General features: G+C 40.4%; 1 protein-coding gene across 1 annotated transcript; it reads left to right on the top strand.

Annotated features, from left to right (window-relative positions):
- The first annotated feature begins 28,086 nt into the window (after positions 1-28,086).
- On the top strand, positions 28,087-115,961 carry fibcd1b (fibrinogen C domain containing 1b). Its single transcript, XM_070850773.1, has 8 exons — positions 28,087-28,158; positions 49,037-49,120; positions 53,748-54,227; positions 62,911-63,070; positions 69,905-70,041; positions 84,022-84,118; positions 113,115-113,294; positions 115,696-115,961. The coding sequence occupies exons 1-8, from the start codon at positions 28,087-28,089 to the stop codon at positions 115,959-115,961; spliced, it is 1,476 nt and encodes a 491-aa protein (XP_070706874.1).
- The last annotated feature ends 27,742 nt before the right edge of the window (positions 115,962-143,703 follow it).

Below are 143,703 nucleotides of genomic sequence, written 5' to 3' on the forward strand. Positions count from 1 at the left end.
GAAATACTAAAAAATAATAAGTTTGTGATTTCATATTATTAAGAGTTAAGAGATTTTCCCTTTTTCCTTTCTGCAGCCACAGCTGTGACAGCAGTTACTAAACTTTGCAAACAGCCATGTTCACTTACTAGGAAACAAACTGTTAAATTATATGCTGGACATTTAGAGAAATTCTCCACTTAAGCACAGTGCTCCGACAGTTTTTCTGTGGATTATTACATGTTTCTGTCCTTGTTTGTCTTTGTTCAGTCTTGAATATAGAATATCTGGTGTAACATTAAGTTCAAGAATATGACAGGTTGTTTCTGTCACTGTGTTACGTTAAGTTACTCCTAAAAAAGAACATTTTAATAGGTGGATAGTGTGTAAAGTGCCTCACAACTGAATCATAATTTATCAAGGTCCAACAATTGTCAGCGTAAGGGCAATACATCCTCACACAGAGTCATGCTGTATTAACCAGTGTCTTTCATCAGGCGTTTCTTTCATGAGGATTATGTGGTTAAAGATGAATACCATCATTAGCTGTTTGTAAGAATTCATGAATATTTACTCTCTTTGGCATCAAATCAAATAATAGATTTTTTTCCACTACACTCTCTGCCGTATAATTACTGTAGCTTATTAAGAATGTGCATTAGTGGATCATTAATATGTCATGACATTATACAACAGTGTCTGGTGTTCCTTTCATCCTACTATCAAATGAGAGGCCAAAGGCTTTTATCAATCATTATATTTATCATTAATATGCATGTGGTGACTCAACATACACTGTTTCTGTGCGCTCATACCAAATGGTCCTTCTGGTCGTCACTGGTTCATTGTACACATGCAGCTAGGTATCTACATTATGTGTGTATATATATGTGTGCGTGTGTTGTGTGTGTGCATGTGTGTGTGTGTGTGTGTGTGTGTGTGTGCTTGTGTGTGTGCGCTTGTGTGTGTGTGTGTGTGTGTGTGTGTGTGTTTTACTCCAAACTCTTTATTCACTCTCAGACAGTAATTCTTTGCAAATGTGATTAGACGTGAGTTGAACTCATCAATCTGTGAAGATAAGACAGCTGCCCTGCAGCAGTGGATTACAGCCAAATGAGTCAGTCTGTGGTGGAAAACAGCACCAAGTAACTCTACCCACCACCCAACTACTACTTTGTTCATGGCTCCGTTGCCAGCTGAGAATGAGTCATCTGGTATTGATGCTTGTGTACCCCCAACTGAAGCTTTGTGGACAGCCACCGGACTGATCCTCACATGAATCAGTCACAGTGTGAGCAGCTATATTTGAAACACCTTCACCTTCATCCACATTTGTCTGTCTGTAATCCAGCCCAGTACCCCAAGGAATTATGTCCATATTGGAGCATTTCACACATCATAATTTACATCCAACGCCAACGTTTTGTGCCAATGCAAGGCAGAACAGGAGTGTGGAAATCGAGGTGTAGCTTGTCTGACTTTCATGGAGGAGACTAGGCCAAAAGCTTTTCCTTTCCTTAATCATGTGTTTTAGTTGCCAAACCTGAATAATATTCTGATCTTAAAGGTACCTTGTTTTGGACCCCAGTAGCGCTATGGAACAATATTTTCAAGATTGGGTCGCCGTTGTGTTTGTTCACGAGCACACAGGTGATGTGATAAGCATTCCTGTTCATGGTTTCACACTATTCAACTGATTTTCAGGTGGTGGTGAGATGCCAAGGGATGCAGAAATGTGCCAGCAGGGAATGGTTGTATACAATCCAGCTTTTTATGATATGTATTTTTTTTACATGCTTTGCAAATGTTTTATGTGGAAGAAAATATATTCAATATGTTTGTTAGGCCTCAGGGATACACAGAATGCATTTCAGACACACTGAATGCAAACAGAAACCTTGTTTGTTTCAGTGGTGGGTCGAGTACTGAAATTAAAAACAGCCATTTGAGAAGCCCACTCACACAAAAGTAAAAACAAAATGCCTGCTTGATAAATTACTGAAAGTATAAGTTACTTTCCATTTTAATATTTTGAGGGTGCACGGGCCAGTGCAAAATAATGAAAGAAACAACATTTGTTCAGTAAACTTTTTAAGTAGAGTAGGCAGGTCAAAGCTGATGGAAGCCTCTCTAGTTAATGATTCCACCAGAAGTGCAACGGTGTGTTTCAGAAGCAGCCCAGGTTTCGACTCTACTCTGCTAAAAATATCTATATATTTTTGACAGAAGCCGCATATGCCATGTATCTGAGCAAGTAATGTATACTGGGCATGTAAAATGTTCCACTTCTGTAATGCTGATTGTACTCTAATCTGGCCTTCCTCCTAGTAAGGAACATGGTAAGGAAGGAACTGTGAATGCAGTACATCCCTGAACAAAATGAGTGAAACATATCATTTTAATCATCAATATAATATCTGCCCTTTAAAGGTAAAGGGGTGGTTTTCTACAAGTGTTGTGGGCAACCAAGCAACTCCACTTCTTGCATCACATAACCATGGCTTTAGTTTACATTCAGCACCATGTCTTGAGAAAAAAAATAGAAGAGTCTGCAGAATGTGGATTGATTGCTTTTAACATACCTCGACTTACCCTTTCTGCAATGTTAGGGAAAGTCAAGGGCTTTCCACGTGTCCACAAGATAAAGGCTTAACAGCTAAAATTTACAGGCAGAATTTTGTTCTAGATGTCTTACACTTTCTCCAGGTGATATAATGCTGTTCATAAAAACATGCCCTTTGAAGTGGACTACCTTGGACAATTATGATGCTAAGGTGTAGGTTTTTGCAGCTCTGTGGATTTCTCACTGATATTGATATCAATATCAATTGATCTTTTTTTTATGAGTTGACTGACGTACAACTGTAACACTTTTTAAAAGAAATATTATTGTTTTTATTTGAGGTCATTTTCCAACCATTAGAGAATAAGTGTTGAATCCTTCTGAATGACCTTTACAGCACAGATGCCCTCTCAGTAGGGGAGTGAAACTACATATATTTACTCCAGCAGGACTTTGATGAGCATGCAGCTGATTTTACACATGCATATCAATTTACTCTTCATGAGATTTACTCCTCAGCCTGTGAAAACAGTTATGTAATGTCTTCTCATTCTTAAAGCTTTGTAAACTCTTCTGTTAAGTAAAAATGATAATGTTACAAGCAAGTATTGCAAAGTGGGCTGAGACAGCAAAGTTTTACTAAAAAGGTTACAGTATAGAATAGGGACATGGAGTTTGAAAGACATCGGTGTTTACCATGCAGGGTGAGTCTAATGAAAAAAACAGCTATTGAGTTGCATCGTGGAGATTTAAGAGGACGTGTGTTTGGACCTTGACTCTGGAGACTAAACATCAGATTAGATCTTCTGCTGCATCCATTTTAACCACAATGTTTGGAGACTTGTCTTTCGCAAGTCTCCAACATTATAATAATTATAATCCCCTTTAAGTGGAGTTTTTGGTTACGTGCACTTTAGTTGCTTCAGAGAACAGTGGTGAAATGAAACTTACTGTACTGTGGTTAAGTATAATTCAGATCTACTTGAGTATTTCCATTTCACTAACTACAGGAGACCACCCCTCCACGCTGCAGAGAACCACCAACTGGCTGATGACCTGAATGATATCTACTGCACAAATCCACTTTTACACCCCACCCCTACTGTGACTTCTGACAACCCCCTGCCACCACCGCACCCTCCCCAATTGGCCCCCTACCTGCACTCAGGATCTGTGAGGAGGATGTGAGTCAGCTCTTTCAGAGACAGAAGATCAGGAAGGCTCCAGGCCCAGATGGTGTGTCCCCTTCCTGTCTGAAAGTCTGCACTGACCAGCTGGCCCCCACCTTCACGTAGATCTTCAACAGATCACTGGAGCTGTGTGAGGTCCCCTCCTGCTTCAAATGCTCCACAATCATCCCGGTCCCCAAGAAACCCTCCATCATAGGATTAAATGACAGGCTCGTCACCCTGACATCTGTGGTCGTGAAAAACCCTTCAAGAGACTGGTGTTGAAACACCTGAAGGTCATAACAGACCCCCAGCTGGACCCCCCCTGCAGTTTTTCTACCGAGCAAACAGGTCAGTGGATGATGAAGTCAACATGGGACTGCTCTGCATCCTTGCCAGGCTCATATGCCAGGATCCTGTTTGCGGACTTCAACTCGGCACTCATCCCATAAGTCCTCTGCTCCAAAATCACCCAACTCACTGAGCCAGCCCCCACCTGTCAGTGGATCAAAGACCTCCTGACAGACCTGAGGCAGCAGGTGAAGCTGAGAAACATCACATCCAGCACAATCAGTACTGGTGCCCCCCAGGGATGTGTACTTTCTCCTCTGCTCTTCTCCCTCTATACTAACGACTGCACCTCAGGAGACGCATCTGTTAAACTCCTGAAGCAGTCATCCAGTCTGTTCTCTGTACTTCCATCACTGTCTGGTTTGGATCAGCCTTCCAGCAGGGCAGGAACAGACTGCAACAGACTGTGAGGATGGCAGAGAAAATCATCTGTGCCAACCTGTCCTCCATCCAGGACTTATACACATCCAGAGTCAGGAAACGTGCAGGAAACATCACTCCCTGGACACAGTCTGTTCCAACTCCTCCCCTCAGGCAGGCGCTACAGATCACTGCACGCCAAAACAACCAGGCACAAAAAAAAGCTTCTATCCACAGGTCATCACACTACTAAACACTTAAATCTACTATACTGAATACACCCATATCCTTCCTACCTCATGTTTATATTGGAACCTGTACATAGGAATTCCATATTTATTCCAGCATATTTGCACAAGTTTTTTACACCTATACTTCTAAGGATATGATCAGCTTCTAAAATATGATGCACATCAACATTTTTTCAAGTTTCAAGCTTCAAGTATTTTCTAAAATGTTTAATGTTTCATAATTCTAATCTTCCAATCTTCCTAATTTCCTCTCGTTTCAAGATATGGACACTCATTTATATAACATGTTTTAAATAAGTTTATTCAAATTCAAAACAGAATTAAATATTTTAAAAAGATTTGTTTCATTTGCTTTAAGAAAAGACAAAATGGAAAATAAATTAGGCACTGAATTGGAGATAGAACTTGCCTCAGGCTATTCAGGTTAATCTTCCCAAAACAATACGAAGTTGAAACACCCCCAGCTTGTCCAATGCTACTTAGACATTAATACATCATAAAAGACTGAAGGGTATATTCTGCATAATGATTACTTTTATGTTTGACAATTAAAGTACATTTTGCTGTTAATATTTTTACATTTTGAATCGAGAAAATTTATCTACAACCGAGTTTAACATTTATGTTTTTTTACTTTTTAAAAATGTAGCGTGTAGGATTTAGTGGCATTTAGCAGTGAGGTTGCAGATTGTAGCTAACCGAATACCCCTTGGCTCACTTCTCCCTCTCCAACCATGTAGGAGAACCTAAAATTCAATTCGGAATTGCATTTAGTATTGCACACCATGTCAGCTTCAAAACCATACTAAGAATATACAAAAATTCAAGTATCTGTGTTTTCTATTAATTTTGTTTTACGAATCTTCCAGTTTAGTCAGATCATTTTATTAGCAGCCAAAAGGCCAAGCTTACTCTTTTCTAGGTCTTTTTGTACCTTACCTGTGTAGTTCTATAGCCTAGTAAGCAGGCAACAGGACAAGGAGTGAGATTTATACCTGTTTTTACTGAAACCGCGTGAATCACTTCCTATATAGAGGACTTGATTGCAGGGCAAAGCATATGTATCAAAGTTTCCACTTGTCCACAACCATGCCAGCAGAGATCAGAGGAGCTTTGGTCTATTTTTTTTTAGGTCTCAAAGGAGTTATATAAGCTCTGTGAAGGATTTCAATTGTAACTTTGAATCTGACTAACGTGGAAATCACTGCAGGGTCCCTTCACATTCTTTCCCACTCTGCAGAGGTAAGTGAAAACCCTAAATCCTGTTCCCATTGGAACTGAGTCCAAATATTGAGATTCAGGGAAAAGTGATTCAACATCATATCCAGACCTGAGACAGTACCTCTGACTCTGAGGACCTGCTGAAGTGCTACTGTCTCATAATTACAATCAAAGTATTCTTTGGGCACTCTGGGGAAAATTGATAGTATTTATTGAAGACCGTATGTATGTTTAAGATATGCATCCTTCTAAGGTCTTCAGAGGATAACGTCTCCCCTTTCTCCACAATTTGAGAAAGTTCGGTAATATTGTGTGCAATACATAGTTTGACAGTGGATCCCCTGCTGCTTTAAAGGTTGTAGTGTGCCATTCTAGACAGGATACTAAATCAGCTACTGCAATACCCACTGTTATGAATGTAAATGATATCGCACAACAACTTAACCATATCAATATCTAACTTTCTAGGTGGGACAGGATGGTACCGCAGTGATGATAATGAAATCAGTTTTTTCCTATAATCAGCCCCACATTACACATTAACAAGCATTAGAAATAAGACAGTACAGTACCTGTTATAGATACACTTTTATTGATTGAAATTCACAATAGGGGGGAATTCACAATATAAGTTACACAGATATACATCTCATAGTATTTGTACAAGTCAGTCTGCACTTTGTTTGCCAGATCGTTGTTAGTATTTAGTCTGCTATCCCTCCTGTCTGTTTGTAAGATCATCTGGATGTCTGACCTGTGCCTGTTGGCCTGGATTTATGGTTTTTGACTTCTGGAAAAAAACTATACTTTTCTCTGCCTTTACCCTTTAATAAAGCCATTGTGCTGCCCTTCTCCAGCCTGGGTCTGATGCTTCTGCGTTTGGGTCTTCAGAACTGTGACAATTATTGTAAAACATCATTATATAAACAAAGTAACAATGGGGTGGTTTCTTTTGAAAAGTCCAGTGTGTAACCAAGGCCCTGTTTGTGCCTTCTGGGCTACTGTAGAAACACGGCAGTCCAACATGGTGGACTCTGTGGAAGAGGACCTGCCTCCTATATTGATAAGAAAAGCTCATTCTAAATTGATGGAAACACTAATTTTAGGTAATTACACACTACTGAAAACATTATCATGAATATCATATTCAATTTCTACATATAGATCCCCCTAAATACTACACACTGCACCTTTGAGCAAAGAATCTAAATACATCTTCCATCACTCATAATACTTTAAAGCACTTTTACTTTTGTTTTAAGTACCTCAGTAGAACTTTCACAGTAACTACTGACTCTTCCTTTGGGGTGAACAATCTGCTTTTTTAAGACAGATCTTGAATTGTTCATCACCTCTGAGAATAGGACCCAAATGACAGAGTGGCAGGAGGAGATGGAAGAGAGCGAGGTAAGGAAAGACAGATGAGAGCCAGTGAGGAAACGACAGCAAAAGGAAGAAATACTAAGCCAGTGACGTCATCATCACCTTTACTGACAGCTGTCATTATATTCTCTTATAGTCCTTCCCCACTGAGTCATAGGCCACGGCTCAATCACATAGCATCAGCTGTATAGCTCCCCTTGTTCGTCGTCTCTGTCCTCATCCTCATCCATCCATCCCGATTACACCTCTAATGGTTCCTCTTCACAGCAGCCACCAACAGTAATGGAATTATGCTTGAATGAACAGCCGTGTCTCTCCACTTCTCCCTTTTTCTCTCCTCTCTCTGTCTTTTTTTTTCTCTCTTAACACACACACGCGCTTTCATATCTTCTTATTTTCATTTACAGAAATCTGTTTGCACATTGAATACTCCCAGTGCATTCAACACCACTGGGACACATAAGAGAAAAAAAAGAAGAAAGAAAACATAACTGTCAAATTTTCAGATTTAGAGTATTTATTGTAAATGCCTCACACAAAAGATAGTTCATCCTCTCCTGCTATTCCCTGCGTTTCCTCAAGAAAATGCTTTTATAATCACTCACATTTAGTATTGCTCTTTGATTCCACCCCCCATGCGTCTGTCTATGCGTCTCCAAGGCTGTATTGTGGGACTGTAGAGTAGCATCTTGCTCTCCTCAGGGAAAATCATCCGTCTATCGTCCAAACCCTCCGCCCTTATCAGTGACAAGAGAGAGATGAATAAGGGATCAAAAGACTCTTTTCTCCCCCTTTTTCACACTGTCAGGTTATATTTACTTTGGGTCCCAGTGGCTCAGCACAATGCCACACACACCAATTACACGTGACAGCCTTTTTTTATGCCTGTGACCTGGGGTGTTGCACTTGTGTCGTTATTGAAACCTTTCTACCAAGCATGTTCAAGGGCATACCAGAGGGGTTTACTGTGAAGCGAAATCAGTGGGTTAGTGAGGTATTTGAGCCTTAAGGCAAGGTTTTCAATGTCACAAAGGTGGGTCTCTTTTAACCTGGCGAAACCATGGTAACCTGTCATACGTTATACAGTATATACAAATCATGACGCAAACCTGTTGAGCCAGATGTTGGTAATGCCACTAAAGAAAAGCTGTAAATGTAGTAAAGTTTGTGCATCTTGTTGTCATGGGAATCTACAGTATTCTGTTGGTGTGCAGAAAACCTGCAACATTAAAGATCCCATATTCTGCTAAATGCACTTTTTGATGTCATTTCAACATAAATGTGTGTCCCTGGTGTACCTGTAGACCACCAAACTCTGAGCAAAGACAGTCTTCTTTCATTTTCTCATACCCCATCATTCAGTAAAACATGTGAAAACATGTTTAGATTTGATTCCACTCATGATGTTATGAGGGGATCTGTTGATCATGTGACCTGCCCCTCAGCAGGCTGACTGTTACTCACCCAAAAGCATACAAAAAGAGACAGACTCAAATGCTTGACGCGAGACTAACCTGACTAGACTCTAACTCTTTTAACATGATACTAACACTGCCGAACACGCTGGACCGCTCGACACAAGGGCACAAGACGATCTGGCATAGGACAGGGGAGGACACAGACAATATACAGGGCAGGTGTTATGTTCTTCTAAAACAGAGCATTCAGAGAGAGGCTGAAAAACAGCTGCAACAGCCATATCGTCTATGGGAAAAGTAATGTATATTTTGAATACTAAATAAACCATGCAAACCTGTTCTAGTTGGGCCTCCAAATACAAGTATGAACTTTAAAATGGGCTGAATAAGGGACACACACAAACAAATGTTACACAGCAGATCATACATACACTGAAAGCTGGTTACTGGTGGAGCTGCCAAGTCCAATTTACACTGCCAGTATTGCAGCTAATAGAACATTCTAGAAAATATACTACTCCATTGGTATTAATCACAGATTCCATTCAAGCAATACAATTACTCTCACTTTGATCTGGCCAAAAAGGTGATTTCCACATCTTTTTATTATGGGGCAGTGTCAGATGTAAATGCACTTGAGTATGTTTGAATATGTTGTATTAAATAAGAGCTCTACAATGTGCACTGCTATGATTGAAACAAACAGGAGGCATTGAGAGCGCACTGAGTGGTAAAATAAATATATTCACTTATTCTGCCAGCATTCCTCTCTTGAATTATTTGCAACAACAGTTTTTATATTCTTCATATTTCATTATAATGACCAGTTCCTCTTGTCTGAAGTAGGTGCCACATGATGAGTCTTTTTTCCCGTTTTTATTAAGAAAACATTCAGTGATTTTGTGAAGAAGACTTAAATGACTCCTCAAACACTTTATAGCAACACGCAAAGAGCCTGAAGCAGACCAGCTGTGCTAACAAAGACAGCTGATAACCTCCTTCGTTATATTCACCTTTCGATACCAATTATCTCTGATTGTGAGTTTAGGGTTTGTTGAACCAGCTCAGGCAAAAGACACCCTGGCTTTGTTGAACTTATTTTGAAGTGCACACCTCTGTTGGGCTTCACTATACAGTGACTAGTGAATGGTGAAGACCGCATGTTTCTTTGTCTGTAAAACTATTGGGCTCCTTTCCCCAATGCCCAGTTTCACAGATAGGTGTGAAATCACCCCCGCGCCCAGCTCCACTGTCACCATTGGCCGGAGGGGACACATGATTTTACGACCGCAGGCCCACAAAACCAGTTCACCCCCACTGAACTCTCTTTTTCTCATCGTCCCTCCTGAAGTGGAGAGACCAGGTTTTTCCTGCTCCCTCTCCTCCTGCAGAGGAGAGACCAGCTCTCCTGATCTTTCCTGAAGAGGAGAGACCAGCTCAACTCAGCTAAGCTCTGCCTCAGTGTGGTCTGTCCAGAGCAGCCACCTCCTTCATGGTAGCGACACAAGGTCCTGCCTGAAGTAAGCAGATCAGCCAGCAGGCACGACCCAGAGTCTGCCAGCTGATAACCAACAACAGGAGCACACCAGCAAGTTAGCAAAGAGCTGCTAACTAACAGGAACAAAGGAGCGACCGGATTCCTCCAGCCTGCAACCACACAGCACGGACACGAACCACACCTTTCCTCCAGCAACAAGCTGAGAAAGCAGCACCCTCAAGGACACTTCGTCTCCCCTTTTAAGGACTGGTAACAACCTCTAACTGGGCATAATTAGCATAGCATTACTGCATACATGGTTTACCCTTGTTAATGTATTGACTTGCTTTAATGTTCCTTGAGTTTGATTATTGTGATGTGTTGCAGATTACTGTGCATCCATTAAGTTTAGTTGATGTTAGCCTACAAACTAACCATCCTGTCTTAACCTGCACCTTTATCTCTCTCACACACACAGTCTGCAACAGGCCACTGAGGGACAAAGCTAAGCTAACAGCACTTAGCTTTCCTTTGTCTGCCTCTGACCCACACCCCAGGGGGTCTGGCCATCACCATTTGGTCTCTCTCCCCCACCTTTGTGGGACCCATCTCACATTCCTCAGCCTTATCACACACACACACACACACACACACACACACACACACACACACACACACACACACACACACTCTTACACTCATATTATTTTAGTTTAGTCATAGAGATTTAGTTAGATTGTTTGATTGATTTTGTTTCTGCAACAGCAGATGTCTTTAATACCTACTCTGCTTCAGCTGTACTTACAACCAAAGTACAAGTCCTTAATGCATAACAAATGATGTCCCTGAATTTTGCTCTGTTTTAATAAATGTTTTAATACCTGCTGTCTCCGTTAATGTTGTACAACTGTGGACACTGCCAACCTCTACACTGTCAAGAACTCCAAAATCCTTCAGCTAGCTATCAATGTGGTAATTTTGGTAGTAATTATTAAATTAATTATAAAACATAATTCCAAATTGATAGTTTAGTATTTTTATGAGACTAAATCAATTAAAACGGCTGTCTTTTCCTCGTTTTTCGAGGTGGTGCCCCAATCGAGGTGGACTTTAATCAAAGTTCATTTATTTTAATAATTATTAATTATCTTTGATAATTATTAATTATTTCTGATAGCCAAATTGAACATTACCACTTGTTAAAGCACAACACCTCACTAACATACAGTGGGGCAAAAAAGTATTTAGTCAGCCATTAATTGTGCAAGTTCTCCCACTTAAAAAGATGAGAGGCCTGTAATTTTCATCATAGGTATACCTCAACTATGAGAGACAAAATGAGAAAAAAACAAAAAACAAAAGTTCATCTCAATACTTTGTTATATACCCTTTGTTGGCAATGACAGAGGTCAAACGTTTTCTGTAAGTCTTCACAAGGTTTTCACACACTGTTGCTGGTATTTTGGCCCATTCCTCCATGCAGATCTCCTCTAGAGCAGTGATGTTTTGGGGCTGTCGCTGGGCAACACGGACTTTCAACTCCCTCCAAAGACTTTCTATGGGGTTGAGATCTGGAGACTGGCTAGGCCACTCCAGGACCTTGAAATGCTTCTTACGAAGCCACTCCTTCGTTGCCCGGGTGGTGTGTTTGGGATCATTGTCATGCTGAAAGACCCAGCCACATTTCATCTTCAATGCCCTTGCTGAAGGAAGGAGGTTTTCACTCAAAATCTCACGATACATGGCCCCATTCATTCTTTCCTTTACACAGATCAGTCGTCCTGGTCCCTTTGCAGAAAAACAGCCCCAAAGCATGATGTTTCCACCCCCATGCTTCACAGTAGGTATGGTGTTCTTTGGATGCAACTCAGCATTCTTTCTCCTCCAAACACGACAAGTTGAGTTTTTACCAAAAAGTTCTATTTTGGTTTCATCTGACCATATGACATTCTCCCAATCCTCTTCTGGATCATCCAAATGCTCTCTAGCAAACTTCAGATGGGCCTGGACATGTACTGGCTTAAGCAGGGGGCACGTCTGGCACTGCAGGATTTGAGTCCCTGGTGGCGTAGTGTGTTACTGATGGTAGCCTTTGTTACTTTGGTCCCAGCTCTCTGCAGGTCATTCACTAGGTCCCCCCGTGTGGTTCTGGAATTTTTGCTCACTGTTCTTGTGATCATTTTGACCCCACGGGGTGAGATCTTGCGTGGAGCCCCAGATCGAGGGAGATTATCAGTGGTCTTGTATGTCTTCCATTTTCTAATAATTGCTCCCACAGTTGATTTCTTCACACCAAGCTGCTTACCTATTGCAGATTCAGTCTTCCCAGCCTGGTGCAGGTCTACAATTTTGTTTCTGGTGTCCTTTGACAGCTCTTTGGTCTTGGCCATAGTGGAGTTTGGAGTGTGACTGTTTGAGGTTGTGGACAGGTGTTTTTTATACTGATAACCAGTTCAAACAGGTGCCATTAATACAGGTAACGAGTGGAGGACAGAGGAGCCTCTTAAAGAAGAAGTTACAGGTCTGTGAGAGCCAGAAATCTTGCTTGTTTGTAGGTGACCAAATACTTATTTTACCGAGGAATTTACCAATTAATTCATTAAAAATCCTACAATGTGATTTCCTGGATTCTTTCCCGCCATTCTGTCTCTCATAGTTGAAGTGTACCTATGATGAAAATTACAGGCCTCTCTCATCTTTTTAACTGGGAGAACTTGCACAATTGGTGGCTGACTGAATACTTTTTTGCCCCACTGTATCTAAGGGTTATGGATAAATATGACCTTGCTGAAGTCTAAAAGTTAGTGTTTTTACAATAACTTAGAGGTAAGCTGTAGTTTTCAGGCCTTTGTGAAAGTTTGCATGGTGTGTTTCACAACCACTCTTTCCTCTCTATGGCTCTCAGTGTATATTTCTACAGCACACTAAGGCCAAAATGTGTTAACATGAAATGATATAATTGACAAAAAAGTATCACTAAGCTACTGTTACCTCATGTGAGACCAATTATCATCTTGAACTACAAATGGACAGCTTGTTTGGCAGTCCGATTCATCCATGGATTCCCTGCTGGTTCAAACAAACCCTGCTGCAGAAAAAATCCCCAAATCCCCCAAATCATCTGAAAGGAAACAATAGTAAACAGCAGCAGGGAAGCCAGTGTAATGACCCATGTCTCATTCTTTTAAAGGATAAACAGATGCTTCTTTTCATTCTTTTGTAAGATCCATACCTTCACTGCAGCATCACCACATGTCCCAACACTGCACATCTGACGAGGTGCCCTTTGCCATTAAGATAGGACCAAGGTTAATAACTAATCCTCGATGAAACAGGCAATTTAGTTTTGCAAAACTAAAGCAGGCCAAGATTCCCAGTGTGTTTGAGTGTTTACCCAGCCCCCCATTACAATGTACTAAAACCTTGGCTCTGGTGTTAAGGACTGGCAATAACCCACCACTTAATGAGTAAGGCCCACTGCTGCTCCTGCCAGGCGATAATCTTCTCTTGGCATAACCAAATCAAGCACAGAAATGTTCTTATCAGAAAGAAACAGCGCACACTACCCCCCCAACCCCCGACAGACCCCAGACTTAATTGATTTTCACCGTCCCAAGGCTGCTCATTCCGTGCATCAGACTATTTTATTTACTGGACTGCTTGTTTGGGTGCTAGATTGTTTTCTGCCTGTTTTCTTGCCCCGTTTGATTTGATGATGAGATTCAGGTCTTGGTGGCTGTGCAAAATTAGTCTTGACGTGGGCATTTTTTTGTAATTTTCATTACAAATTTTCATTTTTTTAAATTGGTGGATTGACTGTAATCATCCAACATCAAACCGCAGTACAATGGAATCATTAAATATTTGTTTAGCAGGCGTTCTTTGTTTGTTCTTACAGATTCCACACTGTACAATTTAAAGTAATTCAAGAGGACTCTTATTAGGATTCTTGATGATTCAGTTGTAGGACACTGTAATACTTCAGGACAACTCTAATCATTTACATGCTCTGTAGATTGTGTTTAAAGGCCATATAGACTAATCGGTAATAATGTATTTAAAGCCTTTCAGAAAAGAGGGTTAAAGAACTCTGTGAGCTCTTTCACAAAAGGCCCTTTGACCATATGTTTTGCCCCAGCCTATTAGAGTTAGTGCGTTTTGACTCTAAACTACTTTGTAAAGCCACTTTGATTGGGAATCATCAGATCTAGCAAAATAAAGCTCGTCAGATTTGTTCTCCTAACTCTTTTTCTTTTTTTTTCCTAATTGCCAATTCCACTTTTGCTCTTTCCTGGAGTTACCATTAATCTCATTATATTTATCTTCTTCTCTTTTTCATAAAATATTGCATATTTTCTGTTGGAGGAGGCAGTTAGGTAATAGGTCTATCCTTTGAAAATAATGAAAATGATATCTGGTAGTGTAATAGGTTTCTAATTGTGTACTGACAGTCACTTTCAATGGTCGGCACTCATGCTTCTGCTGTACTCGTGAAAAACCTCTCAACAGAGTGACAAGGGACTATTGGTACAATTCAGAATTGATACAAATTGGTTTGGAGTAATGAGGCAGCTCTACCACTAACTGGAATTAGGGGTAAGAGTGCTTACACACTGATGGAAGTCAACATCTCTGCATTAAGAATGTATGTGAGACAGTCATAGCACTCAATCAAAACACTTCAAGGTAAAGATGTCATTTTCCAGACAATTTTGTCACTCTGTAGTAATTTATTATATCATTAATGTCTTGCATTGTTTTTTCAGTTGTTCTGTGAATGGCAGATGGTAGAGTATTTATTATTTTTATTTCTTATCACAGGCAAAGCAGGGGCAGCAACATCTTTTCAAACAGCCTATAATTTCATGGTTCTACAAACTAGTGTGCACACATCGTTTTCCCCCTCCTTAGGCCTTGTTAGAACCTAGTTAATTATTCCAAGGATGTCAGACTAAGTTGATATTTTTGTGTCACTTCCCCTGTTATATTTTGTAGTATTTATGTTCATTCATTTTCCCTCTTTTATTTTGTAGTAGTTGTTTCTGTTACTTCCTGCCTTTGTGTGTTTTCCCGCCCTTTTGATTGTCTCCACCTGTTGCTTGTTCACCTCACCTGTCTTCACTTCCCTCGTCAACCTTCCCTTTGTTGGTTCTCAGTTTGTCTCAGTTCTTGGATCGTATCTCTCTTGTGTTTAACCCCTGCACTTTTGGAGCTGTATCTGGATTTATACCTGCACCTGCCTGCCTATGTGTCGTTTGCAAGGTAACTGTCTTATCAAACTCTCTGAAGTTCTGTGAATGTGTTCTTCCCCTGGGTTCAGATTTGACCACTTTTTTGTGATTTTTACACACTTTTTCCCTCGCTTTGAATTGCCAGTTCCCTCATTCTGTGTTGCTTGTCAATGCAAGCTTTCTGTGTCAGCCTGTGTCACTTCCTCAATGTAGAGGCCAAAGTAGCTATTTTATTTTATTTTATTTTATAGGAATTCTGTCTTTAAAACACAAGTTCTAAAAACGGAACTTTACGAGTGGAATTCTGCCTATAGCAGTTATAAAGAGACATACATTACATACAGATACATTACTTTCATTTAACCTAATGTTCAATGACATTGGCTTTGGGGCTTCAATAGTTATAAATGAAGCATGATGGCTAATTTGGTGTCCTACTAAGCACACTGCATTCTGCTCCCTGGAAAGTGGCAATAGATTTTCTTTTTTTTTTTCTGTTTTGTTATAAAACATAGACTTTTTGTACTTGATCTCTGTTTTGGCAGAGATCCACTGAATAGTCACTCAAGTACATTTTCAATGGATATTTGTTCTTGAAGGGAGCAAATAACGGCGCATATGCGACTAAACACATTTTCAAAATGCTTGGATGTCTTCAGTGGCCCATTTAGTTGATTTAACTTAAAGCAGATGAGCGTAGAAGTTGGATAATTGTTTCATTACTTCTCTTCTCTTCTCGGTGTGTTCAGCTACTTGGTTGCTCAAGAAGATTGGTTTCATGGAAGTCGTTTTTTATGTATGTTAATTTCACTTCTGCATTTGTCAGATTGACAGTATATTATACTGTAGCAATTTGGCTGTGCAACAGCCTTGTCAGCAGTAGACCATCAGCTCCTGCACTCCCTTACCTCTTTCCCACTGTGGAAATGAAGTGCATAAAAAGGGAGAAGAGCAGGATACAGTTTGGCATTCTGTTGTTTACCTCAAATAAATTTGCATACAGTGACTAAAGTCTTTTGTCTATACCACTAATTATCCACACAAAGTGTGCAGGCAGGACATACTGTCACCTTCAATCCAAAATATTAAAGCAGCTATAATCAGTATTTTTATAATATGATCAAATGACAATGTGAAGGCTGTCATACTGACAAATCAACAGAATTGTCACTTGATTTAGCTCTGTCTGCAGCTGGGCAGCATTTTTAGAGTTTCACTGTTTTTGTAACATTTTTTTTTTTTTTTCAGCCATCAGGGAGCTGGTTTCAGTCAAAAGCTCTAAAAAACCACGATGAACATAACCGAGTATTTGTCAGCTAAAGAGACAGATGTCCCTCAGGAGTTGTTGGCTACCAAACCGGAGCTAAAAGGAGAGTACACAATGGACTTGCAATCATCAGGTGAGCACAAAACTCAAAATGAATGCTAATGTTTCTGTACATGAGACATGTCGATTGTTATTCTGCTTGCCCCAACTTGCCCAAAACTAAGTAATTGCAAGTTTAAGTCACATCCATAGGGGTCTAAGCAATGGAGCAGACAGCATCTGTATCACCACTATTGGACTTGGGGGACCAAAGGCGTGTCTTTGCATCCCCACTTCTTGGTCATACAACTTTACTATTTTTAAACATCTGATCTAATTTATATCCAGATTATATCTGGTCCTGTCATATGTATGTGAATTGATAATTACATTTCCCGTCCTTACCATAGGCTATATGGCCCTTACCCAAGCCGTTTCTCATAGAAAATCAGGGTAATGCCCGAATAATCAGGTCACACATCCAGAGTTGCCCTTTCACACGTGTAGCACACATCCACACGGTCTATGCACACAACAGGAAACTGTCCGTGTCAGACGTGTTATCACCTACTGAAATACTGGTTTTCGTGAGAACTGCAGGGGGTAGGACATGAGGCTAAAATACGCTGCAGTAAGTTGGCGTTTTTAAGCATTTTCAGAAACATAATGGATTATTTTTGAGAAATCCCAGGAAGGCCTCTTGCCCATTAGTAATGGCTTCACAGCTGAGCGTTCAGGCACAGTCAGGACTACACTGCTGTGGTCTAACAATGGACCCAAAGAAAACGCAGGAGAAGTAGATTAAATACATTAAGTATGTTAATGAGCCCTGAATATCTGTGTGGCTGGCTGTTTTCAATCACTGAGCATGGATAGTGTCAATTTAGTAGGGGGGGTTGAGAGAGCCACATTGATAGTTCACGCTGCATACACTCTGTATATGGGGGGGCTAGTATTAGGCTACTGTTCTTTACTGTTTTTAGGGTTTAGAGTTAGTTAAATTAGAATTTTCCTGCCTTACATCCTCTTGCACTTCATGCACCCCCACTTTTAACTACAACTACACGCCCATGGTCACATCAACAAGCTTGACGAAATTTGTAAAATAACCGACAATGTCTCCTGTTTACCTTGCCCTTCACTTTTTTTAAGCAGAGGTCGTATGTTCACCATATATATTCATTTCTGAGACATTCATTAAGCAGAGATTTCTATTTTGTATGCTAAATGTGTGAAATTTAAATATAGTTTCCAGGCACGTACAACACACTCGTATTACTCCCCTGTAGTTAATGTATACTCAAATCTGGCTTTTATAATGGATGTTGAGATTGCTGACAAAATAGAAAATTATATATTAATAAGTTGCTGCCTTTTTACAGATATCAGCCACCCAGCTAGAAATGTACAGTGACGGTGCACTTTCACTTACAAAAGCAATGGCTGTGGACATTCTCGTTTTCTGAGTGTCATCAGCTGTCATTTGATCTTTGCAGGCTTGTCTGTGGCTGGAGAGATCCCATTTTGTTTTCATTTGTGCTCATGAGGGGGAAAAAAAAACAGCGTTTGCAAGTTAGAAAGCAAAATATAGATGATACAAGACAGCCTGTGCTCATTCTGTCCCTCTGAGAAAGCATTTACAAGAGGACATGGCTGTTTATGGCTTTACCTGTGATAAAATGAGTACTGCAAATGACAGTTTACGACAGCACCCCCCCCCCCAATCTGCTCTTGATGCTGGAAGTGCAGCTTTTATCTTCCCTGAGCATTGTAATCACCTCTATATTTAGAATGGAGATTTTTCTTTTCAATGTTCTACTGTAATTTGTTTTCAGTCTTCTCTTACTTGGTCTAATGAGTTGACAACATTGCTTCTCATCTATAAGCAATATTAAATGACTTGCATTGTACATAATAAACTCCTAACATATTGTACATGTTGTTAATAGAATTTCATTTATAGCGGTCACAGCCATCTAATTTGTTGTAATAAAAGTGCAACTTATTAAAGCTGCTATGTACAAATGTGTCTTGCGACATAAAAAAAATTCACTTTCTTAGGTTTATTTGTCTTGAGTTTGTTACAGTAGTTTTAACCCTATAGGTTGGAACAGAATAATACCTGACAGATCCTGGTTTCTGCAGCTGTGGCACTGTGTGCCTGAGCAGCTGGTAAGTAGCTCTGCAGCCCCACAGGGAACAGTCCTGTCTCCTTTCATGTTCACACTGTACACAGCAGACTTCAAATACAACCAGGAGTCATCATGTCTTCTGCAGAATGCCTCAGATGACTCTGCAGTCATGTCAGAGCTGAGCAGGAGTCTGAGCACAGAGACCCGGTGGACAGCTTGGTTGAGTGATGTGGTTGGTTGGATGAGCCATATACAGCTCACTGTGAGAAAGACAGAAGATGGTGGGCTTGTAGAGGGTTAGACTATTTGCAGGGTTAACTGAACTACTGTAGCTGTCAGGCTAGTCGGGACATGCTATGTCTAATCAGTCCCAATATCTTCCTTGACATTATTCTTTGTCCCTTCAACTGTCTTGTCAGTACTGGCTTCAAATGCCAAGACAATTTGATATTCAGAGGAACAAATTTGCAGGTCAAAGTTGAACTCAGAGTACGATATTTGCACAGATTTATTTGCATATGCAAGGAATCGCAGCAGTTCTTCTGGAATTATTTCATTTTGTGAGGAAAATTTCACCATTTTAAAAGCTGGTACGATCCAGCCCTTTAGGAAGGCGTTGTAAATGTACCTCTTGTGTACTGGGCATGATGTCAATTTACTACCCCGTCTTTCTAAAATGTGCTTGCACTTCAAACATGAAATGCAGAAGAATATCATCTAAAACAGGTGCACCAAATTAATGTCATTACATCCAAACGGCATAAAATGATATCAGCTACAGAAAAACAGGGGTGTACGTTTTATTTTGTACAAAGTAATGTTTATTGGTTTAGTCACTGCAACAAGAATCCTCAATTGCAGGCTATCAAAGGGGCATGACAATACATTAACCCAACTGAGGCGTTAATTGGAGGACTGCCAAAAGCTGGCACATAGCCAGTGTTGAATTCTTATATCTTCATTGCACATGTTTACTCCTTGTTTGTATCCCATTGTATGGTTCTTTGTAAATATCCATCTTTTTTCTTTCTTGAATACCACTCCTTTTTTCCAAAAGCCTTTCCAGCCAGGTGGAAGTCATTGTGTTAATGTATTGCATCTCTTTTCTTTTTTTTCACACCAAAGTGGTTTAGTTCCCTAGACATGGCCAATGTCTTATTGATGGACATGTTTCTGTTGCACACTGTTAATATTTAGGGAAGATAAACTGAAAGTGGACACTTGTTGCAGATTTGTTCTGTAGGAGTTCTACACAAACCAACTCTGTCTCCTAAATATTACTTGCTAACTGAATTGCTTTCATAATTGTATTTAGATTAACAAATGTAATCGCCTGGGTTACATCCAAAGATGTACCTCCCTGGTATATAAATGTGGTATTTCATTCACTCAAAGTGCATCTGCACTCTGGTCTGTGGTTAAGTTCAAGCAACAAAAGCATTTTTAAGTTTAGGGTATCAGCAGTGTGGTTGTTTGGTGGGAAAACAAATGAAATGGGTATGACATTAAAAATGGAAAAACAAATTAAATCGTCAGTATCAACATTTGTCATGTTTCAAGAAAAGGTAATTCAGTCGCTTTTTCTCTCAAAATGTATTTCTTTTGCAAATTAGTTTGTGTGTGTGTATAAGCACAACATCTAGGAGACAGGGTTGACCCAGTACACACTACCATAGTAGCAGAAGCATTCGATGAACATTTTGCTGGAATGTTTTAATATGACCATGTTGTTTTGGTCGTATTCTCTTCTGACTTTCCAAACATGAGATTGAGCCTTGGCAAATTCACACTTGAGCATAATTCTTAGAAGAGACAGTTGCTCCAAATTCAGAAAGTTGTCACTGACTGATGGCAGGGTCTAAATACAAACAAATATCAACAGCTTCCTGCCTGTTTAGCCAAGTATTAATTATTCAGACTGTCTGGTCAACTTATCTATTCTTTGCTGGCACTGTTGTGTGAAGGCTAAATATGATATATTCCAATGCTTTTTTTCAAAAGTGCAGATCCTTTTGCCTGCTCTCTAACATAGTAATTTACAGTATTTGTACACTGAGATAGATATAGATAGATAGATCTAATTTTTTTTTTTTTTGCTAAATAACATGAAAGAGTTTCCATGGCCACTCAGCCCCCACATCCCTTTTCTATCAAGATACCTTTTCTTTTTTTTCCCTCTAGCTAGGAATGGATTCACTGGGTTAACATCCATCCTGGCCTATCTGCCATCAACTCCAATAGCTGCAATATTTCAAGCAGCAAGACTGATATTATGATTATTATATATTATTTTCATTTTTCTCTCTGATTTCAGCTGAAAGTGCCCTGACACTGGCTGAGTGAAGTAGTAGAATTTCATTCCCTTTCTGTAGTATTTACACACACACACTACTGCATAGCGTCACAGAGGAGATTCTCTCAAACTGATCGTTTTCCAGACGTTTGGGGTCACAGAGTGGTGTCTCAAAATACTGAAAATAATCAAAAACTTTCCAGCACAGTCTACATGCTGTAGACACATTATGTATGCGTTATATTCTTGCTTTGTGATTTGAGGGCTGATTGAGAGAGCAGAAGGCAGGCCACAAAATATCATTTTGAAACCGCTTTCCCACATAGAATAAGTTCTAGGCTGTGTGGTTCACAGGTGCAAAGAACGTGATGACGGGGCTGTCATTGGCTGTGCCGTCGTCTAGGTACCCAGAAACACTTCAGTGATGTTCACCACTGGCATGCACCACAACAAGTGCGTTTATGCCATGAATATTAATGCCATAAGCTAAAGCACACACACAAAAGACAATTATAGTAACTGCAAAAACTAAAACGTGCAACAATAAATCTGTGCTAAAAAGGTGCAAGTTATTGAATAAAATTGCAGTGTTAGATGATCTCCCCCTATTTGCAAGGTGTGAACCAACCTAAAGCTGTAATTGCATATGTAGAACCGTGTGACAGTTTACAAGGCTTTCCATATTAATGGAGTCAAGTAGTTTATAGTCATGGCCAAAGGAGAACAGCCATGTGGTTTGGAACTGCGAAATGATTTAATGGAAATCAAATAAGTCACATTAAGGGTTGTGCTACACCACAGGTACAGAAATTTCCCAGTAGGGGGGTAAAGAGTCTTTGTGGAATTATAAGACATTACAAGAACAAGTATTTCTGGATTACTTCCTGCCTACTTAATTCCCAATTCCCCAAAGAGGTACAGATTGGACTTAAACCACTGTGGGAGTTCAGCCCCACATATACAGCTTTTAAGACCTTACAGTCCTTGAGAGGGCAATAGGATCACACTGTACTTGTGTATTATTGGTAGGTAAGCCTGTTTGATGCCAAGCTGTACAAGGAGTTGAAAAGGAACAAGAGACTGAGAAAGCAAGAGAAAAGGGGTGAGATGTGAGCGTTGATTTCAGATGCATGTTTTAATAAGCCTCTTATTGCCCTTTGTTATGACGAGTGTGTTCCCAGTCCTCCTGCTACACTCTCGGCTCCAAAAGAAAGGGTTCATTGGTGGGCGGAGCAGTATCTACTTGCAGAGGTGCCCGGGAGCATTGCCCAAGGGAAGCCTGCGGATAATTGCAAACCATTCAACAAATACAGTGCGGCTGCTCACAGAGGTGTCCTGGTGGCGAGCCAATACGCAAACAGAGCTCTGATGAGACAGAGCCGCCCAAACATGGAGTACATGAGTCATACAACATCAGCCACCGATTGGAAACGTGGATCGAGGTTGCAAAGGCAACACAGGAACACCTGACTCTCAAAAGAAGATGGAAGCTGAGGAGACTGGAATATGATTAATCCTATAAATACTGTGGTGTCACAGATAAAAACAATCGTACTCAGTAGCTCGGAGACAGTAATGAAGACAAGGGTATGCTGGTCAAAGCGTTTCAAACTCCCACCATATTTTCAAGCTCATAACCATTACAATCACTTTTGTGATCATCAGCACATCCACCACTTTATTCTATTCTATCTCCGAGGTTTAAGTCTAATTCCCTCCATTAGTAAATGTCACCTCTATCTGCGCCCAGACTCTGTGTAGTCACTGGAACCACACCCGTAAGGAATGTGTGTATGTGCGTGTGCAGTGTTTGATGAAATAGCTTTGCCCCACAGGGTTGATATTCTAACTGAAAAAGGGAGAGGGCAGAGCGAAAAGCTGTGCAAAGAATCCGATGTATCAGTACCCTCAATCATGTCCCACACCTATGGCTAACCTCGGGCTAAGTTAGGGAATTAACGGAGCAGCCAGAGAGAGATGCAACACTGCCTTTGACTTTGCACTTCAGAGGTGTGAGCGCTTTCCCCTCCTCTGGAGATTCTTGAGAAAGACCATCATTATACATTAATAACACCACAGACTTCTCACTATGCCTGCACAGCCTGTGTTTGTGTCCCCTATTGATTTTTCACTGAGTTCTTTTAGATGAGAGTACAGGGACTGACACTTTGATTACGTTTACCGTTCTTCAGTCTGTGTTTCTCACGTGTGTGTGTGTGGATGTACATTTGCACATGTGGGCCAATGTACAGTGAAAGTACTTGTGCAATGTTTTAATGTGCACATATGCTTCTCACTATGTTTAAACAGCTGTTAATTTTCGATATGTTTAGTAAACCTCTCAGACAACGTATTATCCCATGTCCAACTCAGTGCCATTCTGCACCGTTCTTCATTAACCCATACTGAAACGTACTATCTTTTCTTCCTTTCCATATAATTTTTTTCCCCCTCGCCTCTTTTTTTCTTTTTCTGCAACTCTGTCGTTTTGCAAATTATGGGCTTGGCATTTTGGGAAGGGCAGTTCAGCCTGTTGGTTCTTCACAGTTCTGTGCATTTGTCCTGCTGCCACTCCATGCGTAAAAATTCAAAACAACACAGCCAAGGGGGAAAAAATCTCAGACAGCAACGCTGAAACAAGCGCAGGGCTTGAGCAAAGCATCGCACAAAATACACGTGTTTGTTTGGACATCAGGACACATAAATCAACAAAGCCAATAAAAGGCTGTATTGTTTCTGCTAATTGTAGAGATAAACAGCTCTTCCTGGGAGACTTCTCCCTTTTCTCTGAATGTCTCTGGCTGATCAGGTTTCAGTGACATTCAAAGATGGGGCCAGAACTGTGCACACACATGAATACACACACGCACACACCTGCAAGCACACACGTTATCAGACAAAGACCTGACCTCCAGCTGGTGAGACCTGGGTTCCACCTGCAATGGTTTGCCCCGCTGTATATTTGGCAGCCCTCCGTCATACTTTCTCCCTTGGTGTTAAAGTCATGGCTCATTCATTGTGAAGGAAATCGCTATATTATTACAATATTTGTCAAAGGCCCGGAAGGATATAGACCAAATTGAATACCCCTGCAGTTTGTCATCAAATGTGCAATGTTGGCACATTTGTCCTTTTTTTTTTTTTTTTTTTCATCAAATAGGAACAAAGACCTCGGGCAGTAAAGACATTTGGCGTTAACGGCCTTTTGTCCTCATAAGCACAAGTCAATGTATCTGTTTTCATATGATCTATTGTATATTCATTTAGACATGCTTATGAATTGCTACAAAGGAATTCACCTCTCGCCTCATTCTCTAAACAAATACAATTTATGCAAAGTGAATCACTGGAATAGGTGATTTAGCAAACATGTCAAGTCACAACATGTAACAATTTACAATATCATGAGGACTTCCTTTTTGAATGCGATCATCATGTTTTAAAGAGCGGTTAATGACTATTTTAACTCAGTTTAGTGAGTAAAAAAACAACAGAATATGCAAGGGAAAAGCAGATATGCGGAAGATGTGACTTAAAAAAGGAATTATTTTAAATGTCTCATTCCATGTGCGTATATGTCATGTACACACAAAAAAATACTATGTACTGTGCATGCAGCATTTACCCATTTATGTATGCACACATGCTTCCACATGCCCATACTACCTACTGGTAATTCTCACATGCAATCATATATGTGCATATTACAGAAAAAATAAAATTATTTGTGCGCTTGACCATATGCAGAGCTAATGTATTATACATTTATTAATATGACTAAATAACATGCATATATGTATGTGCACAAAAAGAAACAGAGCAAAAGAAAGAGACTGATGAATACAAAAGAGGTTTTAACTCGATAGGTTTAAAATCTATGTAGCAGTGTTCCACCAAATACTAGAGGCTTTTCTTTCCTTTCCAGTCATTTTATTTTTCAACTGACTCCTTCCCACTTCAGGAAATTGATTCTTTTAATTAACCTATATTGCCTTATATTGAAGCGATGTGTGCCACAGATCTTTTAGCGATTATTCTCAAAACATTCTTGTTGCAGTGTCCTTTGGAAAAAGCAAGTGAAAACTTTAATGACATTGCATTAAGACTTTTCAAATGAAGCAGTGGTGGAAGAAGTATCTAGATATTTTACATGATTAAAGGAGCAATACTACAGTATAGAAATACTCTGTTACAAGTAATGGTCCTGCTATATTTTTACTGAAGTAAAAGTGCACAGTGTTGAATCAAAATATACACAAAATACATGAGGTAAATGTACTCGGTATGCAGGATGGTCCATTTCAGATATACTGTATCATTGGATCATAGCTCATGTTTAAGCATCACTGTAATGTTGCAGCTGCTAAAGGTGGGGTTAATAGTAGCTACTTTACAGCTGGGTAGCACTTAAGGTTGTTCAACTATGTTGCCATGCCACTGTCAATCAAAGCTGATCAAACCACACGCTCACAAGTTTGGTGAAGCAAGATTACTGAGCTAATGCTAATAATGTGTTATGTAAAAGTGTTTCTTGATTACTTCTTTTAAGGTTTGAGTTTGAAATATCGTTTCTGGGAGCTTTAAATGAATGCTTGTATTATCATTATTATTACTGAGGTGCATGATTCAGCAGGTGATGGGGTGCAGTCAAAATCTGCATGGTAACACTCAGGCGGCCCTGCTCTCACTACAGGATCCTGTGTGCTGGTTAGGATTCTGTACCACACCCCATGTATCTAATGAATCTTTTTTTTTTGAAAGGCAAGGACACAGAATGTTCAAACAAGTTTAATGCTATATGTCATAAAATTTAATTAGCAATTTTTCCTCCTAGATGGGCTGTCACCCATTACAAACTATTCCACCTTTTTAACGGCATACATTGAATCTGCTGGTGGATATCGGACCTGCTGACAATGCACACTGTGTGTAGCAGTAACCTTATTTTGCATTATCCCCCTTAACCCAATCCCCTACTCCCTGCCCCCCCACCACACTTGTGAGTGCAGGTTCATCACAGGGATGAGTCATCTCGGTCATGCCTCGGTCCCAGCACCATTGATTACACCTCTAGTCACCTGTCTATCAAGCTACCTTAATTGTGCAAAAAAACATGACTACTCTTGTGGGCCACACCATTGTCAGTAATGAGTCTGAGTACAGTGGGCTGTGGGTGTCTTTGTGTGCTGCTGTGCTGCCTGTCACCGCCAACTGAGTGTACATACTGAAAACTGTCAAGGCAGGAACTGATTTGTTGGAACCTGTTGGTTAATTTATACCTTGAGTTCAAACATACAACCTCCCTTGTTAACCCAGCTGAGTTCTTCAAGTTCCCTCTGATAATCTGGTAGTAATCAATAGTTTGATATACAGTGAGAGCATTTCCTGTTTGAAGAAGGGACACCAACCTAACTAAACTAACTAAATCACAGTGCAATTTCCTCCATTACTATTCCTCATTATTTTCAGTCTCCGCTTATTGTAGAGTTCTTATGTTTTTTTTAGATGCAGCTATGTGTTTAGTTGATTTTTATCTCCTATTTTGAATTTACTTTAAGACCTATGTATTTTACACACTCGGACAATGGCCAATGATCTTAGAGCACACCTCAGATAAACTTGTGTAAATCTAGAGAAGGACTCTGGTGGTTTAAAACCTGATTTCAGAGAAATAAATGAGGTAGTTGCTTCAGTTTGCTATTCTGTTTCATCTTTTTTTTTTCTACTAGAGCGAGGTTCCTCTGCTTTAAACTCCCAGATAAGCAGCCCTACTTCTAAAGGCTGTCACCCAAATTGGAGGTGCTGGGTGATGTCATACCCAGTCATTAACACTTTGAGATAATTAGTAAACCTATTCAGGTATCCGCGTGGGCACACTGTGGCGTGACAATATGTGTAATTTAGTGCAACCCATGGTAGAAATCGCAAAGCACGCGTTTTCTTCCTGCTGGAGGGTTTTATCAATCAATCCGCTCCCGGGTTTATTTCACATTACACACTCTGTGGTCTACACACATCAGGCATACATTTGCCACAATCTGCCGCCGTTTTGATTCCAGTGGAATAGGAGGGTCCGTGGTGGGGTGGAAGTGAACTAGCAGGCGGGGTGGCAGTGGCACAGCAGTCGAGAGCAGGGCGGCACAGGGAAGGTACGCTGCCTTGGAGCGCGCCGCGCGTACCGAAGGGACGCGTTGATTGACAGTGGGAGGCACGGAGCGCCCCGTGCGGCACACAAGCGGAGCACGCTAATCTCCCCGTACCCGTCTTGTCAAAGGCATCTCTGTGAAATACCAGCCAGATCAGCCTGGCGCAAATAAAGGAGTCTCTATTCATCCCACTGGGCTCGGTACCGGAGTCTTCTCGACGAATAAACGAGTAAAAGGAACACGGCAGCTCTGCGACCCTATCCCATCCTGTCTTTACCTGTTCAGTCATAACTGGACACAGCCTGGGTTAACCTGGCGTCTCAAAGTATCCTGGAAACGGGAGTGGATGGACAAAATGGTCAGGTTGCACTTTGCAATCTGAGGCAAAGAAGATTTTGACGAATCCTTTTTATGGAGTAAAAGGACTGCGCCCGGTGGTTTCGGGATCATTTGGGGGTTACATTTTTGTTTTTGTGAAATCCAGAATACTTGTGGTGCGTGTCTATGTCAAGTTACAAACCCTGGATCCTCTAAACATCATTTTTATTCTTTTTAATTGGAATAACAGCAAGATAAGCGGGAGACTCTCGGAAGGAATTCTGGTGCGTAATTTGTGCGGTGTTTCGGGTTGCTGAGCCGCAGAAGTAGTTGTTACCTCCCTTGCTTTTTTTTTTTTTTTTTTTATACATTAAATACCCTGTTTTTCTATGGAGTAGGCTAAATCACAGGTAAAGACTTTAAAAAGCAGGTTTATTCTCTGTCGCCTGGAACAAACAGGCGAATCTGATGCGCAGATTCTCCGTAGGATGGTAAATGACCGATGGGGAATCATGAACAGCTCTTCTGAACTCGAAGATGGGACTCGGCATAAAAACCAGGTATGTTAACACAACCTACAGTTGCACTATGTGGCTTTTTCAGGAGTGGTGCATCTGCTTGGCGCAGTGTTACCACGCCGAGTTTGGTGATGTGGCTCTCGGGCGAATCTCTGCACTGTAGAGACAGTAACGGCACATGAGCCTTTCCTGACTACCCGGGCACAGACACTTCTGCTCCTGTCATAATCTCTAAACCAACCCGCAGGTCACACAGTTTAGCTTGCCAACGCTTCCATGTCTTAGTTAGACTACTTGGACTACAGAGGAAGAGAGGAGACTAATGGTAAAATCACAGCAGGAGATTAGTGTGCGTGAGAAGGCGATAGTTGCTTGCGCATCAGCTGCACCCTCACCAAATATCCTCGAATTTCCTTCCCGTGTAAACCCGAGGTTGTACTTGAATTGAATGTCTGGAAAATCACATTAGTGTTGTTTTAGAGTGTTGTAACATGACACAGAAACATTCTCAAATGGCCATTAACACTTTAAGAGCTCTTTAGGCCAGTCTTCCGCTCGGATGAATTGAGACAGGATCGGACGTGAGTTGTGTTGTAGCCAGACGAGCCCACTTTGGGGAATAGTCGATGTGTTTTCACAAGGTCAGTGGAGGGTTATTGACAGCCCGTGAGGGAGAGGGCTCCCCTGGAAATCGGAATCGGATTGCGGGGCACTAAGGAAGCGTGGCGCCTTTGGAAACACGCAACGATTTACCTCTCTCGTCCCCATCCCCACAAGGATGGGTTTAGTTATCATGCGACACACCACTGAAAAATAATGTGCAGGTGCTGACGTGAAAAGTTCCTCAGAGCCATTCCGAAATGTTTTGACATGGAGAAGTAAAGGATACAGGAACTGTTCCATTCTACCATAAGAACTTTGCATTTTTAATAACCTCCGGAAGCTTAGATTGCTGAAATGCCCAAATTAATTTTATTGTTATGAAACAAAGGGAGCAGCAGGGTGTAGTAATCACCTAATAGGCTATAGTGAACATTTTCCTTTCCTGGCTCTCTCAGAAACGAGTGTGTTTGTTCTGTTATTCTTTGACCAAAGTGAATGGGTTATGTCCTTCAGAAGGTATGAGAAGGATGCATGCTTGTGGCACATTTCTTCTAATTTAAAAGGCTTGACAGGTGCCAGGCAATATGTGGCCTCCTGTATTGTGCTTCAGCAGATTTCCTGGCTCGGTGTGAGTCATTTCCATGGTGGCACTCTGAACTGGGCCTGTGTTTTAGTCCTTTTTAAGGTATAGGCATATTAGAATTGATTAACAGAAGGCTGTAGTTAATTTTTCATACATTACAGCTTGTCATGTAACCACTATACGTCTGAGGTGGAGCTGATCAATGACTGAGGGGACCAACATTTTTGCCTGCTGCCTACAAGGTGCTTTGCTGGGTTTTAATGTGATGACTGTGTGTCCTGTAATGCCCCAATCTCTGTCTAAGATCAGTAAACTGGCCATAAAACTGATCTGTGCAAGGGAAATGATATCTGATGCAGTTCATTAGTATTCTGTTTAATTTTTGTGTTCTCGAAGAAGGAATCTGAATGACAAAATGAAGCTGTGATATGCTGAGCAGTAAGCCTAGAAAATATGTCCCATAACCCCAACACTCACTCCGGATCAGACGGCGCTGGGGGATGTTGGATGAGATGAGAGGCTGTGGGAAATGGGGATGGCTAATGTTGCTATCTGTCCCTCTCCTCCCTACATCTGTCTCCTTCCTCTGCACTTGTTATTTTGCTATCACGCACAGACACATAAATACTCTTTCTCTCTGTGTGTGTCAGCCTGTCTCTCCCTGTAATCTGGAGCAGTAACACCAGACCTTTATTCCCAGCCTTGCGCTATTGACACAGTCATTTTTGGCCCAGTGGGGAGGGATCGGTTAATAGAGATCTCTTGTGGTCTCTGTTTGTTTTTGATATTACAAAACATGGCCTAGTGTTTGTCTGCTAACATGCATATTTGATTTGTTGCTGTAGGTGTGCCGTCACCCGTGCCCCTTTGTAACAAATGGAGGCCAGTTAGAGTTAAATGGAGATTCAAGTGCATCTTAGAATCGGCCTTGGCTCTAATTCATTGGATAACAGGCATCAAAGACTGAGGCAGCATTCTCAGATATATGCTTAAATTGTGTGTATATAGAAAAAAACGTGGCACCTAACGCTAACCCTTAATCCCTCCCATACAAAGTATGTCATTAAAGTAAAGAACGCTGACATAAGTCAAGGTTGCTGCTTGCCATTAGACAACATAGTTATGTGAAGACAATTACACTGAGGGGAGTACAATTTTGTTTAAAGTTCTCATAAAAACTTACTTACTACTACTGCTACATTTTGCTTGTTTTCTCCAAGATTGCTCAGGAAAAAAATGTAATTCCCCACAAGAAACAAAGAATAAGGGCTGTAATATTGTGCTGTAAGAGCAGCAATATTGATTCTTTTCTTTTTCTTTTGGAAGGGAATGCTAGCTTGCTTTCATATAGGTCTGTTGCTATTGTGGTTGGCGTCATTCTTAAATCAAATGTGAACTGAGTTTGAGCAACTTGTCTTTTGTCTCCATTTAATATCTTAAATGTTTATGTGCACGGTATACACACGCGCATACCACCTTCACCACACATGACGCACACGCACACACACACACGCACACACACACACACACACAAAAAGCACATCAATAAGTTAGCAAATCATCTAACTATAGTTAGGATGTTTATGTATCTCCAACACACCAGACACAAAGCTGTAAAAAGGAGGAAGGTTTGCCTTGACAGGACACACACTGTAGGCTGTCATCTATCAAAAACACACTCTGCAGGGACCTAACTCAGACATTATATCAGGCTTGAATGACAGCCACAACACACACAGAGGCATGCACACATCTCTGCCAGGATTTATCAGTCTGCACTAACTCACTTTAACACACCTCACCCCCATGTGTGTTAACTGTAGCTCATCAGGCAGAACCTAGATGGCTTGAGCATCCCTCTTGCACACATCTCTCTACATATCTTATACGTAGGGCTGAACAATAGACTGAAGACACACAAAATATTGCACCGCTGCACTCTCCTTAAGCTAATGGTGGCTTCAAAGACCGAAGAGAACAGGTTGCTTCACGGCCCTGAATCCTGGGGGTCCAGATTTATAGGTTTTGGTTGTTTTGTTTTATGAACAGTGAAAACACACAGGGCACTCTTTATTTTTTCAAACATAAAAGGATGATACAGAGTGGTGTTTCTCCTTCCTTTTAAAGCCGTCTTTGGCCAAGTGTAAATTTATCGACAACAACACGCCAAGAGTGAGAATCTGAAACCAGACATTTGCAACAACCAGCCAAGATTGCTTTTTTTTGTTGTTTTCTCAAAGAGTTTACGTTAATTAACTATAACTGAGCGCAACTGCAGTTGTCACTCTTGCTGATGAAATCAACAGCTGCCAGCTAAAACTTTCACTTGCAACAGCTTGTTAAGACGAGGTTATGTAAATCATAAATTATATGTTGGGTCTTGCAGTTTGAAAATTGCACCCTTCCAAATTGCTTTACCAATGGCGATGTTTTTTTTTTTTTTTTTATAGCCATAAGCTATTGCATGTTAAGGATATATTTGTTAGACCTTTACCATAACAGCTCCACCAACAAATGACTTCTTAAATTACAGTGTAACGGTGAGTTGAGAGGTGAAGGCTGTTGCTTTGTGCTGCCGACTGGGTTTGTGGGTATCCTTGTCAAACTAATGAACCTGCTGAGTTGGCTGGAGGTATAGGAGTCAGTGTGCAGTGCAAAGCAGAGAGACTTCTCTGGTTCACTAGGCCTGTGATTTCCCTATGGGGGGTCCTGCTATGGCAGCAGTGCAACTCTAACAACCTCAGCTTCTGACTCCCCTGCCCCGCCCTGGGTGGCACTGAAGAAACACCTGACAGACAAAGTTCTCAAGCCCCAATGGCGCTTCATACGTTTTGTCAGATCACTACTGAAGCTTTCTCATGGTTAGTTTATGTGCAAGTGCCATCGTCTGTGCATATGTGGGCTCTCAAAAGGAGACTGGTAGTGTGAGATGTTTCACATTTTCATTGCGTTCAACTGGAATGTAATGTTTTTGTTTGCCTATGTGTGTTTGCACATTTTGTCTATGCTTCATTTGTGCATCCAGCTAAACATTGATCGCCGCCTAGAGAAGTCAACTATCTCAGAGGAGAGATTGATTAAATTAAGCCATGTCAGTCATAGTGTTTGCTATGGTATTTGTTGTACACAGATGTACACTATATCAAAAGACTGTAAAAAGACAGTTTGATACATTTTTGTGGGCCTGTTCATACCATGTTTGTGTTCTATCATTCCATTGATCCTTTTAAGCAAGAGTATGGGGGTGGGACTAGAGGGAGACTTATTGAATTTATGAAGAAAAAAGCAATCCCTCAGTGTCATTGATTTAACGTTGTACTGCTCCTCATAACAATGCAGCCTTTATTGGCACGCACTATAATGAATTTCAAATCCTTGATGTTTCATTGTGGTTTTCATCTTCCAGTGGACATGTTCTCCCCACACTCAAATGCTTTTCCAATGGCCTCTTCTTTTGATCCTTTTTTTTGTCATTACAATAATCTTTTCTTAGCTTTGGACACATCTGAATCATGTGCTACATAGGTGTTGTATGGCTGAAACCCATTGCTATAGTGTTGTTGAATTGTGGGATCAAAACCGAAGTGGTTCACAGGAGCGTAGGCCTATTGTTAGAATGAAGGTATGAATGTGTGAGAGGAGTGTGTGTGTGTGTGTGTGTGTGTTGGTGGATCAAAGCGGTAACGAGCCATTACTGTCAAGTCGTTACGTAAGTGAAGAGTGCTTTTACATAGAAAGTGATTTAGTGCCTTAATGGAGCAGCATGTTATTTTGTTTAGGTTTCTGCTGCAGACAGATGGAGCCATCTTGTGTAACGTGCATGTACAGTAGAGACGAGTGGCTTTAGTAGTCTGAAGGGTCGAAATGGCAGCAGCTGTCCCATGCGCTTTTGGCCTTGCTCATCCTCTGCCCACCGTTTGTTATCTGACCCGTACACTCTCCTATGTCTTTTTCTCATTTTTTCCCTTTCTATCTCTCTTGCTGACATGAAGAGGCAGGACATTTCAATATCAGATTTCTGGTGCAGCAAGGTGGCCAGGAGGCTGTGAGAGGGGTGGGGGGGAAGGAGGGCAAGGAAGGACAGCAACAGGAATGAAACCATGAGCGAGAAAAAGCAGACGAATAAAAATAACAGAGATACAAAAGAGTAACTTAGAGTAGAGTAGAAAGGACATGTGAGGGTTTGAAAGTATGAATCACAGTAGGTCCCAGATCAGCGTTGAGCGGGCACAGTAGGTTCCATATCAGAGTTGTGCAGGTAGCAAGCAAGCTGGGGGCACATGAACCTTTGCAAGATGACGCAGATATATTCCAGCTGCTCAAAATCCCACATAACTCCGACAAAGGACTGTTTACCACACTTTGGTGTTGGAGAAAAGACTCTCTCTTGGATCAGTTACAAGGCTCGTCACGGAAGCCCCAAAGCATCACCAAGGGCTCACTCGCATCCAAAACAACAGCTGCAATAGAAAGTAATTGTACGTAATTGATTCTTGATTCTGGGTAACTGTGTTGATTTTGAGCACAACCCATGCTTTAGTGTGTGTCTGTGTGTGTGTGTTTGTTTGTGTGTGTACGTGAGAGTATGTGTGGGTATGCGCACATGTAGTTGCATGTCTTTATACATGTAGGTGGGAGCACACACGGTCACATTGTTCATTCTGTGCCTTTGTGCCTTGGTATGGATGTGACGAAAGTAAAGCTGAGTAGGAAACATTAAGAGGGTCCACAGGGCAAGGTTATACTCTACAACCCAGAGCACGTATTGATGGATGTGTCAGCAAGCTGACCTGATGGGCAGGGTTTCACAGTAGAAGAGCTAAAAGTGTGAGAGAGAGAAAGAGAGAAGGAGACTAGGCAGACTAAGGCATTAAATTTCCATCTGCTGGATTCAGCCCCTCATGCATGTGTGTGTGTGTGTGTCTGTGTGTGTGCACCATATCTGTTCATGAATGTGGAAAAAAAAAACACTCCAAAGGAAAGATAAATGTGCATAATCCCCAAACTGTTTTACTCTGGAAGAGTGTAATATCGCCATTCTGCAATTTATCATTCACTTCCCTGCTAAATCATCATTAAAAATGCATTGGAAATCACCTGTGAGAGGCAGATGAGAGGAGTGCAGATGGAGGGAAAAGAGTGGGCTGGAAATGAGGTAGAGTGGTGAAGTGAGAGATGAGACAGACACAGTGTGTGCATGTGTTAGTGAGTTCAGTCATCTTGATGGACAACTAGCCAGGCCCATTCCACTGACAGATTGAACTCTATCTCCATATTTGCAGTGAGAAGTGTCCAATTTCCTCCTGGTGATCTCAATCTAGGAGTTAAAGAGCTCCGTTCATGTGACGCTAGAGCCTTGATCAAACAGAGGGATTTGAGATTAGGGCCCCGCTTTTAAGGGGACATACTTCCTACAACATAATGGACTTATTCGTTCTTTTTTTTCCCAGGGTTCATCATCAATCAGCACTCACAAAGACTCATACATGCAAGTGCGCAAGCGCGACAAATCACGTACACATGTTCCCTTTTGTGATGGGTTATGTGTCTAAGAATGCAGACTGAACAGTAAATAATAAGGGAATTAATTAGAGTCTGAAAATCCAGTGAATAATTTATGATAAATGGAGAGGTTTAATCAAGCAATCAATCTACTCTGGTCAACGGATCTGGAGCAGAAGAACAGTACAGAACAGAGGGAGGGGGATGAGAATGCAGTTTTAACTCGGCATATCTGAGTTAAACACACAATCACAGTGAAAACTGCTGGAATACAGAGAATGCCTGGCAGCTAGCCAGAACAGATTGTTGAAATAGTGATGGTAGAGTATGGCATCTGATCCACTGCGAGCATACACGGCCTTTTTATCTTGGTGTTAAACTGCCAATGTGCTTCTGATTGAGCTGAGTTGCTCTCTAACTCTCTCATACTTGGTAGTCTCTCCGAAATCACATTATTGGTTTTCCTCTGAGCCAAATGGAGTCATTTCCACAGCAAACTGACTTCATATATTTACCTGCTAATGACTTGCTTAAGCTAACGTTGACAACATAATGGCGTCATTATGGGCCAGGCACCATCAGGTGTCTCAAGGTTAATAGCAACATTAATTGACTAGAGGGGTGAAGGCTGAAAAATCCTTGTTGTCCCTATTAAGTAGTGTTCTTGATATGTGAAATGGAAGCAAAAATTAAAATATTGCCTCAGATTTTGATGCCATGTAGAATGTATCTGAAAAACCTCAAAGCCAGCATCATTTTCATGGATACATATTTTAGGTTCAGGGACAGGCAAAACAGCCCACATCTGACATGTAAATTGGAGAGATCCTGCCTCAAAAAACCCAAATATGATTCCCTCCTTCAAAAACATGTCAAACATGTCATGCTACCGACTACAAGCCATACCTTGTGGTCAGCATATCTTCAGTGTGCATTTCAAAGGGATGACGACATGTTTGCTCAACTGAAACAACATTTTGATTTTTCTTTTTCATCTGTCATAAGCAGAGTGAGGAGAAAACTTCATGGAAGAGGTTACGTGACTGATGAGAAAAGTAGTAATAGTCAGGATAGTTTTAGGGGAGACATAAAAAATGAAGTGATGCATAAGAAAATATTCAGAACTAGACAGACAAAGAGGGAGGCACAAAAGATGCAGAGATGTATTTATTGCAGCTATCCTATTAAACAGTTATGACAAACTCATGGCTAATATATTAACAGACTTATCCACCAACATCCATTATTTATTCATCATCAAAAATTCAATCTGGCAGACTGTGTGCCATTATTCAGATGTGCTGGGGGAAAGTTGCACATTTGAATAAATGAGGAATTGTAGGACTCGCTCCCATGGCTTGTTGTTATTCCAAAACCCTCTCTTTAAATTATTCAAACATTAAATCAATCAAAAAATATAAGAGATGGATTGATGTTGAAAAAACTGCCCTCCCCAGCTCACATGGCTGGATTTATTATAAACCTTTTGGGAAGAAACGTTTTATTGTTCCTGGCCTGTTTAAAAAATTAAAAAAAGAATTAGATTTATCACAACTGGTGGAAGTGGCTCTGTCGTACACCATCTGGCCTGTGTTTTTCATTAGCAAGAGAAGAAAACATTGTGTCTTGCACGTTTGGACCATAGGTTCCAGCTTGCATATCATTTCAGGGCAGTTTCTGACCTCACTATGGCAGCAGTAGACACACTCATATTTACTATATCTGATTTGTCTTGTTTCCTGCGGTGAAATTGTGCACCTCGGCAATACCTAAGCCTGAATGAGATTGGATATGGAAATGTAGAGTACTGCAGACCAGTAGTTTCTGCTGATGTTGTGGAACTTGGCAGCATAGAGAACAGGACATATTCCTCAGAGAAACAAACACTCGCGCATACAGACAACTCAAGCAAGCAGACACATAAAACCAGACACATGCACACACTCTTCAGTTAATGTAGTATATTACAGAAAAAGCAACCACAGTAAAAAGGTACATATTTAAAGGGAGTTATGGACTTTGGAACATGTCAAACCACACCAGTGGTTCTGTGAAGCTGTACTTGGGCACAGCAGTGCGCTAAATGCTAACGTTAGCATGCTTTTAAATGCTCACAATGACAACGCTAATATGCTGATGTGTACCAGGTATGATGTTTACTATATTCACTGTCTCAGTTGAGTTTTTTAGCATAATAAAATTTGCCACAGTAATTAGGACTGGACATAAAGCACTACTGAGACTGTTTGAGCACATACCCTCAAACCTAATGGTATTCCAATGTACTGGACTATTTAAAATGTCGGTGAAAAAGCAGCATATTAATATGCGTAAGCATGTAGCACAATCAATTGTGCAGTTATGGTTAATGAAATGCTGACATTTTGTATGATGTAATGACTAATGACCACCTGTATAATACAATTTAATATAATATCCTTTTAGTAAACAGGCTCCGGGTCCATAGTTTTCACTCTTTTAATGTAAATGTTTTGTGGTGATTGTGTTAGAAAAGGGTTCATCATTTTGTTAAAGCCTTAGATCTGTTGTTGTATTTGATTGCAGCTGTTTCTGTTATTGTGTCCAAGGATTTGGTCAACATATTGCCCAATAACTGCAGTGCACAGTCACTTGGCTTCCTGTCTGTGCCATAGTGAAGCACAGCAACTGGAATCCAATAAATCGCAAATGGTCCAAAACAGATGCTTAAATCTCTTTTGAATTTCAGCAAAACCAGCCAGTAATGGACTGGCCAGCTTAGTATTCTCTTTTGTAAATATCTTGCCATCAGTAATCCCAAACATTCTGTCTAACTTCTGTGTTCTTTAAGCCTATGCTGTATCTTAAAGGAATGAAAATAAAGGCAAGGTCAAGTGCATCTATCATTTGTCAAGTCCAAGGTACTGCCCATCCAGTTCCGGTGATTCCTGTTCACTTGTGTATCGTGTACTCGTTTTTGACAAACTTGTTCAAAACACTGATGTATTAGATGACATCAGGAGACGTCTTGAATTGTAGAAGTTCCATTAAATCTTGGCTTGGATATAATCAGGTGCTTGTCGTTCCAGTATTATTTAGTCTGGTATCATAAATGCTCCCACAGAGCCTGGAAGCACACCGCGGTCTCAGCCATTTGTGTGCCACCTTTAGTAAAATCTTCGCTACATCTGCAATGACTAATAGATGAAGTTTGCAAGAGTTGCGGATGGACTGCAGAGAGTGTGAGAAAGTGTAATAACAAATTTTGGAAACTGTTCTTGAGCTTTGTTTTGGTTGATACAGCATCTTTTGTTAAAGTGTCTTTCTTTAATCCTCCTATCATGTTAAACTTATTTTCTCTCTCTCTCTCTCTCTCTCTCTCTCTCTCTCTCTCTCTCTCTCTCTCACACTTGGGGGAATGGAATCTGGCAGGCTCTTCACAGGCTTCTATAATGTGCTAACATAAGAAATCAATCAGATTCAGTATTTCTACAGTCCCTCAGCTCACATTGATTTATTGCAAATGTGTTGAAGATGAAGAGGGAAACTCTTTAGCGCTGTGGGGCAGGGTGCTCAGTGGGTGTTGATGCAAAAGAGAAGGATGGAAGGGACGATGACGGGTTCGGGACGAGGGGGAGGAGCAAGCAAAGAGGAGGAATATTGGTGTGCTGACCTTTGTTTTGGTAGGCTGACAATGTTCACCTCAGGGTCAACGCACTGTCTGTCACAAGCCAGTCGGATAGAGAAAATGATGATGATGTATTTTATATTTTAGACCACTTTGATGTGTTTGCAGTGTGCTGCGCTTTTCCAGTATGTGGGGCATGACAGCTGCTGTCAGCCTGTAGCAAGGCGGGTCGGGGGTCACAGAGATGGCGGTGACTTTGATTCCCACCAGACGCTATCAGTAAACTAACCTGACAAACATAAAGACAACTGCTCCAGCTACTTTCTCATCTCGCGTATTGATACTACTGCTGATATCATCTGTTTCATAAAGTGTGTGTGAGTCATCTTTGTGCCATTATTAAAACTTGACTCGACTGATTCATGAGTATCGCTGTTAAAATGTGGCATCTTTTCAAAAAATGTTTGCTGTTTTCTAAACTAAATTATTACCATATTAAAGTGGTAATTTGTACCTAATGCATTTCGTAATGGCTTTTTGACTGTTGTTACTGATTTCAGTCACTTTCAATCTAAGCATTTTTTAAACTCAAATTATCTTGCCACTGCCATTCAATTATGACTCAGAGCTATTTCATATTTCATGCTCACTCAGCTCAGGGGGGATATCTGGAGGGATGCCTCACAAGTAAATTTTGTTTTCTATTTTATACATCTCAAGAGTGAAAGGCTTGTTTATCCAGTTTGGAGAAGATGACTGTCGGAAGGGGGGAGACGGAGTAACTAAGAGCTCAATAGTGGCTTGGTGTATTTATATCGGGGGCATACACTTAGAGACACCGAAGGGGGCTGATGGAGATGAGGATTGAAGTGGATTACTGAGATAGGCCCGCACCACTGAGAGAATGAAATCTTATTTTTGTATTAGGCTTTCATAAAATACATGAGCAGTAAAACATACGTCTGTCCGTGGCCATATGCAGCTCAGCAGAGTGGCTGCGGCTCTCTCTCTCTCCCTCTCTGCAGGGGCCGCAAGGCTGATTGAAGGGGTTAAAGAGGAGATTAAAGCGATAATGTACATCTCTAATCCCCAGCAGTTTAAGAGGGCAAAGAGGCAAAACTGCCTCCAACCACAGAGCCGGACATGAAGATGGTGCATCAGTGGCTGTCAGGGTCACCCATCGCCATGGCAACAGATTATTCAGAATAATTATCTGCCATATGTGCCTTGTCACAATTAGAAGTTGGCTGTGAGCTAGGTCATGGGTCAAATGCTGATCAGAGTATTGGGGGGTGGTGACGAATGTAACCCACTACACTGTTTATTAGAATAAAGCTCAGCTTGCTTATCACATCTGTCACATGAGTCACAACCTGCACTCCCGCATCTAATCACACATTCTTAGAAATCTGATGCTATCAACGATCACTTTTTTGACTTGCTTTAAATGTCACTGCATACTGGGCATATCAAGCTTTCAATAGGCTTTTTTTCAATAATAGATCTTACAAAATGAAAATCTGGAAATGAATAAAATGGATTTATGATTTCAATCAGAATACTAAGCTTTTTGAATCGACTTTTTGGATGAGTAGCAAGGAGAGGAAATGACTGTTTGAGGAGAGTGCGCAAATGTGAGCTGACAGAGGCTCGGGGAAAAAATAAATAAATAATAATAAAAAAAAAACTTTTGGTTTGTTCTCACGAGTAAGTCTTCCATTAGGAGTCCAAACGTTTTTACTCATCAGTGCAGCTCTCCCGCAGGAGTTATACAGAGAATGCTTCATTTCCCATAAAGCCGTGTTCACACTTGTGCCCTGGGAAAAGCAGCAACAAGGTGCTAAGTGGTTTATCCATTTTAGTGGATCATTTATTTGTGAGAAAAGACATTAGGAGTGAGATACCGCTTTATGCTGTTAACCATTCTGTAAAGCAGAAATGCCAAAATTATCTTTAAAAATTTAGATATTGAATTTGATATTGCCATCTACTGGTGTCCTATTAGTTTTTGCTCTTTTTTTTATTTTTTATCTTACAGCGTTGACACATGTTGCAATCTGCAACAAAACATCCTTAAGTCACCCGCGGCAATATCTATTCAGACTGAGTCTCTCCTTCTGTGGATTTGGTATGAACCAGTTTGAGGATCCCTGGGGAGGTGTGAAACGTGACAGCTTAACCAGTTTTTAAAACACTCACGATACCTCGGGCTTATTACCGCAAGCTGTCAGATTGTGTGAGATGCACGGTGACACTGCTTTTCTCTGATCAAATCTGTCACATCATGCCAGGCAGGATCACACAGTGGAGGCACTGCTGACACGTTTAGGAAAGAGCCTGGATGTGTTCAGACAAGCTACTTACGTTTAAACACCAATTAAGCCCCATGCACTTCTTACATCTATGGTCTATTAGATTGTCACCCATCACTATTAGGAGGCACTCGGAGCCCTCTGGCATTCTGGGAAAATAATTACATTCTCTCTGCGTCATAATTACTGCCTTGAAAGTGTCTCTTTTGAACACTAACAAAGCAAGCTCTTACTCCCTCTCTCTGTCCCCCCATTCCTCTCTCCCCAAGCTCTGCCTTTCTCATCTCTCGTCTGTTGTCCCTCGAGACACTAATGAAGTGGTTTAATCTCAAAACTGCAGAGGAATTGTCAGCAGAGGACTGCATTAATTAAGTTCATGCGTGTATTCGTTTTAAAGTTGGCACAATTTCAGAATGGGTCTACCATATAAACATGTTTACCATCATCCCTTACTGTTGCTTTGACTCGTGTAGAATTGGCACAGTGCAGGGATTTGCATGTGTTATTGGGGGAAATGAGTTGATTAGTCAACATGAAACTAATGCAGCTTTGTGCTCAGATTTGTGTGGATTCATAGTGTTGAGGAAATTAGAAATCAGTGTTCTATCAAACACTTCAGTTACCATCTTGAGGGTATCGGTGTAAAATCTGTATGGACTCGGAAAAGGATTAGATATTCACTAACATATGACTTTAAACAATGTGGCAAGTTTGACATGAACTGAGTTATTATACAGTTCCAGTTGGGTAAACATAGTGAACAGCTTGTCTGTTACTTTCAGAACGTGACCGATGTTTAGCCCCGGCCAACCACACTCAGCTGGTCTATTTATGCAGTCGCTCTATTCAGATTTAGTCCTTGCTTTCTTCAGACTGTTCATTTGGATTACATTTTCTTTGACTCACCTTACTGCTTTCATGGGGAAAAAATGACAGTTGTGGCAGTTCCTTTTATAAGCAGCCAGAGAGCAAGCCACTGCTTCTGCTCTCATATTCGCCAGCCCCTTAGTCCTGAGCAGATTCAGACTGTTGACTTATGATCTTAGCTTTTCAAAATAAAGTGTACCTCCATTTTACATCTCCCCTACAGTACTCTTGTATTTCACCAGCAAAAGCTGTCAGCTCTCTTCTTTTTTTAACAGCGTTGAAGCAATGTACGGCGCTTCATGCTGTGTTACAGTTTGGATTGAATTCATTCTGGCTTTTTCAATTGTTGATGTAGCCACATTGGAAAATGTTCCACATTATCTCTCCCAGTCTGTTCAAATGTAGGAATCTTGCCGTATGAGATGTTGAATTGCTGCATAACTTTTGGACACTGCAACTGTATTAGATTAAGCGATGCTGAGGAAATGTGAAGTTTGTGTATATGTGAACAAGCTGAAGAGGTTTGCCACCAGAACTAATTCAGTTTCTGAGCAACTGCAATAAGAATCACGAGCCACAGGTCAGCATGACACCAAAGTTGGCAATACAGTACAAATAAGAGAGGAAAATACTACAAATGCCTTCTATATCAAACCTGCATGTTGTACTAACTGCCAGATAATAACTTTACAGTATTAATTTAGTGCAAACTGTTAATCATAAAAAGTGGTAAATTAAGTACTAGGCAGATGTACAAGTTGTTGTCTGTTACATTTTTCCAAAAAAAAAACTAATCACTTACTCACACTTCTCTGTGGAACTTATTTTCAACAAGTTCCACAATGTCATAAACGTTACCTGTTGCCGATTCCACCTCTTCAAAATGCAATGATCAAACCCCCACACTCTGCATCAAGAGGCTCCTTCATGATGCGTGCATACCTCATTCTACAGTATGTACTGCACTCATTGACCAGTGCTTCTGAAGGGTTATTTTGCGCAGAAATTTAGAATGCTTCCATCGCGGTGAAGGCCCTTTTGAGAAAATTGCTTTTTGTATTTATAAGTAGTGCCACTACTGGTGTTTTTTTTTCTCTCATTTTTTTTGTATTTCATGTTCCATCTTTCTCAGCGTAGAAAGCATAGAGAGGTGAGGTATTTCTCTTGATAGGTTAAGGAAACTATTTCTGTGGCAACACAACTTTGGTATATGATAGGAAACTTGAGTTCATATAGAAACCCATGACCTTAAAAGACCAATATCCACTGCAGCACGACCTCCCCTCAGGGAGAGAATGAACACGCAGCACTTACCACCCGATAGCACTCAACCAACACATCCTTTAGTCACGCAGTGCCACACACATGCACACACACTAATGCGAAACCTTTTTTTTTCTCACATAAATGAAATACTGCACACATGCTCAAACTTGCGCGCACACACACATATCCACAAACAGTGCGAGTAAAGGAGCAAACAGCACATTTGTCTCACATCATCAGCATCAAAACCTGATCTCTTTGTCAAGGTCAAATTGTCAAGATGTAGGGTATCCCCTGCGTACAAACAGTCAGACACAGACATACACAAAGAGATAGATGGATACAAAGAGACAGACAGATAGCGACACACACACACACACACACACACACACAAGCCCACCCTAATGTGCTACTTGAGCTAAAACCATAAGTCATTCTACAAGGTAGCCGTCCCATGAAGTGTAGACACCAGTATCCATAACATGCATGTATTATTTACGAGCACATAGCGATGTATGCAAATGTATACATTAAGGAGAGGCAACTCTTCATCTCTGCCTGTTAGAGGAAGTGTCTGCCTTCTTATCACACTGCTATTAAAATAGCAAGGCTGTGGGGTGGAGATCCATCTTGTGTTTTAATGGCACGTCTGTGTGTGTGTGTGTGTGTGTGTGTGTTTGTATGTCTAGGCATGTGTGGATCTTGTGCTTGCATGATTGTGCTGGTGCACTTAACTGTGCTTGCAACTGCAATCAGGACTGTAAGTGGCCTGCAATTTCAAAAAGAGGAATTGAAGAGGTGACTGAGAAGGAGGTAGAAAGAGATGGAGGCCTGTGAAGTGAAAATGTGAGGGATCCTTGATGAGAATCATTTTGATTATCCCTGACAAAGGTAAAGGGAATAGCATCATAATTACCTCCTTGCTATTTCATGCAAGAATGAGTGTGTTCCTCTAACAAAGATATCTGTGTTTGTGTGTGCTGCGGCGGCATCAGCAAGGTGGCCACTCTGTTTTTAAGGATCCTCACTGTGCAATAAGAATGTTTTTACTGTCACAGAAGTGCTGCTTTTGCATTTATAAACCTCCATTAGAATACATCTCTTCTGGGTGTGTGTGTGTGTGTGCTGTTTGGAACTGAGTCTTATGCCATTTTCTGCAGTCATACTCAGATCCCCCTTACTTGGCTTGCATCTTGCACATGAAAGTTTAATTTCAAGTCAAGACAAGTCAAGTTTATTTATGAAGCCCAATATCACATTCAATGAGCATAGGCCATACAAGGCCACAGCAGCAACAGTTCCTGACTTAGCTCAAGCTCTCTATGAAGTGTGGGGGGGAAAACATTAGAGATGACAGGACCAGTAGTTGGGGAAAAGGCAATTAAAGAAAATAAAGTAGTATTGGTTACTAAAAATATGTACATGGTAGGACGGTTGAGCTTTTTAAATGTCTACTTGTTTGCAGCCCTGTCATATTAAGTGTCTAATGAATGAACATTAGCAGATAAGGGAGCATAAGCAAGAGCAGTCTCAGATCATCAGTGTCCTGTGAGAAGGAAGGTAACAATATAATTCATGACACCCATGCGAAATTGAAACCCCTCTTTCAATCTTGCCGTTTCACTTCACGCTCACAAAGCAGCCATCCTGACCTCACAGTGATTGTGTGCCTCATAATAGCGGCTGCGGTGATATGTTTCTGCATTCCAGTGTGTGCGCGCGCCTCAGGGACAGTGGGTGACAGACTCGCTCCCTGTGTGTGGCCGATTGCAGTGTGAGCTCCAAGGACAAGCAGTGGAGGGTAGAGCGGGTGATTTGTCTCTTAGGATTGAACTCATCTCCCTGATCTCCCGCAGGCCTCTCCTCCCTCTCCTTTCTCTGCATGCTGTCTTATTTTGAAGGTGAAGAGCATCTCTTTCAGTGTTTGCATGCATCTGTTTTAGCTGATGCTGCTGATTGTGTGTTGTGAATACATATATGTTCTTTTCTTAAATAAAAACACAAAACCCTATATTCAAACAGCAGAACCCTTAAGTTTACAACACAGTGGTAAGAATCAGCTCACTTAGTGCCTCTCTCTCCAGTGTAGTTCTCTTAACTGCCTGTCTTCTCTAATTGTGCCGTGTTTTAGATGTGTTTGTTTTCTTTTGGCCAGAGGGCAGTCTTGATAAGGTGTGTTGAAAGAATATTTTGTTTACACCTCTGAAATAGCTCATCTCTGAGCAGATGCAACCAATCAGCAAAGGAGAACTCCTCTGAATGTAGAAACTGACAAAACAGCCTCATGGAAACGCTCATAAACAGCTCTTCCCTTGTTATCCACTCTGTTTTGCCAAAAAAACAACTAAAAAGTGATTATAAATACAATTTGGGCAGAAGCTGAATAATAGACTGCTGATGGATCTGCCATTTTAGGATGTTTGATATATCCTCATGGATTTAGTAATGTGACCAAAACACAGCCGTATCCCTCCTGGTAGCCTGTGTAGCCATTATGTATGTGCCAGTGGCCAAGTAATCCAAAAATGTGCCCAGCGCTGTCATCAGCCATCAGCTGTACAGGGAATAGTCTCTTTGAAGTCTGTAAAAGCTGCTATACTGCCCATCACATCCAAAATGGCAGTGTCCTATAAAATGTCCAGACCCAAATCTCTGTGGTCTGCAGAACATTATATAGACGCTGGCAAGATAAACACCTCTCATCATATTCAGCCGTCCATGCAACAATCTTCGGTTTGCCACAGTTTGTTTTTTGTTTTTTTACAGTTTTGTCTCATGAAGGGGGTGGTGAAGGTTATATTATTTTGTCTAAATTGTGTGGTTCCAAATGTGTTTCATCTGATCTGATTTTTTTTAATATGAATATAATGCTCAAGTGAAATGGCACATCATCCAATTCAACTTCCAAATAGGCGCTGACTTTTGATTGGGAATGTATCATTAGTTCAGGATTTATTAGCTCATTATGTAACAGTTCATTAGTTTAGGATAAATGTACCAGAGATGGAGTCCTCAAAAAAGAAGCAAATTCAAAGAGCACTCACCTCTAAACAGCCTTATCCTTATTTGATAAAGCCCTTTATTGGAGTTATCCAAGAATTTTAGGAATTTCTGTTACATGAATGCATGAAACATGTCTGTGCTGATTAATCTCAAACCTCTCTTTCCTATAGGGTTTGAGAAGACACACTTAACAAGATAATCTCTTACATGTAACACTGAACTGTGTAAATGTAGTCACAACTATGGCACAATGACTTTTGCTTTTTATTCTGCTTCCTGCTCCCTCTTTTTTTTTGTCTATTCTGTCAGTCTCGGTCCTCTCATTTAGCAGTCTGCAAGTCCTGTTAAATGATCAGTAAGCCCACAAGTGAATATATGCAAAGCCTCTTCCACTCTATCGGCTTAGTGAGCAGTAGGTTTAAGCACACCTTGGTAAAGTCGCTGTCAGACACACGGACACACACACACACAGACACACACGCACAGGTAAAGTGAGAACACATGTTCCAAGAATAACACATTCAAACAATCCAGGTATTCTTAGATAGTGCTGTGATTCTTGCTTTGAAGACATTCATTCTCACATGCACACATGCAAACACGTAGGTCCACTCATTCAAAAAGAGTGCACGTACACATCCAGTCACACCCAGGATAAGTCTGAGCCCTTCCTGTCTTCTAAGACGTGGCTCATCAGATAGGCTTCTGCGTGTAAGGTCCAACCAATAAAAAGCCCAAATATTCTATTAAGTGTAAATCCTCTCCGCTGGTGGAGCTTGTGGAGTAAGATTAGGACCAGACAAACACTGCCAAGCAGTCATGCCCTCACCGGGACCACTGCCAACAAGAAGCCCCACAGATATTGGCATGTCACTGTGTGTGTGTGCGCGTGCATGTTTGTGTGCACAGGCAGCAAAGAACCCCAATGAGAGCATTAGCAGGCAGGGGGATGAACAAACTAAAGCTCTGATACGTGCTGCTCAGTGTAATGGGAAGACTGTGTCAGGGATCTGAGTGGGTTGCAGCTGCAACACACAACCTTTGTTCTGTGTGCATGTGTTCATTTGTTAGTGTGTGTTTTTTCTTCCTCTGCAGCCAAGCGGGAGTATACCTTTGTGTCCGTATCTGTATTGGTGGACACGCGCACACTTGAACTTGTGCAACAGCATAGAAATTGCATGCGCCTATTTTTATTGGTGGGTTTTTAACATACAAAGTCATTCCAGTTTACTTAACTATGTAGTTCACTTGTTAGTTTGTTTAGCCGCATCACTGTGGTGGCTGTGTTTATTTAATAGAGGTAGCTCTGTAGCTCCTCTGTGCACAGACAGCTGCAATGTTTTAGGCAGAACAGACACAGATTTCTATCGCTGACCCTAAGGCTGCTAATTAGAATTCAGCACACCTCTCTCAATTCTCCGTCCATCTTTCTCACCCTCCCTTTACTTTTTTCTCTTGCTGCCTTTTTTTCCCCCTCTTGCAGTCTTACACATTAGAAGAGAATGCTTAGAGCAAAGGGGTGAACTATTGGTCAGCCATCATAACAATGACTGTGTGAGCTGCATACACAGCAATTCGCACTCACTGACAACTGGCATAACATACACAAAGACAAGCAGTGCCTTGCAATTTCAGGCGTGTACAGTTCACACACAAACAATTGTGTCTGCAATATGGTTGATGTTAACATTGAATCAAACGACTCCACTGTGATAGGGGTCACACAAACCTATCGAAATCAGTAAGAATTATCACTCGAATAAGCTTTTAAAGTTTCACTAGAATAGTTTTTTCTGTTAAGGCACACACAATTACTTTGTGGCTGCGTCTAAGCTGCTCTCATTAGCCACCCGTAGGCAACTGTTTCCACATTAAAAAAATAGCTCTGATAAATGTATTTTATACTACATGCCAGCATAAAATAGCAGTCAGCTTTCTTTACCTAGTTAGCCACTTTTGTCTGAGCATTTGGCTGTTAACATGAACAGCTAAATGAAGAGTGAATATTGTAGTGGCGTTTCATCAGGTAACAAACACAACTCCAAGTGAATGTTAAAGTTAAAGCTATATGCCTTCTGGTTGTGAAGGTAAAAAATGCTAAAACATTAGCCAAACCAAGCCTACATTCAGCTAAAGTGAGGGTGTTTTAATGTTTTCTGCCCCCTATTGGTTAAAAATGGATGAATGCAGCTTTGAAGTCATTCTCTACCACTGCTACTGATGGTATTAAAACGTGCAGTATTACAACAACTGTAAAGAGCACATTTAGTCTCAGTCACGTACATTCACTGACACACAGGCTTATGACACCACGCTCGGATAGAGAACACATTCTGATACATTAATTGCTGATGTTTGCTGCATCCATTCTTAAGTAGGCAGTTGTGCGTGAGTGTGTGTCTGTGTGTGTGTGTGCGCGCACGTGTGTGCTTTTGTGTTGGTGTTATTGTCCCAGGCTAATTGAGCAATTCCACAGTGCGAGCAGCGGTGTTTAAGGTCATGGAACAACGTGCTCTCCAGAAGCAGTTAGAAAGCCCCCACTTTCATAATAACGCTGCTTTTATCTGTGCAGCTGCTATTACTACTCCCAGACAAATTCGCATGCAAGCACAAAGAGGCACACATACCAAAGCACATAATGTTCAGACATTGTATACAAACACCCACATTCACCTGCATATGCGAATGCTTACTTCTACACACATGCTGTGCCTACCCACATTCAGTGAAATGTTTTTTTATCAATCTTTTTTTTTTCCTCTTTTTATTTGGAGTAGGAGGAAACTGTATTGAGGATCCTGCAAAGCTATCCCTGAGAAGATGCATTGAGCTTGTCATAAACTATTGAATTCAGTGATACCTTTGAGATGTACAGATGCCTGTTCAGATCTGTCTATGTCATTGTGCAGTTATGTGTGTAGGTGGTTGTAGTTTATCAGTGCCAGCATCATTTATCTCCTAACAATGATTTTATGAGATTTGAAAGTTTGGCTCAGAAAATGTGCTTTACCCAGTACTTTGATTTTTCCTTTATTTTTTGTTTTTACCTTTGTGCCTCTCCGTGTGTATTTGTGCATGCATGTGTGTGTGTTTGTGCGCATGTGCTTGCATGCTTGATTGCACATGTGACTTGAACAAACGCCAACACTGGTGGCCCTGTCTGTTTGTCCCATGCAGACGTTCTGTGAGTGTGTGCCCAGCTCCTCCCAGCTCAAACATCGCTGGTCAGACTCAGAAACTGCCAGGGAGACCCCGGCCAAGGTAAGGCCCTGTAACCACAGCGTGCTGTGTACAAGCACAAGCAGGCAAATGCACATGCATGCATCCACATTTACTTTTGTTTCATGGGTTGTATCAGAGTTACTTACTTACTGACAGCTGTATAAGGGGGTTTATTGTGTCATATTTTATGTGTCATAGTGTTAAGACAAAAGATAGCTAAAAATAATCAGTGTAAGGCTGCAATTGCCAATTATTTTGATTATCAATTAATCTGATAATTATTTTCTCAGTTAATCAAATGGTCCTTAAAATGACCGTCACGATTTCCCACAGTTAAAGGTGAAATCTTCAGATAGCTGCTTTGATCCAACCAGCTGTCCAGTGTGTGTGTGTGTGTGTGTGTGTACACGTATATTTGTGTGTCTGGAATGTTATATATAGATGTGTGTATATATCCTCCACCATATTCCTTCCAGTAAAAAGAGCCGCACACTATTCACTTGCTCACCTGCAGAGGGGATTAAGTGCCACTTACAATGATTTTCATCACAATCCGCTTTTTCACTGCTTTGGTGATGGCAGTGTGAAGGATTATTGCATATTACACATTACATTTTGCGACCAAGCAGCGATGGCACAACCTCAGTTCAAGTACCCAAACACACAAGAATTAGACAGGATTAGGCCCAGCAGATTCTTTAAACTGAGAGGACTGATCATGGCTGCACCAGGAAACGGAGCTTGACTGCATGGCTGAATTTGGGAAGAAGCTATGTATTGAATACTGAAAGTGTTCATCAAGGGCAGATGAATGGAATGTAAGTGGAGAGAAAATCCTTCTTTTAAAATAGTGTAGTCTTGCTATTCATATGTGTGCCAGTTTAGCATTGAAAGATGTCTGTGCCTTTCTTTTTTCATTAGTTGGGCAGCATCAATGTGATTTTTTTCCCTTTGCATATATCATATGCAATCAGATAGATAGAGATATGTGTATATATCATATCATATATATTTATATTTTGTGTTTGAGGAATAGAAAGAGAGAAATTAGAGTAAAAGAGAGGAAAGGAAAGAGCTTGCAAGGCTCCTGCTGGTTTCTTGCTTATCTAATGAGCAGACAAAGCCTTTCGTCCAAGAACTGTCTGCCACTGCCTCTGCGTGGGAGGGCAACATCATTTTCATAGAGAGGAATTCTCTTTCTCTGCTTTTCCTTTTCTATCCATCAGAATTCCCCTGTTGCACTCTCAAATCCCGCGATGTGGCATGAGTAGAGACAGGAGAGGATCTGAAACTCCACTAATTACAGAGTGGGCTCCTGCTGCGAGGTGGAGAGACTCATTTAGAAAAAATACTGTGTTAAGAGGCTGCTTGCGTCCCCTTCTCAGTGTCATTACCCTACTCCAACTCTTGAGCGGAGAGGAGAGATCTTGTATTCCGCTGGGACAGTTGCTGTTGTGTTTTATTTTTATTGACCTTCGAAAAAACCAAACAAGACAGCAGCAAAGCCTCCACTCCTCCCTGTCATGCTGACTTTTTCTTCCTTCAATTCAGACTTTCTGATTTCATGTCAGTCTGACCTCAGAATAAGTAGAGATGAATTGTAACCAGCTTGTTGCCGGTCCAGTACCTTCATACAATTAGCCTACATTGTGGTACCTTTTTCCTGCAAGCCTATTTTTGTACCCCTATCATTTGTACCTTTTATACAAGTGCAATTTTATATCCCAAGTAACCAAAATATACCTATGAACAACAGTAAAACCATTAGTCACATGCTTTTCCACCAGCTTTGTAATCAATGTGCAACCTTAAATGAGTTGCCTTCATTCATGCTGAATTATTGGTAAATATTTGTACCTCAAACTATCAGAAACCGCTTTATATGTTGTGGTTTAAAATATTGCCATCTTGGGAAATCATTATGTGGCACTTGCAGTATATCAGTGGAAGGCTTCATTACAAAAATCCACTGCTCCTGTATGTCTGTCTTTGTCTATCTTTCAGCATGTGGATGTCTGTCAGCTCTGTGTGTGTCAGCAGAAAGGGGGACATCATATATCTTCTCCACGTTAAGTTAACAATCGGTATGCTAGCAATGAATATTTAGTGCAGTGCCAATGATGGCTTCCCTGATGTCTTGGCCCGCTGGCAATAGAGCTCAGTGAAACCGTCCTAATGTTACATTGAGGCCATTTTGCATGATACACTTTATGTACGGCACGGATACCCTTCAACACACACACATCCACACACAGCCAAGCCCAGTCACATAGTCACAATTACTCAGCTGCACCTGCACTCAAACACACAGGGGGAAAAAACTGAAAAAAAAAATAACTGTTTGACATGCAAAGAGTGATTTCATAGTGCAGTCAGGGGCTACATGTTGAGTTAGAGCAAGGAGACAAAAAAATGTTATGTGCAGCAATACTCCCCTAGAGCTCTTTTCTGTGATGATGTATTTGGGTGAAAAAACACAGAGGTAGCATGGTTCTGACAAGGCAATGCTCCATTTTATTTCATGTGCAATATGTGCATGTGCTTGCCTGTCTGTTGCAAGTATTTAGCAGAAAGGGCTATGTACAAATCAGTATGCAAATTAGGTCTGTATGTGGGTGCATGCATGTGCATATCCAAAATTTAAGTGGCATCAGTGTGCATCTAGTTTCTGTGCAGTACATGTTTGTGCGTATGTATTGTGTGTGTGTGTGTGTGTGTGTGTGTGTGTGTGTGTGTGTGTGTGTGTGTGTGTGTGTGTGTGTGTGTGTGTGTGTGTGTGTGTGTGTGTGTGTGTGTGTGTGCATATTTATGCACATAGCTTCCAACCCATTTGGACAATTCTAGCCTACGGGCAGTTTAAAGTCAGTGCTTCCATACATCCCAGCGGTGTCTAGAAAACAGTGGGTCACAGTGTATGAATTCAGTCAATGTACTCAGTAGACCCTACCAAAGGGCTTTTTATATTTCAGGAGTAAAGATAAAAAAAATCATCAAAACATGCATTATGTGATGGAAATAGTAATTGTCCAATAACCCTCTCAAAAATGATTTGGTTTCTCTCCAGAGAAAAGGAATAATGTATTCGTGTGCGTTTGTATAGACAAACAGTTTCACCAAATACATGTTAATATTATTTAAATGCAATAATCTACACCCAGGGATTGTCTTTTTTAAGTATATGTTTGCTTGTTGTTTGTCTTGTGGGCAAGTCTTTTAGAACCACAACTAAAATATAATTTTGAAGCACAGAACCATAGGCATCCAGCAGGAACTCACCAAGCCCAGCAAAATTTCGCTCAGTAGCTTCAGGCTCCACATGTGTCTGCCCATGTGGGTCATGAATGAAGCCAGGGGTGTACAAATGGGACCCACGTGAAAGAACCATCCTCACGCTCCTCGTGAACTCCTTTTTGTTTGCATTTACACAAGATCATGATTGGACCAAGGAGGGCTACAACTGAGGCCTGTTTTAGAAAGGATTCTCAAACCTCCAAAGGGCTCATTTTATGTCAAGAGACACAGCACTATGTGGGCTGATGTTTGAGAACACAATGGGTCCCACATAGTGTAAACCATTCACAGATGCCACATTCGGCCCCCACGTGGACAAGCTGTTGGGGGAGTTATTACTTTTATTTCTTGTACTGCAAGACCATGGCTAAACACAATGGATAGGAGTATTTCCTGGACATCACAATTGTTTTTCTTCTCATTAAAGTAACCTCTCTCATAAAGCAGACCATTAGCTGCCTATTGGTGTGCTTCACTGTGCTTGTACATTCAATTTACATATTAATGAGTTTACACCTACCAAAAGACAACAAACACACACTCACACACACCTGCCCACATATTCTCCCTGAGAGAGCATCCTCTAGTGTAGAAAAACACATCAGTAAGAGATCAGTTTCTAATTCATTTTGAGGAAGATATGGGGGAGCTAGGTGTTGTTAATCATGCAAAGGTGGGCCATATTACTCTCTTATCCATTTCTAGTTCTCTTGACCTGTGTGGGAAAATGCAGACAGATCATAAAGGGCCATCACACAAGCCTTTTATAGTCCAGTTAATGGAGACTGTTACTGGTAGAGGTCTGCCTTCTTTTTTCCTCTGAGGATTCAACCCTCAGTTCATTCATTTACATTCTATTGTCCGTCTAAGACCCTTTTGTTTTACTTTATCTTCTTGGTTACCATCATTTCAGGGTTTATTGTTTTCTTACCTGTCTCAGAAATGGAAAGACAAAACACCAGTACCTTGACCATGTGTTTCCCAGAAGTGTCTCAGGCTGGTATCATCCCTCTACTGCACCAGTACAACTCGCACGACTGTTTGGACAAAAATTGTTTTCAGAGAATTTTGAATTTCAAGAGGACTGGCAGTTGAAGGAATCTACATTATGTTACTACATGAATCATTCAAAACTACACTTTGACAGATGGGAATATGGTTTCACTGCTGAGTACTGAGCATCTGGCATTCAAAATATCCACTGTGATGGATGGAAGTAATTTCTTTTTGAATAAGGCAGGTGTTTTGCCATAATTTTTGTTTTTCTAGCGAATGTGATGCTAACACCTACTTTTCTCTCCCTTCATTCCTTTGTTCCTTCCTTCCTTATTTCCTCCCTCCCTTCCTTCTTTCCCTTCTCCCTTCCTACTTACAGAGGATGAGCTGCAGCTACCTGCTTTGCACTATCCTTCTCTTCGTGGCTGTATTGCTGGCTGTCACCGTAACTGGCACCATCCTTTTTATGAATCACTACCAGGCCCCACCCATGTCCGATGGCTTACCCCACATCTCTACCAACCAGGATGAAGCCAATGCCCTGGTCACTGTTGAGAGAGGTGATGGCTCTCGTATTAACATCTTCATCGACCCCAACTGTCCCGACTACAACAGTAACTTTTTGCGCCTGGAGGGTGTGCAAACATCACTGCTTCACTCACTGACCGACCACGACTCTGACCTGAAGTCAGTGAAAGGCCAAGATCGGGCCCTTCTTGTCAGTTTGGCTGAGGAGGTGGCAAAGCTGTCAGCTCATGCGGGGCAGCTGAAAATGGACTATGAATCTTTACGCAGGGGGCAGGGCAGCCTGGGGCAAGACCTTAATACACTGCAGACGGAGCAGGGACGGCTGATACAGGTGAGACATGTACACACAGATACACACTCGCACACAAACAGTATTAATGTCAGAGGCACATTGGACATGCAGTGTCATCGTAAGGTCAGAGAGAATACACCACCCAGGTCAGAGCGATAATTGAGGCACAATATTACACAAAAAAAGATGTTGATAATACTCCAGCTTTGTCTTTCCTTGTACTTTGTTTTATCTTTCCAACAGTCGCCATACAAATCATTTATCAACATGTAATAGCATAAAATTGTACATATAATTATGTAACAAGGTACGATTTTAAATTATGAAATTAATGAAATTAATCTTATATAGGGTTACTTTGCTTAACTACTATTGGAATATGTCACATTGGGAAAAGAAAACAAATTTGATGGTGGTATTTTTATGATTCTAATGCTAAAATACTAAAATAAAATATCTGCTGACACTAAGTATGCATTAGCCATAAAACCCTTGTCCTTCTTCCTTAAACAGTGTAATGCCATGTGTAATTACTACTGTAAGCATGAGTATGTAAATATGCAAGCATTTGAAAAGCTATGCGCTATAAATGATCTGAAATGGAACAAAAAGTCATGAACCAGCAAATTGTAGACTATTTTTCACAAAATATGTAGTTATGCTGAAATTTCAAACAGCTAACTGTGATTGGTTGAGCAGTAAAAGCAGATGAACTGAATTCAGTGTTCAAGGCTCACTAGTGAAGTCAAGACTTTAAGTAATGTACAGAGGTGCTTGAGGAGTGGATTGTGAAACACCTATCAATACATATTGATTGTGAAACCACCTTAAGATGTGTCACAGCTCATTGGGCTTGATGGTTTTCTGTTGGTGGGTCTCATTTAGTCCCTTCCTTTTCCTGACTGCAAAATCAAAACACCATCATTCGCTAATCCAATGCCAACTCAACCATGGTAATTTCTCTTTACACTGTACAAGCCCAGTAAGGGCTAAATTAAAGTGCAAATAGGGCTCATGTTCCACTGAGTATAACTCACTTAGTCTAGTGTTTGAAGATGAGGTCACAGGGGAAGAATTGCCCATCAGGATTCAAGACCAGAAATGGAACAACTTGCACATTAATTCAATAAGATAACATAATGTTTCCCTAGATGTGTAAGACATGTAAGACTCCACATTGGATGATAACATAATTAGACCCCCTTTAGTTTCACACTGTCCACATTGATTTATTGACAATGCATTTCCTAAATGTGCGTGCAAAATCTTCACACTACATGCTCTTTTAATTTTGGCCCATCAGGCTCTGTCTCTTCATTCTGCAGTAAATAGATTTCATAGCTGCCAGCCATACAGCTCAAACAACTAAATGGATTCTGCTTCTGCCAATCCTTTCTTTAAGCCAGACCTCTTTCGCTAAGGGTTCAACATTGTTTAGAGATCACTCAAAAACTCGCTGGATTGGTCTATTTTGCCTCTCTAGGCTAAGAAACCATGGGTGCTGATTGCTACCACAACAGAGGCAGAAAGAGGGCCTGTCCCTTTACTGCTATTAATGTGGTTTAGATGGCACAATGCAGTGGGCACTGAGGCTAAGTGGAGGTGGTGCTGGCAGCCCAGACACTCCAGGTGATTGATTTCCTCTTTGGAGGCAAGGCATGTGGCGTGCACATCCGCTGTTTCTGCCTGACACCATGGTGTGACTCTGTGATCTATGGGCCACCTGTGGCCAGGACTTCTGATTTATACGATGACACAGAGCTGACTGTGCCAGTGTTAGTAATGGCTCTGTGTGCGCCGAGCCCCCTGAAGAACAGTTTCACCATGCCATACAGAGAGACCCCCTTCAAAATGCCCCTGAGGAGGTGAGCAGGAGAATCTGATTGCAGTGGATTTAGGGCCGATATGTTTTGATTTTTCACAAACCAACACATTCATTTTTCACAGTGACCACTTGCACCCTCAAATAGGAAGGTACATCAAATCACATGCATTTGCATTCAAATAAATCACACTGATCTGAAAAAGTATAGGATTTTCACAATATGTATATGATTGATGGTTAGGTTTCTATGTCATTGAAAAGGTGCAGCATGACACTGGCGGTATCAGTCTTTTTCCCCAATTTCTGTCCTTCATTAAACGCAAAATACCAAACTTGAGAGAGCATCATCCCATTAGTTTTTCTGTACGTAATACTCAACAATTCAAACATTCATATCTAATCTTGGCAGCACACATGGATAGAAAGAGTGCCAGAATATTTCACTCAATTAACAATTCAAAATACTTTACAAAAGTACTTGTGTGCGAGAAGAATTTCTTTAAAGAAGAAAAAAATCAATGTGCACACTAGTGGAACAACATCACTCTAACGCAACCTTATATCCCAAACAATTAATTCCTTTTCAACGGCGTTTTGCAGTCGGTGTACACAAGTGATTATCATGAATACACAACATTCCTCAGTGTAGTCCTAATAGAATTAAACCAGAAAAGAGGACAAACCTCAGACTTTTCAGTTATTGTTGGTCATTTCTGTTAAATTGTCTGAGAGCTGTATAAACATTATAAACTCCAGAGGAGCTGCAGCCATAAACACGCACAATAAAACCAAAACATGTGGTACATAAAAACTGCACCGCTTTTACATACCACATAGTGCGTACACACACACACACACACACACACACACACACACAAGCACACAAGCACACAAACCCACTGACAATAATCTGTTGCTTGGCAACAGTGGTTGTTGATGTTCTTTGGACAGTGAGTGTACTCACTTTTGTAAATGGCATCCTGTGAGGCATATGAAGTCCTCCACACAATGTTCTCTGCTTATTCATTCTTAAAGTATAATATAACCACTCTGCTAAGCTTCTGTCCCACTGTGCTCCTCAGAGTTTTCAAACATTTTGCAGGCACAACTGTCACAGGAATTACTGTCAAAAATTGCAGAAAGGCCTTGCACAACTCACTGAGGGTAAAGGTTCCTCAGCGCCAGTGAACGCAGATGGAGCATTTTAGCATGTAGCATTTAGCTAGAACCACTGTGCACCTCTAGGTAATGTCGTAGGGCAATATCATGGGCGTGTGTGATTGGGGATTAATTCAATAGAAATAATTACAATTAACACATGATATATATATCGTATTTTGCTACATGGTGGTGCTGTCATGTCTGGCTTTGCATATACGCCTAAGTCAACAAATTGGGGACCAAACTAACTACTACAAGACAGCTTAATTGTTAATTTGCCCTTTTTCGAGCCACCATTACAGATACTCAAAAGTACACTGGAAAACAACAATGTTACAGTAATTAATCATATTTATTCATAATTAATTACTTCCACCCACGACATCATATTCATTCAGTTTACATCAGCACTGTAAAGTGAATCTGTGAAGTAATCTGGGCCTTATTCTTTTTCTGTCATTATGACAAATTATATTTCTTGTCACTGTAGAAGTATTTAAAATTGGTTATTATTTTCCCAATATTTCAGTGTCTTTCCTCCTCTTTCAGTTACCTCCTGACTATTAGAGCTCCAAGAATCGAACCCTGAGGGGCTCTGCATGGCTTGAACTCCTTTAGTGTGTCATTTAGTACCTTCATTAGTTCTGTCTTTGTGCTACGGTTTTTCTCAAGAGCCAGATTGAAAAGCCATTTACATTCTAAAAGTACTTGAGTTACAAAGAAGCAACAGTCTAAAAACATCCAATAAAGGTGTTACAGACGCATAAAGAGACTGTCAGAACTGTGCCGTTCTTTTTTTTTTTTTACAGCAAGGAGTATGAGCTTAGGATCACTGCTTGAAATTCAAGCAAAAATTTCAACACACAATCAAGGGATTTCAGCCTCATATTCTCACAGTACTTAATTTGGAACCCTCAAATATTCTCATTTCTGTCCTGAATGGTAGTGGTGTGAATTACATTAAAAGTTGTTAGTGTATATACATTTCATAGCTCTGACCAGCAGTGGCAACCCCGTGCATGTGCAATGTAGGCAACCATGTAAAAAACATTGGAAGAGCTGCAATATGTTCCCCATAGCAGAAGTCCAGCTGACATGAAATGTAGTTCATACCTTCAACTGACTTAACATTGAGTTTTCCATGATGTCTAACTGCAAGGAAGAAGAGCGTGACTTACTGGTTTCTTTGAACCATAGGTCACAGTTGAAACTGAATTATGTGCCTCTAGAATATCAATGTTTTTGACAAGTGGCCCTCACAAGCTCTGCTAAGGATCTAAGAGTGAACCTGGGCTGCTGCAGAATGGAATTCATATTGGCTCAAGATGTTTGTTCTGACACAATGTGTTCTGGGGACTTAAAAAAAAGTGAAATACACTGCAATTCAGTCAAAACCTCAATAAGAGTGGTTAATGATAAAGTCACTTAAGATATGGAAACATATTACAACTAAGCAAATGGGTAATGGTAAACGGTAATGTAGTGGATATAGAATTTTTTAGGGGTTTCTTGAAAATCTCATTACAGAAACAAAATATCAATGAGCTATTTGTCTATGACAAGAACAATATCATTTAGAGATTCCTTCTGAGTCACTGCAAAATAAATCATAGGAAATTCATACTGCTTTGATACATATTATGGAAACAAAACATTTAATATAAAGTGTTGCAATTGTATACATGTATGCCAAAGCTGTGATGGCAAGTTGTGAGGAAAAAAATGGGGGGAAAAAAAATGCATATTGATGGAGGACTATTGCTCAAATGAAACATGGACCATCCCACCACTTTAATTCATTAATAATGATGTAATCGCACAGCAGGAGTCTTTGCTCCCCTTCCCACCCCCACAGTAAACCACACATGGACAAAATCCAAAGCTTGATCAAAGATGGGAGACTCTTTGTATGACATGATTCAGATTTGCTATAAAAACATTCCCTTCATGTGTGAAGGCTCTGTCCTTTAACGGGGTAATCTTTTATTCACTGTTTCTTTGCTTCAGAGGCTTCTTATGTGTCTTGGATCTTGGACTTTTTAATCTGAATGAAATGTAGTCTCAATTTACAGTAACTTGAGTCAAGTATGCTTTGATAGTCAATTTATGTACAGCTGGGTTGTTATTTATCACACACATCTTTTAGGATGGAGGAAGCCTGAAATGTGTTAATCCATTATGCAGAATAATATCCTTAGTTTACTTTCTAGGTTCAAATTGTGCGTTTTTCCTGTCGTTTATTGATATCAGAGAAACAAAATGTAGGGAAAACAATTAGCCACCCAGATGCTCTTGAGGAGGCAGTGCTGTCAGATGAAGATGTGAGACATTTTTTTGACGGCTGCATCACAGCTGAAAGATGAAAGAAAATGGGGATTTCTCGAAAATGTGGGAATGTCTGAGCAGAGAGGTGACTGAAAGCAAACACAAAGTGCAACTTAATAACAAAGGATAGGCTTACCAGTCAGCTTGACTGTACCCTGTGGACATCTGACGTTGATATCAACTTTGTGATTTTTTTGGAACTCAGCATCTGGCAGGATTTATTTATGGAACCTGTGCTCTTGTGGGATGTAGGGCTGCAAGTAAAGATTATTTTCAATGTCAGAAAATTGTGAAAAAATGCCCATCACTATTTCTCGGAGCCCAAGATGACATTTTTGGTTGTTTTGTCCAAGAAACAGTCCAAAACTGAAAGATGTACAATGATATGAAGCTGGGACAGTAAAAACAGTAAATCCTCCCACTGGGGAAGCTGGAACATGATAATTTTGCTTGAAAATGACTGAAAACAATTAATGAAATGTATTTAATGAATAAGAATGACTATGTCTAAATATTCACAAAGCATCGTTATAGCATGTTTACCTGTCCTCTCAAAGCACAGATTGGCAGTGGTCCAGCAAAGTAAAGTAGTTTGAAGTTTTTCTAATTGCATTTCAAAGCTACTGGTTACTTGGATTTATAAATGAAGTAATGGAATAATGCCTGAGGGTTTCACTTACTTTCATATTGCAAGAGCTGCACCAGTCAAGAGGAAAGAGAGGGCAAGTTCTTGATGACTCCTCTTGCTTCTTTCGTTTGGTCCTCCAGGCTCCAGTTGGCTGGACAGCCACTGTCTGTGAGGTGAAGATGTCCTATTAGGCAGATGGTGACCGAGTGACTTTTTAACTCGCAACTCCTCTCTGCTTTGTGACTTTAGCCCAGAGGGAACATGTCTCTACCTTTTATGGAGCATCTCATTAAGTCCAACAAAAGCACACCTTTGTTTTGTGCTTTAACACAATAACACAATCATGTTTAATGCAGTTTAGACACAACAAATATCAAACAGAACTTCATTTAAACTACAGCAATGACCAAAAGACTTTTGAGCCCAAATTCAGTGTGCATGATTGTGTGAATCAAAATGAATTTTGATTCAACCCCTTTCACGAGTCAGCCATAGATGTCGGGGAAAAAAGTTTGGCTCATAAAAACGTCTTACGTTGAGGCTGTCTAATGAGAGCTAATTACATCATGATCCTAATTATTGTGTCAGTCAAGACTTAGAATTAAGGTAGCAGACACTTCCCTGCTTGTGTCTCTTTCTTTGAACACATCAACAAATAAACACAGTGTACACTTGGATGAAATTACGACACTGACAGCAAACTCATTTATCAAATAAAATAAAAAATAACATTAAAAAAACACAAAAAGCTTTGCCTTGCTTACCCCCACACACTGCTGCTAAGCACAGTGGATAATTTCTGTAGTGGATGCACGTGTGTGTGGTTTTCTCTGTACTTGTGCATGTGGGCATGTACATAAATGTGTTGTTTATGACTGTGTGTGTGGGTTAAAGCCCCAGTGCCCATGTAATATGATTGCAGTGCAGCTTGCTGTGCCTCAGATATGTGTTGCATAGTTATTGGGGCCAGGGAAAGGCCACAGGGGTGTCTGTCTAATGCAGTTTTAACACCTGAATATAGCTGCACAGGCAAACCTTTGATAGAAGACTCCTCAACCCCTTATATATGACTTTGAGCACCGCAGGTCTTTCTGTGTGTTTGTGAGTGTGCTTGTGTTGTGCACATGAGAGAGAGGAGGAAGATGAAAGAAAGGGCGTGAGAGAGATTGTGGGTGTGTGTGAGTATAAGGAAGAGCAAGACTATTTCCAATACATAGTATAGTGTGTGTGTATACATATGGAGTCCAACATCTGGCTGTGCATAGGTGCTGGCTAACTAGGGCAATATGTTAAAATGACCTTTCTACAATGAAATGCACTTAAAGGGCTGCAGGTAAGGAAATGACCACAGCAGATCAGAGAGGTTACTCTGCTCTCTGCTAGTCCTAGCACACACATTCATCACCAGCCTTCCCACAGGGCTCTTTGTGTTTCACAGCATCCGTCAGGGTGTATTATGGGATAGGGTACCATGTGGTGTCTTTGCTACACAGGGCAGTCTTTGCACCTGTGTCTTTCTAAAGTTCCATAAAGGACTATACTGTGCTAGTTTTTATATACTGTAAGTTTTAGCCCATTAACTACAAACGCAGTATAATATACTATATATATATTAGTATGATTTTCCAAAGAAAACTAAAGAATACCAAGACTGTTTAGATAGACTTATCTTCTTTCACAGCAGCCTGGCTTTAATTTCCATATAGAGAACTTTTTTCCCTCCCCCAACTTATCTTTTCAAAGTCACATTGCCATCACATGCTCATGCAGTTGAGACTACTGTGAAAACTGTCCTTGCTTATGTGTTCAAGGATGCTCTGACATCAGAGTTGGCGGCTGAGAAGCACTACATCCACAAGCTATAGCAATGCAATAGCTTGTGGATATGATTAATGTGCATTTAAATCCAGAAGACACACAATATGCAAACATGAAGATTGTGAAATAGATCAAGTGAATAAAATCAGGTGTTACAACGGTCTGACATCATGCTCTCATATTTCAGACAAATGTGATGTAACAAAATAAAAGGCCAAAAAACATTTTGGATTACTAATCTTAAACTCATAATCCTTTAAAATTTCCGTTCTGCTTGATTTGGTGACACCTGTGTTTACTGGTGATAGAGAACTTCACAACAATACGAGTCCCAGATTTCTGTTCAAAATGCTACGGGTATTGATCACCAGGGGCAGGAAACGTACTTTGAACAGCGGCTTCGTCAGAAATACAACTACAGTCGTTCAGCCATGATGAAAATTTGGAGTCTGCTTTATATCTCTTTACTTAGAACAGAGCAGCCAGTCTCAAAAAACCCATTTGCATCAGTATATCACATTATATAATTACATGACTTGCAAACATTAGGTGCAATGTATACTGGTGTCAGCTATTGCCTTTTTGTGAAACAAACACCATTCAAATCCAGTGAAGGAGTTGTTGACCTTGTTTACATGACTGTAAACACATTTTGTGACTAAAGTAGAATAAATGCCAGCCATAAGTTGTATAAAATATTGGATTTCCGGTGGAAATCTGAAGAATTATAACTTTAAGATAATAGTACACATGTGGTAGGTAATTTTTAAAATGTAATGATAAATAAATGGAAAGCCCTGACTGCTTGGAAGATAGTAAAAAACCTTGACATGCTTTCGGAGATGGTCAGAAGTAATGAGAAGTGTACGGCGTGTAGTTTTTTTCACATTGTTAATTATTAATATTGTCAATGAATGTAAGTGTAAATGTGTATTCTTTTCTCCCACTGTGTGTGTGTGTTGCAGCTGCTCTCAGACAGCCAGATCAACATGGTGAAGGTAGTGAACTCGGTGAGTGATGCTCTGAATGCTATGCAGAAGGAGAACGTGGGCCTGAAGGCGCGTGTCAAGGCCGACTTGCAGAGAGCTCCAGTCAGAGGGGCCCGTCTCAAGGGCTGCTCCAATGGTAAGAGAAACGAGGCGTGGCTCGACGATCTGTACCTGTCTAGCAAGATTGGATTAAATCTTTGTAGATTTGTCTGTCTGATACTCAGTTTGTCCGTCCCTCTCTGTATATATATAATTCATACATCGCTGGCTACCCATATGCTTGACGTTCTGTCACTGTATTCTGCTCAGTGTCGTGATCCTACCTTCTGTTAGCCCGATACATTTGTCTGTAAAATTCTATTCCAGAGTGGTCTGTCTGTCATCTATCTTACCACATATTCATTCACCCCAACCTCGCCTGGTGATATCAGTATGTTTCCCTGGGCTACATCTCATCCACATTATCCAGCGGCCTTGGTAGGGATGTGGAATTTTTTATTGTATATGAGAAATGACTAGCATGTCCACTGGGCTGTGTTGCTGAGAGGCAGAGAAGGGCCCGAGGCATCATCCCATTGGAAGGCTTTTAAGCAGGCACGGTATACCCGATGGCATTCCCCTGTTGGATACACACTGCATAGGTAGCCAAGGAGCACAAAGCGGAGACCAGAGGTGTATAGCATACAGCATACAACAACAGAGTAAGAGAGTGTGTACACATTTCTGTATGGGGGGCATGAGAATGCAGAAGATGTCTCATGAATCTGCAAATGTAGTAAGAGTAGAGGTATATTTTCAAGCTTTATTCATGTCTTTATTTGCTCTAAGGAATTGAAGTTTTTACATGACATACTGGGTGTTTTATTGATATCCTATCTTAGAAGCTTCTTGGGCCTGTGGCTGCCTAATTGATGCAACTGAATAATTACCTAGCACACCAGCTATCTATCAACTGCTGGGTCCTAAAATTCCTATCTGTTCAAAGATAAATCCAATTTCCCCCATTGTGGTGTTTTAAATTTTTCTAGATAAACTAACAAATTAAGTCTTCCATTATTAGTTGCAAAAAACCACCTTAAGATAAATAAACAAAACCTAATGAATTTTCTGAAAAAGCTGAAAAAACTTTGAAAAAAGTTGATATTTTGGAGTTTCGTGGTTGTCATAGAACGGCACAGACGGATTGTTTGAAGCTCCTCACCAGTGGATCAATAATTTATTTCACAGTGTTATGCTTGATACCACTTTCCAGAATTTTCCTACCTTAACCAAATTATCTGAAGCAATCAGCAAACAGTTACTTGAAACACACCAGAATTGTGGGTGGCAATAAATTATAAATCAATCGATAGAGAAATCATCCTTTAGATCTTAGCGTAATTGTTATCTCACAGTGGGGAATTTAGCGCAAATATGGAAAAAATTCTTCCAGCTTTATTTTAATTTGTTGTCTCCTGGCTCTATATTAATGGTACCAGAGACAGAAATAATATTGTTCCCCATTGCTAAGAAAATCATTAGTCAATTCATGAGCTGCATAGCATTTACAAGAACTCCTCATAATATGATGCAATGAGATATGAAGTAACATCATTGCTCGGAAAACTCTAAAGAGAAAATTAATATTACAAGGTGATATTTATTGCAGCTATTGTTTAGAATTGTACCTATGTTTAAGTATCCATGATATCGGATTTATATTAAATGAGCTCTCTTTATTTTAAAAATCCATTCTTGTACAATATGGTTAAGTCAGCATCCAGTACAAGTACAGCTCATAGGCCGCTCCTGTCCTCATTATTTCATGCTGAGCCTCTGGAAACAGGTGTCCAGTTCAGTCTGCTGTCTGTCATGAATTACAGCTCATTATCAATATTCTTCCTACATGAGCGGTTCCCCTGTTGGCAGCAGCTTTATACAGAAAAGTTCTGTTTACAAAAGCCACTAAAGTGTAAAGTGCCTGTTTTCTAGGGAGTCTTACTCTTAAAGTTTTAAAATAAAATAAAAATGAACATGAATTATTGAGCTAAAAAAAAAAACAATTTTGTCTTTTTGAGGATATGGGCTTACTGAAATATGCAGACCTTTTTCATTAGTCATCGTACAAAGCAGATTCAGTAACAGCACACCGGACTGTGGGATCCACGTCATGCCCAAGGATTGAATTTATTACTCTTTGTGGCATTAATGTGAGAAAGTAAACAAGGATATATTTATTCTCCTGTATTCTATCTATCTTTTTCATGTAAGCATTGTCTGCAAGGCGAGACAACACACAGAATAAAGCATTTAATTTCAAAACAAGATTCAGCGTTTGTTCTTGATGTAATCCTTTCCATGGTGGTGAATCTATAAAGTTTTCGAGGCCATCCCCTTGACTAATAGTTTTAGATTTGCCCTCACAGCACATACCTGACCTGACATGTCATGATTCTATCCTGTGCTCTGTACATGCAAAGGAGATATAACAGCCTAATATTAAGCAAAAGTAGCTACTGTTTGCGATGGTAGGTGTCAATCTTATCACCTCTTTGTAGCTAAATTTGTAGCTTTTGCCTTTTTATACAGAGCCAGGAGTAACCTAATTCAATAAGTCTTAAGAAATGTGTTCCTAATTAGGCAGTAATAACTAATACTACTGTATTTGATTAATAGTTGATTGCCACTTGAAATTCTGCTGTTTCACACAAATATCCACAGAGTGCTTCACACTGACCTATTAAAGCATATATATCCTAAAGCTGTGTAAATGTCAGGGGTAAAGCTGGGGTAAAAACTCACAGTAATTGACCAACCAGCTCCACAGTTCAGCACCATGGACAGCACTCCATATTCCCTGTCTAAGGTTTGCTGTGTCGGATTTGACAGCACTTTTCCACATGGTCTCACACAGACAAAAATACCCCAGTATGTTGAGCCTTAGCTAAATGTTATGTGTACATGTATAGTAGATACTCCACGTTATATTATTAGAAATGCAGTTCTATGCAGGTTTCTACTCCTTTTTGCTCCTCAGATCTACAGTCGGGGCAAAATACAACAAGCCAGCCAGCGGCAAGTCTGTGTTTTTGCAGAGCACAGCCATGACATTTTATCAAAGACATCTACGCTGAACTAGATAACAGCTAGAAAAACAACGAAAGCATCAGTGCTGATCACAAATGATATCTAAGTGCCCATGCTTATTTATTATGCATGATATCCTTGTTTTTATTATCATGACATTCTTGTATGAGTTAGCTTTCTTTTGGCTATCTGTATGTCTGTTTAGAAACTGCAGCAAGTCATATGAATGGCAACCATGTGCACATATAGACAGCAGCACAATGCTTTTAATACAGCATCTGTACAGCTGTATGCATATGTGTCTTTGTTGGGGTCCAACCATGAATACCTCTGCCTGTCTGTCCCACTGTGCCTGAGCATATTTGAGGTATTCATCTCTGTACTGTTTGCATTGGATTCCCATAAGAACATATTAGATGTTCAAAGTTATATGAAACCAAACCTGACAGCAGTGAAGCCCATCTCAGCTCTGACAGTAGCAGGATTTCTGAGTTGAATGAAGCCACTGTAGAAGTCCTACTTTTCTCGGAGTTCTTGGACTACCTGACTTTGCTGTACTGTTGCACAGAGGCTCTACCACTGAAATGATTCACAAGTGAAAGTCCATTTTTGTCAGCGGTAAGCATGCAAATGCAGGTATTTGCTTGTTATTTTGTTGATTTCTTTATCTTTATCATTTTGCTGCCACATTAATCATTCAGTTTTGTGAATAATGCATTTTAAAACTAAAGAAGGAAAGCCAAACGCATAAATAAAAATGTTTGATGCCGGACATGTGCATGGTCGGAAACAACCGTTAATGCTTGCCACTAGATGATAAGTGTTTGCTGGAAATGCAAGAACACAGTGCATTTAAATGAGTTCAGTCTCTACTGTGCAGTGTCTGCAATGTCAGAGTGACTTACTTTGAAGGGTTTATGCAACTAAGGATTTTGTCGCCAAACACATGAGATTCAGAGCCGATACTCGCCTCAAACATCCAGTCCCACCACCAACAGGCACACACCAGCATATGCACACGCCCAACCAAACCATACACACATCTAGAAACTCAAAATGTCCCAAAACAACAATTACTACTAACAATTATTGTCTTTGTATCCAAAGCCTGGTGTACTGTTGCTTATTACTCTGTGACATAGACCTCCATTGTCCAAAAAACCTCCAATGTTGCCAAAAAATGACTTCCATCAACACTGCCACTGTTAACAGTCAATCCAACAACCTGTTGCCATAAATGCTCAATAGTGCACCAAAACCAAAGCCAAGAACAGCTGCTTACTCCTGTTTGAGTCACATAGCATAAACAAACTGCTGTGAGTGGCTGTTTTAGGAAGTGATTTCGCCTTTTTACAGAACACATTTCAGTAAAAACCAGCAAGTTCAGAATGTCGCACAGTATTGAGTGACAGACGAGCTGTTGGCTTTGGTCTTTTTGTTGGTTTTGTTGAGAGTAAGGAAACTATATAATATCCCTTGCCCTAACCTTATTCTTTAACTATTTTAGATTTCTAGGAAACTTCAGTGTATAAAATGCTCTACTCCTTCATAAAAGACTAGAGTAGTGATTTTAAAATTAGGATCCATGCACACACAGAAAGATAAATAGTGATAGTATAGAATTGAGCTCTGTCATGAATATGTGCCTATCGAGTGTAAATGTACAGTTCAACAGCCCAACAAGGCAAACGAAGAGGGGTCAAGAAGGGCAGCCAGAGACCCCATTTATACTTGGCATTAACTTGCAATCTGCTCGATATTGTACCTGGATAAGGTAAAAGACATGTTAAAGCAAAATGTAAATGCACACAGAACACCTTGGGGTAGGTATGGGATCAAATTAGCCAAATTAGCTCGCATTGTCATTGGATAATCTGTACAACATCTCTGCGTTCTTAAGAAAAATAAAAAAAACAGCAACTTCAAAAAAAAGCAACATAACTTGCCCGCCTCCTGAGTAACCCAGTAAAAAGTAGTTGCAGTAGCTACAAGTTATTTAAAACTCAATGGCACTGGCCTCATTGACTTGCACAGTGCACAGTGTTTGCTTACAATTCAACCAGCCCTGTCGAACTGATTTTCTTGTAGAGACCTGATTATATGCACAATAATTAAGAAACTCAAACTGCCTATTAATACCAGGTGCAAAAAGCAAAGGCATATGGATTGGATGCATAGTCTGCAATGGTCATAGCAGGCAGGTGGAAACGGTTAACAAGGAGGCCTGATAATGAGGCAGAGAGCATAACAGACAATTTGGCAGGGAACTGTGGGAAAGTTGCCGGTATACATGTTGAGGAGCTGATTAGGGGATTGGGGACAGGTGCAAAAGTTAAGTGTGGGAATCGGGTGGTAACTGAAGGTGGGAAACACTGATGGTTTTGAGGATTAATACCTACTGCAGTGCAGGGAGGGAATAGCAGGCTCAGAAATGACGAAATTAGTGAGTAGACAGCTGGCAACAAAAATGATGCAAGAACAGGTTTCAGCCTTGCCAGGGAACTTTTTGGGGCACATTATTTCAGTCAAATAGCCATACATGATGTCACTATACACCACTGCTGATGGAACATGAAGGAAATTGGCACCAAAAAACACAAAATTATTAGTCTAACTTAAAATACGTCCAAACTAAGTCGTGAGGCAAGTGAAGCTGAAATGGATTTGAAATATCACTGTGGTCATGAGTGGGGTCTTGGAAGATAAAAATTCTCTCCCGTAAGTGATCATTAAACTGAAAAACTTTGAAAGCCCTTGTTATAGAGGACCAAATTCTTAAATAATAATGATCTCTTTTTTTAAAAAATGTCCCATGGAAGCTAGACAGCTTCAGTTTCCTGTAATGAAAAGAAGAACTAGGAAATGCTGCCATTTATGTGTGATGATGATGAAAGTCGGAACTTAGTGGCCGAGGCTTACACAGAGAAATGGAAAAGCTTTGGGGAGATCAAACATTCCATATCATGTAGGAAATGTGAAAAATCTTGAATGGCCTTTTCAAGAACTCTCCTAGCTGTTTTTAATTCAGGGGTTTGACCCGGTGCAGGCTGGCATGCATAATCTATGACATTGTCCTCATCACAGAGTTCCTCTGCTGCTTCCTGGGGAATAGATTTTGTGTCCCTTGTGTAAGACGGGTTTCTCAGTCACATACAAGGCTGCTACTGTTCTGCTCTGCTGTAGCTTATGAGCTCTCTGTCTCTGCCTCTTCTCCTCTGCACTAACTTATTCCTGAACCCTCTTCCTGTCTCTTCGGTACATACTCTCTCCACTCTTTCTGCCCATTTGTCTATGTTGAATCCCTCACATGTCTATAACAGCCATGCTGCTTCTTCTTTCACTTCCATGTCTTGTCCTCCTTTTTCCTACAATTTGTGTTATCTTTAATCCACGTCTTGTGCTATGTATCTGCTTCTTCCCTGTGGCATCATGTCTGAGCTCCACCCCTGTGCCTTTCAGTATTCATTTCGACCCACTTGCATTCTCGTTTTTTTTTTTCTTTCGCGCTTTTACCTCTGCTGCACTCGCACTCCTTTGTCTCGCCGTGTCATCTATCACCCGCCCATCCATCTCGTCATCTATCTTTTTTGCGTCTTCAACCCCCGATCCAGTACCTCCTCGTTGTTTTTTCCGTCCTTTCCCAAGAACCATCCTTTTGGAAAATGGTCAAGAAAATTGATAGACTTCACAACATAGAATCACAACTGTTCCTTGTTTACTGTACTTGCATGCCTCTCTATTGCCTGGCTGTAGACAGAGAGAAGTATGACAAGTGTTATCGCATGTCTTCCCCTATTTCCTTATTATTTCTCATTTCACTTTACCAAGCCAATGCACTCTTCCCCTTTGCAAGCCATACTGGGCCTAATTTATTTTATGTCTCCCTACTTTCACCTCTCCCTAGGCTCGCGTCCCCGTGACTGTGGTGATCTGTACGCCAGTGGTCAACGAGAGGATGGCATCTACTCTGTGTTTCCTATTCACCACCCTACAGGCTTCCAGGTCTACTGTGACATGACCACAGACGGAGGAGGCTGGACGGTGAGTCAGACAAAACCACACACACACACACACACTTATTACAGCTGACACAATCACACACGCACACACAAAGCTCTTGCGTATTGACTGAAAATAGAAAAATCCACTTAGGTGCCGCTTCTTCAGCAGGGTTATAAGATAAAGATGAAACTAGGGGAATTAGGGAAATCTGCCGCTATTTACTGAATAACCCCAACATAAGAATGATTCACTGAGCATGATTTTCTTGTTGTTTTTTTTGTTCCATTCAAATCAAAGTAATCCAGTGCATGAGGTGCAGTGCCTCGTGTTTTTCTGTGCACCTGCTGTGATTACAGTTGTACTGCCTTAGGAATCTCATGTATCAAATCTGAACAGGTCTCATCAAAGTTTTATTGCAGCAGTGCGAGGAGATCATAAGCAAAAGTTTCACGTGGACCTGTTTAAAGACAGTCTGTTCATTTTTAATTTTAGTTTTTCATTTAGAAAACAGAATATTAATTTGTCACATCGAAGTGAAAATGTCAACAGGTTCAGTGCAGGAAAGAAAACTGAATAAAGAGGCAAGACAATGAAGGCCAATAAAACAAAGCACTCAGAGACACAACAAAGCTGAAATGTACTGTATACTGTGAATCATGGCGACATTTTTTTGTTTGGTAGGCTTTGCAAATGGTGCCATAATCTCAAGTGTAGAGATTCAAAATCCTAATGTAAGCTGTTACTGTGACAACTGATCGCATAACATAACTAAATTATGTAAATCTAATATGTGTCTCTCTCGGGATAAAGATGGGATGACTTGCAGTACTGTATATGCAAGACCAGTATTTATGTGCAAACTGAGTTCTCATGTCTAAAAGAAAATAGAAACTTGTTCCATTATACAGTAGTTGGCGAATGTCTGACCTGTTTATGTTTTAGGTTTGTAAATGCATCATTTCCTTAGTGTAATAAGATTTTGAGAGAACTTGCATTCTAAAAAGGTAACATGGAAAAGGATGCTTAGAACGTCTTTAAGTGTCTGTTTTCATCCTTGATCAAACATCTGTCAGTTGTCTGGCCTTTCTAAAGTAAACATAGTTGTTTAAGTGAGACTGTATACTGGAAGCGCTGTGTCTTTTGGGAATGAGAGACAGCGAGGTGAACAAACATTGACACAGAGCTCTTTGAAGTTATATTTGGAGCTGTGGTTTAGATGTATTTTATTGTGAGTGCACACACATATCTTCCTACTGGTTAGAGCCATTTATTTCCCTTTGTTCTGAAGTGTACTGTAGCTGTCCTCCAGGGAAGCAGAGCAGATCTTAATAGAGAACTAAGGCCTTGTAACACTTAAAGAGTTTAAAATTCCAGCTACATGAATCCAATACAACCCATTCTTCACAGGTTGTGGCCCATGTTAGTAAAGCATCAAGGGGCTGATTGGAATCTGTACAATAAGGTGTTATGGAAGCAATTTCAGTGTCATTCATGTCTTTTAAAAGTGATGCAAGCAGCATGAAAAGTGCTTTAAGGGAGAAAATAAATGATGGTACTGTCTTGTTGACAACATTTTGATGGATATCTTAAAACTTCGTTGGATGAATTTGAAGGTTTCCTCCATCGAATGTAGCCTATAAAAACATTTCCATATTTTCAATGACATTTTTTTCTCAAACTTTGCAAACAGCTGCGCTTGCAATATTTGGCTGTAAACACATGCAAATGTATACCTTATGTCTACTGTTCTCAAGCATGAATGCTAGCTCTGTTAACCTTTCTACAATTAATACGTATACAATAAAAATTATCAAGTATAATAATGAAAAACTATTATCCCATTCTGCCCACTTTATATTCCACTTTCACAACAAACGAATACCGAGCAGCGCATATCAAACTTCAACTCAAGTCACTGTTACATTGACAGTGAATTGTGTGTGTGTGTGTGTGTGTGTGAGTGTGTGTCTGTGTGTGCACGCATGCACTTGTAAATCTGTGACTAACTGTGTGAGATAGGCAAGGTCGTACCCTCCTATCATCAAATAAAACGAGACTGTCAGAGTGACAGAGTGCTTAGCACAGCATGATGGAATAGAGCTACATACCAGCCTGTCAGTGGGTAAATGCCTGTGTGTGTGTGTGTGTGTGTGTGTGGTGCATGAATTAATTTTAGTGCCAACAGGGTTTGCACCTATGCAGAAACAGTGTGTGTTAAGTAACGGTTCTTTGCATATTGTCCTATAAAAGGATTTACATAGCAGCTCAGATTGAAGTGATAATGTAGCAGTTACTGATCCTGCCTGGTGTGTTGAGCTGATTGTGATCACGCTTGAGCCTCATTAAGAGATCAGCGTGGTGTGATCCAACAGGGGCAGGTAGGGAGACGGGATGCTTGGTGAGTTGAGTGGCTTACTGTCTGTCTGACAGCAGTGCTTAAATAAGGAATGAGCCATATGCTGCCACCTCATTAGCATACTTTGACACACTGTAGCACAGTTGCAGAGACTGCCGCAGACAGACTGAGAGAAGAGCAGGTTACTTAGAAGAGGGAGGGAACAGAGGAGAGGAGAGGATGTGCCGCAGAAGAGACAAAGAAGAAAGGGCCCGATGAACACATTAGAATCTGGTGTGGAGAGAGAGAGAGAGAGGAAATGAGACACACACAAAATACAAAAGGGGAACAGATTTCTTTTTTTTTTTTTGCCATACTCTGAAATGCATTAATTCAGATAGTGATAAATAGTGACCAGTGATAAAAGTATCTGTTCTAGTGTGGTTGCAGTAAAAAGGTGGCTCTTAGAGAGCCTCTGGGATAATGCAGCTGTCTCGAGCAATGATGACAGGAAGACACGACGACTCTAGATTTAGATGTCGATCTGCATCAATTAGGGCTGACCTTTAGGAGTGTGTGTTCATATGTCTACATAGCTAGACAGTATCCATATTCACTGGTGTTTTTTAGATTTGTTCGACATGTTGATGGCTGGGTCCACATGCAGAGCTTGTGGTTCACTGTCAGGATGTCTGACAAGAGTTCCTTTGTTTTTGTTTTTTTAAAGGTATCGGATATTGCAGTCCAAAACAGTCCAAACCAACCCATTCCAGACACCTACAAATGCCATAGTTTCTTATTCTATATAAGAGAAATTATCTTTTCAAACAAGGGAATTACAGTGTAAAACTACACAATGAATATTAAAGTTGAAGTAGTAGCTTTTTCACCCAATCATCCATACTCAACACCATATTTCTACGTAAATGAAAGTGCTGCCTCATCAATAGTTTTAGCTGGATGTAGTAAGATGTAACTGTGTCCCCCCAGGGCTCCGAATGGCCGTGCACGACCCCTGTCAGGTTCGTTCAGAGAGCAAAAGAATATAAAACCTAAAAGTGATATAAAAGGAAAATGTATCTGAGTTGGTCTGAGGATTTGAGAGCAGAGGGATAAGACAGATGAATTAACAAGAGTATAGCATGCTACCCACGTTTTCTTAGCTATATGGACACAGTGGTAATGGTAATAATGAATATGAGGGGCCGACTTCACTGAAAGCACTGAGGGAGGAACATCCTCCAGGGCTTAATGACTCACAGATCACATATAAATGCATGTTTCTTTTATTCCCATGGGACAAAGCTAAACATTAGTGAAAAAAACAAAGGGAAGCAATGGAGGTTTCTAAGAATCTCTTTGGCTATCTTTTGCTAACTATAGCTGTTGAGAACACAGCGCCAGGTGTGTGTTATAGACCCATGAAGAGTGCCAGATCACTTATTTCATCAATAAAAAAGTGGTGTTTTTTTTTTTTTTACAGCTGCTCATTATGTTTAAATTGAGATAATAAATGCCATAGTATAGATTGATTTAAAGCCTACAGTCATTTTGTCAATAGGAGATTCAAATTTGGGCAGTTGGGTAATCACTACAGACAGGATGAGACACCATCCTGGCAATCAAAGAAAACATGACCCTAAATAAAATCCAACATTTCATTTTGCCACGGGAGAGGAGAGGAGAGGAGAGGAGAGGAGAGGAGAGGAGAGGAGAGGAGAGGAGAGGAGAGGAGAGGAGAGGAGAGGAGAGGAGAGGAGAGGAGAGGCATTAGTACAGGTTGATGTGGATGGCTGTCAGAGGAAATTGGTCAGTATTTCTCCACTGCCATAACTCATGCCCTGGAGAATGTCTGACCACCGAGGTAGGAGGGATGACTGCAGATAGAACATAAAAGAAAAAAAAAGCTGTCAATACAATGCCCCTAGACCCTTCATAACACACACACCACACATTCTGCCTACCTCAACAGAAAAAGCGTATTAGACTATACCAAAAATGAATGAAGATGTCTACATACAGTAAATGTGTGTTCATATGTGCTTACAGGCCCAACCAGTCGCACACACATACTAAAATATGAATACACACAAGCCCCTCACTCAGATAAAGTAATCCTTTGGGCACGCGGTCTACCTGTTTCTGCAAAGGGAAATTTCAAATGCCATTCAAACAGCCTGGTGGCTTAGGGTAATGTCTTCTATTATTACTATTTTATTTGTTAAAAGGAAGAGACTAAAAATGACCATGGCATAAATAATGAATGAGAGTAGATATATCAGAGTGCAGTGTGGGGCTGCATTATCAAATGGTGCTTTTATCAGAAGTACTGCAATCACTCTCAAATATTCAATTCAGCTAAGAACTGAAATGTAAAAGTTTGAGATTGAATGTACGATTGTGTGCATGTTGTAACACTCTTTTAGCGGCTTGGAGTGCCTTTTGAGCATTTCAGAGTGTACGGTATAGGCTTTTCAGTATCTCTATCTGGCTCACAGGCTCTTCAATATTTCATCTCTGTTAGTTTATTGGTTTGGAAAAAAAAGAAAATCCAGGACGGATGTTTTTGCAGTTGTGTCTGATCTGTAAATGTTTTGTAAGGTAGGGAAATTGAAAACTTCAGGATATAATCTAACTTTTGCACAAAACATAATTGCTTTCCCAATGTTTAGATTCAGTGTACTTAGCAGTGAGTTTATTTACATGTTTATTGCTCTTTTTGAGTTTACTTTTCTGAACAAGGATGCAGACATCTAGTCGTGCCGCCATTAACTAGCAAGAGGAGACGGTTTATTATGGTGCTGAGACAGCTGACTGCTTGTATCATTATCACAGGTAGTGTCAAACAGGTCATTTTAGGATCTTAGTGCCATTAACTGGGGCTGGACACAGGTTATATGAATAATCCTGAAGTAGCCCTCATGCAGCTTCCCTTTCCTCAGTGATTTTAGACTTCCTCTCTGTTACATGTGCAGGCACAGAGGTAGGACTCCCGGTAATGTTTTTGCTGTTGGATGTTTTATATCCCATAATAATGCTTTCCAAGTATAAGCTTAAGCAGTCTGATTCACAACATTTAAATGCAAAGCAAACATGTTACTGTTACATGTTAAACAAATGTAAAACTAGAACACGGGGAAGTGAAATATCTCAACATCTACGATAGGGTGGATTTGATGCTAGCATGGCCGTCTCAAAAAAGCCTCAGCAGAAATGTACCTGTGTCAACCTGGTTTCTCTTAATCCAATAACCCAATAAGGACAACCAGGTTTCTTGTTTATATGATGTTTCAAAAATCAGGTTACTGCTGAAAGCCAGGAATAATCTTTTTACTTAAGTGCATGTAAATGCAGAAATTGTTTTTGCATGTGTGTGAGAGAGTGTGTATATTATATGTCTGAGTGTGTGTGTGTTTGTGGATGATTGTGTTTCTCCTTCTGTTCTTGTTTGCTGCTGCTGTGTTCAGGGCACATCTGTCTTTCTGATAGGATTATAAAACATTCACCAACAGATGTTTGCAGTCCTCTTTGAAGATAGCAATTCTGCAGACTGCTGTGGATTTATGAGCGCTTTCATCAGACAGTGTTGAATTTGTCACCATATCATCAATATTCCTAACAATGTAATCAAATTGTTAGCACTTCCTGTGCCAGTCTGTTTTGATCTGTCTTAAATCTATGAAAGGAGGTGTGTGGAAGCTTTTGGAGCTGATTCTATTAGCCTCAAAGCTTGCATCATTTATTTATTTAGTTTTTCGTGTATTTATTTCTCCTCTTCTGTATTTCTGTTTACACACACACACACATGCAAACATATATATGCATATATGTTTGATTCTCTCATGGTTGATGTATTAATTTCTCTCTGAAGATGTTACCAATTATCTTCAATTAGACAGTATAGTGCAGCAGTACCAAGTGACATCTGCTGCCAAAGCACCAAATACATAAACATAGTGTGTGCACAGTGTGTACATGCCAGGAGCTAACAAGCTATTGGCACATTTCCTATTTTCCACCCAGTCACATGCCAGATTGTAAATCTCCCCCAATCAGCTTCGGAGTGCTTGTGTTGATTCTTCCCCGTGTTCCAGTCTGTCAGTCAGGGTGTCTGTCTGTGCATGCTGTGGGCTCTCAGTAGTTGACAGAAATCCTGCTGAAGAGCTTAAGGCAGCTTGTTAAGTAGCCTTCATCTACTGCAGAGATTACAGGGAACTTAATGTGATCATGCCAATGCAATAGGCCTTTAGCTAGTGTTGAGTGAGATGGTCGCTAAGGATTGGTGATTTTTCTGTTAACACTATTTGGCCATTTCACTTAACATCTGTATTTGTGGGTTGAAATAGTTTATATATAATTAAAACCCATGATTAACTATTTGCTGTGTGCTTGATGGTCCTGTACATGGCTGGCTGTGGCTCAGAGGTGGTTGTCCACCAATCAGAAGATCGGTTGTTTGAGTCCTGGCTCCTTCAGTTCGAATATTGAAGGCAGAGTGTCCTTGGTCAAGTCATTGCCCAAGATGCACACACTGTGGTTGTCTCTGATGTCAAACCTCCTGCATGAATAAAGCACACAGACTTGAAAGGCTCTATGAAAGAATAGTCCATTTACTGTATGCATTTATGTGTCAGTCTGTTTTTCTGATTCTCTTCTGCATAGAATTTATTTTTCTTTGACAAGCTGCAATAGGGTTGCAGTCCTGGAACATAGGTCACGCTTTTCTGAAGTACTGTCACTGAAATTCCTGTAGAGGAATAGTACAAGAGACTTTTAACTATCAATACTTTTAGTAGTAGTACAATAGTTTGGCACCTTGCTGAAACTCAGAAACTCTGACAAAACATGTTACAGCAACCACTCTCCTCCTCAACGGTGCTTTCCTTCATGTGTATAGCCTCTGCCTTTGTGCTGCACTATGCATCAGCAAAGAAAGGCTGGTACAGAAAATATGGTGGAGAGAAAGAGAGCTATTTGATAGTCAAACTTTAGCTGTACAACTTGGCAACTTTCAGATTCAAAAATAGGGCCAGTAAGTAATATGTCATTGAAATTATTTTTTTTGACTGGAGATAACTGGGTACGTCACAATCTTTACCTTTTTATAATGTGTGTGTGCATATTAAACAAATTCCTCGTATTATTAATTTTCTTTATGGTGGGTAGACTAAATGTGTGCTACTGCAGAAATATTGGAGGTAGTTTTGAGAAAGTTGCTCCTGAAAGATGGGTTGTTAAGGTTTTGTGGGGCATGTAGAATGGTGTGTATAAAGAATTAATTACCTAAGAGCTGCAAGGAAAAGGGATAAAGTAAAAATACTGCAATTTGGAGAGAGACTGATGAAGAGTGCCAGAGCTACAAGGTGAGCGGAAGTTGAAAGAATAATTGTCCTAGAATCATTCTTTTTTTACTGTACAGATGGTGAACACAAAAAAAGTAATAAATAAAATCTTTGAAGCTCCAAGTGTTGCATTTTTGTTCGGATTGTGTCTCGAGCAGTGTTGATTAATTTCTGTTGCAATTGTGTTACATGTTACTGTCAACTTTTTTGACACCAGTCCTGATGTGATTGCCGTAAACTTAGATATATGCCAGTACCAAGTCCGTTCCGATACTTATATTTACTTAAATTTTGATTAAAAAAAAGCCTTGTAGCATTGTGAATCTGTGTATGTTGCAAATATAGCCAGAACTCAAAGTCACTCACTGTTGCACTCAAATGAATTTTTCAGCTGTGGTAAAGGAGAGCTACACTACAGCACTTACAGGCTGAGGTGGCAAACCAGGAAAGTACAGGAAAGATGGTATTCGATTTTGATCTGCTTCATTTTCGCTGATACCGATCCATTAAAATATATCCGGATAGGCCCATTTGCAACATTTGGAACACAAGGCATGCATGTGACTGCCCTGGGTTGCATTAGCTGTTAATATTGTGTTTGCTATCGGTACTAATATGAACACAGGCTGCAGTCACTATTGATTTTTAGGGTCAGGTTTTGGATGGTTCTGTGCTTTACTCTGTACACCGAGACCTTGCTCAACCCTTTAATTAAATGGCTGCTGTCTCTCAACTGGAGTTCTCGGTATGTGTAGGGCTCGAACATCACCTGCCCCACACCCAAATAGAACAAGCCTGTGAGCTTCTGACCTTGACAGAAACAGCTTTGATGTCAGTGACTGCCCTCTAGCTAGACACTGTGTGTACGGATTTGTCAGTTGGAATTTTGAGCTGTGTCCCAGTGGCAAGTGTGTTTGTGTCAGTGTGGGGATGTGGTGAGGTGACATCGTAGCCCAGGCTCATTAAAACACCAGTATTTAAGCCACAATATAACCATTTGCAACTGTAAAGGTTCATGCATGTACATTTATAGACGGATCTACTCTAAACTGGACTGGTGACTTTAGTCTCTTTAAAGGTGAAAAGTAAAAATCTAATCTAGTCCTCTCCTCTATGCCACAGTGCTGACCAGAGCTTCTTTATAAGTAACCATGATGTCAGAGTTAGAGCAGATACTGCCGTCTGCTTATCTGCCTCCCGACTGCATAGTTCTGCCTGTTCCTCAGTCAGGCTACATGTTATCAGTGACAAAACAGGCCAGAAGCAAGAGAACTTTCTCATGGTACCCACAAACTTTGAGGCGAACACCCACAAGCATACAAACACACACATAAACAAATACAATGTTGCATGTGCAAACATGTAAAACACACACACATTTATTGACTAATTTTAGAAGATAACCTACAGAAATGATGGTAAATTTGACTGTTTTGGCTTTCCGTACTTTCACATACATATATATGCACATATTAAGGATAAATATAAGCATGTACATATATGTCAACATAGACACACATACATACAATGGGCAGACACATGTGCATGTATTACACATGTATTGTAGCTCTAATAGCACTGTCACCTACTCCCAAAATCCCATGATTCGCTTCATCTCCCAATTCTAACCCCTGCATTTACCTCTTGAAACGTGAAAGAAAATGATCAGGGTCTCTGTGAGCTCCATGTCTCCAGGGAACTCACACACACATACACAGACCTACAGGGTCAACATGCAATTAAACCTCAGAGGGCCTCTCCAGTCTTACAAGGATGCTAGACATGGAAGAAGGCAGGGAGCAACAAGACAAGAGTGTTAACCCTAATCTGAACTGAACTGCTTGCTGGTTAACCTGCTGCTGTAGAGTACTGCTTCGTGTGACCACTGGCCAGTGTCTCACTGCCGCAGTGATTCACAGTAGCAAGTACTGTTGGTAGATCGGTGTCTCGGGTTTTCTGTCAGAACAATGCTTGGAACAGATGTTAGGTGAGGGATGAAAGCCAGCCTCGAGGATGTTTGTTAACCTTAAATACTGGAGCTACCAAATGGGAAACTAAAATTACATGTCAATTTAACATAAGGCATTTGTCTTCTAAATGTGTTTCCTGTGAAAAGGTAGATTGGATCTATTTGTGCCATTGGAACAATGTTTCTCATTCTCCAATTCATTACTAGCCACAACAGCGTGTGGCAATGGAGAAGAGGTGGACTGATTTTGTCAGCGCGGTGGTGTCTCAACTGTGTAAAATGCAGTCGTGAAATTCACAAGCATGTAGTTGAGGCCACAATAAAGGCAGAGTATGGAGAAGGGTGTGATATGAGGAATGGCGCTGGAAGTAAGGGGAGAGGAAATAGAGAAGGGGCCATTGACCCCTCACATTACACCCCTGGCCCACATTTATTTTAGGTAACGGTTCATTGTGTCTTAGTTTCAATCAATTAGTGAAAATAGAGCTATATAAAAAACTTCATCCCCTACGGAGGTCTGGGTTAAGCCTCCAATGCCCTTAAATCCTATAAATGCCCCTGGGGCAGACAGACAGGGAGTGCATGGAGAAGGGAGAGCTTATCAAACAAGACAGTTATTCAACGAAACACATATACTGTATATGACCATACTAACATAGGCTAAACATTGACTATGTGAGGCTGATTAGACATATCAAACACATTTGTTTCACTAAATTCACTTTTCTCATTGTGTGTTTCAATGCACCGTATATACTGATTTGGTACCACGGTTGGTGTGATCCCATCACTAGTCCTTTATTCTATTTTTCTTCATCATATGTCAGGTGGCTCCACAGTATGCAGCCAGACAGGCTTTACTTTTTCCAGAGTTGTGATAATGTGAGCAATACATTGTTCTGAAAGGCCACAGATGACTTGAAGTAAAAATCAGGGGTTGTCTAAAATCTTTTCTTAGAGACTGACTGTAGTCTGACACATCTTTTGACTTTCTATAGTGTCAATTTGTAGTTCTGAAGTTTCTTGTAATTTATTGGGTTAAGAGGGCAATTTTTGTAATTTTCTTGCCTCCTAAACTGTTTTTTTTCTCTCTGTCCCCTGGCACTCACTGTATTAGCAGCAATTAGGGATGAAAGGACAGAAAAACCTATTTTTTAACTTAGTGTTATCAATTTGCAGTCTTCTCTATTTCAGCTAATTTGAATGCAGAGAGGAGGAGGGGCAGGAGGAAGGAAGATAAGGAGGCTGGAGAGTCATTATTTCAAGGAGAAAATAGTGACATGAATGTTGTCATTTTTTCAACCTGCAGTCATGCTTTACTGCAGTACTTTTTTCTTTTTTCAACAAATCTTCTCACCAGTTAACCCAGACAACAAGTAGAAAACACCAGAGGCAATAGGGGCAGGCTCCCTCATAGTCCTTGAGTGCCCTGCTGACATATCAGTAACATGATGACAGTGCATTGTCTCACTGTCAAATACCACAGCCTTTTTCCCAAGGTCTTTTTTACTAGTTTAATCAGGACATCATTGCAGTAATAGCCTTATTAAAAGGTTATTAGCTTGTATGAGTCGTACACAGCATAATTTGATATCACCATGAAAAGGATTCATTGAAAACATGTTTTATGAATCTACATCTTTTTAACAGGGTAAAGTGTTTATCATAAGTGGGGCATATAGATAGATAGATAGATATAAATGTATATATAGATATATATATATAGAGAGATAGAGATATATATATACACACACACACACACACATACAATTTGTTCTCAGCCCTTGACAGCACAGAAGTACTAACAACAGAAGAAGAGCAGGCGCTTAGTACAAGATCCATCGAACTGGGGGTCTATCACACTAGACAGGACCCCAGGTGCAGACTGTACAAAGATACTCCTGAAACAATCCAGCACATAATAGCAGGGTGTAAGACGCAGGCAGGAACAGCATATATGGGACGCCATAACCAGGTGGCTGGCAAAGTGTGCAGGAACATCTGAACTGAGTATGCGCTGGAAGTCCCACAGTCAGAATGGAAGACACCTCCCAAAGTGGTTGAGAATGACTGGGGGAGGGGTGGCGGTGAGAAAGGGATTTTTTTTAAATAGAAAAGATAACATATAATGTATGTATGTAATGTATGTACGATACAATATTGGTACTGTTTTATTAACTGAATTAGTAGTTTACTCTGCTCCATCTGTGCTATGAGCTACGCTGTAGCATTACACTTGGAACATGAAAATGAGCTGCCCTGTGTATAAATGATTGATAGTATTATTTATACAAGCTGCATACCATACATTAATATTGAGTTCTGCAGTAATAATGTATACCTATCGACTAGTTAGATACAGAAAAAAATATTACTCTGCTGCAGTGTGGAATCACAAACCACACAATGGTTTCTGAAAAGATGAGGCATAGAATGTCCCACATACATTTGTAAATGAGTCAAACAGGTTAATAATGGCCTGTCCAGCTGTGATATTAATTAGTTTGTCCCCAGATTCAGATTTCACATTAGGAGACAAAAATTCTGTAGAACTGTCGAGTTGGACTCTCATGTCAGCTTAAGGAAGTTAAGAGGTATAATCACTGACATCGCTACAGATAACTGGGACACAAGTCAGATCATCTTATGCACTGTGACTGGGGCAAAGCCTGTGAGAGTGTTATGCAACAGCTGATACAAATCCCTTTGTTTCTTTATGTTTAGCTGACAGCTTCAGCTAAAGCAGCAGCTCTCTGCACACTGTAACCTCTGTTCAGGCCTTATTGATTTAAAAAAAAAGGTGTCATACTGTTACAGTACATTCAGATGTTTCACCTGCACTTAAAACGAGGGTGTGATGGTGTAAACAGATTTAAGGATAGGTATGGTGGTAGTCCATGTATTTTCTTATTCTGAGTAAATCCTATGACTTGATCTTACTAACAAGTATGGCCTTTGTAACCAAAACTTGAAATGTCTTATTCCTCCTCCTTGTTGTCAAAACATTTTAAAAATACGTCAATAGCAACATCATCACATTACCAACAAGGCCATTTTAGAGAGTGTTCTCAAAATGAAGCAACATAAACAAGTGCACCAAATATCTACATCAGTACAGGCCTCAAAAAGTCAGCATTAGATGGTCTTCATTTGACAGTCTGGAAATTAGAGAAGAATGCCAAACATATGAAACTTACGTAAGAGACCTGGAATCTTTAGAAACAGTAAATGTGAAAAGTGCATAAGCACGAAATGCTGGTGAGTTAAGGTTTCTGAAAAAGACTCAACTGATGAGTGCAAGGGGCTTGAATCTGACAACAATGTAGGTTTGGGGATGATCGTATCTTTGGAATAAGGGAGGAAATCAATCTTTGGAGTTATGTGGGAGGATTTCAAAAAGTTCTAAATGAAGAGATGAGAAATCTAGCCTCTTTGTGGATACAGAAGAAAATCCCCACAATCCCTAGATGGTGTTGATAAGTGATGATACTGTAATGACGATTAAGACGATCACAATGAAGAAAATTATGGGGATAAAAATTACAAGGTTGAAGATTTAGTCATTGCTTTGGATGATTTTATTTTTTTGTCTGTGCGGATGTTAAAAGCAAATATGACTGGTGGTGCCATCTGGTGCCTTAATGCGTAAGGGATTAGTCATGCTGAACATAAACTGTCTCATGGAATTTCCTTTGTCATTTCAACATTAGCGCGGCCTTCCAACACCGGGTCCTAGACTATTTCCATCTGCACGCATTCCCTCTTCAGGAGATGTTTCCATTTTCCCTTCATCCTCAGCCTGACACTTGGAATGTCAGCACTTTTAATGGATAGAGTGCTTCGCTGGGTGATACAGATCCTGCACCCTCACACATTCACACACAGCTGAATTGCTAAATATTTGCTGTTTGCTAATATTTCCTGTGTTTGTCATACTGAAATGGTTGCTATAAAAAACCTACCACATAATTTCGTCACACACCATTGCTTTATAGAATTTCATGACTCACGGTGCAGAAGAAGAGAAATTTCATCTCTCCCTCCGTGTATTTAGGATTATTGTTTTATGAATATCATCTCTTTCCCGGGATTTCAATTAAAGATGCAGATTCCTTGGCGATTTGATTCAAAGTCAGTCAAGATTTAATGGATTCCTTTTATTAGCTCCCAACAAATTGCCTTTTTAGTGGGAAGAGCATCTGCATTATTTATTTGTGAAAGAGCAAGCATTTATGAGTTCATTTAGTTTAGTTCTAGATGAGCTCAGCGACCAAGAGTGGGAATGACTCATCCACAGAGGAGGATGAAACACCCTGTGTGTGATGAATCTCATCTGATCCCTGACCTCTCGCTTTGCTGTCTTGGCTGTGTAGGTGATCCAGCGCAGGGAGGATGGCATGGTCAACTTCTTCAGAGGATGGGAGTCCTACCGTGAGGGATTTGGAAAAATCACTGGTGAACACTGGCTTGGTAAGTGGCTCAGGCGTGTGACTTTGTCTGTGTGTGTGTTTGGCTATGACTCATTCATAAGAGTACTGTGGTCTGCAATACCATACCAAGACAAATCATAGACAGTAGATCTTTACACAGTACTGTCGACTTTGGTCAACAACCTGTCGTTGTATCTTGATTATGAGACTTTATGAAACGATCACCTTATCAACAACCTAATGACAGCCACTATGAGATGAAGCCACAAGTACAGCATTCAAACTGAAAGAAGAAAGCGCCTCACTCAGAGTAAAGTAGCTAGTCTAGGTGGGTATTGGAGCAAGATAAAGAGACCCCCAAAGAGAGTCAGACACAGAGAGATTAGATGACTTTGGTCCTTCATATCATCAGGAATTCAGTAATAGTTATAGTTCTGTGGAAATGAAAACCACCTCACTGACAGCGACAAAGAATATTGCAGCAAATTAAAAGGTTTGTGTAAAGTGCACTTTATGAGCTGTCTGTTCCGCACCGCACACTCACAACACAAGCCAAAAGAACAGCAATTCAATCATTGCAATATTTTTTTATTTTTCACAAGGCAAAGAACAACAACAGCATCATTTTTTAACATCGCAAGTTTTCAGTGGTTGCCTTCTGCTTAAAATGTGTATTTTCCAGAGTGTGCTTGTCCAAAGTCCATGCCTCCTGTCAAATCTGACAGGAAGTGACTGCAAAGAATGAATTCAACTGTGAAATTATCAGCTTCATCAAAGCCAGATCCCTCGTCTTCACACCACTTCTCATTAAATGTATCACAATATTTCTTCTTAAGTGGGAGGGATGCTCTTCAGCTTCATCCTGGTCACTCTTGTGGCTCAAAGTTAGCTGCTTGATCTGGTGAAGTGCACACTCTTGTGAACAGTGCGTCAGTGATGACACCCACAACATATTCAGTGCATCTTAATTGAATTTGACTTGCATATCACATATTGTATTTCTAGGTTCAAGATTCACACTTCTGTATTTGTCACATGCACAGAGATACAAAGTCAAACATGCAGCAAATCAATTTTTAATTTATTTTAATTTATTTTACATCATACTACTCCTGGAGACCTGAAATGGTAGAAATAGCTAATTCTTTCCCTGGTAACTCCTTTTTAATTGGCCTGACACTTGTTTAGGTAGCTGGAAAGCATGAGATGAGATGACAGAGCCTGAAAGCTGGCTGCTTACATCAGGTGTTGAGTGTGAAAACTGACCCCAAAAAAAAGCACATGAGGTTTAACACAGGAAAGGTGACTTGGCTAGAAAGAACTAGAGCGGAGGAGTTTGACTCTGTGGCACCATCTAATCACTGTTTTCACAGACATAATCATCATCTTGCTGGGTCTTTAATTGCTACATAATCTCAACTATTATTCCTCAGTGACATGCTTCAGTGCTTTATTTATTCTTTTTCTATTTAACGTTCTGTCTTTCATGTCACCACTGGTTACCTACAGTCTATATCTAGCAGTGAACTATGCTATACACATGACCTTGGGCTTGCACTTGGTTGCCACATTTCTAAACCATTAGCCATCATTCAAAAACTCACTCTTTCCGTCCAGATCCCAGAACTTTTAGGGCTAATGTTCTCCCACTTACCACATGGCATACATACTGTGACTAAACTGTGATTCATGGCTAACTGAAACAATAAAACTCCGTCAAAGTTGATGTGAAAAACAATTTTGCTTTTATACATTTAAATCCTGTCATTACACAAGACAGTTCATTGCCTAATTATCATTCATCTGGAATATATTGGGATAATAAGCTGGTTAAAAATCCTGCAGGTGCACTACTGATCACCAAATGTGGTGTATGTACACACAAATACCAGCCCCAAAAATGCTAAGCATTTGCAGAAACATTGTTTCCTGAGGAAACCTGGCTTGAGCAGCAGAGTGTTAATGAGCTATCGCCATGGTAAGTCTGCGTATCTTTAAAATCCCTCATCACAATTTGCTCAGATCAGACTGATAGAGTCAATGGAGCTCGAAGAAGTCTATTTCTGTAAAAACACAGACTCGGTCATGGTCAAGGTCAGGGACGTGCCATACCACAGCTGAAATACTCTCCCATCAGCACTCTAGATTAAAGCACTCTTTCACACACATACTGTACACAAACACACACACTTCAGGAGCAACGCTGTGGGCATTAATAAGTATTTGTGGTAAGTTTAGTTTGCAAGCATGCTAAATGTTGTAGATTGATAACGGCACATGTTAAATGATTTATTTAATTTGTGTCTCATCTCTCTGTATTACTGTACTTTATAACCGAGAAAATGCTTCAGTTAGGCAGTTGTAAATATTGCAAATAAAGGACTGAATTGTAGATATGATTTTTACTTGAATAATCAGGAAACCTGCAGGTATTTTTGTTGCTGCTGTTTTATGAGTATATTATTGACATTCTTCTACTTACACTTAAGATGTTTTCATTAAGGTGAAACAATTGACAAAACAGAAAATTGTATCACGCTAATCTGCAATATAAATTAAATAATTAAATAGCAGTTGGGACTGCCGTTCTGTATCTCTGTAATATCAGCCTGGCCTGCATGGTATTGGGTTCTTCACCACCTTCACCAATCGATGCCCTTACTAGATACACGAATGCTTATCTATACTGTATAGCGTTTGCAGAGTTTATGGGAATTAATGGAGATCTAGGTCTCTTTGCTGACCTGAGGCCATCACAGAGTGCAGCCCATAATAAAAAGAAACGTGGTTAGAGTGCCAGCTAGATCTCCCTATGGTACTCTATAGGAACATGGTGGGAATATGGAAAGCTCAGGATTTAGCAGACTGAATTTGAATGAGCCAGCAGGCTACTTTGAACCTTTCAGAGTACCCTTGCTCATTCAGGGTGTGCTGTTGTCTCGTCACCCCCATCATCGATTACCCTCAGGGCAAAAATGAAAAATGGATCCCAGCTTGCCTGCAGCCTAGAAAGAAATTCATAGCAGCAACCTCCTGCAGACCAATATTGCTTGATAATGCCACCTGCCACCTCTGAGCATCTGTACATTTCTCATCATCTTAATATGCATCTAAATTCTGTTTCCATTTAGGATGTTTTCTATATGTAGTGGACTTCTGATAGTATGATGGTAGTGACAATATTCATCAGCTCAAAAACAAGTAAAGTAATAATGATGAGAAGATGAAGAACAATAAAGCTAGACATACGTAGTTAACGAGACCTGCAGTATGTGGTTATTTTTGAAAGTGGACTCCCTTCATTTAAGTGTTAAAGTGTTCTAGTGTTCTTCTATTCATGAAAAAACAGCTATGGTAGTACATCACTTTTATGTAGAACAGTCTGAAGTTATTGTTTAATGATGAAGGCATTGTTTTATAGTGAGTCATGGATTATGATTAGATCTGCAAGCTCTGTTTGTAGACATAGAGATTACTTCCATTCCAACTTTATTTGTAAAGCTCATTTAAAAACAACAGTTGACCCAAAGTGCTGTGCAATCAGAATAGCAAAATTCTTAAAACGACAAGCAACCACAAAAAACAGGAAGGCAGCACTCACATGGAGTGAAAAGCCAAGGAATAAAACCTGTTTTAAGGTGGGATTTAAAACCAGACAGTGTAGGGGCCAGTCTAGCATGCAGAGGCAATTAAGTCAAGAGTTTGGGGGCGACAAGTGCAAACGGGTGCCCTGTGATTCAACCTTAATCTTTGGACGAGAAGCAGCTGGTGAGCTTGTTGGGAATTGTGGTTGTTAAAGGTCAGAGAGGTGGGTTGGAGTAACTCTTCCTCTTTACATTTTTCCTCTTAATGCATCACTCATCTGCAGTTATTTGTATACATATTATGTTTAGTAAGCAGATAGCAAACATAATTTGGATCCAATGGATCAACAGAAGGATTTCATTTCTGCATGCTGTGTGTATAGCTGTGAGACATTAACATATTGCTGAATAACCCCAAAGGAGCATGTATAAAAAGCATAAAACTGGGTCAAGCCAATTCCATTGTTCGAATCAAATCTATTAGACACCTGCTCTCCAAGGCTGATGTAGACTTGTCTACCTGTAATATAGGTCCTGAAACAGTTTAATGCTCTCCCAAAGAGACTAACCTAGTTTTCCAGATGGGCTATTACAATAACACATCTTGGTCTGTAGTTTTGAAAGCACCACTTAAATCCAGCAAAAGGGGGATAGACAATTGTCATATTCATGTGTTCTCTCCTGGCTTTTTACCTTTAAACTGCAGCTATAGTTTAAACGTATATGCAAAAAAACAAGAGTCAAGTCAAAATGTATAGCACAATTACAACAGCTGTAGTGTTGAGCAGACTAAGGATATCAAGAAAAACTAATATAGAATGAATAAGACACCTGAATAAAAGAAAACAATCAATTTCAAAATAAAAGAATTGTGGCTCAATAGCAGATAAAGTCAAGGTGCCAATGGAAGCCATAAATAAGAGAGTTCTTATATGAATAGGTACGCTGTACCAGAGATTAGGGCCAGTAAATGCAAAGGCTCACTCGCCTCTATTTTTGTGCCTGGGTTTCAGAACATCCAAGAGCATCTAGGTGGTCGGTCTCAGTGCCCTAACTGGAGTATGATGATGCAAGAGTTCTGATAGTTAAGGTGGCACCAGCCCATATAAGACCTTAACAACAGGCCATAAAATCTTAATCAGTCCTGAAACGGTAAGGCAGTGAAGAGAAGCCAATACTGGTGTTATGTGATCATGCTTTCTTTTACCAAAACCTAAGTCTATTGTAGAATAATGGAATATCAGTCTAAAGTTGACACAACCAATTTCCAGTTACATTTCTTCCTTTTTTGAAATGCATTCAAAGTGTTTCGATGGCTATTGGTCAGAAAATGTAGTTGGTAGTTACACCTAGTTACAGCTAGATATTCAAACATGTCCAACTGGTTTACCTTTTTCATGCAAAGGAAAACAGAAACACTTAACATTCTTGAGCAGTACTCAATTTTATTAATCACTGGAGCATTAACAGCTTAATCAATACCTCTACATGGAATTCTGGTTTTCTTGTAGCTCTGAGTAATAGGAATTATTATTCATTTGTTTTCATATCAACTGCTGGATTAGTTTTCTGTTATATGTTAGTTTTTCACAATAGAAAGAAGAGATAAAATAGAAAAAAGGTTTGCTATCCTCCCTCTTTCTTCAGTTTTAAATATCTTTTTCATTCGGTAGTCTGCCATGTATCACTGTTTTCTGGAGTCAATACGTACAAAGTCACTGTAAGAACACAAATTATATGTATGATCTTACAAGAAAAGCAAGTAAAATAGACGTACAGCCAATTGCACTGCACTCTGATTGTGGAAGCATTTGGGGGAAAAACGTTGATCCCTTATTATGACTTCTTTGTATTATCACTTGTTTGACAGTATATTTGTTACAGGTATGGAGTTTTGTGGATGTTGTAGCTTGAGAGGCAGGAGTCCTCTAAGGCACCAGGGAAAACATGGTAGTACTGCTAAAGCTCCATCTGTGGAGTTTTCTGGGCAGTCTGCTCACAAGTGTAAACCTGATGAATCTTTGCTCTTTAACAGTCTAAAACAGACAAGCCGTTGATGTTCAATAGAACCGACAAGGGATCCTCACACTCTCTTGCACCTCAGCCCACCTCAGAGTCACGTAAACTTGACGAGGTGAGTCCAACCTAGGCATTGCATTATATCTGGCTGGTTTTCTACTCTAAGGAGAGGACCACATATCGGAGCCAGTACATAGGGGAAATTAGGGGAGACAGAATCTGCTTTTATATCAGTGAAGGTTGGTGAATTGATGTCACGGTGTTGCCCTCACCTTCAAGCTCTTTTCATTTATGGTAAGCCGTTTTATTCACCACAGGAGTGTTCCTCCTTTATTCTGGCCAGTGTTTATGACCCGCCTCAGGCCTGTGTAAGCAAGGCACTGCAGCGCTTGGTTAACCAGATAACCAGTGTGGAGCAGGAACACCCAGACTCTCTTATCATTATTCTGGGGGATTTTAACAGAGCAAACCTCAGCCATGAACTGCACAAATACAGACAGTATACTAAGTAACCCACTGGGGACAGAAACACTCTGTCACACAGTATTAAAGGATGCTTACTGCTCTGTCCCCCATGCAGCTTTTAGATCATCTGATCACTCATCTTCTCCCAGCTTCCAGGCAAAACCTAAATTCAGAGAGCCTATGGTAAACATTGTGGTAAGAAGGGCAAAAGATTTAATTGAGCTTACAATTACTCAACCATTGTGAGATGTCAGTACATGTGGAGAGCATGTGTTCTCAAGATTCACTTAAGATACAGCAATAAAAACAGTTTATAATATACCCTATATACATAGGGTTCACAGCAGAGGTGGAAAACAGGCAAACAGACAAAATAAGCTACACTGTAAAGCTAAAACCCAAAGCTCACACAGCTCCCTGGCCTCAAATCACTCACTACACTATAAATGATTTCCCTACACCCACTCCTGCCATTCAACCTGCATGCTGCATCAGTGAGGAGGATGTCTGACGACTCTCTCTGAGACAAAAGACCAAGAAAGCCCCAGGCCCAGATGGTGTCTCACACATTTGGCTGAAGGCCTGTGGTGACCAACTGGTTCTCGTCTTCACACATATCTCAAGCAGATCACTCAATTTGTGTGAAGATCTTTCCTGCTACAAATGCTGTATAATCATACTGTTCCCCGTAAAGCTTGATTGAGATGAACGATGACTACAAGCGTGTTTCCTTCACTGTTTCCTTCATCTGTGGTACAAAAGTCTTTGAAAAACTAGTGTTGGCACAACTAAAGCACATCAGAGGCTCCCTGCTGGATCCCCTGCAGTTTGCCTACCAGGCAAACACGTTGGTTAATGAAGCAGTCATTATGACACTGCACTCTATCCTGCAACATCCTCAATGGACAGTTGCTGCATGAGAGAATCCTTCCTCTCGTTGTTGAACTTCTACTCAAAGCTGGCTCACTCTATTCACACAGTGGATCATTGACTTCCTGAATGACGGGAAGCAACAAGAGAAGCTAAGGAAACTTGTTGCATCTAGTTCTGGCATTCCTCGGGATGTATGTCCTCCTCACTGTTCTTTTCCCTCACAAATGAAAACCGGTGTCATCTGAGACCCAGCTCCCTATACCACCTCCATCACCATATTCAACATTGTGGCTGCCTTGGAAATTTTCAGGTTTACACGCAATTTTTTAAAAACTTCCCAATAGATGGTACACTTCCTGTACCAGCTGTGGAAGTCACAACAGGAGCTGTTCCTTGAATTGAACAATGATGGCTGTGTGCTTTGGTTTGGCATAAAACAGGAAAAGAATAGGCCACAACAGTCAGTCCAAACCAATGAAAATGTCATTGTCACCAACTTGCCTACCCATGTGCAGTACCTTAACCAGCAAGTATAGTTGCTGACCCCTTTAACCCTGGCCTTGAATTATTTTAGTCCCCCCTTCTGTTAATACAATCCCACATTTTCCTTCTGCTGAAGGATTTTCAACCATTGCTGCCCACTCCACAGATGCACGATGCAATTCATCGCTTTTCTTGTGGATTCTGATCACTGTCGCCCACACTACCATATTCTGGTGAAAATCTGTCTGCCATGTCCCAGAGGGAAAATAAGACACATGTAGCTCCTATGAATTGTTTTAATCTAAAACAAAAATGCAAATATAGTTACTCAACTGTTTAATAAGCCAGCTGCAGAATACGTGAACTGAAAAGCCTTATTAAATTCATTAAAAAAAAGAAAAGAAAAGAAAAAAACGCTTCAGCCTGAGGCAGTAAGAACTAAAAGTGGAAGAAAATGTTATGGATCGAGCCCTTGTTTCTCTGACAGTTTGTTGTTTTACCACAATAATGGGTACAAACCAGGTGCTGTAATGACTTAAGACCAGCAGTGATAGTGTTATTGTTTTGGATCAGATTTGGCTCAGATATTGCAATTCTGGCAAAATGCTACTGATGTTGTGACATTTTTGGTGTCGTTGTAGCAAAATGCACATCTCCAACTGCACGACTAGTGTGCAACGAGAAAGAGGTAGAGTGAGTAGGTAAACAGAGACTTATCTTTATTTGGTGCCATATTTGGAGGCTCTCATATTTTCACATATGAACTTTCATTCTGCCTTCATCCTGTGGTGATGATCACTGGGTAAATGGATGTGCTCATATTTCCATTGCAGCCCTCTAATTCACTGTGCACCAAAACAAACAGGAACAGAAACAATTTCTATCCACGTGTCTTTACAGTATTGAACAGATAACTCAGCCACATGATGTGTCAATGTATCAGCTCAATACTGTAGCTGTGCAATGCCATCTACTCTTTACATAACATCCATCCTGCTGTGCAGCTGTAAGCTACCTACCGCTGCATGCAACACACAATACTGTCACATTATTGATTACACATTATTATTTATTCAGACCCCTTTTGTTGTCATACTTCCTGTATACAGTTACCAAACAGACCAGAATCCCTCTTTACGCTGTACTTGACCTCTACATGCTACACTTTGATCAGATTTTTGCCCTTCATACTGTATAACAGTGGTATATTTGTTAGTCTATCTCTACATTTGTTTTTGTCGATGTCTTATACACATGGAGAGGCGATGACCATCAGAGTTAAATTTCTTCTATGTTCAAGCTTGGAAGCAAACTTGACCCACAAACTTAGTTCAGATTCTGTTTGGTCATTAGCATACAGATTTAATAAAGTAAAATGATAGCCCGATAGGCAATACAACGGTGACATTATTATTATTACTTTTCAGCCCTACCAAATAACATACAACAGAGTAATTTCTCCCTTCAAGTCTTCTCTTTTTACTGAGAATGCCCACAGCATGTCATATCATCATATTTTTCTGATGGTCCCCAGCAGTGAGAGAGGGGGGGGACAATGTAATAAGTCCCATGTGTCTCGACTGCTCTGACTGGAAGTTGTCCTCTATCTGACAAGTGCCTCATTGTGATCTAACATTACTCGACTCACTGCCTCATTAAAGATACACTTACAGCTTTCACTAAGAAGAAATAGAAAAGCAAACCCCCACCCCTACAGTCTTTTCACCTGCCTGTCAGTAAAATGACTCAACATTTGGCAGGAAATTGCAGTGTTAACCGCTTTACATACTGCTCACCTTTAACAAGTGGCTATATGCAAGTGCTATAATTGAGCTCTTAGCCTGCCCTGGGTATTGTAAGCTCAGGTGATTGTAGGGAGGTGAGCCACAAAGAATAAGACATTTGTGTGTTTGTCTGTGTTTATGCAAAAGTGAGGGTGCAGATGGGAGCCAGGCAGGAGGATGGCTATAATTTGGAGATGGGCTTTCGACAGGCTTGGTTGTCTGTGTCAGTCCTAAGCAAGTGAGGGCCACTTGACATCAAAAGGGCTGCCTGAAAAGACTGAGGAGAGAAAACAGCATGGGGTGACAGTGTCAGAGAAATGTTAAAGCAAAATAAAAAATAAAAAAAAAAACACATCTTTTTTGTGAGTAATTTAACTTCACTAAGTAACAAAGAATGAAGAGACACTAAAAAATACATTGACAAAGCTCATCTGCACTCACACACAAATACACATGGTAAACCAGTAGATACTGTGTTATTGCCAAATACGTCTGTTGCATTTCTTTTGCTCTTTTATTCCCTTCATCTCTCTCCCGTCCCGAGTATCTTTATCTCATTTCTGTGGCAGGAGTCCCATGTTTCCCAGATACATGTGAAATGGCACAGAGTCTGTGGCAATTAACTCCCAGCCTGTAGAACTACTCAGATGTTAGAGATGTAGAGGAGCCACACACAGCGGGGGACTGCATTCATCTCCAGCCTGGAGAGAATATACTGTCCACAACATAATTCGAACACGCATATAGTGGGACTGAATGTATGTATGTGATATGTAAACCTACTCTGTTGATAAACGTGGTGTTCTGTTGATGTCCTGAAGGGACAAAGAATGACAGGGATTTGAAGAGTTACATTCAATTCATTAAATTCTTAGTGTTGTTGTGCCACTTGCAAAAAGATCATTATAATGCAGATATCTAGCTGTCAATGTTAACTCTTCTAGACACCAGTTTCAAGGCTGCTGATCCTTGTTTGAGCTCTATCACACTGCATGGCGCAAAATCACATTCTCTCTAAAGTGCTCTTAACCCTTTATCGGGCAAGGGACCATATTTGGTAACTTAAGTGGGAGTTCAAAATGCCGCCCCTAGCCTCACCATGAGGCAGTAGAACTACGAGATTTCTCCAAGTCAATTAGCAACAATCAGGCTACATGACAGACCAGCAAGAAACCATATATGGTAACTTCATTGACCTTGATTTCTTCATTGACCAAGACTTTGTTCTTGTAATGACCACCAGTAATGGTCTAGGGTTCAAATTTTGAATTTGAAATAGTAAGACAATTAGTCTGGATATAATGGACATCTGCTGGGCAGATGAGGCTGTACAGTCCTGATTTTGGGAAAGGTAATAATTCAAAAGTATTATGATAATTAAAGGTAAACTAAAGGTGTTATGTGCAGTTATGCTGTCATTTATTAAACCTTTTATCTTTTATGACTAATGACCCTGTGTTAGTCACAGAAAACTTGAAAACTAAACAAAAAAGAAGTAAAATGAGATTTTAAAAAAAAAGAATAAAAAAATCAAAAATGTAAAATAAAAATAATAATTAGTGACTGATAAAATTGAATTCCTCTTGCCAATCTGCTCACTGCCCTGGCAAAAAAATTCCATTCCATCTATAAAGCAAAATACATTGAAAGTTTGAAACTGCACATGATGAACACTGACCAAATATCAACCACATGCAGCATATTGTTACGTGCTTGAAACCCTACATACCAGGAGCTAAACGATGCGGTAGCAAACATTAGCTAGCAGGCCAATTATCAAATATACCAATGCTATTACCATGTGCTACTTTGCTTGTTAACATGTACCAGTAGCGTCAGCGTCACCACACTTGTGTCACAATTCACCAGCAGCAGATGACACAGATAAGTATTAGGGTTTCTTTAGCTGCATTAGTCAATAAAATAGTGGTTCTCAAATATAAGGGCAGTGCAGTTGCTAGTGGGACTTGTTGTTTATGCCTTACCTTTTTGATGTGGTGTTGTTACTGTAGCTTAGTGAGCCCGACAGCCGAGCAGAAACAGCATTGCCCGCCGTGCATGTATGCCAAAAGAGGGCTGGAGAGCAGATGGACTAGCTGAGCCCTGCCCACTCGCTCAGTGTCTCTCCATCCAGCAGCAATGGTTGGAGATGGTCGGGAATTAAATTATTTACATTTGATGATCATAGATTTTCTCCTCTGTCAGTAAGTTTTGGGGCCAGTTAAAAAGCGGACCCATGCATAAACACATTCTTACACACATTTATCCTCCACAGCTTGCCTCTACGACAATGCAGCATCCTGAGGCTTGTATTTATATTCTTGTCACGCTGTAGGAAATCTAAAGAGGACTGTATCTAGGCTACAAAAGAGAACACAAATCAAAGAACATCACATTTCCTGTGAGGATGACGGCCCATTTTGCCTTTCTTTGTGTATTTTCATTTTCTTTTTTTCAATTATTTTGTCTGTCTGTGGACACTTTTGCGCCATTGAAATAAGCCAGAGATGCCCGGCATGGCCAGGAAGAGAAGAAGCCAAGGGTTTAAATAAACATTCAATCATACTCTTGGGGGCTATTCATAAACCTCCCCTTCTTCTGCACCTTTTGCATAAACCTGAAGTCCGAGATGGAATTGTCTCACACGTGCAGAAACACCCAAGAGACAGCAGCACTGTTTACCACTGATGACTCTGAAAGCATATCTGTTCCAAGAGTGAGCGGACCAAAAACCTTGGCTAAAACAATTTCTGCAGACGTGCCTTGACCCTGTCAATGGTTCATCTGTGAGAATCTGCCAAACACTCCAATCGTGCTGCTGTTTCTTCTCCCAGCTTGGCATCAGAACCACTGACAGCAGCAAGATCAAGGGTCAGTGCCTTTCACCACTCACAGGTTAGTGAAGAGAGGGGGATGGAGTGTTGATCGATTGTTCTCTGGGAGATTTATTACTCTAGCCTTTAATAGATAGTTGATGCTTCTGCCTCATTTAAAGGCAAAGCTTTCAGCTGCAAAGCTTGCCCATGTCCATGCCCATACAGTTTATGAAAATGCATTATAGACTGGGACATTAAGAGAGTAAGACAGAGGGGACATGTGAAAAAAAAATGGAGATGCTGAGTGCAGAGGAAAATAGGTGAGGCAGCTGAAAAAGGAAATATATAATCAACTTAAGCAAGGATTTATTAGTAATTAAGCCAACGGGAGGCAAAAAAATCCAATAGGTGGTAAGATGGAAGCAATGCATACAATGGAGGCAAGGAACCAAAGCAAGGAGAAGGTACCACAGCTAAAACCTTGATTTAAGAAATTATATTTGATAATTTTATTCATAGCAAATTTACAAAACAGGCAATGGACTAATCTCTGCAATTATCGCACTGTGTGATGGCATATTCCAGCCAGGAGTACTGTCTAAGATGCACATGTTCATGTGCATGCATAAATGCTAAAAAGACCAAGCCTAAGTATGCACAAGCTTATATACATGCACAGCCACAATGTGCATAAAAGGCTGATTTGAGAGCGGAGTCACGTCAATAAAGGCTGCTACCTTGCAAGAAGGTCGCAGCTTAAAGAAACTCTCCACAAGGCTCTACAGTCTCCCCCTGAACTCTCTCTGTTCCCATTAGAGGGAATAAATGACATCAATAATCTGCCAGGTGCTCGCTATCCATCCCCACGTGTTGGTTTCATTGTTTCGAAAATATAAAACTAAAAATACTCCCATGACATTGCTGTCAAAACTTTTGTTTGCTTCTCACAATAGTCCCAGTAACAATATTGTACATTTGAAATAATTCTTACAATATAATTTGCAATTTGTCTATTGTACAATATAGAAATAGTTGCTAATAATAGCTAATGATGCTTTGATGCTTTGTTTGGTCTGAGGAAGCAAATATTGCTTTCAAAAGCCTGTGAGCTTTTTACAGCAGGTGACATTAGATCCCCCACAGACTCCACTGGAGAAACAAGTTGTCAGTTTACATATCCTACTACACATCAATGTGCTCTTTGTAACATCATTATGTAGCATTTAGCTGGTACTCTTTTTACAAATCATTAACCACTCGTGTCTTCATGTCATTGCTGTATTCATAAAGCATTGATTAGAATTACTCAACATTGCCAGCTGCATCTCTTTAGCTAATTTCTAAACGGGATGTCAAGACAGTAAAGAGCAGTCAGTGTTTATTCTACCATCTCACCCTCTTTTAGAGTTGTATTTTTTTTTGTATATGTTTATTCCCATATGATGTAGAAGAGTAATTAATGTTCATCATTTATTTGGACATGTTGCTGTTGCTAAATTGCTAAATGCAGCAGTTAAACAATGATGGCAGGTTTATCTTTCATCCATCTTGTGTAATTCCTGTAGCCTAATGTTTTTGGAAATATGTAACAACACTCATGTAATAATTACCAATCACTTTTATTTCATTTTTACATGTGCAAATCAGTCATGGTTTGGCTGAATACTATAAGTACATGGATTAATTGCACTAGTAACTTGGGGAGTGCCTCACACACTGCCAACAAGTGCAAATCTTGACAAATGGCATACAATAATGCATTTATTGTAGTTTCCCTGCTCACTCCACAATTATCACCCACTTTGGATGTTATCACGTTATGAAATGGCCCATTATCAGCTGTTATCACCACCATTAGAATGCTTCAGATGGGGCCAGCGGCACCTACTAGTTGGCCAGAAGGTGCATATCATCTCCTATTATCAACTCGTCCGCATTGACACATGTGACACTGCTTGACCTTTGTCATCATGTTAGCAATAATAAACACGTGGTTAATGATGTGAAATTGTCGCAGTTTGGTGATGTTTAGGCACTAGAAGTATTTAGTTAGAAAAAGATCATGGTTTCTGTTAAAATAATTACAATAGTTGAAGAAAAAAGTTATGTTGCGTACATGTCGTAGTTACCAAGTGTATATGTGACGTTAATAGTGACCTACGGTTTCACATGGGACACAAACCCCAGTCTCCACGGCGAACATCCTGTGTTTACCCATTCTGACCATCCCATCCTCCTCCCAGTCCAGACTTCATTGCTCTTTATACTTTGTCACCTTTCCTCCCCCCATGTATTTACTATAATTCAATATGTGTAAAACCTTTCACGACAAATGGACAACATATTGAAATAAAACAAAACAATGTTTATTGTGATCACCTAGAGATGACCCTATCATCAGGAAAACAATCGTTTTTAGTGCCTTGTGCAGCTCTTTACAGTCAGTGTCTGCCCACACACTGTACCCATGTGGCTCATACTGCCTGTTTGCTTTTTACCCTGCAGATTCTCTCCCTCCAGCCGTACCCACTGATAATTATAATCCAGAAAAACCATTTCATGGGGTAGTACAACCACAGCAGTTTCCCAACACTGTGTTTAATTCCTCACTATGACATTGTACCATTTTAAGAGTGTTTCAGCAAAAGTGCTCCATACAATTGCTGCCATGATAATTGGCTCCACATGAAAAGGGCTTTATGAGGCTTATATATTAAATTGGTCCCTCTTTATTCACTTTGTATTTAAAACACGCAAAATCCTTGAAATAGTCAAATATTATGCACTACAAATGCATATACTAGATAAATGATGTTTCTCTGAGGTCACTGACAAGGGTCTCTCCATGTGGGTGTTTAGGTACGCATTGTCACTTATAGCCTTCTGTGTGTTCACTGAAGTGTCTCACATTTTTTACATTTCACGATTATTTTTCAAAGCAATATATCTCTTTTCATAAATTCTGCTTTAGTGATTCACATGTACAGATCACTTCATACATACTGATATATTCTGTCTGCATACTGTAATGCAGACAGATGCAGATGGATATTGAATACAGATTGTAAAATATGTATGAGTATATCTTCCATGTGACCATAACCGTATGTACTCTTTACCCCTTTAACTACATTTCTTGCATAGAAGCTCAAACATCACTGATATCTCTACAAGGAGACCTTATTAAACTGCTACTGTACATGGCATTTTAAGTGTGAGCATGTGTGAAGCACATGTGAATTAAATGTACTTAATATCATGATTAGAGTGTTGGCACAAGTTCCAGAGTGGAAATCAAAACATACCAGGGGAACTGATCAAGATGAGAGTTGAACCCAGCTGTCAGGAAATATAAGAATATATGATATGATACCACATCCCGCATGACAAAGAAGCATAAACTACAATATCTCACAGGGTTGAATCCCCGGCAATCTATTATTTAGAGCACATGTAAGTGTTTTCAGTTAAAGCTCCTCCAATACTGCATTCATATCCAATCAATTATTCAAGAGTGTGATTCCTCTTCAGTCAGTTCGACACACTGATGCTGGCTGTCCAGGGATCCACTAAACCAGCCAGCTGAGGTCTTGCCAATCAGCCCTGATGTTGACACAATGATGCCTCCAGCTCTGCCTCTGCTTCCTTCAGGAGTGTATGCTGCCTCTGATTGGTGTGGCTGTACCCTGGCAGACACTCCATCTGCACTAGATTGCACTGCTGGAGTGGAGATAGCTGCAATTTGCAGCAATTCTGCCAGTAATTTCGATATGTATGAGGACCAGAGCAATTCACAGCCCTCTCCACAAGGCCCAGGTACTTTACTTGATGCCTCTCATCACCAGCCTACAGGTATATTCCCCCACCTCTTGTACTGGTACAAAAGTCTGTTTTAGCTCATCCTGCAGAAAAAAAATTCTTTAAAATGGGAAGGGATTTTATTTTCCAGAAGAAAAATATATGTGCAAAATCTTCTTCTAAAGGAATGTTGAACAAGCACAGATGGGGTGAAGATTTTGATTAAGGAATGATTGAATATATCTCCTAATGACAGAGAAGTCTTTATACCAAGGAGCCAGCTCATCACCATGTAATTCACTTTCTATTTTGTTCCACGTAATAATTCATTTCATCATTCCTTTGGCTTTTCTTCAGGGATGTCAATTGAAAAATACATAACACTTTTCAAGTACTTTGTACAAAAGAGTGCCACATTGTTCATGCCTGGTCAGATGTTAGACAACACAACAACATATAGATTAACAATTGATAATTTCTAATGCTGCTTCAACTCCTCTGAGCTAAGGCAAGCACACATTTCTGTGGCAACCCTGCTTTGTGTTGCAGCATTCTGAATTAGAGTCTAAATAAGGGCTGAGGCAATGGTAACTGTGAAAAGCATGTTTCTCTCTCTGAATTAAACATATGTCTGACACCCCAGTGCTACTTTACACTGTTTGTAAGGCTTACTACCTCTTTTGGAAGGTCTGGATGATAAGATCTGGATTCAACTCTTGAGCTCAGTCTTGGGAACATTTGTGCTTTTGTAGGCCATACTATTATAGAGTAATGTTTTCTTCTTTTTAAATACCACAAACTGGCTTATATTATAGCCTTTTATTTTCATCAGTCAGGACATTTGATGATGATTTCAGTAGACTAAAGTATCAGAAAGTGCATTTCCGCTGACCATATAAATATTTAAGGCTAGTGTTATGACTTTTCAAAAAAAATCATAGGATACTGATGATGCCCGCACTTCATTAGCACTGAAATTTGGCAACCTCATTATAGGAAAACAGTGCTGGAGGGTCTGAAGATGTGTGGCCTCTTCGGACTCTCTCCGTCTCTTTCTCTCTCTCTGAAGCCTTTCTGTCTTCACTCTGGAATCAGAGGAGGGGCCTAGCAGGACCATCACAGTGCCCTTGCCGAGCTTTAATGGTGTCATGTGCCCACAAAGTCTACGATGCATTTCAGTGTTCTTTATGCTCATCATGCCTTGCTCCTCATTATCTCTCTCTCCATTTTCCAGTCAGTGTCTTTCGGTCTCATCCAACACATTTTCTCTGCATGGTCAGATTTGCTGCTCATGTATTCTGCATTTTTACCTTTTTACGCCTTTTTTGAATTTCTGCCAAGACCAAAGTATATATCAGTACCAAATTCTTTACAGCCTAGCCAAGTCCAAGACGGGTCCAATTCTAAGTGGATCCAAGTAAATTTTCTATCGTCTCTGTTTTCGCATGCATTCTAATCACTGAAAGGGGTAAATGGGATTTTTTTTCCCACTAAGACAAAAAGTCAACCATGAAAGACAGCGACACGTGAGCACAGACTGTTCCTGAGGGAATACAATCCCAAATTTAAATTGTTTTGGCATCATCAGAGTAATGTGATATTTCCTCAAATATAAAACAAATTTGGAGTAAATTATTGCTGATCTTATGTAGCCTCCCTTTATTTGAAAAACTACTGTTTGGATTCACTGCATATGACAGAAATCTCTATTCGTAGTTCTACTTGATTCATTTGCATATTTTTTTGAGCAAGTCTTGTATGCACAAATCCAAATTCTTAAGCAAAGTCAGACTTTCCAGACTGTCCATGTAGAGCAATGCATTTCTTCTATATCTGAATGCACTAGCAAAAACCTATTAAAACATACAGCAACTGTGAGCATTACAATGTGTATCTAAATTTTTGTTTTCTTGTTACAACCTTTGGTCCCCCTGTTTGTATGTATATGTAGCCCCTTTCCCATTTAGATTAGTTTGAGCCCTTGCAGCTTCTCACACTCAAGCATTTGCCAGGTGATGTTACTGAAATCTGTGTAAGCGGTCAGGGCTTTGGCCTCAGGGTGGAGTTTGGGATTGGGCACTAATAGAGGCAGAAAATGTGGGGAGAGAGAGCAATGTGACATTCAGCAAAGGTTCCCAGCCAGAATCGAACTTTGCATCCTAACTTTTTAGCAGGTGGGATTTACCATGGTCACCACCTTAGTTTAGGATGCTAGCATGAGAATAGAATAGAAAGAAGTCTGTTTCAGACCAGGTTCAAAATGTTGTACACACGTAGACCTTTAGTGCATGGATCTTATACTGTGTGCTGTGACTTGTTATTGCCAAGTTTACATTTTTTGATGCTAATATACTTAACTTCTTCTGTGTCTACTACTGATAAACCTTGAAGCTCTGTGCCTTTGTGACTGCTGCATACCCAGTGGATCTTTATGCCCTGTCTGTTACCAGTACTTCCCCTCAAGCTGGGTCTGTTCTGCTCATTTTGTTTTACCTGAGAGCACCTCTAAATATTAATGTGGTCTTCTCCCTGAATTACAGCCTTACAGGCCTGCCAACTCTCTCAGCATTTGTCTACCTGGCTCCCTCTCTCTCCTCCTATTTCCCTCTGTATCTCCCTTCACTACTCTTGGCTCAGTCTTTCTACCCCGAAGGTTAATTTCTGATGATATCAGATATGATGGGTTGTTGGCTCTCATTCATCTTTCTCATGATTTTATGATTCTAATCCTGCCACTTGAGCAAAATCCCCTCCTTTATTTTGACCGGTGGATGGCATTTGGAAGCATTTAGTTTCACAAAGGCGTGAGGTTGAAAGCAAACCTAAAATCTAATGCTGACATCAATCTAAGCTATCTACCATCAGATAAATTAATCTTATGTGACATTAGCTAACATTGAAAACAGCTTGACTTCAGAGATTTAAATGTGTTGTGTCACCCATGTCTTACCTGCCCTTCTTATCTCTAACAAAGGAATCCAGTAAGTGTGGTATACACAAGCTAGCAGGCTTTGCAGTGGCTGGGACTCAATTTTGAGGATTTCTGACTTTGGTATGTGGCTGCTTTTGAAGACTACCTGGAGTGCACCAATAGGATAACACCCGCACACGCTGTCATTGAAAATCTCTCAAAAACACACTAATGATGAGGTGCACTAGAGGTGCTGTGAGAAATCAAAGCTAATAGAAAATGTTTAAACAGACTCTAAGACAACACCATTGCTAACAAATGCTCTGTAGACAAACAGCTCAACAATTCTCTTTTCAAAATCATCTTATCAAATACTATCATTAGGAGACAGCTAACTATATATTGGCAGCTGGAAAATGTGGACAAACTGGAAGCTTTTATAGTGATTTTTGGCTTTTTTTTCTTTTAGCCATGACTACACCATTATTGAAAACTCGTGCCTTCAGAGGCACTCACTTCTCTTACCCAAACATTTGTCAACATGTGAATCCAAACTGAATTTGCTATATTATTACCATCAGTAATCACTGTCAACTGTGTAGTCAAGGCAGACATTTTGACTTCCTCTTCTGTGCTCAATTATGTCTGCATGAATTATTCTCGGAGCAAAGGCAATGTTTTATGCATAATATATCATAACAGGACCTGAATACACGAGGAATAGTCAATGAGGATCTTACCGGTGAAATGTTGAGATGGTGAGAAAGAAATAAACATGGACGGGGTCATGGAAAGATGATGTGAAATAATTATTATATATCTCTAATTAGAGTATAAATCTGTGGATTTATATATGACAGTCTATACATGTGTGTTTGTGTGCGTGTTTTGATTTTATACTATCATTGTGAGGACAGTAATGCATTGTGAAAACAATTTCCCTGGTCCTCACATCTTCAAAGGGCTGTTAGAAAGTTTTGGTTTTAAGTTTAAGGTTAGGGTACTGGTTAAGGATTTAGTTGTGGTAGTTACGGTTAGGGTAAACTGCATTATGTCAATGAGTGTACTCACAACTACAGAAAGACAAGAATGTACATGAGTGTTCGTTTTCTTGACATATTCTAGACTGCCATGGATGCTTGGTTAAATGATAGCAGAGTTGGAGTAGTTGGAGGGGTAAGTGCATGCCACTAGTTTTAATCAAGACTCATTGCTACTATACATCATTGTGACTTGCCAATTAGCTTTGCATCTTGCCTATTACACCAACCTCTGCCTGTCCCAAGCTATTAAAATAATGTACCCACTCATTAATAATAGTCATGCCAGGAAAGTGCAAGAGGGAGAGTGGAAAGGTTTTCAAAACTCTGTCTGCATGGAAAAAGCTCCACATCAAGCTAACTAGCAGTAGTTGAACAATACAAATGTGAGATGAAATTGTTCAAGCTCAGTTCTAAGCGAGACAAGCAAATTTGAGTGAGCTCACACTGGCAGCAGCAACAAGAGACAAAGTTACTCATTTATTTCAAATGAGTACTGGGAGACAGCTAGTGGAGAGATTTCAACGATTCAGGCGACAGGAGGAAGCTGAGCTGAGTTTAATTTTGAATGAGGTGGTATGTTCACAGTCATTACTCAACAAAAATAACACAGATTCTCAACAATTTAATGTACTTCCTCAAATATTACTCACTATGGACAGCACCAGCACTATGGACACCAGTCAGACAGCAGCTTCTTGGAGATGCCAACCAACCTAAACAAGACACTTTAATTGTATGAAAAAAATACCATATACATAATTAATATTGTTTAATCACATACAGTTTAAAATCAATCGACATGAACACATTCAAACATTACTGGTGGCCTTAATGAAGACTTGAAGTACCTGAATTAATCTGATAAGACTGTGTGTTTTTCTATGAACCTGATAAGTATCATTCTATCTTCATCTCTACCATTGGGTGGCTTGTGGTGGGAGACGCTGCAAGTCTACATCACAAGGTGCAGACGGGGTGTGGCTTGGAGATGAACATGGAGATGACTGCATCGTAATCCAGTCAATCTGCCAGTTCACGTTCCGGTGACAGTAAAGTCATGGTGTTCATGTCAGTCAAGTGCTGGCCATTGATGACTCGCGCTTTAATCCTATTTTATTGTAGAAAAAGTCTCTCAGCGCTCCAAGTTGTCAGTACAAGTTTGGCAGTGCATCCATGATGGAAAGCCAAGCTTGGCTGAGATGTTGAGGGCATGATAGTTGGCTGTCAGATCGCCACTTCCTTCCCCTGCTGTTAAACTAGCCAAATTGTGCACTTCTCTCTCCTCCAACCTCTGTGTCTTCAAATATCTTGCTATGAATGTTTGCTTTGACATGTTTAATACGCAACTCTATAATATATAAACATTTTCACGTGCAACTTTGAAAGGTCACTCCCATCCACACAGATAGTCCAATGTACCAGTGACATCTCTGCAAAATGAATCATAGTCGCAGTCAATATCTAATACTAACTTAGAAGAAAATACCCTTGTTTGATTTGGTATACCTGTGGGGGAGCAATGCATAGAAACTGACATCAATCTGCTGCTACTTAATGCTAAAAAAGGCATGCCCTAATAATCCAAATTTTATTTCACAATGAAGATAACAGTGTTTACACTGTTATTGAAATTGAAGCACTGACAAATTAATATTTGGTGTGAGGTTTCAAAAAGCTAGCCTGTGGCACACTAAAATAATTGATTTCTGAAATTCTGCTTGAATCTCAAGGGCCTTATTATTAGCTTCCACTACCTTTTCATTGCTACACCGATGTTCATTTGGGTTTTTGACAAAGCTTCGTTTATGGCCTTTTTTGGTTTAAACATGTCTTTAGGCGTTGCAGCAGAAATACATTTCAAAGCAGGGTGTATCAAAATATGTCCCCCCCTTCAACATATGTGTTTTTGTGTGGTGGGTTTTTAATAGTATGGGTGATGAATTACATATAATTAAGAAACATACCCATATAATTTGAGGACAACTGAGCATTGTTTAAAGTAATTTCTGTTCATCAGTTATTATCCTTTTAATTGGCCAAAAAGATAGGATACATACATACATACATACATATACTCATTGAGCCACATTTAAGGGGACTGAAATCTTAAAAATCTTAAAAAGTTATTAAGGTAATATTGGAGAAACTGATATCGATCACTACCACTTGCAAACCCCTGCTGATTTATATTATCTTAATTTAATGAGGCAGCTAAAATTTTGTATTTTGTTGCTTCAAGCAGATAAAAACCACCCGAATGTTTCCTGCCACTTAGAATAATTTTATTGCCGTCAGACCGGTCTCCAATGGAGAGAGAATGTTAAAGCATGGAGTACCCGTGTTCGTAGTGGATTAACATTTAATTATACCTTGCATTAAAACTCCACCATAATAACTCTCTCTGTCTGTCACTTAATAGCTTTGATGGAATGCCACAAAAGCAGCTTTACTTTCAGTTGCTCTCTGTCTTTATGATCCTATGTAGCTTTGTCTCTACGCAATGTCCGCTTACACCAACTAGACTTTAAGCATGAAATAATAACAAACAGAAGCCCAAGCTCAGAACATGATTTACATATGGCATAGCCTACTGCTCTCATGATTACAGTGTTAACATCTCTTAAATGAGCGAGGTTGCAAAATGAAAGAGTCAAAGATTAGCCATATAATTCCTTCTTCATACTGTCATCCTACACACTATTCAGCAGATCTACAGAGGCGCATTTTCACACCTGCAGTCATGCTGAACTGCCTACATCTGTGTCACTGTGAGACACTTCCCATTAAAGTCACTGGATTTATTTCATTATAAATTCTGCAGGTCTGAAACATGTGGCTCAGCAAGCTTTTGTCTATTCAGAAACCCATAAAGATTCAAAGGAAACAATATGTATTAATAATATATTGCAAAATGTATCTATCTTCAAAGATGAAGTAAGTGACTCCTGAGAGCAGTAATGAGGGCGCTGTGGGCGAAGTGAACAAACATTCCCAAGATCATTATTCCCAAGTTAGACTCAGCCTGGGGAACTGCACCGTGTGTTTGCTGCTGAACAAATAGTACCACTGCAATGTTCATTCACTTACAGAATATCCTGTATTCTGTCTTGAAATGCTTTTGAAGATAGCGGAATCAGCCTCTTGCGCTCTTGTTCTGTAAGTCAAATGCAGCGCACTTGTGTGCGCATGAGTGCAACCAAGACAGCAAACAAATGCAGCCCCCGCAACAAGCATGAAGGAATATGGACCATGTGAGCAGCCATCACAGGGCATATCTTCTTTGATCTACACCTAGCCTTAACATTCACCATTCAATGTGAAAAGTGAGTGGGTGGGGTTAAAGGATTTGCACTTTGCAAGTCCTTTAAATTTGTATGAGGGGGAACAGGGGCAAATACTTGAAGGCATATAGCAAAGATGTGCATTAAAACTAGTTCATACCTCCGTTTAGCAAACATTAAAAAGTCATTCACCAGGTCTTATAGTATACATATAGTATCTTCCCCTTTATGATAAATAACACAGATCCTAGAAAAAGTGACTGTCTAGAATGGGGGTTTGCAAGTGGAAACAGGCACAGACATGTCAGAGGTGTGACAGTTAATCTTAAAATTCTTTTCCTTTTTGTCCCACCAAATGTCACAGTTGGCTCCGGGGGAGCAGCAAGCCAGAGAGTTCAGCGCACACCTGTCTCTGTTTTTCTCCCCGTTTCCCTCCCTGCTTGTATCTTTTGATGACAAGGGGGGAGCCGATGATAGCAAGCCTTTTCAATTTCCTAAGAGTGGACGACAGCAAACCTTCCAGCAGATGCGTGTTCACACACCCCCTAGACCAGCCTGTTCCCCAGTGTCAGAGGGCACGGCAACTGTCCCCGTGGGTATGGAAATATCCCATCTTATTCTAACTCCTCCCCATCCACAATCTCTGTAGAGTAAAACAGCTTGACAGGAAGATTAAGCAAGAAGAAGAAAAAAGTGGAAAAAAAGACAAAACATGGGAGGGGTTGAGTTATGGTGGGATGAAGCGAGGAGGAGGAGGCATAAGAGCGCTGCTCCTTTTCTCCTTTTTAGCTGAAACAGTCTCAGGAGCTGCCCCCCAGCAACAGAGGGAGAAAAGCATGATGAATAATTAACTTCGAGAAATGTCACAAGCGGCAGAGAGAACTGTAATCATTTCTCTGTTGGGTTTGGAGATCTGTTTTTTATTCTTTTTCTTTATGCCCTGTGGTGCTGCACTACGCTGAGACTGTGAGCACAGGACTTGCAGCCTGTCCCCTAAAAGCATCCAATACATTCCCCTACATACTTTTCAAATAAAAGCAAATAAATCATTAATATTTGGGCCTTTTAGCAGCATCACAGAGACATCTCACAGAGGTCCTCTACATTTTTAATCAAGTCATTGATGTCAGTCTCATTAGCTGTAAATTCCCATTTAAAGAACAGGAATCTCTGGTGGTAATAGTTTAATCAATGTCAGGAAGGCTTGAGCTTGTTTCCTCTTTGTTTCTTAGTTCTGGAGAACACAACATGCCCTCTCAGAATGAATGGAATATAAAAATGATAAATTGCTGTCTTCATGTTCTAAACAAGCTAAATTTGTCCTCTTCCCTCAGAGCTGTGAAAATGAGTTATGGATCACCATGACCTAGTTTAATGAGGTAATTGGAGATGTATATCATTTTTCATAGAATTATTGTCAAAGCGGACCAATCGTTGGCTGCCTCATGTATTAGCGTTTTCTAAATTTAAAATTGGCCTGCTTTTCATGTGTAGATAACTGGATATTCTTTGTCTTTTTGTTACCTGAAGTGCTAATATTCAGAATAATGATGATAATCTTTCTAAGCTTTCAGTGGACATGCTATTTTTAACACGATGGAAGGTACTGCACTTTTTAGCCTCTCAGCCGCCAACTCTGTTTTTACCTCCGCGGACATTGTAAAGGAGACTGTAATGACATGGATGATTTAATGCCAAAGAATGCTTAAAGATTTTTGTCCCATCGATGTGTTTGTTAATCAGGCACACTCTAAATGAGATTCCTTATCAGTAAACACATTGATTGTTCAAAATGAGATGCTGATTTTGCCAGTATTATTTATCTTCTTTAGAGATGACATTGAGTAATTATGCCTGCATAGTGCTGCCGTGTAATATGGAGATTTTTCCGTAGAAAAATGTTCAAAGAGGATTGCCACCTATTCATAATTTGTTATTTGAAGTGCTGGATTGCACTACCAGGGCTGTAAATGTAACTCAAGGCAGGGCAGAATTAGCGTACTAGGGGGCCCCAGGGTTATGATGAATCATCGACCCCTAAAGCTTAAGCCCACGGCCTCCAACCCACATGTTACCCTGAGTTACAGAAATCAAGCTGTATTCCCACCGCAGGCTTTCTGTATGTTGGTTTGTTTGTGATAATTTGCCTAAACACAGTGGTGGGATAATATGCACCATTGATGAAATATTAAATATTAATATTTGAATATTAGGAAGTATTAAAACTGATTTTGACTCAGATCCCCCATACAAGACCCCAGAGGGTCTGGGCTCCCAGGGCAGTTCCCTGCTTTGCCAGGTTCTTAATCCACCCTTGACTCAAAGATCTACAAGAAAGCTTCACGCCCTCCATGTAATGATATTTGGTGGTCATAGTTTAATTATTTGATATACAAATGAATTGCCAGCGGCGTGGCTCTAGGAGTGGTGACCTGTCTGTCTGCCAATCAGATAACCACTAAAATATGCAGAACAAAACAGAAAACAGACAATATAAACAGTCAGAAGAGAGAATAAAGAAAGATTTAAGACATTGTTTGTCGTTGTAGGCATAGAATGAAATTATGATTTTACTCTCAGAACAGCAGCAACAGAAAACAAGATAAAATCAAGAAAAATAAACAAGATAAAGTAGCGTCCTCTCTCCATATATAATAAATGAAGGCATTTGGATGAGGCAGGTAAAGCACAGCCTAATTGCCAATCTAAAGCATGTAAGAGGACAGACGTTTTTGGACCGTCTGCTAAGCTTCCCTTAAATGGCAAATCTATGAGAGGAGAGACGAGTCTCTCCCCCATGGAGCAATCAGCATGTTAATACTGAAGCAAAACACCTCAAAATTCTCCCTTGTATTAGAATCCATTTTAAATAACCTAACAATAGCATTTAATTAACAGGGAGTTACACCTGAGCATTTAGAATTTAACCAAAGAAGTCTCTATTGTTATCTTACTTGTCTTCCTCTTTAATTATTCTGAATTAAAGTCTTGCGGAGATTCTCTGGGGCTTTAATTAGCGTCTGAATTAAAGTTATGTAAATACAGTTGGAAGCCGCAGAGTCTTTAAATAGAGTTGTGTTGCATCTGGTACTTTATTTTCTTTTTTTTCTGAAAGAGGAAACATCCTTAGTCTTTCTTTTGAAGTTTGTCAAATCACTCCAGGGTAGTTTTCCCTTAGGTGTTTGTGTGGATTGATACTTTTTCTCAAGAGGACTACGACACAAAAGCTATTTCTGCAAACGAGCCGTTTTTGTTTCTCTGAATGCTTGGGAAAGTGTGGTGCGTGTCGTGTGTGTCTTTTTCCTGCATATACATGTGAGCATTTATTTATTTTTGCATAAGCATCAACTGTAAAAGTGACATCCAGAAAGTTACCTGCCTATGAACGTATTAATGACTAATGATTCTCCACCTCCAATTTGCTGATCTGCGGTGAAAATGAAAAGAATGGGATCAACCTCCCATTGGGTAAGATTAAATCCAAACTAAGTGCCTGGGCCCAGACTGCAAGCCTCTGTCTCTGAATAATAATGGGTTCTTTCAGCTGTGTTTGTCATCAAATTAGCCCTCTACTTCAGACGAGGCACTCGCGGAGTGCAATTCTCGACAGCGACGGAATTTAAATTAGATCAAGTCAGTTTGAGGTTTGTAAGCTTTAAAAAAGAGAATGAGTTTCATTTGTGAAGGTGATGATTGCCATAGGAGGTAAAATGACAGTGTTCAAGTTCATGAAAACACCTTCCTTCCTGTGGTGCTGCGGATTTCATGCTGATTCTGAGTCATGTTACAGGAGAGACAGTAAAACAAACCTTAAACCAGCAATTTCAGCCTACAGCTTTCTCTGCATGCTCAAAACCCAACTCGTTCTTAACCATGAACCCTTTGAAGCTTCTCCATCAGTGCATGCTTTCAAATGTTATTTATTTGTCTCAAATAAACACTTCAACTGTATAGAGTGCATTTGTAAGCATGGGGAAGGCTGTTAAGAGAGTCTTGAGGCTGAGTTCACTTTTGTTTGTCTTCCTGCCTTGAATTTTGTGTCGAAGGAACCCAGGTTGAGTTCCTCCCGCTCCCTTCTGCCTGACACACTGTTCTTCTGGTACCTTTGATCAACCCAGGAGAGGAAAACTTGCCTTGGGAAGCACCATCACTCCAACACAGGAGGGGGCAAGGAAGAAGGGATGGAAACCCTTTTTCCTTCCAGCACTTTTCCTACACGTTCTCTCTAAAGGATTGAGCAACAATTAAAAGATTGGTTCAGGGTATCCGATGGAGTGATGGCAAGCTTGAATCCAAAGTAGCTGAATTTGCATTCATAAAATAAACTTCCAGCATTGAAGGATTTATAAAAACATACTTTGGCATGAAAATGATGTTATCTTTACACAAACTCAGGTTAATTTCTTTCCTTTATGAAAAAAAACATGCCATGGTACCATACCAGTGTAATAACATGTATCTTCATATGCTAGTACGTTTTAGTCAAGGGTGCTTCTTCCATTCATGGCTAATTGTGAGCATTAATGGGCTGGGATCGGAAGGATTTATCCACGTAGCTCTGTAGCAAACTAACACATATCTGCGTACTCCTGCTAAAGATTAATTGCACTAATGATGACTCCAACCACATGTTCCTCTTTTCTCATAATCCCTCCTCCAGCCGTACATCAAATTAGCCTGTTGAGCCTTCATCTCGCCATTTCAATAAATAGACCCTGTGAGAGAACAGCAGTTCTTGCTCTGCTTCGAGCTGACCTGAATGGGAACTCAAATGATCGCCTTAGTATTGAAGTGAGAGCCTAAATGCTCATCTTGTATCAGTGTGCACTGAGTGAGGCTCCAGACCGTTTGAAACATGCATAACCAATGTGAGCCTGGAGTACACTTAGCTTAAAAATTCTGTTTATTTTCCTTATCAGGAGGCCACAGATGTTGCTGACCTCACTGTTAAATTTTAAACTTTCTTCTTGGACATTGAAAGGATAACTTTTGTATCAAGTCAGGTATCCTTGTAAGTGTTAAGGGGCTGGCTTTGATGTTCTGAGACAGAGCAGGGAGGGTTTTACAGAGTAAATTGTTCTCATTCTTCCAAATGAGAACGTATTCATATAAGATTCAGCCGGTTGAAAAGGCAGGTTATTGCCTGTGAGACGTAGCCCATGCTACAATCCACAACTCAGTCTTTATGAGAAATAGTTCAGTTTTTGAAGAAATGGTTAAAAAAAACTGAACTGATAAATTTCATTATTAATTAACTTACCAAAACACGTAAGCTTCTGAATTTCATTTTTTTTTTAAACAATTGTACACTCACCACTTGTGTTGTACAATGTCAGGTTCAGTTTTACAGCCTCTCCATTATCCACAACAATCCACCTTGTCACGGAGTGTTCAAAGCAATTATGGACAAATTCACAATCTTTAACGGTCATGGTGTGCAGTGGGTGCGCTGTGTAACCAAGTTGCACTCTGGGCCAACAAATGTGGCAAAGCTGAGAGAATCTTTGATCATCTTTACATGCTAAACATTGTAGATGCCCAAGAATCATATCACAATGTTTATGCAGATGCTCTAATAAAACCTGCTGTGAAACAATGTTGACCTGCAATTCAACTGTATCAACATCTAGATTTCATGCTGCAGTTGCATGTGAATATGAAGAAGCGGGTGTCATTACTTTTACATTTAAAATCACATACACTACTCCAGTGGGTTCAGCTGGTCTCTCCGTCCTCGTGGCAATCTGTTATGTGAGCAGTAGACACACTTTTAAAAAGAAACTCTAATCTTGTTTTGGAAAGAAACCCTACACATACTGGGGAGATTTTTAATGGGAGAAAAAGCATGTTACGTCTTATTTCCAGAAAATGTTCGGCGTTGAGAGGCTGCTGAAATAGCTTTAAGTTGTTTGCTGAGAACAACGGTGGTACTTTGTAATGGATTGTTTGGGTCTGTGCCTTGCTCTTTTTTCCCTGCAGGTCTGAGGCAGATCCATGCCCTGTCCATCCAGGGGAACTACGAGCTGCGTATCGACTTGGAGGACTTTGAAAATAGCACCGCGTATGCCCAATATGGCACCTTTGGAGTGGGCCTCTTTTCGGTGGATCCCGATGATGATGGATACCCTTTGACTGTGGGAGACTATTCTGGTAATGCAGGTATGTATGCTCAGCAGACTAGACAGACTTTTCTTGCAAGATTTCATTTGCTTGTATTCTCATTAGTGTGGACTTTTTTTTTGTTGTCGCACTTTTTTTTTCATTTAACCTATTTGTGCGCACAGACGTCCTAGCAATAGGTAAAACTCCAGTGTGTGCTGCCTTTTAGTAAAACAATAGCCAGTTATTTTTATAGTACCGTAAGTGTGTCCACTTGTTAAAACCTGCAGACAGTTGCACACAGAGAGAGGGACTGTTAGTGTCTGACTCTGCTCCCAAACTATCAGATCCAAGCCAGCTACCTGTCACCTTGATTAAATTACTGCCAATTAATTGCACTGCTTGACCTGCAGCGTAAACAAAAACCTGCCGTTGAAATAAAGAAGCAATTTAAAGAACCTTTGGGGAGCGCCGCTCCGACACAGAGAGAATGGGGACAGATATGAGAGATGAAGCAGGGAAGAGAAGTACAGAGGAAGGAGGAAGGGCTGGAAGAAGCTAGAACAGAGGAACGAAGGGGACAGGTGCAAGAGAAGAAGAGAGGAACAGGAGAGGGAGAAGTAAATAAAAATGATGATAGAGGTATCTAAGGAACAGAGGAGGCAGAAGAAGCAGAGGAGTGAATAAAGAAGGAAACCAGTGGGGACAGAAAAAAAACTTTTGTGTGTGTTTTCAGTAGCTGTGGTGTTTGCTCCCGGCTTGTCCGCAACATGGCCTGACCTTGAACTCATCTGCCTGTTGGACATTTGAATCCAGTCAAATTAAGGGAACTCTCTAAGGCTGCCTATGGTCTCAACTCGGCCTCCCTCTCGGCAGTGCTACTGTTATTATTATCATTATTAGTAGTAGTATTTTCTTCTGCTGCGGCTGCTCTCTGATCAGCTGACAGGTGCTCATTTGGGCTGGGAGCAGCTGGATCTTAATGGGCATCATAGGAGGCTGCCGGCCCCCAGCCACCAAGGTGACATCCAGCGCCTTGCAAATGAGCCTTTAAGTGCTTTTGTTGTTTTCGGCTTTTTTTCCTATTTTCTACATCCTCTGGACATCATCTCATTGTCAAAGCCATTCAGCTGTTTCCATTTTTCTTTTTTTTTTTCTCCCCCGCTATCTCTTTTCTTTCGATGTCGAGCAGCACACAACATGAATATCAGACATGCCTGTCAGATTATCTTTTCCGCTAACTGGTTACCATGGTAATGCCAAATGGAAAGCAGAGTAGGACAGAGAGTGAGGGTAAGGAGCTGGGCGGCCACATCCTGGGCAATTAAGGGCTGTTTGATGCCCTGACGAGCTGTTAGCCATCACCTGATGGCTGGAGAGCGGTTTTTCATTCTGCTCTCAGCTTTATCCTTCCATCCACTTCTGGTCACAGTGTGAAGCCTGCTTTAGAAAGAAAGGAAAGGACAGAGTGAAAGGGAGGTATGGGGCATTTATTGAACATTATTAGCTCTTTGAACATCCATTTGCTGAAAACTTCTGCCGCTGCAGTATCTGCAAGGACATTGCTTTCATTTTACTTGTAAGCCTCTTAGAGCAATGGCTTGCAAAGCAGTTATCGATGTAGAGAATTTTCCAGCGTAAAATCTTTATATAGTGAGAAGATATTTTGAGCTCTGCAATTTGATTGTGGGGATCAGACTTAGCACGCAGACTGTGATTAAGGGCACTTATAGTAGGTGATGCAACTTGCCTGTGCCGCATCCCTGCAGTGGTCTTACATCATTGTCATATTCACAGTTACAGGTTCCAGGGTAGAATGCCCTCTCATTGACTATTATGTACAGGTTTCAAGAATACTTCAAAGATGAATAGCAATGCTAGAAGGAAGAATGAAATCTGCATTGTGACTAAGTCCTTTAAGTATTTCTTTTCTCTCCTCATAACATTTCTATCCATTAACTGACAGCCATCCTGATTGAACCATCGGGGGGTGGGGGGGGTGGGGGTTGTTATTAAAAAGAGGAAGATAAAAAGGTCACCACAGGACCTTTTGATAAATTGGCTACAAAGCTGTCTGACCTCCTGCTTCAGATAATGAGAAGCAATACTCTGGAGAACTGTGCTGAGCTTAATTTTTTATTCTATCATCTCTGTTTATAGAAATGATGAATTGAAAGGCCTTATGTCATTTTGAAGTTAGTCACTTGTGGATATGTGTAATTACTGGTTTCTGCTATTAGTTCCAAGAATATGTTGGCGGAAGACACAGAGGAGATGCAGTAGCTGTTGCTTAGAGAGTTTACCTTTCCTTCAGTCTCCCAGCTGCACTTGTTTACGAGAGCTCCTTTCACTCCTCCTAATGCCAAACTACAAGTCTTTTAAATAAGCATGCATCTATATCCTACTTTTTCTGCACGTACTGACGCATTCAAATTTTATCACACATATTTTCCCGCCCCAGGTGACTCGCTGCTGAAGCACAATGGGATGAAATTCACCACCAAAGACAGGGATAACGACCACTCGGAGAACAACTGCGCCTCCTTCTACCATGGTGCCTGGTGGTACCGAAACTGCCACACCTCCAACCTTAACGGCCAGTACCTGCGCGGTCAGCACACGTCCTACGCCGATGGCATCGAGTGGTCCTCCTGGACTGGCTGGCAGTACTCCCTCAAGTTCTCTGAGATGAAGATACGACCTACCCGTGACCCAGAGAATAAATGAGAAAGACAAAGAGAAAGGAGAAAACAAAAGAATTTTTTTCAAACATTGCAAACCACAACTTCTGACAGATAGGCAGTCTTGATATTGTTTATTCACTAAAACATACCTCTTTGAGTTTAGTTGATTCTGCTGTTTGCCTCCTGATGTCTCTCTTTTTGCTCCTCTTCCTCCATCACTCAGCTACTTGTGTCATGCTAGCTACCATCATCCTTCCCCGTGGTCCCTTTCTTGACAATATAATGCAACTATTATTCCTTTATTTTTGGTCATACCGTTCACAAAAACAGCATATTCCGAACTCGCAGCCCACTGCTCCGGCTTTACTCAGTCTGACATGGTGGCCCAATCATGCCCTGCAGAATTACACACCAGTGATTTCCTCCTGACATGTAACCCTGAGCTCCCATCTGTGCTGACATGGCACTTAGATTGTAGTTCGGTCTCACTGCCCACTGCTGTATAATCTGTAGATGGAGAGGGTTACTCCAAATATAATAGACAAAAAGCCCTTGAAAAAAAAGAACAGGAGATACAATCCTCTTTTTTTCCCCACTACAAAGGAAGTCCAGAGTTTCACCAGTGAGAAGGGACAGCGCAGTGGTACACTGTCACATTTAAATCCTTGATCTGGGTGAATGAGACCCAGCAGGGTAGTGTCAAGAAAGTACCGGGGCCCAAGATAATGAGAGGGAGACGGAGACAGAGAGAACGAGGAAACAATTTGACAAGAGTTAAATTAGTCGAAGGAAAGGGGGGCAGAGTGAACCAAAGGGAAGCGAGGAAGCGGAAGAAGAGGAGGTGCAAAAAGGACGAAAAAGAGAAACGAGAAAAAGAAAGACACAACGGAGATTCTCATTCATCTGACTTGGGCCATTAGGGAGCATATTGGGCACTTTGTCTGATCTGCCTGCCAGCTGAGTACTGGCCAACTGATGCAGCACTCACAGATGGTAACCCAGCACTTTGTGTGTGTGTTCGTGCGCATGTGTTTGTGTGTGTGCGTGTACGTGTGTGTGTGTCTACGACAAAGAGAGACAGACAGAGTTCCCTAACACTATCAATTTCCCGTCACGAGTTCAGTAGAGCGTCTCGACTGACTACAATGTTTAGCACCGACAGACTAAACATGATGCATGGCTGGCATACCTTCACTCTCTCCATCTAAGTAGTTCCATGAAATCACAAACCCTGTAATTTAGGCACATGTAATAGGAAGGAAAAGGTTGACAAGAATTTGAGGGGGACCAGTGGGATCACAGAATGAAAGAGGAGTCAAAGACTCTCATACCTGCCCCGCTGATCTTATTTTCTTAAAACTCCGGAGGAAATGTTACATTTTTGCCAACAACCCCCATTTCCACTTCCGTGGTTTGCCCTCTCTTTTGTTATTTTGTTTTCCTTTCTTGGTGATCATTTTGGAATTTGCTTGTGTGACAAAGTTTTCCTTGTCATGCAAACTGAGGGTAAGTTGCTGTATAATAAGATTTGACGCTCTCAACCACTTTTTCTTCTGAGTAGATATTATTGTGTTATGGCAAAAACAAGATTGCCTAAAGCAAACAAAAAAAAGAATGACAGAAAAATAATTAAAAAAATAAAATGTTATGAATAAAAAACAGACGCGACCAGTGGGCAGAAAATAGTGCAATTCAATTTTTCCGTCTCTTATTTTTAAGTCGGTGAATCAACTTTTTCAGTTTCATCGAGTTTCTTTGGATGTACTAAAAGCTTTAAAAAATATCTGTAGATTTTATTGTACAGCGTGTATGACTTTTAGAGCATGTGAAGCCGTTTTCTTACTATGCTAAAACACAAAGAGTATTCAAGCACATGGACTTTACAAAATCCGCCGGTTAATGAAAACATTAAGTGAAGCGAGATGTATCTACAGAACGTTTTCCCCTCCTCTACCCGAACGACGGGCAGGAGTGGCCCACACTGCTCAGAGGGTCGAATATGAGTGAAGAGGAGGAATGTGATGGCCCCTAAAGCACATGCCTGTTCAAATCTACAGCACACATATAAATCTTTTATGGAGGCACAATATGAAAGTGATTTTCAATCTCTTGGCACGTTAGCTGCCTTGCTGGACATATGCGAATCTTTCTGACACGTGGGCTTTGGGAAGTCCCTTGGCACTGGGAGACAGTTTTGAATGTGTGCTGAAAGGTGTCACCCCAGCTGACAGCGAGTTAACGTGTAGCACCGAGCCATTGGACTGAATACCTCTGACGCTGGAACAACTGTGAGTTTTTCCGTCATTACCGGTGCTTGGAAGGATTTCCCATTGCTCTGTGTGTTTCTACGGCACCTCGGCTGTGTACGCGCAGCTATACATCATGTCTTGGTGGACTATTGCCACCTCTCTTCAACATCAAAGCACAGACACATGGTACAAATAATTGCTGATGTTAATATGGCACAGACTATGAGGGATGATAATGTCAAAGGGGATAGCAAATTTGAAATAAGTTGGAAATGTATGAAGTCACATAAAGAGTAGAAACTGGACTGCGTGTGAGAACGGATGCAAGTGTGTGAGTGTGTGTGTGTGTGTGTGTGTGTGTGTGTGTGTGTGTGTCTGTGCTAGACAGAAGGTGTGTGTGTGCACATGTGTGCGTCTACAGTGTCTCTGTGTGTACACATATATGCACATGCTTTGGTTTGTACATGCCCATGTGCATGAGCCAGATGACAGAGCGGGAGTGCGTCTCTCTGTGGAATTTTGAAGTAATGTGATGCTTATGTACAACTTGCCTCCCCTGCTATTTGTGTTGATAACAGAGAGATTTACATAATTATAATGAACTATTACTTATTGTGATTGTGAACCCATAAGAGTGGACACCACCTTCTGGTACTGTGTTGAACTGCGCTCGTACCCTGAAACCCTGAGAACCCACTCCGGAAAATCTTTATTCACCTCAACACAATGTTGTGCTCACTGTATGTGTTTATGCTATGTTTCCCCTTGTTATTTCAGTGTAAAGTATTATTTTCCATGCCCCGTTCTGTGTTTCTGTTGGGTGAATGCCTTTATTGTCACTCTCTCTGCTGCAGCTTGCTAAGTCTCCAACGGAAGAGATGATAAAAGAGTGAAATCAGAGGCTCTCATCATCCCCAGTTATCCTGCTCATTACAGTGCATCAGCACCCCCCTGATCGATCCCCCAGGTCCCCAAACCTTCTATCTCTCTTACCGTGTATCTCCTTAATTGCCTTAGCCTCTGCTGCCAATTCCCCCTCACTCTATAGCTCCTAAATTCTCCTGTCTTCTCTTTCAGCTCTGGACTCCCTGCCTCTTTATTGCTCTGTTTTTTTGCCCCACTCCTGTTCCCGCTCTCCTCTCCCTCTCCCTCTCCCCTGCCCTCTGTCCTCCCATTCCTTCAGTCCCAGCGCAAAACTAACTCTGTTTTATTTTTCTTTTATTTTTGGTGAAGTACTATAGATTGTTTTGCTGAATCTTGATACTGTGTTTTAATGTTCTTGTCAACATTTAATAAACATTCACATTTTATAAATGGGGAACACCCTGAAGTGTATGCATTGTTTTTCCTCAGTGCATCAATGCATGCTTACAGCAGTGTTTGTATTTGTGAGTTTGTTGTTTGTTTTTTTCATTCTGAAAATGCTGGCTTGATCAAACTGAATAAAGCAGGTAATAACTATTTAGTAGCTGTTTACCTGTCAAAAGAAAACATCAACCACAATGAAGAAATAATAGGGCATACAGTTTTGTGCAGGCCTAGAATGTAAAAATGCTTCAGGGACCCTGCAGAGTTCTGGCTTTATTTGCTTAACATTTGCTTAACAATAGCAGGGAAATTAAATGTTGTTTATGGAGCTCAAATTAAAAAAAAAAAAAAAAGGTTTATGGAAAGAAATGCAATCAACAATGACATGTCTTTCCATAAACAATGCCCTTGTTACTCTGGGTATTCCACAGAACTGTTAATAGTTATCACTGATTCATGTCGAAAATCCCAATGGAAACTCAGTGATAGCCAATTTAGCTTTATTTACCCATGTGGAGCTGTTATCCCCGAGAACAAGATTATACAGCACCATTGCATACCTAGAAATTGACTTTATATTTGTATAAAATATTAATAAAGGCAAGTGGAGATATCAGAGGAAATTAATTAGCTTTTAATTAGATTTCTCTAAAATGATGTACTATCTCAATTCCCACAGATAAGGCGTTTTGGCCCTACTGATGTGTCGCAACGGTGGTGGAGTTTCTTCGGTGCCGCTTTTCCAGGACATTCCAAGGTACCGCAAGAAAATGCTTTTAAGTTATATTTATATTTGGGTAAAAATAGCCCATACATAGCCTATTCAATATCTGGCTACGACCAAATCTAAAGGGACACAAAAATGGGGTTATTGGTAAGAGTAATATAGTATGATGTGATAGCAGCAAATGAGTAAGTGATACTGGTGAAAGTTGCACTCATTTGATTATTGATCTAACCAAATAAGCTGTCAATAAAATGAATGGCTATACCAGTTCCATGATAAAGGGCTGAGCCAGATAACTTTGGCCTCAAATCAGTCTTTTAGAGCCGCAGCTGGCTCACTTTTACAAGCACAGTAACCTCTGATCACATACGGATATTGGTAAGAGGATCAAACAAATGTCAGCCCAGAATGTATTCTTGATGTAAGCTCTGGTTTGGTCTCCACCAGCTTTTTAAGGGAAATATATGGCTGTCTTGCAACCAGCTCGCTGCTAACTTTGTCAGCCATTTGGTTTCAGGGAAAGCAGCGTAAAATAGGTTAATATGAGCCCTTTTGCTGAAAACTGCTGCTTGCTGTTGCTGCAAGCAGTGAACCTGAACCAGAACAATAAAAATGTGGGCCATAAAAGGAAAACAATAAGCTTAAAGATGCTAAAGAGCCACAATAGAGTTGAGTAGAACCGCAGGGTCTCATGATAACTTTGCATTTTCTTCATTACAGCTGACCCTTTTCACATTGCCAGACGTTATTTGATCACTGTTAATGAGAAAATTGGATTAATGGGGTTTTAATACCAGTGCTATACTTTAGAGTGGCCAATAAACTTGTGTCAGAAGTGTCTGGTTATACTGTCCATTATGAGAATAAGAGTGAGTGTAATGGTCAGATGATTATAAAGTAATATAAAGTAAAAGTGATTATATTAAGTAACGACGCACAGGAAAGTGGTCACTATTCCAGTGCAATGATACGTAGAACTTCCAGTTGATTATTTCCCAACATGTCCTCTTGAAACCTGATTCTGAATTATTCAGAATTATACTCATTAATAATGTATCAATGATCAGGTTGTTCCTCACTCATTACTCACATTTTTGTGTACTATATCCTATAGTATTACTGTACAAATATTCATACATTGATGATTAGTTCTTGGTAATTAGTTTGCAACACACACCTCTGTCAGGCATTATTTTCTTCAAGCCTTTTTTTTCATGAAATAAAATTCTGCAATCATGCTCTGAAGTCTCAGGAACATAAACAACATTATGCTTTACTTTTATAGAGTGGACTCATCACTGATCTATCCATTATTTTGATCTATTCTAGCAGGTTACCACTAATAATTCCTGTGGCTGAACATCCTTCCTAAGATCCCCTGGTGCTTTGAAATCCTGCAACACAATGCAGCCTGTCACTGATCAGATTTTAAGTGTCTGTGTGCTGCCAAAAGCTAGGCCAATATGGTGCTTCTTCTAATTGCCTCGAAGGAATGTGAGTCATGATAGGAAGGGTGCGCGCTGAAGGAGTAACACCAAGGAGGGTTGCCAACCATGTGATCTAGCACTTCAATCCATAGTTCAAAAGACAGCAAATGATGTCGGTGACTGAGTTACTATCTCTGTAGAGCCACAAGATGCACAAGGCATTCAAGTCTGGTCTTGACACTCTGTGCTTGTTGGCTGTGCCATCGTCTCAGGCCTTTCAAAGTGCAGAATTGGCAGCAAACACGTTTGCTTATTTGTGGAGAGTGTCAAGTTGTTTTAAACGCTATTCCAACTGCTCATGCAGAGATCGTCAAAGACGGATGGTATTACATAAGTGTACTATTTTGTGTATTACATTATTATCCTTTTAATTTAATGTCTTCCTCCAGTAAGAGACAACTGCGGTTTACTATTGGATTGAATAGAATAGAATAATGTGCAGCGAGCAATATTGAAAAATTTGGTTCACTGTGCATTATTCTATTTATTACACAGCTTTGCACTACAGAAATCAATAATATGACATAAAATATTTAATTTTCTTTTTTTAAATTAAAAAATGATTTTATTGCTCATGTTATCAGACCTGCGTCCAGGGAATCGTCTGTTATACATACAGTGGTGGGCCGTCAGGGCCAGCAAGGCCTTCTCTGCTGGCCTAAACTGATTTACGTTTTAATATTTTCCCACTAATCATTTTAGATTATTCCTAATAGTCTATGCTCTTCATTTCATAGCACGTCTCTGGGCTGGGGTGCTTCCAGCAGTGTATGTCTATATTAGAGCTTTTATCCAATCATATTTCAGCCATCATGTGTTGCCAGGGTCAAAGAAATCTGCCCTGAGGCCTTCAGAATCAAAAGTGCAGGCGCCCGTAGCTTAAAACACGTCACAATGAAACTGTTGCTTTAACCAATCAGATTTCGAGTTGGTGACCCCAGGGTCTTCTAGCAGGCGTATGATGACGTCAGTATTTTCACGTCCTCTGATTGGCTGGTCAGAGAGCTTAGCCAAAGCTAGCGATTCTTACCTGTAGCGACCTGCACGAGCTAAAACTTTATCATAATCGTTTTTTTTAACCCACAATGGCTGACGGAGGAGAAGATGTTAATTTGGTCGCAGATCTACTTAGAAATCCATTTTCAAGGCGGACTTTCCAAGAGAAGCTGGACATTTTGAGGAAATGCTGGCCCACCCGAAGCTAGCGAGCCTGTCCCAGCCGGGAAAAGGGTTCGTCCGCCACTTTCAGGTCAGCAACTACGAGCGGTACCTTCGGTTTACAGGCTCCGAGGAGCAGGTTGTGTTGCTGGGAATGTCTGGTGTTGGCAACTGAACGACTCTGTGTTCGGAGCCGAGTCGGTGGTGAGAGTGTTTGATGTATATGGAGCAGGTGCACAGCAGCGCAGCTGTGGCTGCAGTGAAAGGAGACTTGTTGAATTCTTTTAATTGGGTTTCTTGCTTTAGTGATGTCATTCATTCTCCAGCATGAGATACCTGTCTGCGATGCAGCGTCCCGTTACACTGCCTTTCTGTATCATATTGATGGTTTCTATAGCCGTGACGTCATGATGATGGTATTAAGAGGTGGTTTGATTCAGGTAGGATGCCACTGAAGGCCCAGGTGTAGAATGAACGGCCCGCCACTGTATACATAGTAACAGTTTGCTATATGGACACACTCACACACACACACACACACACACACACACACACACACACACACACACACACACACACTCACACACACATACATACATATGGCATATATATATATATATATATATATATATGTATATATAGCTACTATTGCACCTTTAAAAAATAGTATCATGTTAATATTATTATTATTATTAGTAGTAGTAGTAGTATTATTGTGTACAGATATTTACTTTTGGTATGGCACATTTCCTGATTGTTTGGAATACTGTTCAAGTTGTTAGTCCTCTGGTGTGGAGTGTTGTGACAATATTGCTGGTGGTGGTGGTGGTGGTAGGGGGACAGTGTTGTGTGGTCTTCAGTTCAATGATGGCTCTAGGGTATAACTTGTTTTTGAGCCTGGAAGTGTGGGTCTTTAAAGCCCTGTAGCGCCTTCCAGATGGCAGCAGAGAGAGAAGAGTTGATGATAGGGGTGAGTTTCATCCTTCAGAATGTCGCTCGCTCTGCCGAGGCAGCGTGATCTGAGGGTGTCTTCCAGTAAGGGCAGGGAAAGTCCAGCGATAATCTGGGCTGTGTTTATGATTCTCTGCAGAGCTCTCCGTTCTGCTGCCAACAGTTGGCATACCATGCTGTTATCAGTACACTCTCTATATTGTCTTGATAGAAGGACATGAGCAGCTTGGTCAACATTTTTTTTCTAAGTGACCTTGGAAAGTAGAGTTGCTGTTGAGGCCTTTTGACCAGAGCAGTGGAGCTGATTGTGTATGTGAGGTTCTCCATGTGGGTTCCTAGAGACTTGAAGCTGGAGGCCCTCTCCACTTCTTCTCCTTTGATGCTTAGAGAGGATAGGTCTTTCCAGTGTCTCCTGAAGTCTGTGTTTACTTCTTTGTTTTTTTGATGTTCAACGGTAGATTGTTTTCGGTACACCATCCTGCTAGTTTGTATATTTCGTCTCTGTAGGCTGTCTGGTCCCTGTTTAGGGGGAGCATCAATGATAACTGGTAAAGAGTCAAAGTGTAAAGCAGATTTATTGCTTTTTCATTCTGGTAAAAAAAAAAATCATACCACTCTGGTGGTGGATTTCTGTTTCTTAATAAAGTGACTATAGTGATAGATGATCAGATTGGCGAATGTGAAAGGGGTGAGGTTCTGTATCCTATGGCGATGTTAGAGTGAACACAGTCCAATGTGTTTTCCCCTCTAGTTGGACACAAAAATCAAATGAAACTGAAATTAATAAAAGTGTTCAGCCCAAACCTAAATAGTAGAAAGGAGAAAAAATAATGGTTGACAAAGAGATGGTAGTCATTAGGTATGAATTTGGTTGGTTGCTTACTGTTTGTGCCACATAGTTCTGGGTTTGGGAGTATTAGCATTCCTACCTTGCATCTCTTTTCAGCATGCCAACAGGGTAAGCATACAGATTACTGTGGAGCCATGAAAACCAACTACACACATGAACACCTGCTGAAAGAGAGCATTGCATTAGTTCAAGCAGAGCGCAAATGCCGTGTTTTGCTAATCTATCAGCTTATCGCTGCACACACTAATCCATCTCTTGTCACAAAAAAAAAATCAGTCTATTCAAATGACTTGCTGTACACCGATTGTTGCTGTATAAACTGTTGCACTCCATTTTGCTGCGAGCTAAAGCTTTACACCCCTCATCTACCCAAGTCTTTATCTGATATAGTCTCTATCCAGTGGCTCTGACACTGATAACACAGCATCGTTGCTGCCCTGGCTTCACCCTGTGAACACCCGTTGGGGAATTTGCATTACAGCCAGGTTATATCTTCACCATGCTTGCTGGGAAGGCATGAGGCATGAATGTCAAATGGAATGTGTCACCATTTGTTGCTTTAAAAGGCTTTATCTTTTAACTGGTGTGCTTCTGACTGAATTAAAAACATGTTGCTTTGTGTCATCTTTTGTCACAGTCAATATATTGTAATGACAGGTTCACTTTGATTTATTTAGCTCCAAATTACTTGCAGGCTACAAATGTTGCAGCAATTGGCAGTCATGTTAAAAAGAAAAACATGTGTTTAAAAAAAGGCACATGAGTTCCTTTGCATTTGGTGTCTGCGTGTGTGTACAGGCCGGTGATATCCGAGTTGCTTTACAATTCTTTTAAGAATACTGCTCAGTTCCAATCATTTACAAAATACATGAAGCCATCAGGTCATCAAAACCTGATAATTTGATCGGGGACAGCAGAGTCCAAGCTTTGTTTCAAGTCATGCGTAGACCAAAAAAAACATCCATGTAAAATCCAATTTGCTTGTACAGACAAGCTGGTGAGGACAAAATCAAATCACAGGCTTTGATTTCATTCACTGCAAGTATGTTACTTGCATGGACTTATACTAGCTGTAGTAGTATGTTTCATCTGAGCAATATAATACCTAGAGCAATATGTATAAAGGGCCATACATATGAAGGTGGTGCAGATGTATACACACATTGATATTTATGAAAAAGATACTTGAAACGACCAAGTGTGTGCCTGTCTATACAGTCTGTGGTGGGTCTATGCGGATTTCCAGGCAGAATGGAATGGATATTTTGTGTTATTTTGTTTGAAATTTATGACTATTTTAGGTTAGAATTAGTATTACAATTAGAAACATGATTGCTTTCTGGTGAACTAATGTTCTTTTATTTTTCTCACAGCATGCTGCAATTATGACTTTAACACTAACTGCACAGTGTTGTGGAGAGTGCTAATTGTGCCAGATCTCCTTATTTTCTTCATGTGTGATCAGTAACTGAATTGCATACACAATGAGTAATGACCACTCAATGGCTGCCTTAGGCCTATTAGAGGACCATGCAAAGAGAGCATGCTGATTTTTTGACAAATGACAATTAATAGCTTATGAAGCACTTCAGCTTTCCGAGACAACTCTGTGTGTGTTTGTGTGAACCTGAAAGTTTTTTGCTTTCCCTGCAATCTGGATCACTAGTTTGCACAGCAATCTCAATTAATTATACTTTTTGTTTGTTATTGCAATTCTTACCTGAAATAATTTAAACTAGTGAATGTATTCTCTGCCACACCCTCAGCCTCTGCCTATACTTCCAGGTGTGGGGGTGTCTCTCTCTCCCTCTTCCTGATTGCAAGAATGAAGACCGCTGCACAGGAGTTGGGTCCCAGCTGCCTCTGATTAGCTCTGCCTTTAAATGACCTGCTCAGACTTAACCACTCTGCTGGATCTTTCTCTTGATGAACTTGTATGATTGCCTCAGCTCATTCCTGTCCCACTGTCTTACCCAAGACTCGTCTCCTGCCATTGGCGCCATACCTTCTTTGTCCACCCGTTCCCTCAGGCTCCCCAGCCACAACTCCCACACTCCTTGGTCTCCACCATCCCAGCTTCGACACCTGGGAGCTCCCTGAACCAGCCCACAGACTCTGAACTACAATAAACTACCTAAAACTCCCCTCACTGCTTCAGTCTCTGTGTATTCACTTGGGTCCTCTAGTTCTGCCTTAACATCTCTCCTTTGTGCATAAAGTAACCCATTTCAACCTGCATCACTGTCTCCTTCAAGTTGGTGACAAATAATCCATATTCAAGTAGAGATCATGGCTGTTTTACCATCCCTCTATCATTTTCAAGGGTGAAATGTTCCTATTTTACATTATGATATGCAGTAGTGACAACTTTCCATTCCCTCCCTTTATTTTTTTTCTGCACATAATCCCATTTTCTCCTCCCTTCTGTCGACAAATGTGAGCAAACACAATTGCAAGCAACCATCACTGAGAGTGGTCAACTGCAAATGGAAAGTGCATTTAGCCATACTTTGACAAAAGAAGAACATACAAGAAGAGCGAAGAAGTCGATTATCCTGCAGGGCATTTCTTTGAACGTTTTATATTTTTCTGTTATGAAAGCTCACCTTTGGGGTTTGCTGTGCACACCATGAAGTGAAAATTAACCACAAAATGACTAGCAACATTTCTCAAGCCAAAAAAATCTGGTTCCAGCTTCTTACATGTGAAAATCTTGGGGGGGGGGGTTTGTCACATATGACAGTAAATTTAGTATATTTGGTTTCTGGATAGTCGTAGCTTGTGATTTGCATTTTTCTCTGCCACTTAGACCAAACACTAATCATTGAATCAAAAATTGTTAGTTATATAGCTTCACACCATCTTCACATTGGCTACAAATCCTTTTTTTTGACTACCAGCTGAAATGTGATAAACAAGTGAAGTCACTTATTCAGTCCTTCCACTTTCACCTGAGGAGTAATGCAAAAAATACGCCCACGATTATCTTTCCAGCAGTTGGAAATGGTTATCCATGCTTTTGTGTCCGCCCGTTTGGATTACTGTAAGGCTCTTTATTCCTGCCTAAGCCAAGATGCTGTTACCCGCTTACAGTTAGTCCAAAAGTCTGCAGGAAGATTACTCATTTAGAGCTCCTATCGCTCTCACATCACCCCGGTTCTTTTGTCACACTGACTTCCGATTAAATTAAGTATTCTAGTCCAGATACTCCTCCTCACCTATACGGCTGTGAAAGGTCTTGCTCCAGAGTACATTGGTGAACTACTAATGCCTCATACCTTTGCTAGGCCCTCAGGTCCTCTGAGCAAGGCATGCTAGTTGTATCTCTTTCCAGATTGAAATCACAAGGGGACTGTATGTTGGTTGTGTGCTTTGCTGGGTCCCAAGATGTGGAACAGCAAACTCTCTTGGGTGTTTTAAGATTACAGCTGAAGACTTATCTTTTTTTTTTATGGCTTGTGATGTTTTTAACTGTTGTTGTCTTGTTTTAATGCTGTTTTCATCTTTTATGCTTTTGTAAAGCGCTTTTAATCCTAGGCTTTGATGATATATATTTATATATATATATATATATATATATATATATTTATATAAATCTTCACTTACTTACTTACTTACAGACACATTTCAAGCCTACAATTGATAATTATTTCATACAAATAAAGATTCTGAAAGTATTGTTTTAGTTAATATATGCATTACACCACACAGGTACTGGTAGCTGTACACTGCTGCTATATATCCTGTGTATAATGACATGGGTTTTACTTGTGACTTTAACTAACAAAACATCAGCACTGCAAATGTACTGATTTCTAATCTTCCATTTCTCGCTCCTCAGTGCATCGATCCATGCACAGCACCTTTTGTACTCCTCGTCCTGCTATATACCCTCCTGTCTGTATGAGAATAGGCTTACACCAGTCCTCAGGGAGCACAAACTGAAGTTTTATATTTATATTCTCATCCACAGTCCCCAGGGGTAGAAAATTCTAACACTGCTTACCATCAGATCACTTCACCACCTGCATTAACAGCATATGCATTTATTAATTAATTATCTAAAATTATTAAGTTAAACTTGTAGACCTGCATACTACTAAGTTACTATAGAGTTTGTTTGTTTTTTCTTTTACATCAAACAGGTAAAAAGGTAAAACGTTGTCCCTTTTTAATATTGTATGTGTATATGGAATTAAAGCCAGAGAGACCTCTCTGTCGTATTCCTTGATATTAAGTGTCACGTTTGTTTAATGTCACCTTACTTGGACAGCCGACGGTGTCGGGAAAGGATGACATCCACCGTGAGCTCATGCAAAGAATTGTGATTCCCTCAAAGGGCTTGACACCTATGGTGCAGTGCAGATATGGTGCCTGTATGAGAAATGTCTCGTCTGCCACAATAATGCTGTCTGATTTCCACTCAACATGCCTTGAAGCAGCTTATCAGAACATTCTATAGAATCAACACATGAAAACTGGGATTTATCAGTTTCTGTTCACCAGGATGTTTTGTATATCTGAACAAAATGTACACCTCAAAGCAGGCGTAAAGCAAGTTGGGAGTTTAGGTTATTTTATTCACATGCATTCATGATAATCAAAAAATAAGTGAGTTTCTTGGAACAAAATTTTCCAACTATTTCCTCAAATTCCCACAGGGCATAAACAAGCAATAAATAAAATCTCCTAGTGAGTGCTGCAGCAGAGACATTTCATCGTGCCACAGTCACTTCCTTCGAGTATTATTACATGAAGACTTTCAGGGCTGATAGAACAATGAAAGGGACTCATTGTACTGATTACTGATGCTTGTGAGACGCAGTTTCTCCTTGGCCTCTTCACAAAGCCTTGATGTGCCTTTGGTTGGCTCTGTCAGGTGTTCATGTTCATTAATGGCGGCCCTTTTTTTCCTCTTCTGCAGAAGTCGTTTTGGGTTTTGGCATGGCTTTTATTTTCATGAATCTGGCTTTTAGGAAAACAAATTTGCTCTTTCCCTCTCAAGCTCTGCAGTGTTGTCCTATCAAACTGGAAAACCTCACACACTGTACTGTGACTGGTGCCAGTTTGTGACATGTCAACACCTTAATTATAATGTGTGAGGAAATACTGAGGCTTCGAGGGAAATGGAAACTTAAGAAAATTCTAATAAAATATGTAAGTTAATGCTGAATTAAGTGAGGCACATATAGTATATAAAAAGGTGGAAACCTGAGTGCATATTAATCTGAAGAAGTAAGTCGGTCCACCTCAGTGTTTTACTGGTCTAAACTGAGTTTCAAAAATGCATGAATTGAATTTACAATGTTGCATTGTTGAAATGCTAAGGTCCAAAAAATGAGCTTGATGGTTCGGGGGCATGCTCTCCTAAAAAAGAATGAATTCTCTGATCTAAATATGTGCATTTTAAGACATTTTGAGTGCAAAAAATTGGATAACAATAGCTTTAAAACCACATGGGCAGTAGCATAAATGATCTGTCAGGCAGTAATACATGAGAATCAGGTTAAATGTTGCAATGAATGATCCACACTACAGTCTGCTTTTCTGTCTCTGATTTCCATATCCTACTCCTTCTCTCACATATCCTCTTGTCTCTTAGCCGTGAACATTAAATTCTTTCTGTTCATTTCTTTTTCTGTCTTCTACTCATTGTTCTCTCTCACCCTCAGTATTCACTGCCTGTCTCATTCTCTCCTCATGCACTGAGGTGTATTAAAAATAATGTAGTAAAATTATATATGGCTTCTTTATCACATTTTTGAGTTTGACTTTAGATTATTTTTGATTTAACTTATAAACATGTGCCTCAAACAGTACATGAATGTAAGCAAAATGTGTGTTATACATAATTATTCAATAATCACACATTATTACACTATTTTTTGTTGTTAAACTGAGCCTGTAGATTCCATGTTGATTACCAAAGAACATGTATATCTGTGGTAATTACATAGTTTGAGTGTGATCAGGTCAGCCTGTGTTTGTGTTGAACAGCAGAGGGACATAATGCTGATCCTTTTGAGCACAGTGGGCAGTACCTCTTCTTCTCTCATCTCCATCTCTCTTTCTTTTTCTCTGTCTCCCCATCTCCCATGCACCCTTCCCAAAACTGAGCTGTGATTGTCTCAGTATCTAGTCTGTCTCAGTGAAGAAAGTAAACATGGGGTCAATTGATATTCATACGCAAATGTTATGGGCCTCCTGTTTAACATAGCGTGACCTCAGAGGAACTGTTCGCCAGATGATGTCCGGGGCTGAATGGCACTGAATTACAAACAGTCCACTGATAAAAATCTCTACTTACCTGGATTGAGCTGCCTGTGTGGTTTCCTCAAGTTGTTGACATAACCTCATCAAGCAACCGCCATACTGAGTAAAGTTTTTGTAGTGACAAGAAAAGATCATACTCTTCACCACCCTCCCACTGAGATGAGCGAGTCGTTATCTTGGTGTTGTACAATCTCTTTGCTGCTCCAGTTTATTTTTAGGTAATCATTTCACACATTTTGTTATTTGCAAGTCAGAAAAAACACTGAGGTCCAGACCACAGTGACCTCAACGGCGGGTACAGCCATGGTCATTCTAACATCATAAGAGTTTAGTTTCTTTGTTTTTCTATTACATAGTACTGTAATGAAAGATCATGAATGGACAAAAAAATCAATTTCTATGTGTTTGATTGACGACTGTTCATTGCACAAAGCAGAATTTATCTCCCCAACAACTAATTTGTTCTTCTTAATTTGTGCTTTTTGCCATTTTTGCAAAATGTTCAGCTGCTTTTTGTAACCATGTAGTTGAGCCTCACCTTTCATATTTGTATTTACTGCACTGCAAAACGGATTTTAAGCGCCACAAATAAAAATATGTCACTTTAATATTAGCCACCATGAAAGACCAAATTATAGAACTCTCTCCTGCTGCAACAGTGACAGTCTCTTGCTCTCTGAGAGAGCTTTTTCTGCAAAGAATGAATTCTACCTGTGTCCATTCAATGTCAGCTGAAAAAGAGCAAGCCACCCTGACCCAGTTGCTGAACATTAAACTGAGCCATCCAACAAATGTCTGAGACAGCCTGTCTCTGACACTTGCTACCAACAGACATCAGACATATTGGAAACCTTTTCGAGGGTCCAGCTTCGGCAGCAACTGTGATAACCACTATGAGCAAGCACTCACACCAGCAGTGGCATCGACACAAACTGAGCTGTAGTCATTCATTTCAAATGAGCAGTCAGACATGAAGAGCGACACAGTAGACCAGAGCCATACAGGCAGACAGATCACAGAATTTTAAGAAACGTGATAAAGTTGATCAGAGTTAAACTTGATGCATGTGAGAGGTGACTAGGTGTAAAATAATTGTTGAGAGCTAAACACTCAAACACCCATCAGTTATTATCAGATTCTGTTTCAAATGTTGTTAAATCCTAACTGGTGCACAGTAGCATATGACTTGAACTTGGCTCTAATTGAGCCACATTTAAAGAAAAAAGAGCACCAAGGAAAAGGCTTTAATGAAATCTCTCACGTGAAATAACCAGAAGTGTTCTAACCTTTGTTGGACCTGGCTATAACTCATAGTAAAAAGCTGGTTGAGAAAATAGGTTTCATGAAATCTGAAATCTTGTGTCACACTTGGCATGGCATTGAGAAAACGGTGCTTTGAGTGTTTGAATAATGGTCTCGACTTTTGAAAGTCAGTGCATGCAACATTATTTCATCTTCCTGTTCTGCAATATTGTTTTAAAATACATGTATACTTACAGCGTGAGCTTGTTTTTGTGTCCCTTTTTCAAGACTTTTGAAATGTTTCGGTTTTTCTGTGAGAAATGATTTTGCATTGAATTCGCCCATCCATGGTCCAGTGTATATGCCCCAGTGTACAAGAATTGGACTATGCAGCTCGTTTTCTTCTGTTAGGGATGCACAGCATAAAATATCACAGGCTAGGCTGTCATATCTCCAAGCTCCTACTCAGGAGTCTCTTTCTCCCTGTGGCATGTGACGTTATTGTATGTTAGAGCCAGTGGATGGTGCTGGCAGGTAAAAGGTCCCAGTGGGGCCTTGTCAGAGCTGTGGATTCAATATTCGGCCTGACAGACACAGGTAGAGGTACCCTGGAACCTGCTTATTACTGGTGACATCTCACAAATATGAAGCAGTGCCTAATAACTAAGCAGTCCCCATGTGAGCCTTTGATGAAAGGATGGTGGCAGGAGAAAAGTGAGGTTTCAGCTAACAGGCTTTCATTGAAATTACACAAAGGGTTCTCACCTATGCTTTGGGGAGGATGAACTAGTCCTGTATTGCCAAACATACATATTTCTGTTTGTAGTGTGCCAACACAGGACAAAGGAGGGTACATATTGACATGAGTCATATGAGCATCATAAGAGCTTATCTCTGTGTCTGTGGGGATTGACTCACTTGAATCAGAAGCTGTTCCATGACACAAACAACTAAACACACACATGCATTGGATCAGGGGCCTGCGTCACATCTCTAACAGCCTTTTCCTCTAGTGTTTACCAATAGTGAATAGCATTAGAACTCGAAACGTATATGAAATAGAAATAGCGGTTATCTGGGTGCAATCACTGTTCTATGGGTACATGAGTAGCTCTCAGCTACATGCCCAACTTGCCTCTGCCATTAGTTGCTGAGCTTAAAAGGGAGCAGAAGAACAGGTGCACGCATGCTACCTTCTGACTGGGCGGTGAGTACAAAGATCTGTCTCAGGATGCCAAAGCAAAGCTCATAAGAGGGCTAGGCACATATTCATAGAACTTATGTCCAGGTAACTACTATCTTTTTTTTATGCCACTCATTTGGAAGCAGCATAAAAAATAGTAGTAGATATATAGCATATGTGAATGAATCACAGAGGACGTAGTTGTGTCCAGAAGCTCCTCTTCCCAGGGGTCCCCATCTCCCTGTGGCATGTGACGTTGTTGTACGTTAGGCTAACTGATGGTGCTGGCAGGTAGAAGGTCCCAGTGGGGCCTTCTGGGAGCTGTAGATCCAATATTCTGCCTGACAGACACAGGTAACCTGGACCCTGTTTATTACTGGTGTCACTTAACAAATATGGAGCAGTGGCTTTAAGAAATCCCCATGTGAGCATTCGATGGAAGGTTGTTGGCAGAAGAAAAGTGAGGTCTCAGCTCACATTGAAATGACACAAAGGATGCCATACTTATGTTTAGGGATGACCTTGTCCGGTATTGCCAAATATTTTATATATATGAGCATCATAACAGCATCCCACGGTGGGAATAGACACACTTGAAGTGGAAGCTGTTCCATGACACAAATAACTAAAAGACTAACACAAATGATTTATAAAGTTGTGCCAGTGTGGAGTGGGCCTTTACCTTTATAATAGTGCTAGTAAATGGTGCTTTATACTGTACCTCTGATAACTGTAAAATGGCCTATAGTTGGTCTTGTCCTTTGAAAACTTGTCTTCTAAATCCTTAGACAAACAGGGGCTTCATCACAATTTGAACAGAGTAAAATAGCTATCAATATTTGTAAATTTAGCCAGAAACTACTAAGGAAAGTGTGAAAGTAAAGATGGATTGATGAAGAGCAAAATTCACTTTATAAGATTTAGAATTAATAAACTGCGGCAATGTGTGATGTTGTGAAATGTGTCATGTTGTTACAATAAAATACTGACTGGCACAAAACTCCAGAAATCATGAAATGTGCCAAACCCTGTAGATCTCATTAGCAAAAAACACTTTGCAAAATGGTTGCTCTGAACCAGATATTTTTATTGGTGTGATTGACTCCCACTGCTTTTGTGGCAGTCACACCTTCCTCAAAGTAGGAAGGTAATGCACACGTGTGGAGCCTCAGTTTCTTCTTTGCTTTCAGTCATTTAGAAGCATGGGCCTGGGCAAAAAGTCCAGTTTTCATGCAGGTAGGGTACAGAGCGCTGCAGTACTGTTGACTGTAAATGTCCTCTTTCATGGAGCAAAGCAGGTATTATAAACTTAAATTTATGCCAGTCACCATGAATTCCAATAGTGGCCATATTTAACAGTGGACAATCAGGATGTCTGTGTGATGTTTTCAAATCCCTCCTGCAGCATAATCCACTTCTCTGTCAACAAACTATGAGGTCAGCATGTTGCAAACAGCCACATTTTCAACAAAATATGGCTAAATTCACATTAAGAGCTATGGCAACAATATATACACATGCATTTTCTCAATGGCCATCTGAACACATAAGCTTCTGAAAATAAGCTTCCAGAGAAGGAACTGATGGGCTTGTGTCACAAATGTATACACACATGAAATCATTTGTTGTGACGCTTTGACAGTTTGAGTGGCAAATCAGTGACAGCAATGCTGCACACTTCTCAACTCCTCATGAAATTATCTCCAGTTTCTCAAACGCCAACATTTATGTGAAAATTGGGAAATATGGGACTGTGCTCATATCCCTCATCATCATTCATGGAATTTAACCAGCACTTTAAAGATTCTACTGCCCTTGAGGAGGACATTAACCTGCTCTCAAAGCCTTTCTCTGTTGGTGTGGAAGGATTTCAGGAGGATGCACAGTTGGAGCTTATTCAAAATGCAATGTGAGGAGACTCACCGCAGCTGCCACCAGCAGCTTCTACTATGAGTCCAGAATTCCCCAATTGGGAGGACATGCCAAAAAATGTTGTTTAGTTTATTTGGCTCTACATAGGTATGTGAGCAAACATTTGCTATAATGACACTGAACAAGGGCTGACTGAGCTTAACTGACAGCAGCTCCACAGTCCAAGTCCCATCAGCACTGTTGCAATTGGGAGAGATATTTATTAGTGAATGAAATTAGATAGTAATGAACCCAGATAATTGCAGATTCAAGTGTACAGCATGAAGTGCTTAAAACTTTTTTGTAAAAATGGCCCCTGGACTATATGCTTTTTCTCATGTGGTCCTTGGCATGAAAACTCTGGACTCTCCCGGTATACAGCTTGACGGTGGGCTACTAATACATTTTGTTGGACAGAATTGAACAAGGAGAAAACTGAGCAGGGAGCTCACCACAGGCAACTCTGGGCAGTTTTACAAGCCTCACAAAAACTTACAGTCTGTACATCACCACCTTGTAACCCTTGAGTTTTTTCTCAACAGGTTTAATACCAAAATTATTCCCTCACTTCCTCCTAATATATGTAATATATGGGCTATATGGTATGGTTGCTGTTGCTCAAGTGGGAAGTTATGAGCTTATCATTTCATTGGAGTCATTTCCTTCTGTACCAAGCTCACTAAGCTCATAATTTTGAGTGTACAGTGCCCTTTTGTCTACTTCTTGCTCACTTTGGGTCTCTTATTTACAGCCTTTTTCTCTTTCCCACATTCGTTTCCACACGCCACCAACAAACACAGCAACACTTGACACAATTGCTGTGCCAACATGGGGTGTTTGATACAGCCAAAAGTCACACTGCAGCAACAAAGTCTTTATATTTAGGTATTGTCCTCATGTGCTTCACGCTGCTGGCGTAAATTCTGCTCACAGTATTACGACAATACGATGTGAGCCAGTTTTGCAGTTAAAATCGGACACACCCCACAGAGGTAAAAATAACATTTCTCAGTTTATTTACACAACTGTTGATGTTCTCTTTGCTTTTTTTAAACTGAAGACTGGTCTAACAGATTGTCGCAATTGTACAAACCATCTGGTCATGCTTGACTCAACAATGCACTCAACTCTTTGTATTTTCATTAAAATAAAAAGACAAAAAACTCATTTTGCTGTCAATCTAATGACAGATTTAGCGGTACAGTTTTATTCTTCTTGAGGCTCTTTTTGCCAGTATGACCTAAAGTTTTTCCAATCTGTGACTTTGGCAATCCTCCAAACACTTCTAGTTCTAAGTGTCTCTCTACTCAACATGGCTGGTCTCTTTTATGCTCACACCATTAATAAGTTCTTTATAAAACAATGAATTAGAGATTTAGCACTGCAGATTAGCTTCATGCCTAATTGATTATGAGTAACATTTAACTGTGTTACAGCTTGTGGCAAATGGGACATAAATGCCATCTCCTTTGTCTCTCTCTTATTCGCCCTCTCTGTATTCAATTCAGTTTGCTGTACTGGCTTCACCTTCAGGCCATGCTTGAAGCCTGAAGGTGAAGCTTGGGATTTACTCTCACCTTTAGTCACAAGCTTTGGGTCATGACCAAAAGGATGAAATTGCAGATACAAGCAGCTCAAATTAGTTTTCTTTGCAGTGATGGGCTGGGCAACTCAGATTCCCTGATACACAATCTAAGCTCCTAACCTATTCTTGCAGCCTTTATGTTGAATGGAACCTACTGAGGTGGCGGGGGCATCTGATTAGGATGTCTCCCTGAAGCCTCACTGTGGAAATATTCTGGGCACGTCTGCCTGGGAGGAAGCCTAGAAGACTCGGGAGGGATTATGTATTCCAACTGGTCTGGGAATGCCTCGGGATCCCCTTGAAGGAGTTTGGAGGACATGGCTAAAGAAAAGGATGGCTGAGCTGCTCTTATTAGTTTGCTGCCAAGGAGCCAGGACTGAGAAGGGGATGGATGAATGGATAGATTTTTAAGTGTTAGAAATTAATACTGCCACAGCTTCCATACAATGGACTGAAGTTGTACTGAACAACAAAACAAATAGCTCTGAAGAGCTGTAGAATCCCTGAAATCTGTAATTGATAATATAAATACTATATATGCATGTGGACATGATAATTAGTCGTGCTCGTTTTTGGAAAAATAGCTAAATCCAGGAAATATGAACCTGACTAAAAACATCTTAAGCATTTTGTCACAAGACCCTTTTATAGTATCACTGTATTATATTACATTACACAGAATTATGGAACGATCTGTTTATTGTTCTCAACATTATGCTTTTTTTTCTGAAGTGGCCTATTCCACAAAATTCCATTCAAATCTATTAAGCAGTTTTTAGATATCCTTCTAACAGACAAACAGACATATGGGAGCAATTTTTGTGTCACAATCTGCGTTGCTCTCTGCCACTGTCTCCAGACCCCTTCTCATTTCTGCCAGCCTGACCTGCGCTTGAGCTTTTGCCTGTTTCTTTTGGATTCCTGCCTGCTCCTTATTGGATTTGTTTGCTTGTGTTGGACTGCCTTCCAGTTTTGACCCTCGACTGTCTCACCACAAGCCATAAGCCTTTGTACCTAATTCTGTGTAATTAAGTCACTGAACTGCATTAGATCTGCCTCAGTCATCTGCATTTGGGTCCTGTTCCTGTGTTTTGCAAAGAAAGATGCAGCCTTCTCATATTTTCCAAAAAACTTCACTCCTGCCTCCTCTGCATCTCCAGCAAACCAATCTGCATCTCGGCCTTCCCTCCCATCCCCATCTCAACCTGTTGGCTCTCTGCCAGCTAGCCTCCAGCCAGCTAGCCCTCAGCCAGTATTGGTATTTACAACCAGCCTGACCTCTAGCTGCTCGCCTCTTGTTCTGCACTCCAGCAGTCTGCCTGTCCTGCAACCTGCCCCAACCTTGAGCTTTCGACTGCTACTGAAGATGGTCCACCACTCCAGCTGCTAGATGTTTTTCCAGGATCCTGTCCTGACCTACAGCCGAATATTCTGCCCTCGAGCCTGTGGGTTGACCTCCATAGCAGTCCTACCTGCATTACTGACCTTGACTGACTCAGCCTGCATCGCCAACTTCCAGGTCATCCTCCAGAATGGCTTTGCATGTCACATCATCCTCCTGCCTATACTTCAGAGCTGCTATGTCACCAGTATCCAGACTGTCTTGCAGATCTGCTCCACCCTTCAGGCCTGCATCTTGGCCGCCTTCAGCCCTGCCTCCTGGTCACTCATCTATCTTGGCCCCAGACCATCCACCTAAGATCTCCAGATCGTCTTCTGTGACTCCCCCAGGTCGTTTGCCTGAGGTCTCCTGCTCCACCCCTTGACCAGCCCACAGGCCATCCACCTGAAGTTCCCGTATCCATTCTTCAGTTCCCAGGCCACTTGCCCCTGGAAACAAAGTGTTTTATAAAATACAATTATATCCATATACACAAAAATGGAAATCTATACATGTTAGGAGGCTTTTACTATTCCTTAATAGCCCTAAAAGAAAAGGCAGATTGTGTAAACACAGAGCTTGTTTGAGGGGTTCAGCTGACCTTGAAGCTCTGATCATTTGCCTGGAGCAAAACTGAAGAAGGCTTTTCAGTGATGGAGGTGCAGTATTGTGGAATCTCAGTGTCAAGACTCTTTCTTGTGTATTGTTTGAAATCTCTCATTGTTGTTGCAGAAGTCAGAAAGTCCAGGGTGTTGTCTTTTTTTCTGATTTTTGCCATCTTTCACAAGAAGATAGGGGAACATAACGTAGCTCTGGGAAAAAGTCTAATTCTTCCAGTTTGTTTTCTTTTTTTTTTTTAAGGATCTGCACAAGTGCATCTCGGTGCCATCCAGGCTCTGTCATATCCTATCAAAAGTCATACATAGTGACTTTTCAAGTTTCACCTGCCTTTACACACATAACACGGTTGCAAAGAAAACAAGTCTTCACAAGAGACACACTTGTGAAGAAAACAAGTGCCAGAAAGTAAATGTTTTGGTGTGTATTTGTACAATTTGATTTGTATCATAGTCAGTATTGGATCCTATGGTCTACACATGCATTGCACCCAATCATGAGCAAGGTTCATTTGCAGCCCTATGTCTGTCATTCATTTTTATTTCCAATTATACGGTCTCGGTATCTCTGAAAGCAGTGAGTTTATACTTTATACATTGCTTTATGCATTGTACCTGTAACTGACTGTGGAGCATTTAAGGTTGATTCAGGGGATGAGTACCATGCAGTTTTATTGAACACCACCCAAAAGTGTTGACCTCAAAAATGACTAGTTAGTGTTGAATCACCATCTCTGATTCAAAATTCAGAGAATCAAAAGCTGTTTGTGTCATAAATGTTTATTGGATGGCATCAAATTGTGTATCTGTCATCACAATATACTTCACATCCTGTTAATTTCCACATCCATGATGACAAAAGTTCAAGTTCAGGTCTTTCATCTTCGCTACTTAATGCTTGAAAGATGGTTTTACTGGTCAGTTTTCTTGAGCCCAGAGGCATTTATTGGCCTTCTCATTTTAACTCACAGTGGACCCATTTTTCACTTGACTTTATACCCTGTAAGTGTTGCATAAAAGCGGAGTCAGCAGAATCTAAACAAGAGGCTGGTGACATACATTTATATTCTATACGTCTATTGTGCAGTATTACACACTTTTAATACATTACACAAACCTAAAGACAAAAAGTTTTTAGAAATTAAACTACTTTTTTTAGAGCATGCAATTTTTCCAAGATACAATGCATCTTTTATGCATCGTCTTTTAATTTCAGTTTTTTTATTTTTTGCACTTATTATCCATGAAAGAGTCATGCTGTCTCTGATGATGCTTAATTCAGAGAAAATGTAACCATTACGGTGTCTTGTGTTGACTCCATGTGAGCTTTTTGATGATATTGTACAATATTGTAATTGCCCTCTTTAGCTTGGGGGCAAAGGATGCCAGAAAACATCATTAGACTTCCAGTTGAAGATCTGTATGATATATTAGTGATTTTCACTTCACGTTTAACCATGGCAAAATGGATTAACTAGTATTCACAAAGGCAGCTCTTGAACTTCATAGGGAAGACATGTACATGAAGGATGTGTGGTTGCATCATATTTTGCGTATTTCATATCTTCCACATTTTTCCGTCCATGCATGACCCTGAATGTAATCAAGCTGTCATCATTATCATTTCAATTCTCGTAATGTTATTCAGAGGAGTGAAGAGGCTCCCAGAGGTGCTTGGAGCACAGTTACACATGAGCATCCTATGTGGAGGTTCCTTTCGTTGAAAATCTGTAATAAGCTGCTTTCTTAACTTCATCACCTCAGTGCTGCAGTTTTATCAAGCTGTAAACTGGGACTACTTTTGAAAAAAAGTATAAGAATAGAAGAATAGTATAAAAATGTGGAAGTGGATGCTCTGTCATGCTCTCCATATCATATTCCCTCTCTAAAAAATTACCCAATTATTATTATTGAATACTCAGTTGAAGAAAAGATATCCAATGCAATATTGCAATAGGTGAGACAAGGGCCAATGAAACAATCCTTGACTGTTAAAGGATATTAATTGCCTTTGGTGATGGTTTTTGATCATTTTATTGCACTTTCTTACATCATAACTACCATGGGACTGATGGGACTTGTGACTGGTGTCAATGATCTTGGGCAGCTCTCTGTACTGCAAGATAAAGGCCGGTCGACTTTAAATGTTGCAGAGAATTAAATTACATAATTTAGTCTTTTTCCATTAAAATAGGACTCTCAAGTCATTAAAGCTGCCATTCTTCAGGAAACGCCATCCATGAATTCAACGTTTAGCGTTGCCATTAGTCCATTTATGAGGGAAAAGCTTGTTACTGGTTCCTGGGCTGATAATAATAGACCTGATATGACTTCAGCAGCAGTCTCATCTTGTTTTTCTTCTCCCTGCATGACCTAGGAATGACTTCACAGTTTCGGGCAAATACCTTTTCTTTTCTCTGTTTTGAGAAAACACTTATCTCTATTTAATTTGCCACAGAAATGTATTTTGCTCTTTCATACTCTTCCTTTGTCCCTTCAGCGTCTCTGCATATCATGCCATGCAGAGTTCAGCCAGTTCTTTACTAGCTATGCTGCGGTTACAATAGCTTGTTGTCGTTCTCTTTTTACAGAAAACACCAGTGACAGAGCAGAAGTGGATTTCTATGTACACCCTATCTAGCCTTCTTTTAAGTTCATTCAGGTACATATTCAGCATATGGACTTCAAACAGAGCAAACACAATGCAGAGAATTCCTCCTTTGAAAATGGCATACAGCAGCAAATCTGACAAGTCGTCTTATTCCCAGTAATGTGGCTGAGGCTGCTAATTCATTCATGGATCAGCTCGCACATGATATCATAAAAAAGTCTGTACAGCTCAGTATTTGAATTTGCATGAAGAAGATTAAAGACTCCAGCTCATGCTGAGCCATGTCATGGACACATGTGATGGATGAGCCATGTGGTATGTGTTCATAATTTCCTCATTTGTTTCCTGGCATCAACAATCACCCACAGAGCCCATCTGTGGCATGCTCTTGAATGTCAGGAGTTTATCCGTTTCATTTCCCCTGTACTTTGTTTGCTGAATGACTGCAACTATGGTCTTGAAGGTTATCTGCATAAGACATTTGAGTATGTTATGAGCATTTTGTATCCTTCTAAGTTTATTGTGTTTCTGTGAAAGGATGTTTTCTTGAAAGATTTTGATGCAGCAATATGAGACATATTTTTCACATTCATAGCTCAATTTGTCATTTTTATCAACAATACTGATCTATAGCGGCAGAGGGGTATCGGCTTTGGTACTGCACTTTTTTTGGTATGTCATACTTAAGCATATAAGCATGTGTGTGTGTCTGCAGATGAATTACATTTCATTACTCATTCAAGGTTAGGCAGATAGAGAGGCAGCAAAGGAGAGATGGAGATAAAGTGATTTTTGAAAGAAAATATTGCCCTTACTCTGTATTCATATTGATTTTTTTTATTGCTTGTTCCTTTTTTTTAAACCACTGAGATCTCATCAATCTCAGTTGTAGATTACAAATTCCCTCCCTCATCATTTGCATGGCCTTCATCCACCCCGTGACTGAATAAAAAAGTGTAAAGGAAGCTTCTTTAGCAACTCACCCCTCATCATTTATTAACTAAATGAGCACTGATGCTGCTGCTGCAGCAGCTCGCTATTAAGATGAATCCCCCTGGTCTCTCAGGACCTGTGCCTGTTGAAATAGGATATACCCACATGTATTACTGAAGTTAATATTTTTCAATATTGACATGTTTGCTGTTAACGTTGTTTGAATTGAATTAACTTGGGGTGGATGGTAAGGGGTTAGCTGGCTGATATTAAAGCCTCGGCCTTAGATCAACATATCTGGGAGGTTTTGATGAGATTGGGGTTATACCTATCCCCTTATACAGGAAAGTGACCTGAGGGAAGAGATTTTGGCTGTGGCAATAAGGAGGAAAATCTAATATGGTGGCATTGGCTGTCCCACTGGGCAAAGATCTGTCAAATGGGGACGTAAGCATCTCTCTCTCTATACGTGTCTCCTCTTTTCTCCTCCTCCTCATTCTGCTTCTCCACTCCCCCGTTCCTCCCTTTTTTTCCTTGCATCAGGCTTACACACTCACTAATGCACGCTCGCACACACGAGCAGTTACACATACATAAAGTGATAAGCTGTGAGCCCTGTCTAGCTATGACCTTAACCTCATTTTTGAGAGTTTATTGGGCAGCTTCACCGGAGAAGTAACCTCATTTTGCCTGGAGGAATACAGAGTCAGCTATTTGTTTGGCTGCTTGCACACCTCCAACACCCCTACACCCTTCTGTCTTTCCCCACTGTCCACCCCCACCACTGTCGGCCCATTTGTTTTCCCAATATATCAACCCATTTCACACCCCTGAGTATTTACGCACACACATCTACAGATGGTTTAGAGCTTGCTGTGCACTGACGGATATGGTTCAATAGCTTTAGGCAAAAGAATAACATTGTCAACTTTCTGCTGAATTGCAGACGGAATGTCCACACACAGCACTGGCATCGCCATTGATGTTGTGGAATTGGCTGCAATCATGAGCAGGTAAAAGCCAATTGAAGCAAAGCCTCTGAAATGGCCGAGACTTAGCACACAAAAGAGAGAGGAAGGAAAACAAAAGAAAACTTTCATTTGTTATTTTGTAATAGTAGAATTACTGAAAGAGCCAAATAACCATGTGTGATGTTTGCTTTTATTTGAGACTTGTCTCTTATCAGGTGTTTTTTGGGGGGTCGACTGTCTTTTCTTCCAGTTCTCCTTCTGTTACTATCTCACCACAAAATGTCTGAGTGCAAGGACTGGTCCCATGACAGATTATTCATATCCAGTCATGAACAGACTTTCCTGCAG

The sequence above is a fragment of the Pempheris klunzingeri genome, chromosome 19 (assembly GCF_042242105.1).
Source record: "Pempheris klunzingeri isolate RE-2024b chromosome 19, fPemKlu1.hap1, whole genome shotgun sequence".
Lineage (NCBI taxonomy): Eukaryota > Metazoa > Chordata > Actinopteri > Acropomatiformes > Pempheridae > Pempheris > Pempheris klunzingeri.

Bases quoted from the DNA above. Each gene is read 5' to 3' on its own strand.
- fibcd1b (XM_070850773.1), top strand. From the start codon at position 28,087: ATGGTAAATGACCGATGGGGAATCATGAACAGCTCTTCTGAACTCGAA. The intron at 28,159-49,036 runs GTATGTTAACAC...TGTCCCATGCAG, and splicing joins GGACTCGGCATAAAAACCAG to ACGTTCTGTGAGTGTGTGCC. The intron at 63,071-69,904 runs GTAAGAGAAACG...ACCTCTCCCTAG, and splicing joins TCTCAAGGGCTGCTCCAATG to GCTCGCGTCCCCGTGACTGT.